The 144,179-nt window shown below is 41.8% G+C and overlaps 1 protein-coding gene and 1 pseudogene across 2 annotated transcripts; one reads left to right on the forward strand and one right to left on the reverse strand.

Moving 5' to 3' along the window:
• Positions 1-38,468: 38,468 nt before the first annotated feature.
• On the reverse strand, positions 38,469-113,570 carry PRRX1 (paired related homeobox 1). 2 transcript variants are annotated; one of them, XM_039221683.1, is made up of 5 exons: positions 113,269-113,570; positions 56,307-56,482; positions 51,308-51,489; positions 47,469-47,540; positions 41,679-41,751 (listed from the first exon to the last, which is right to left on the reverse strand). In XM_039221683.1, the coding sequence occupies exons 1-4, from the start codon at positions 113,507-113,509 to the stop codon at positions 47,486-47,488; spliced, it is 654 nt and encodes a 217-aa protein (XP_039077614.1). In that variant the 5' UTR covers positions 113,510-113,570; the 3' UTR covers positions 41,679-41,751; positions 47,469-47,485. The 2 variants fall into 2 exon arrangements, with proteins under 2 accessions (XP_039077613.1, XP_039077614.1); XM_039221682.1 differs by lacking the exon at positions 47,469-47,540 and having other exon boundaries at positions 38,469-41,751.
• An 18,758-nt stretch (positions 113,571-132,328) lies between these two features.
• On the forward strand, positions 132,329-132,502 carry LOC120223517 (annotated as a pseudogene).
• The last annotated feature ends 11,677 nt before the right edge of the window (positions 132,503-144,179 follow it).

Genomic DNA, 144,179 nt, shown 5'->3' on the forward strand with positions numbered 1-144,179 from the left:
TACAAATAAATGACTTACATTTAAACATTTATTCCCAGTTGTTAGGCTATCTATTGATACTTCCCTTTATTTATTAAAAAAATATATGAATGTCATTCTCAGGTGAGTATGACCTATAAAACTCACAATGTAAATAAAATTCAAAGTTAACATCATTATTTTAGACTGACAGTTTTCAAGTCCCTTGAAGTAGCAGGGACATATTATTTCTAAATAAAAGTGCAACTTTGCTAAGTTCTACTTTGTAGATGATAATAATGGCTAGTACTTTCTGAACACTCATCCTGTGTCATTCAGTGTTCTTAGTAATTTACGTGTAATAAAATATTGAATCCCACAACAATCCAACAAAATTGCTGCCATCCCAATTTATAGTTGATGATCTGAGGCATAATTAGATTTAATAACTTCCCCAAAGTTACCCAGCTAATAAGCAAAGCTGGGATTGTAAAGCTTTTGTATATGCCACCCTTTGATTTATCTTCGAATCATTGCTATGTTAATATATGTAAATGTGGGTCTAGTCCATCTAGACTCTACAACAGCAACTCAGAATTAATTTTATCCTTTGAAGCCCAAAGCACAAATGCTAATACTTGTTACTATTATAAGGTTGAGTAATGCTGCCACATGTTCACGTTGTTTTCCATAAATTTGAGCATGCATTTGTATAGCACTAAATTTCCTTCCTAAGTCTCAGGACTGACCATGTCATTTGCAGGGACCAGTGTAAAATGAAAATGCAGGACCCCTTGTTTAAAAATTATGAAGAATTTTAAGGTGTCGACAGCAGAGCATTAAACCAAGCATGGGGCTTTTCTAAGTACAAGACCATTTGCAACTGCAGAGAAAGCTCACCCTTGAGCCAGCCCTGCTAACTCTCCTTCCTAAGAGGTGATGAACAACTAATCTCTAATCTACCCTTGACAATCACTTGACAACAATGCTGCTTGGCTTTTCTGTATGTAAGACTAAAAACTTTACCCTCCACTTTCTTTTCTTTGTTTTAAGTAGGCTCCATGCCTAGTGTGGAACCCCATGTGGGACTTGAACTCACAACCCTGAGATCAAGACCCAGACTCTTAACCCACTGAGCCAGCCTGGTGCCCCTCTCCTTAAATTTAAAACAACACCTTTAAGTTGTTTAAAATAGCAGGGGTGCCTGGTGGAGTCACAGTGGAGCATGTGACTCTTGATCTCAGGGTCCTGGGGTTGAGCCCCACACTGGGTTTAGAGATTACAAAAAATAAATAAATACACTTAAAAAAATAAACTTTAAAATAGCAATACTCATTACCATTATCATATCACAGAACTTTTATAATCAAATCAGGAATCTAGTACATATAAAGGATCAATGCATTTTTACCCAGCAAAACACCTTCTTCATGACTCCGCGTAGTAGTAATAAGTGTTCCTATTTTGCAGATGAATAAAGAGATGAAAGAGACTAAGTAACTTCTATAAGTTCACTTACAAGTAAATTTTAGGAGCTATTAGTTAAGCCCTGAGCCATCTGCCCCTAAAGCCCACAGTTTTTCCATTATACCATGCTACTTCTTTTGTGGCAGTGGAAAAACACACAAAGTCATGGACAAAGGAGTTGGATTGTGAGACATTTAGTATTTGCCCTAAGCAACTAAAACCTTACTCTTTTTTTCTCTGTATGTCTTCCTTGTTTATCCCAGATCCCTCAGTCGTAGGCATGTGTGAACAAGACAATATATGATTTTTAAAAAGAACAAGGCTATCTACTGAGGCTTGGTGAGATTCCTACCAGGATTGCTGTCATGGTCACTCTCAAAAATCAGGGGCAGATGCAGTCTATTAGGAATTACAAGGCCAGCTGTTGTTTTATATCATTAGGCTTTTGAAACCAACTGGGAAAAATCTCCTTCTGCCAAGAGGCAAGTCTCCAGGCTTTGCAACAAATATCAATTCCAATTTGGTTGAAGTTGTGCAGGGTTTTGTTTTTTTTGTTTTGTTTTTTTAATTTTCTCATGGTTCCAGAAGTGATTCTCTGCACATTGGTTGGAGCTTAACCTGAAGTATGTCATATTTTCCATCTAGACTGAAGAAGATGTGCATTTATTCATGACTTCTAACACAGAGCTGGGGCACACAGTTTCCATCTAGATTGAAGATGTGCATTTATTTATGCTCTCTAAACCAGAGAGGAGGCGTAACACTTGTTGGAACTTTGGGCTCAGAGCAGTGCATAATATGCAGAGGCAATCCTCTTGCCTTAGACAATGGAAAAAAAGGATTATAATTTGTTTTCCTCTCTTGTGAACAGTTACATTGTCCAGTCAAGGTTACCAGCCATCAAGAAATTCACAAGTGGTTCTCCCTGGCAAAACTGGATTTTGGGTTTGACAGCAATGCTGATGATTTCATAGCATTTTAGAAGCATGAAGTGTTAACATTGGAAAAGACTTTGGAGATCACATAATCCAAATACCTCATTTTAAGGATGAGGGCATTGATGTTCAGAGATGTTTCAAGGTGGCCTAAGTCATAAAGCTGGAGTATGAGTTGGTCCTGGAAATCAGAGGTTCTGATCTTTGTTTACTTCTCTTTCCATTACCCCACAGCTGCCTCCTTTGACTTAGTTGACATGTCAAACTTCATTTGCTCTGACTCTTCCAGCAGTTTCCAATTCAGCGGGGAAGCTCTTTGAAATAGGAACATTGAAATGAATCAAGTTTTATTGAGCATATACATATTGGGTTTTTTAAAAGATTATTGAACACAAAATTCAGCATGGTGTCTTGTATGTATAGAGCCTTCAATTATTCTTCCATCCATTTATTAAGTCAATAAATATCACATATATATTGAGCCTAAAAATAATAGATGCTTGTGAAGACGGAATTCATTGTTCATTTCTACTAAGATAAATATGAGATGGCTGCCGGGAGCCGCACTGGCCTCTATGGATGGCAGTCACAGCAAGGAAATGGCAGTGTTTGCACAGCTACTGCCATGAGAAATGAAAACTGGTATCTCCTGCTACTACTGGCTCATGTTGTGCTGGTATTGACCAGGCCTCACAATATTCCATATCAGACCAATATTCTGAACACAGATACCTCATAAGGAAAAGCATATTCCTGCCTTTACAAGAGAGATTTTAGATGAAAGCTCTATGGATGATTGTCAAAAGGCTCTTCCTAAGGGCCTTGCAGATCCAAGACTTAGGGGGTTAAGAACACAAGAATTACAACTGAGCCTGGCCCCGAGACAAAGAGCCTAATTTAGAGTTAAGGTACAGATAAGGGCAGAACTTAAGTTAATACTTACACCTTCTCCTAATTGGTGATGTATGGCAGTCCCTTCCCCAAGGCCTACTTTCTGCAAACACCCTCCCTTACAGGTGGCTGGGATGAGGATAGATAAGAGTAGCTAAAACATTACCCACAAACAAAAGGCTGACACATTTAGGGCCTCCATGGTGTTCACACATTCAGCATCAAATAGGTTTCCACAAACAACTTATTAACCAACTCAAAAACATACATTTGAGAGTCAGACAGAATGACTCTTAGCCCATCTATACACTTAACCTATGACCTAACCTTAGCGTTATTAACTTAGAACAAATATGTATCCTGTCTTTTACTAAGAATACCCTAATTCTCGGGGCACCTGGTGGCTTAGTCAGTTAAGCGTCCTGACTTTCACTTAGGGCATGATCTCGCGGTTCGTGGGTTCGAGCCCCGCATCGGGCTCTGTGCTGACTGCCAGCTCAGAGCCTGGAGCCTGTTTCTGAGTCTGTATCTCCCTCTCTCTCTGACCCTCCCCTGCTCACGCTGTCTCTCTCTCTCTCTCTCCTAGAAATAAATAAAACATTTAAAAAAAATTTTTTTAAAAATACCCTAATTCTCTAGTTACAAGATTTACTTAACCTCACTATAACTGGACTAGTTCTGGAAGAGTCTTTCTGTAAAACCTGCTTCTGTACACTTTCCAAAGCATCTTATCACAAAGAGTTATCCATTGTAAAAATTCCTTTTTCTGATGTCATGTTATCATTTAACCTATAAATAAAGACACCAAAACCGACAGGACAGAGATGCCTGCCTGGTGATCAGAAAGAATCGCGGGGCTCTCTCACTCTCTCTCTCGCCGACACCATCCATCCTTCAGGGACCCCTGGACCTGCTGGAGCCGGCTCGGCCTCTAGCAGATGGCTTCTGCCCTAAAGGGGCTTACAGTCCAGTGGGACATAAATATGAACAATTAATAATTGTTTAATTAATAATTATGAACAAAAATATATTCAATTACAAAGGCACAATAAAAGCACTACAGAAAGATGACACTTTACAAAGGGCCTTACTAAGTATGTAGCAGATGGAATCAAATAATGTGATCAATAGAATCCAACGGAGGAATAGCACTATAGGCTGAGAAGAGAGAAGGAACCAGTACACCAGTATGAAAGGTCAGGTGATATTCTGAAATCGTGGAAGAGGCTAGATTGCACAGCCTATGAACAAGAAATGGAGATAGAAAGGCAAAATTACATCAGCTCTTGGTGGCAATGGGACAATAGGCAGAGGCCCGCAGGTGTTGTCATGGGAACAATGGGGCGATTATAGGGAGGGAACTGAGATGATCCAATCTGATGTTTGGGGGTGGCGTACACATTGTACTAGAAAAGCAAGAGAAAAGAGATAATTAGTAAATAATTACTAATGTATCTCCACCCAGTGTAAATTAGATAATCTCACTGATTGTGTTTGAGTATGTCACTTTCTCCTTCAAGATCCTAAAATAGCTCCTATTGGTAATCCTTTAAAATCTAAATCTTCAGCCCTTCACCAGATTCTCATCCTACATCGTGGACAAAAGCAAATGTAATAAAGTCTTCATATTTGTACATTGGCAGATTTCATTTGCAAGACACTTTCATATACATTGTCTTGTTTGGTCCTCACAATTGTCCCCTAAAGTAGGCAGGAAGGAAGAGGTTAATACCTTCACTTTATAGATGATAAAATAAAGGCTTAGAAAGACAAATATCAACTTATTGATGACTTATAAAGCATGTTATTCTAATCTTCCACTTCTCTAAACTCACATGTCTAGTAAGTGACAATGACCTTCCAGGTCCTTGACTTCTCTGATGATGCTGTCCTCCCTGATCTCAGTGACACTCTCCCATGGTCATTCCCTGGACTTTGTCACTACCAATAGCCACAGCATCTCCAACTTTCTTCATTCTTATCCAATTTTTCTACTCATTCCCATTGTTAATCTAATCAATCAAACCTCAGTAATGCTTCAACCTCACCACAATGAATAACCCTACCTCCTTCCCACTGGATCTCATTCCTCTGATGTCTCTTCTCTTATGCAGCATAAATTTATAGCATCACTAGTCCATACCTTTTCTTCCCTCTGCAGCAGAGTGTTGTCTAACTTGGTGTTTCTAATTTCTCTCATTTCTTAAACTCACATTAACCAAGCTATTACCTCCTCCCTATGAAAAAACAAGTCACTCATGGCTTCCCCATTGCTAAGCCCAGAGATAAGGGACATGCTGAACACTATAAATGCACAGGAAAGCCCCCACAACAAAGAATCATCTGACTGGAAATATCAGTGCTGAGGTTGAGAAACCCTTGTTTATCCTTATCACTGCTGTTGGAGTGACCCTTGTGTTTGAGACAGAGAGAGCGCACATGAGAGAGAGAGCACAAGCAGGAGAGGGGGTTAGAGGGCAAGAGAATCTTAAGCAGGCTCCACACTCAGCACAGAGCTGGACACAGTACTCAATCCCATGACTCTGGGATAATGACCAGAGCTGAAATCAAGAGTCAGATGCTCAACTGCTCAACCGACTGAGACACCCAGGTGACTTCAGAGTGATCCTTTTCTTTCTTCCTTCCTTCCTTCCTTCCTTCCTTCCTTCCTTCCTTCCTTCCTTCCTTCCCTCCTTTCCTTCCCTTCCTTCCTTTCCTTTCCTTTCCTTCCTTTCCTTTCCTTCCTTTCCTTTCCTTTCCTTCCTTTCCTTTCCTTTCCTTTCCTTCCTTTCCTTTCCTTTCCTTCCTTTCCTTTCCTTCCTTCCTTCCCTTCCTTCCTTCCTTCCTTCCTTCCTTCCTTCCTTCCTTCCTTCCTCTTCATTCCTTCCTACCTCTCTCTGTCTCTCTCTTTCCTTCTTTTTGAAAGAGAGAAAGAGAGGGTACAAGTGAACAAAGGGCAGAGAGAGATTGAGAGAGAGAGAGAGAAGCAGGGTCCACCAGAAGCAGGGCTCATGTTTTACCCAAAGCAGGACTCATGCTCCCCAGAAGTGGGACTCAAACTCATGAACTGTGAGATTATGACCTGAGCTGAAGTCAGGTGCTTAAGAACTGAGCCTCCCAGGTGCCTGATCCTTTTTTAAAAACAAAATTAAATCTGGGCACCATTCTGTTAAAAGCTCTTCAAATTTTCTCCATATCACTAAAGTAAAACCACCATTTCTACAATAACCTATAAGGCCCTATAGGATCTGGCCCCTGGTATTCTAGCACCCTCCATCATGCTTATTCTCATGCTGTTCCTCAAACAAAATTACGTGCATCAATCATTCACTCTGGCCAGGATGCATTCACCCCCTACATCTCCAAATCCCAGGACTCTTACAAGTTAGCATCACAACCCGCTTCCTCCCTGACATTTCTGACTCTCCTTATTCCATTTCTGTTCTCCATTTTCCATAGCAATTATTACTTTCTAACATGCTATAAAATTTATTTTGATATGTATGTTGTTTACTGTCTGTCTCTGGAACATAAGCTCCACCAATGTACCCAACATAGATTATGCTTGCATACGAGGTGCCTGGGTGGCTCAGTCAGTTGAGCATCAGATTTCAGCTCAGATCATGATCTCATGGCTCATGGGTTTGAGTCTCACGTCAGGCTCTGTGCTGACAGCTTAGAGCCTGGAACCTGCTTTGGATTCTGTGTCTCCCTCTCTCTCTCAAAATAAATAAACATTTTTAAATGTTTTTAGAGGAGAGAACAAGGCAAGATGGCGGAGAAGTAAGGAGCTCCGTACTTGCACTCGCGCCCATACATCACACGGAAAAGATCTGAAGCCATTGGAAACCTTACAAAACCTGAGAGATTGGGAGAAAAAGGACCCAGAATCCACTGAGAGAGACTTCTAATGTGAGTGCGAACCGGAGAAGATAAAATCGGGCCGGGATCGGAGACTCCAGGGTGGGAGGCGATCCCATTCTACCCTCTACGGGGAGTGAGAGGGGAAAAAAGAGAGAGTCTGAAACAGAAAAACCTCCATTCAGGGGGAAAAACCACCGCTCAGGGCATAGAAAGACCGTACTTGCCAAATACCTGCACGCCAGGTCCCCTCGCGCCAACTGGTCCCAGGGGGGCTGAGCACACAGACTGCTTCTCTGTGCTGGCTCCTGGCGGCTGCACTTCAGAGCAGCGGCGCGCCTGCCGCCATTGTAGCTCCCGGGCGGCTGGGGCCCTTGGAAGAGCCACGCGGACACTGGGCGTCCGCGCTCCTGGCTGGCTGGGACTCAAGAGGGAAGGCAAAGAACTAAAAACTGGGAAATTTGCCTGTGAGTTCGTGTTTTGGGTGACGAGCCATAGAGGGACCCGGTTTTCCTCACTCCAGCGGGCTCCGCGCACCCGACAGGCAAGCCCCCGCGCATGCGCACCAGCCCAACCCAGAGAAGCAAGCAGCGATTCTGACTCCGCCCCCAGAGCTCGGCAGGGGGCCTGGAATTGCCCCGAGGGGGTTGCCTGGGAAGCTGGGTCTAAGGCAATTTCAGCGGGGCGCGCGGACGGGGATTTGGAGATTGGAACTGGCCTGGGTTGAAGAGTGCAACCACCTTCGGCTGCGCCCCCGGTACGGGGAGTTTACACGCCCAAAAAAGCGAGGAGCAGCGCTTGCTTCAAGAAGGGACTGGAGCGCCGTCACTCTCCTCCTCACAACCGCCGAGGCAGAATTCCTGCCTGAGGCAGTGGATCACGCCACGCCCATCCCTGCCTGAGAGCTGCCCTCCTCCCCTTTTTTTTTCCTCCTTTTTTTCTTCTTCTTTCTCTTTTCTCTCCTTCTTCCCCAGAACACTGACCTGATTAACTCTGGTCGCCGGCTTGCTTAAACAATCACACAAGTCCATTCTGTAGATGTAAATTCTACACCTACCAACATTTTCATCTCTTTCTCTCAGGAGTAATTAACTATATAGTTTCTCTGGATAATTCCAGCATCCTTCTCTCACCTATCCAACCATATTCTACCCTTTACTCTTTGAAAAAATCTTCTTATCCCTTCTACCTGTTCATTCTATTTCCAATTTTGCCTCATTCCTGCCTTGTCTTCTCTCTCTTTCTCTATGCTCTTCAACCACCACTGCATACACACGGCTATTTAACTGTAGCTGGCAAATCTGGTTATATGCTTTAAACCATTCTTTGTCCATCGGTTTTCTTCTTTTTTCCTTTTCTTTTCTCTTTTTTGACCCTTTTATGTATTTTATACTCCCTATTATTCGCCCTCTCTCCTCCATCTTTTCTCTTAACTTTTTGTTTTCCCTCTCACTTTGCATGTTAGTTGAATTAGCCTGTGCGTTTGTGCGCGCCTGCTCCCTGTGTGTTTGTCTCTCTGTTTTCTTCTCCAGGGCTACCTCAAGAAACAAGCCAGAGTACACAAGATGGAGAGTCCCAAATATCACTACGAATAGGAAAATAAAATAACCAAGGTCCGAACAAGAGAGACCAAGAGATACCATTCAAAAAACACTCTCTGAAAGGATAGGCCCTGGACAGTCAAAGAGTCTTCATGGATATAGCAGCGCTCATAGATACAGAGAGGATAACAGGTCTTTAAAACCAACAAGAGCCAGAAAGCTAAGTAAATTGACAAAACGAAAGACCTCTCCTCCAAAGAAACTCCGAGAAGAAATAACAGCTAATGAACTGCTCAAAACAGATATCAGCAGCATAACTGAACAAGATTTTAGAAAAATAATGGTAACATTAATAGCTGGGCTTGAAAAAAACATAGGGGACATCAAAGAAACTATGGCTACAGACAGAATGGAAAATAAAAATAGGCATGAAGAATTAAAAAATGCGATAAATGAGATACATAATAAATTAGAGGCCTCCAACGCACGGATTGAAGAGGCAGAAAGGAGAATAAGTGATTTAGAAGACACCATCATAGAAAAACAAGAAGCTGACAAAAAAAGAGACAAACTGATCCAGGAACATGAAAGAAGAGTTCGAGAGCTCAGCGATACGGTCAAACGCAACAACATCTGTATCATAGGAATCCCAGAAGAGGAAGAGAGAGGGAAAGGTGCTGACGGAGTCCTGGAAGAAATTATAGCAGAGAACTTCCCCAACCTGGGTAAGGAAGTAAATGTGGAAATAAAAGAGGCTCAGAGGACTCCCCTCAGAGTAACTTGAATCGATCTGCTGAATGGCATATCATAGAAAAAATGGCAAAATACAAGGACAAAGAGAGAATTTTGAAAGCAGCAAGGGAGAAAAGGGCCTTAACATACAAAGGGAAACCTATCAGAGTGGTGACAGACCTATCTACTGAAACTTGGCAGGCTAGAAAGGAATGGCAGGAAATCTTCAATGTGATGAACGGTAAAAATATGCAGCCAAGAATCCTCTATCCAGCAAGCCTGTCATTCAAAATAGAAGGAGAGATAAAAACCTTTCCAAATAAACAGAAATTGAAAGAATTTGTCACCACGAAGCCAGCCCTACAAGAAATCCTGAGGGGGATGCTCTGAAGGAAAGGTTGCAAGGAACAAAGATACCAGAGACACCACCACAAACATGAACCCTACAAAAGATACAAAGACTCTAAACCCACATATTTCAATAATAACACTGAATGTAAATGGGCTGAATGCTCCAATCAAAAGACATAGGGTAGCAGAATGGATTAAAAAACAAAATCCATCAATATGCTGTCTACAAGAAACTCATTTTAGACGGGAAGATACCTTCAGATTAAAAGTAAGGGGATGGAGAAATATATATCATGCTACAGGAAATCAAAAGAAAGCCGGAGTAGCGATACTTATATCAGACAAACTGGACTTTAAATTAAAGACAATCACAAGAGATGAAGAAGGGCACTACATAATAATTACAGGGTCCATCCATCAGGAAGAACTAACAATCATAAATGTCTACGCACCGAATATGGGAGCACCTAAATATCTAAAACAATTAATCACAAACAGAAACAAGCTTATAGATAAGAATGTGCTAATAGCAGGGGACTTTAATACTCCGCTTACAGCAATGGATAGGTCAACCAGACAGAAAATCACTAAAGAAATAATGGACTTGAAAGACACATTGGACCAGATGGATCTGACGGATATATTTAGAACTTTACATCCTGAGGCCAGGGAATTTACTTTCTTCTCAAGTGCGCATGGCACATTCTCCAAGATAGATCACATACTGGGACATAAAGCAGCCCTCAATAAATATAAAAGAATAGAGATCATACCATGCACACTGTCAGATCACAATGCTTTGAAACTTGAAATCAATTACAGGAAGAAGTCTGGAAAACCGCCAAAAACATGGAGGTTAAAGAACACCCTTCTAAAGAATGAATGGGCCAATCAGGCAATTAGAGAGGAAATTAAAAAATATATGGAAACAAATGAAAATGAAAACACAACAATTCAAAATCTATGGGATGCGGCCAAGGCAGTCCTAAGAGGAAAGTACATTGCTCTCCAGGCCTATTTCAAGAGATTAGAAAAAGCACAAGTCCAAAATCTAACAGCTCACCTAAAGGAGCTAGAGGCAGAGCAACAAGAACGCCCTAAACCCAGTAGAAGAAGAGAAATAGTAAAAATTAGAGCAGAAATAAACAACATAGAGACCAAAGAAACAATTGAACAGATCAATGAAACCAAGAGTTGGTTTTTTGAAAAAGTAAACAAAATTGACAAACCTCTAGCCAGGCTTATCAAAAAGAAAAGAGAGAGCACCCAAATAGACAAAATTATGAATGAAAATGGACTTATTACAACCAACCCCTCAGAAATACAAGCAATTATCAGGGAATACTATGAAAAATTATATGCCAACAAATTGGACAACTTAGAAGAAATGGACAAATTCCTAAACACACACTCACTACCAAAATTCACACGGGAAGAAATAGAAAACCTGAACAGACCCATAACGAGTGAAGAAATCGAATCAGTGATCAAAAATCTCCCAACAAATAAGAGCCCTGGACCTGATGGTTTCCCTGGGGAATTCTACCAGACATTTAAAACAGAATTAATCCCAATTCTTCTCAAGCTATTCCAAAAAATAGAAGTCGAAGGAAAACTCCCGGACTCATTTTATGAAGCCAGCATCACTCTGATTCCCAAGCCAGACAGAGATCCAGCAAAAAAAGAGAACTATAGGCCAATATCCTTGATGAATACGGATGCAAAAATTCTCAACAAGATCCTTGCAAATCGAATCCAGCAGCATATCAAAAGAATCATCCACCAAGATCAAGTGGGATTCATTCCTGGGTTACAGGGCTGGTTCAACATTCGCAAATCAATCAATGTGATACATCATATCAATAAAAGAAAAGATAAAAACCATATGATCCTGTCAATAGATGCAGAAAAAGCATTTGACAAAATACAGCATCCCTTCTTAATAAAGACTCTCGAGAAAGTTGGGATAGAAGGAACCTACTTAAACATCATCAAAGCCATCTATGAGAAGCCTTCAGCTAACATCATCCTCAACGGGGAAAAACTGAGAGCTTTCCCCCTGAGATCAGGAACACGACAGGGATGTCCACTCTCACCACTGTTGTTTAACATAGTGCTGGAAGTCCTAGCATCAGCCATCAGACAACAAAAGGAAATCAAAGGCATCAGAATTGGCAAAGAGGAAGTCAAACTTTCACTCTTCGCAGATGACATGATACTCTACATAGAAAACCCGACAGACTCCACCAGAAGCCTACTAGAACTGATCCAAGAATTCAGCCAAGTTGCAGGGTACAAAATCAACGTACAGAAATCGGTTGCATTTTTATACACCAATAATGAAGCAACAGAAAGAGAAATCAAGAAACTGATCCCATTCACAATTGCACAAAAAACCATAAAATACCTCGGAATAAACCTAACCAAGGATACAAGAGATCTGTATGATGAAAACTATAGAAAACTTATGAAGGAAATTGAAGAAGACACAAAGAAATGGAAAAACATTCCATGCTCATGGATAGGAAGAATAAATATAGTTAAGATGTCATTACTACCTAAAGCACTCTACACATTCAATGCAATTCCAATCAAAATTGCACCAGCATACTTCTCAAAACTAGAACAAACTATCCAAAAATTTGTATGGAACCACAAAAGACCCCGAATAGCCAAAGTAATACTGAAAAATAAAACCAAAACGGGAGGTATCACCATCCCAGACTTCAGCCTCTACTACAAAGCTGTCATCCTCAAGACAGTATGGTATTGGCACAAAAACAGACACATAGACCAATGGAACAGAATTGAGAACTCAGAAGTGGACCCAAAAGTATACAGCCAACTGATCTTTGACAAAGCAGGAAAGAATATCCAATGGAAAAAAGACAGCCTTTTTAACAGATGGTGTTGGGAGAACTGGACAGCAACATGCAGAAGAATGAAACTAGATCATTTTCTCACACCATGCACAAAAATCAACTCAAAATGGATAAAGGACCTGAACGTGAGACAGGAAACTATCAACACCCTAGAGGAGAAAGCAGGAAACAACCTCCTTGACCTCCACCGCAGCAACTTCTTACTTGACACATCCCCAAAAGCAAGGGAATCAAGAGCAAAAATAAACTGTTGGGACCTCATCAAGATTAAAAGCTTCTGCACAGCCAAGGAAACAACCCAGAAAATTAATAGGCAACCAACGGAATGGGAAAAGATAGTTGCAAATGACATATCAGATAAAGGGTTAATATCCAGAATCTATAAGGAACTCACCAAACTACACGCCCGAAAAACAAACAACCCAGTGAAGAAATGGGCAGAAGACATGAACAGACACTTCTCCAAAGAGGACATCCAGATGGCCAACAGACACATGAAACGATGCTCAGCATCCCTCCTCATCAGGGAAATACAAATCAAAACCACACTGAGATACCACCTCACGCCAGTCAGAGTGGCTAAAATGAGCAAATCAGAGAACTCTAGATGCTGGCGAGGATGTGGAGAAACGGGCACCCTCCTACACTGTTGGTGGGAATGTAAACTGGTACAGCCCCTCTGGAAAACAGTGTGGAGGTTCCTCAGGAAACTAACAATAGAACTCCCTTATGACCCAGCAATAGCACTGCTAGGAATTTACCCAAGGGATACAGAAATGCTGAGGCATAGGAGCACATGTACCCCAATGTTCATAGCAGCACTCTCCACAATAGCTAAAACATGGAAAGAGCCTAAGTGTCCATCAACAGATGAATGGATCAAGAAGATGTGGTTTATCTATACCATGGAATACTACATGGCAATGAGAAACAATGAAATCTGGCCATGTGTAGCAACATGGATGGACCTTGAGGGTGTTATGCTGAGCGAAATAAGTCAGGCAGAGAAGGACAAATATCATATGTTTGCACGTATAGGAGGATTAGGAGGAACTTGACGGAGGAACAAGGGGGAGAAGAAGGGCGGAAATGGTGGGGGAAAGGGAGAGAGGCAAACCATGAGAGACTCTTGAATGCTGACAAAAACTGAGGACTGATGGATGTGGGGGGGAGGGGGGATGGGCATGGAGGAGGACACTTGTGGGGATGAGCACTGGTTGTTATGTGGAAACTAACTTGACAATAAACTATTTGTAAAAAAAATAGAAAATAAAAATAAAAATGTTTTTAGAAGTATGTTTGCATATAGGAAGCACTCAATATTTTTTGAATATTAAAGGTTGCTTGAGGCAAGAAGCCCAACTGAAAGTTGCATTATGTCTCCATAAGTAGAAAGATCAAGTCATTTGCAGAACAAATCTGAAAGGAAGACATTCTCAACCCTATTGACATTCTTAAGACATTCTTAACCCTGTTTTTACACAGTGTTAAACTGCACCTCAATAAGCAGTTTGAGATTAACATGGGCAGAGTGGGGTTATGTGAGTTTCACCACTCAAAAAGCTGAGCATAATAAAGGTGCAGGAAAAAAAGGTTAATAAACAAAGTTGGCAAAACTCTTATCTCAAAGAATCGAGACAATGAAAGTAGAAGAAAAAGAATGAGAGGGGAAAGTACAGTATTGTCAGAGAACCACAGATCTGGCAAGAACATAAAGATTGTGCAGTCCTCATTCAACAGATGAGAATGCTAGTGTCTGGGGGCAGTACAATTTAATCCCGTTAAAAATACCTCTGACGTGGCAGGTGTCAGGATGGAAACGTGGACATCCTGCTCTATCCAGTGCCCTTTTGATCATACCTCCTTCGTAAAGTAGAGCTGCTCTTCATAATAAAATCAGCCACTGTGAGAAGCTGTGATAAAAATTTGAATAATTCAGTTTAACTCTAGGCTGAAGGAAGTGGGAGTACTCAAGATGATGAACTGTTTTTAATAGATTATTTTCAAATTCAGATGATAACAAAAACTAAGTTTAGGAGTGTTGTTAAATATTGATACTGCAGCGGTCTATTTTAATTAACACACTATTGTTAATGTATAATGCTAATATATAAACACAGTCTAATAAACACATAAATACAGGGGCGCCTGGGTGACTCAGATGTTAAGCATCTGACTTCTCAGGTCATGATCTCACGGTTCATGGGTTCAAGCCCCATGTCAGGCTCTGAGCTGTACAGAGCTTGGAGCCTGCTTCGGATTCTGTCTCCCTCCCTCTCTGCCGCTCCCGCACCTGTGCTCTGTGTCTCTCTCTTGCTCAAAAATAAACATTAAAACAATTTAAATGTGTAAATACACATTTTTAATATATAACTACACTTTCTATCATAATGAAGAACTGTTCTGTCTCTTAAATTCCAAAACATTTCCACAAGCTATGGTCCACCTCTCGAATCTAGCAGATGGCATTTATTTATGTGTGTACAAGTGTTACATATGTATAAGGACTTCTTTATCCCTGTCTCTGAGCACACCAAGGCTATGCTCTCATTTCCCTGATTCTGCCCCTGTCCTACCCATGTATATTCATAGCCGTCAGAGCTGCATGGAGAATAGGCGGGTCCTCCAAGCCTCAGCACGAAGCAACTTTCCAGAGCACCAGATCCTTCTCTCTTTTCAGTGGCCAGCGTATATCTGTCATTCCGGATTCCATTCCAGTTGGGAGCCAAACAGCCATGACAGCTACAAAACAGAAGTAGAGGAGGGTAAGAACGGGATTCCAGAGGACCTTACCATGGGGTCAAGTCTTTTGGGTTAAATTGTAATAAACTGTGAAAAAATACTAATTTCTTTTCAATTAATTTTCTATTTAGTATATCAGAAAAAGCTTCCTTCTTCTTAATATGTTAGTGTGACATAAGAAGTCATACTTATGCTATATCCTAGGTTTTCCAAGAACCTTTCACACTGGATCTTTGGGCACTGATCAAAAACCTTTTATACTGGCTCATCTGCCTGGTTCTAAATTATCTTGTACAGATCTTTCTTCAGATGATAGGATCTTCCAGAGTAGAATCTCTTCTTAATTGATCTTGTGTCCCTGATAACAGTAATAGGAGAAATCATTCTCTTTTTAAAATTTTTATTTTAATTCCAGTATAGTTAACATACAGCGTTATATTTGTTACAGGTGTACAATATAAACACTTCCATACAACACCTGGTGCTGATCGTGGTAAGGATTCTTTTAATCCCCTTCACCACCTATTTCACCCACCTCCCACCCACATCCCCTCTGGTAACCTTTACTTTGTTCTCTATAGTTAAGAGTCTGTCTTTTGGTTTGTCTCTTTTTTCTTTGTTCATTTGTTTTGCTTCTTTGATTCATATATGAGTGAGATCATATGATATTTGTCTTTCTCTGATGGACTTATTTCAGTTAGCATTAAACCCTCTACATCCATCCATGTTGTTGCAAATGGCAAGATTTTATTCTTTTTATGGCTGAGTAATATTCCTGTGTGTGTGTGTGTGTGTGTGTGTGTGTGTGTACCACATCTTTTTATGAATTCATCTATTGATGGACACTTCGTTCAGTCAGTACATTTCTTTTTAGTATTGTTGGTTATTCTTTGTCTGTACAGAAGCTTTTTATATTGATAGTCCCAATAGTTTATTTTTCCTTTTATTTCCCCTGCTATATCTAGAAAAAGGCTGCTATGGCTTTTGTCAGAGAACTTCTTGCCTGTGCCCTTTTCTAGGATTTTTATGGTTTCAGGTCTCACACTTAGATTTTTAATCCATTTTGAGTTTATTTTTGTGTATGGTGTGAGAAAGTGGTTCAGTTTCATTCTTTTGCATGTAGCTGTCCAGTTTTTGCAACACCATTTGTTGAAGAGGCTTTTTCTCATTACTATATTCTTGCCCCCCCCCCCTTTTTTTTTAACCAGAGATTAATTGACCATATAATCATGGGTTTATTTCTGGGCTCTCTGTTCTGGTCGGTTGATCTATGTGTCTATTTTGTGCCAGGACCATACTGTTTTGCTTACTACAGCTTTGTAGTATGTCTTGATATCTGGGATTGTGACACCTCCAGCTTTTTTTTTTTTTTTTTCAAGATTGCTTTGGCTTCTTGGGGTCTTTTGTGGTTCCATACACATGTTAAGATTATTTGTTCTACTTCTGGGGCGCCTGGGTGGCTTAGTTGGTTAAACGTCCGACTTTCACTTAGGTCATGATCTCGTGGTTCGTGGGTTCGAGCCCCGCGTCGGGCTCTGTGCTGACAGCCAGCTCAGTGCCTGGAGCCTGTTTCAGAGTCTGTCACTCCCTCTCTCTCTGACCCTCCCCTGCTCATGCTGTCTCTCTCTCTCTCCTAGAAATAAACAAAACATTAAAAAAAATTTGAAAAAAAAGATTATTCTACTTCTGTGAAGAATGTTGTTGGTATTTTGTTAGGGATTGCATTAAATCTGTAGCCTCTTTGGGTAGTAGGGACATTTTAACGATATTGATTCTTCCAACCCATAAGCATGGTATACCTTTTCATTTGTTTGTGTTGTCTTCAATTTCTGTCATTAATGCTTTCTAGTTTTCAGAGTACATGTTTTTCACTTCCTTGGTAAAGTTTATTTCTAGGTATTTTATTATTGTTGGTGCAATTGTAAATGGTATTATTTTTCTTAATTTCTTTTTCTGCTGCTTCATTATTGGTGTATAGAAATGCAATGAATTTCGGCATATGGATTTTGTATCCTGCAACTGTAATGAATTCATTTATCAGATCTAGTAGTTTTTTGGTGGAGTTGCTAGGGTTTTCTATATATAGTACCATGTCATCTGCAAATAGTTTTACTTCTTCTGTATCAATCTGAATGCCTTTTATTCCTTTTTGTAGTCTGATTGCTGTGGCTAGGACTTCCAGTACTATGTTGAGTAAAAATAGTGAGAGTGGACATCCTGGTCTTGTTCCTGACCTTAGGGGCAAAGCTCTCCATTTTTTCTGCATGGACTATGATGTTTGCCGTGGGCTTTTCATAAATAACCTTTATTATGTTGAAGTATGTTACCTCTAAACCTATTTTATTGAGGGCTTTTTATCAGGAATGGATGTTGTACTTTGTCAAGTGCATTTGCTACATGTATTGAGATGATCGTATGGTTTTTATCATTATTCTTATTAATGTGACGTATCATGTAGATTGATTTGTAATTATCAAACCACCCTTGCATCCCTGGAATCAATCCCACTTGATTGTGTTGAATCACTTTTTAAATGTATTGTTGGATTCAGTTTGCTAATATTTGTTGAGGATTTTTGCATCTCTATTCATCAGAGATATTGGCCTATAGTGCTTTCTCTCTCTCTCTCTCTCTCTCTCTCTGTCTCTCATAGAATAGGCATTAACTCGTCCTTAAATATTTGATAGAATTCACCTGTGAAACTATCTGGGCCTGGACTTTGGTTTGTTGGGAGTTTGTTTGTTTATTTTCAATTACTGATTCATTTTCACTGCTGGTAATCAGTGTGTTCAAATTTTTTATTTCTCCCTGATTCAGTTTTGAGAGGTTACATATTTCTAGGAATTTACCCATTTCTTGTAGGTTGTCCAATTTGTTGACATCTACCTTTTCATAATATTATTGCAATCCTTTGTATTTCTGTGGTGTCAATTGTTATTTCTCCTCTTTCATTTATGATTTTATTTATTTAATTCTTCTTTTTCTCTATTTTTCTGGCTCCTTTAAGTGTAAGGTTAGGTTGTTTATTTGAGTTTCTTCTTGCTTCCTGAGGTATGCCTGTACTGCTCTAAACTTTCCCCTTAGAACAACTTTTGCTGTATCTCGAAGATTTTGGACCATTGTGTTTTCATTTTCACTTATCTCCATCTAGGTTTTGATTTCTTGGCTTGCTCATTAATTGTTTTTGTAGCATGTTATTTAACCTCCATGTATTTTTGTTATTTCCAAGATTTTTTCTTGTGAATGATTCTTAATATGAGTATAATACATCACAATTTTCAAAGAATGTTCATATGCCATATCTCACTTTATTTTCACATGTTGGTAAAGTATACATATTAGAAATTTAGTTTTATGATACCAAGTGAGTCCTATAAAGATCTATAGACCTAAATTTCTAATATATATACTTTAATACACAGCTAACCCAGCTAACCCAGGGACAGGCCAGTGTCTCATAGGAGCTCTTTCCACTCCATCAGCCCACCTTTCTGAGGATTTACCACCTACTGGGCCAGTGAGACAAGTAGAGTAAACAATTACTGGACACCTGGACACACCCACATGGGAGGGCTGTGAGGCTCCCATCCACCTGGAGACTATCAGAGGAGGCTTCATAACATAAAACAGTTTAAAATATTTCTTTGAGATATTTAAGAAGTTATTTCAAATATTCAGCAAATGTTATTTTTTTTTTAAATTTTTAATGTTTTATTTATTTCTAGGAGAGAGAGAGAGACAGCGTGAGCAGGGGAGGGCCAGAGAGAGAGGGAGTCACAGACTGAAACAGGCTCCAGGCACTGAGCTGGCAGTCAGCACAGAGCCCGACGCGGGGCTCGAACCCACGAACCGCGAGATCATGACCTAAGCGAAAGTCGGACGCTTAACCGACTAAGCCACCCAGGCGCCCCGACAAATGTTATATTTTTAACTGCACTCGTTTTTGTGAAATTCTCACAATGTCTTTGAGAAAGGCACTGCAGAAAGGAAACTGGTTTTGAGCCACTTTGTCCTCTGGTGCAGTTCTTTCTGGAGCCACCATGTGGTATTGTTGCGCAATTAAAATAGCTGTGTCTTCCAGCAACCTGGCCTCCCCCTGACCAGTTCCAATCTGAGTATCTTTGATCTTACCTGTCGATTCTGTCATAGGTACTTATATCCTTTCCCTGATGTAGGGCCTTATAAATGTCTATGTTTTCAAATTTCTCTAGAAGCTGAGGGAAATGGCTGGCCAAATATGTTTGTTCAGAAAATGCCACTAAGGTACCTGTTCCCATGTCACTGTTTCAAAGAAGGACACTTTGCTATCTGTGGGTCGGCCACCTTTTATCATAGCATCACATGGGATGCAGTACTCAGCCCACACTCTGTTAGAGAGACCCCAGGGCCAGGGCATAGGATAGCCCCACTCACACGCACTGGCTCAAGCTGGTTCTTTGATGCTCTGCAGTTCTTCCGTCATGAAAGCCACATAAAAGCACATGAAAAATTAGGTCTTACATTGTCACCCCCTAAGGGAAAGTTATCACTGGGGGAGGGCATTACACACTGGCTGGGATTTGTGCGAGGAGAACTCTGAGCTTTGGAATTTGCATTAGAAGTCCTGGAATCTCCTTGGAAACCTCTGGATAAGGTTGGGTCTCAAATTTCCCATCTGTCCTTGAAAGATTATCCTTGTTTTCTACCCATCATCATCACCGTCATTACTCTTTATTAAGCTCTTTATTGGCTTTATGTTATTTTGCCATCGCACCTGGACACACTAAAGGACAATTGCTCAGACACTAAGACTGTGTTGGAAGAGAGACAACACCCCAAATCAAATGGAAAGGGTGCACTTAAGGCAAATAACAATACAATCCCTAATATTTTTGTATTACTGAGTTTTCAAAGTATCTTCTCATGCATTATCTCATTCAATCTCACAGCAACACTGGAAGGCAGGTATGACGTTCAGTGATTTTCCTCAAATCACCAAGTGACAAAAGCAAGGTGCAACTCCAGCTTCTGATGCTTAGTATATTGTGTTCCCACCGTGCCTCAGCTACCCAGGCTAAGAAGCAGAATATAACAAACAAATTGTATGCTCAATAAATGGAGTTTGGGACACAAGGCAAGAAAAAGGCATAACAGGGGACAGAATATTAGAGACACAAAGGACTAGGAGATTTCACTGATCAAAATGTAGTACATACTTTGAACTCCCTTTTGGTAGAAATCTCACAAAGTAGCTTGGTAGGTGGCAGGGAAGTTGATTCCACAGCTTAAGAAAATCTCATCAGCTAATGTGTGTCATGATGTCTTTCATTTGAAAATGTGCTTTGCACGTGTGAGTACCTAATAATTGCTGCCAGCTAATGACAATGAGGACTGATGAACTGAAATCACCTTTGGCACTGAACTTGTCAGCTTTCACATGAGCTGCATGTGATGAGGCACGCTGCCTCCCATTACTTGCTGAGCATTTGAGTCTGTAATAGTAACTTGGGTGGGGGTACAAGGACTGGTAACACAAGACCATATACACACAATGCCAATCATCCCGATGAGAACTGAAAAATTCAGTCAATCATCTGGGGACTTACCCACATGACACCAAACATCTGGATCACTGAGTGTTTCCAGTGTTCACCAGGTTGGTGCCATGTAGATGCTTACACTGACTTGTAGAGACCAGTAGTGCTCCAAGATAAATAAACTTTTACATAGCATGGCACATTTGGGGCCACAAGAGTATATTCCATTCATTCCTTGGCTCAGTGAACACATTTGTAAGAGGGAGAACTGTGTGTCACCAATCACTGTTTTGGTACAAGGGACAACAAAGCCTTCATGATCTAATTCAGGAAGACAGTTATTATAATACATGGTAATAAAATCTATCATAGAGACATAAACAAAATGCCAAGAGAATGCAAAGGGGAAATGAACTATCTCTGTCTAACAGAGCCTGCAAAGCTTCAAAGATGAGGTGGCATTTGAACAAGACCTTATGATACTTCAGCAGAGTAGGCGTGGGTGTTCCAGCTAAAAAAGAAAGTCAGGGAGTAGCATATAGAAGACAAAGAGATACTAAAAATACTTTTTAGGAAAAATGAGAAATTGGGAGGGGAGTAGAACATGAGGTATATTGGCTGTACCTTCTTAAGGTCCTGTGGATTAGAGAACCAGGCTTTGGTCTGCCTCCACCTACATACCCTCCATGAACCAAGAAGTCCTTGGAAAAGAGGACATACTCACTCAGAGCTCATGCCCATGCCATCTCCACCACCCTGTCCTTATCCTTTACAGACCACAGTCTGCTTTCCCAGGGTCGAAATCTCCTGTCCAAATGGCCCCCAAACATACTGAAAAGCTTCAAAGGCCTTTCCCCCAAATCCATCCTTCCAAAGGCAGACTGTGCTACTGATGCAAGCACCCCATGCACTGAGATGAAGCCAAAGAGGGTGAGGATTTGGTCAAGGCTGGATGCATGAGGTAGAGTCCACATGGTATGTATGAAGTCCCTCACGTTGTGGCTGGAGCTGAATGTAGGCTACAACCAGGGGCTGGGAGCAGCCAACCCGCCATGCTTCAGAGTGGAACTCACAAGAGTCCAAGAAATCTAATTTAGGAGCTAGCCTTCCAGATTTTTGTAAAGGTAGGACACTCAACGTGGGACAGTACAGCATGTATTATTTAACAGTCTGTTACCTTGTTTTATAATCTTTAAATATCTAAATGCCTGCTATGTGAGCCTCCACTGATACCCTTGACCAGGGTTTTATAAATTTTAGAGACAAGTCTGTATTTGAGGGAAACTGGTTAAAGAAGCAGGAGAGAAAGGCTGGGTCCAGACTGTGAAGGGTTTTATGTAAAAGGCTTGGCATAGACTTTTCTAAAAATAGATTTGTGAGCTGTCAAATGGCTCAAACCTTTCTCTTTCATATCTTCTCCAACTGCTCCTGCTCTCATAGATGCCTTTCTTTTCCAAACTACTATTATGATTATTGGCCACAACATAGAGTTTAGCTCTTAATTAGACCATCGAATTGATTAATGAATATCATCTTCACTACCCTACCTGACTATTAGTGCTAATGTAGGATAATAAATGTCTAACATTCCTTTTTAATCTTCCATGAGTGTCTTGAGTAAGTTTAGGGTGGTGGTTTTTTTAGTAACTACTTAATGATTCATTGCAAAAAGTTGTTGATGAAAAACAAATTTCAGGGGCACTTTGGTGGCTCAGTCGGTTAAGCGTCCGACTTTGGCTCAGGTCATGATCTCACAGTTCGTGGGTTCGAGCCCTACTTCGGGCTCTGTGCTGACTGCCAGCTCAGAGTCTGGAGCCTGTTTCAGATTCTGTGTCTTCCTCTCTTTCTGACCCTCCCCTGCTCACACACACATACTCTCTCTCTCAGAAATTTAAAAAAAAAAAAAAAGCAAATTTCAGGGTCACAACTGAGCCATGTTCTGATGCCAACCTTTTCACATTCCTCTATCCCTTCAGGACTGGCTATACGATTGGCAGCACCCAGGGTGAAATGAAAGTGTGGGGTCTCTTGTTCAAAAATGAAGAATTCCAAGAAGGTGATAGCAGGGCATTAGTCAAGCATGGGGCCCTTCTGAGCATGGGGCCCTGAATAAGACAGGTATGCTTCCTTTTCCTCACTTAAGACAAGATGCCTTTCCAACAGACTTTGTTAGTCAACTCAGTGAAAATGATCTTTATAACTCTTTCCCAAAGTGTGGTTCAGTGGTAGACAAACTGATTTTAGATGGTGCACAGATGGACATTTGTTTAGTGTAATGATTATGTACCAATGTGTTATGATATATGTAATAGTTATGCAAATATGCTTTAGGGAAATACAATCTGCACATCAATCAATAACTTCATGTTTATTATTGTTTGGGACAAGGCTGAGTTAAAAAATGGATTGAATTAAAGAAAAATATTAAGTAAATAAGAGTACGGATGGTATGCAGATGTTGTAGAAAGCATAAGCTGGTGTTTACATGGTGGGAGTTTGGAAGTTGTGCCCAACCTGAATGGTTAAGGTGTCCTAATGCCTTTATCTATTTGGCTAGCATTCTTGGGCCACATCTGACCTTTGATTCTCTGTCCTGGCTGATCCCTTTTTTATGTTTTCCTGTTCATCTGGTACAAGATTTTCCAGATTTGAAAAAGAAAGTCCACTAAATCTGGAGTCTGGTTGGAGGTAGTACCCAGAAATCACCAGAATCCCACAGCCCATCGGCCATTCACTCTACCCTTTCCTGACCCTATTTTGCAGATGGAGAAGACTCTTAACTAGGATCAGAAAACTTGGAACTAGCCACAAAACTTTTTCTACCAATTTCGAGTTAACTTTCCACCCAACCTTTTGCTCTTCCCAATTTTAGATCTGTTCATGCAAAATTTTCGCAAAGATAATTCGAGACAACTGCCCAAATTTATACTCTTTATTTAATTAAAATATTAAAAGTACAAAGTGAAATTCCTAATTTTATTTGATCTTATCAACTTTCCAGGAAAGTGTTGGTATATCTGTATTGCCAAGTGACTTGCCCTGGATTACCTAGAGGGTGAGTCTCTTCAGGAAGCCTTCTATATTGCTTTTCCAGTTTCCAAATGTGTAATATTTCCACAATCCTTTGCTGGGGCATGGGACACTTAACACCAGAGCTCCAGGATTCCTTTCTAGAATTAGACCGCTTCCTAAATTTATCCAAGGCCAGTGTTCTACATTCCCAATAGGTATTAATCTTAGGGACTTGAGAACAAGAAATCAGAATTCCTGGGAATTCCCTAAGTCATAAGTATTCTTAAAATGCTTCCAACATTATTTATATTCTGTACTCATCATGGATGTCTAAAAAGTGCTTGTTTAAGAAATATATTTACTATTGATTATGAGTTTATCAGTGTTTATTGTTAACAAATAAGAGGTATTAAGTTTGGTAATACCAGCAAGAACTATGGTCTACAGCAAATATTCAAACAGTAGAAAACATTATTGGGTACTTTTTAAAGGATGTAACATTTAGCTCTTATAATAAGAATAACAGCAGTACATAGAACCACATGTCAGTATTATCAACTGAAGGACTTATTTCGCCTCCCAAACTTGTTATTTCTAAAAACACTATTCAAAGAATTTGTATCAAATATTCCACGCAATTAGACTTACTAGTAATTTGTTTTATTTACAGGAATGACTCTATTCGCAATGCATGGGCCACGAGCACAGAGAGACCTGTGGTAGCAATCACAGGCAAGGCTAATCAGACTATGATCTCTCCTGCGTGCTGCTGCCCTGCTAGTGAAGATGCTACCCTTGGACTTGCCTCCCACATGTCCCCATTTCCTGACGTTTCTTTGACTCAGCAACTTCTCTGCATTACTGAGTAAGTTTAAATCTTTTGGGAGATAATACATTTCTTCCCATTTTCCTGATTTCTCAGCATATTTTCCTTGGAATTCATTTAGAAAAGACCATAAAGGTAAGAGATACACCGGAAGAAATTTCCATATGGAACATTAACTGTGCCAGGCAGAGATCCAGGATCACAGGCATCTGGGTGGAGCCTTAGGTCAAATTATTTGTATTCTGAGAAAGAGAAGGGCAACAATTAAGTAAGGTTTTTAAAAACACTTCCTGTTTTTTAAATAAAGAATGCTTTAAGCCTTGTATTAGGTAATAAGGGTTCTACATGGACTTAAAATCCACGGTCTTCCCAGGAAGAACTATTATTTAGGAGTTAATTGCTGGTTGCTTGTTGAGTCTTTCTGTGGCTGTCAGATTATTACTGAGTGGGGGCCTCATAAACAAGACGCTTCCTAGCCTGTCCTCTCCAGACCAAATGGACATGTGTTTCCCATTTCAACATTTCATTGCCCCAACTGAAAACAAATCAGCTGTGTCTTTGGGATCTGAAGGGGAGAAGGTTGGGATTTATTCCTGGACAAGCCTGAGGAAAACATTACCCTAATGGATGAAATATGTTTGTACTAAAGACTTCTTAGAAGTGTTGAACTGATCTTTCCCAACTCAATCTCCTTTTCCTTGAAAAGAGAGAAAATGCAAGAAAGTCCATCAGTATTCTCCTAGAGTTTTGTCCTTAAATGAAGAATGATGGATAAAACTTGCTTTGGTTTAGGTAAGCATCAGAATGAGTGGTCACTGTCTTTGGAGATTATTCACGCACCTTTGACAACGTGGTCTAGAAGTCCCATTCTCTCTTGGCCACATACAGCAATAGAAACCCACTTCCTGTTTTCTAAAGCCAAATTCCTCCTTTGGTTCAGTTTTTCCCAAGAAGGCTCTCCCTGATTTCTCAATACTCAATGTGGTCAGCAAGGAAATTGGTGCTGGAAAAAATATTTGACTTTCTGTGTAGAAAATAATGGTCTCCTTAAGACTGCAAGCCCACTGTGGAGGAATTTTGGCTTATTTTATGTTTTGTACCCTGATGGAGCACAGGAAATAGGAAAATAGATTATTTTCCTTGGAAAACCTGGAGTGTGTTTGGTTTAGCAATTGGACAATTTTTAGAGTTCAAACTGGCCAGCGCAACGTGGAGCCATTCTCAAAATGGCATGTCAGGCCTGAAGCATAATTAGGAAAATTCATCAACACTAATGGCTTTATTCTGAAATCTATGTGATAGGACTGCCCAGCCAGCAAAATATGTTCATTTCTTTTTCTCTTTTGAGTTTCGTTTTGCCATAAAAGGCTTGGAAACTCAAAGAAACTTGGGAGATGGCATGCTCCACGGTGTCCCCAAAGAACAGCTAGCTAACCAGAAGCTGGCACCTTGCTTGTTTTGGTGCCAGGCCACTCAAGCAGTGAAAATACATCAGACTAGAATAAAAAGCATATTTAAAAATTATCCTCATATAGATATGTAAGTCAAACCGAGAATGAAATTTAGAAGTAACTCACAAGAAACCTCACTCAAACTGGTAAGCCTCCATCTGGAGATACATAAGGGAACTCTTGTTGTTTTAGGCTTGCTCCAAGAACCAACCCGACTGTCTTAGCAGAGACAATTGAGCAGAATCATCAGGCTTGATGTGACCTAAATTACCTGCTGGCTTTCATATTCCATGGTAAGAAGTCCACCTTTTTGAATTTTAATTTTTTAAAGTGAGACCGTAGGTTTTCCTTACAACTGTCATTCTGCAATGCAAGATGAGAGCTTATTTGGCAAGATGGTTCGCATTCATGTGAAATGTAAGCATGTTATCTCACACTGAAAATCAAATTCAGTTTGTATTTGGTACCAACATGGTTGCCTTCCGATAGTAGATTGTGCTTAAATTTCAGGATATTTCAATGTAAACATTCAGATATAGTATTCATCAGGAGAAGTACAAATATAAGAATAAATAATAAGGATTATATTAATGGTTATCTTTGCTTATTTGAAGATCCTGGTTCTTGAGGCTTTGAGGACAATTCTGAACAGATAATATTCTCAGAAGTGATAGTGGGAATTTTGTTTTGGGTCTGGATGTATGTTCAGTCAATTAATCAACACATACCACAAGTTTATCTATTATTTTCCAGCTCAAGCCATTGATCAACAACTGTACCTCGATCTCACTTCCTACAGGTCAAACTCTTTACCACAGGGTTATTCCAGGAGCTTCTATTTCTGCTACTACACACTTTATTGGTGTCTCTAACTTTTTCTTAGAGTTCTACAGTCATACTATTTTTAAATCAACTTTATTGAAGCCATAGTTTACATACAAGCAAATATACATATTTTACACATGTGGTTTGATGAGCTTCAACAAATGTGTGCAGTCATATAAGTATCATCCCAGTCAAGATAGAGAGAACAGTGCAATCACCTAAAAAAAAAAATCCTTGTAATCTTTGCAGTCAATCCTCCCAATGCCAGCCCCAGGCAACCTACTGAATTTATACTCTTCCAGACTGGATTTATCTTTTCTAGAGTCTTATGTAATGGAAGCAAACATAGATACTTTTTTTCTGTATCTTCTTGCAGTCAACATGTTTTTGAGATTCATTCGTATGGTGGCATGAATCGGTAGTCTGGCCTTCTCCCTGCCAAGTAGTATTTGATTGTATGAATATACCACATATATATTTATTCATTCACCTGCTGTGGGCATTTAGGTGGTTTCCATTTGGGGCTATTATGAATCAAATGGCTATAAACATTTGGGTATAGGTTTTTACATACATAAATGTTTTCGTTTCTCTCTTGGGTGAATACCTAGGAGTATAATTTTTTGGTCATGTAGTACTGTATTTTCAGCTTGATAAGAAACTAACACAATGTTCTGCAAAATGATTATACCATGTTTCATGTCCACCAGCAATGTCTAAGGTTTCCAGTTGCTCTACATCCTCACCAACAATTGGTATTGGCAATCTCTTTAATTTTAGCCATTCTAGGGGGCATGTAGTGGAAACAACTCATGAAAGGCATTGCTTTACATAGATTTTGATTCTTTGGAATGGAAGCCCACTAATCTATTATCTAAACTATATATACAATGAGGACCATTTTGAAATGAATTCTGTGATTCAAGTCCATTAGCTATTCTTTCAAATTCTGGGTCCTTTGAGATTTTGACAAGCTTAATATTTTTTTTACCTTTGTACAAGTAACTGATTAAAATATTACACAAAAATGGGCCTAGTCTTAAGTTCTGAGATAAGATAATAAAGACAGTTTGGTTATTCAGCCAGTCAAAAATCATATCATCCATCTGCACTGTGTCATTGTCTATCTCTGATTTCTCTGTTGTTGTTGTTGTTGTTGATGATGTTGAGAAATGAGAAATTTACTAAAAAATCCTCTTGGGCATCTTCGACTTTCTAGCTACCAGTCTGAGGATAAAGCCTTCGAGTAAAAGAGTCAGAAGCCCTGTCATATTAAGTTTCTTAATTTGGGGCACCTGGGTGTCTCAGTCAGTTAACATCTAAGTCTTGATTTCAGCTCAGGTCATGATCTCACAGTTTGTGGGTTCAAGCCCCGCCTTAGGCTCCATGCTGACAGTGCAGAGCTTGCTTGAGATTCTCTCTCTCTGCCCCTCTCCCACTCACTCACTCACTCACTCACTCTCTCTCCCTCTCTCTCTCAAAATAAATAAACTTTAAAAATCTTTTTAAAAAGGCTTCTTCATTTTCAAAAGTTCTCCAAAAAGGAAAGTGACAAGTAATTAGAATGTCCTAACCGACCAGTTTACGAATCTTACCAATTTAAAGGAGCGTAATCAACACATCCTATTCTCTTGTGGCCATATTCACTTTTATCTTTTTCTCAAAAGCATTCTTTCATTAGTTTCCTGGGAAACAAATCAAACAAGACTATACATTTGATCAGAGGGCTTGGATTGACCGAAAGACCAAATGCAGGTGTTACTTCAATAAATCAAGCTGGCTTCACTTTTTAAAAGGATCCTTAAGGAAGTTAGTACTGTCAGCATACATAGCACATTTCCAAGGAAAGATGGAAGGGCACATTTCCACACCCTGCTATCCTGCACAGCTATGTATGATAACATCTTAGTAAGTGAGGGTCACATCAGCCTTCAGGAAACCTAGCTGCTCTGCTTCCTTAGTCTTCTATAAACCAGAGCATGTCTGAACATAGACTAGCTTGAACATATGCCTGAGATTATCAAACTGATGATTATACAATGTCTTATATTATTACTAGGCACAGTTTCACATAGTACATTCAGACATCTCCCTTAGCCTCCATAGGTCCACATGAGTTCAGCCCAGGTATGTTCCAAAACATATCTCCATACAGTGGGATAAAGCCTGTAATGGAAATTGCTGTAATGTCTCCAACAGCCAGACTAGTATCATCACTGAATGCCTGTAGGGCTTATACCCTCTACACATACAGGTAGAATATCTGTTATCTCTCTTCCTTAAAACTTTGTAATGTTTTCCCGGACCTATGCTTCTGGAACAACTTCTGCTATCCATGACTTTCAAACACGGCCCATCGTGTTTCCCTATCATGGTTATTTATATAATATTTGATCAATTTATAATAAAAAGGTGTTCCATATAATGAGTTCTTTGATATTTAGAAAATATTTTATATTACCTATATTCATAAAGATCAAGCTCGTTAGTTGTCTTGCTCAGCTCTTCCGTAAGCTTTCTAAATTTTTTTAATGCTTCATTTGTTTATTTTTGAGAGAGAGCGAGCACAAGCAGGGGAGAGGAGCAGAGAGAGGGAGACACAGAATCTGAAGCAGGCTCTAGGCTCTGACCTGTTAGTACAGAGCCTGACATGGGGCTTGAACTCACAAAGCCTGAGATCATGAGCTGTGCGGAATTCGGACATGCAACTGACTGAGCCATCCAGGCACCCTTGTAAGCTTTCTAATTTTTAATCTGCCTTGTCATTGACTGAAAGATGTACGTTGCAATTTCCAGCTGTGATCGTGGATTTTTAAACTTTTTTGTAATTCTATCATTTTATGTTCTATACATTTTAAGGCTATGTCATTAAATGTTTAGTGCTCTTTAAATCTGTTATGGCTTCATGTTGAATTGTTCTTTTTATCGTTATGTAATGATGCTCCCTATCCCTAGTGATGCTTTGCCTTGACATCTATGTTATCTCTTATTAATATAGAAAGACTAGGTTTCTTTGGTCTAATAGTCATCTGATTTATATTCTCTTCAAAATCCCACCCTTGTGTTTTATGTATCTCCTGTCAATAGCATATACTTGCAGGATATTTCATGCCATCTGACTGCCAGCAATTTATTTCATTTTGGGGTGAGGTGGGCAAGGAGGTGCATTCTTTCCTTGGGAGGATGGGGGCTGAGTTAAGTGCCCAGTGAGAGAGACTGCAGGGCATGTGGGAGCCAGCCCTAGGCTTGGAGAAAGACATGTGACAATCATTCTGAGGCCTCCATGGTGTCTGCCTTCCCCCTTACTGACCTGAAAACAGTTAACTCCGACAAGACTCTTCGAAAACTCACTTGGAGTCAAGAAGGGAGAGGTTGGCAGTGAGGGAGCCTGGAGTGCCATTTGAGCTAAGGACAGTTCTGTAGCAGGCTAGCATCTGACAGCCCACCTCTGAAGAGAAGGGACATAGCACAGACAAGAACACATGGAAGAGGGAACTGAAGTAAAACACTTACTGAGCCTTGTCTTCCCTCAGAAATGATCTCTGTGCTCTAGTGCTTTGTGTCTGAGCTCTTCTGTGCTATTAAACAGAAAAAAGGAATTCACTGAAACTCCATATCACTGTTCCGTGACTGACACCCATTGGGGTGGGGGAAAGGGCTTCTCAACTTCTGAGCGCCATTTTTGAATCTAAGGCAAAACATACACATACACCCTCAATTATTTAAAAAAAAATTTATTTAAATTCAAGTTAGTTAACATACAGTGTAACAATTCAGGTGTACAATATAATAGTTTCCGGTGTACAATATAATGATTCAATTCTTCCATACAACACCCAGGGCTCATCACAGCAAGTGCCCTCCTTAATCCCCATCACCCATTTAACCCATCCTCCTACCCCCATCCCCTCTGGTAACTGTCAGTTTGTTCTTTATAGTTAGGAGCCTGTTTCTTGGTTTGACTCCTTCTGTCTTTTCCCCCACCTTTGTAAATTTCTTTTGTTTCTTAAATTCCATGTATTAGTGAAATCATATGGTATTTGTCTTTCTCTAACTTATTTCACTTAGCATAATCCTCTCTAGTTCTGTCAATGTCATTGGAAATGGCAAGATTTCATTCTTTTTTTTATGGCTGAGTAAATTATATTATATATATGCATACATAATATATAATAAGCAAGTAAATATATATGTTTGTGTGTATATAAATATTATATATATACAATAAGTATATACACACATACATAACAAGCAAGTATATATATATGTATACATATACTTGTATATACACACATGTAAATATATACCCACATACATATACCACATCTTCATCAGTCCATAAACTGATGGAAACTTGGGCTGTTTCCATAATTTGGCTATTGATAATGTCGCTATAAACATCAGGATACATGTATCCCTTTGAATTAGCAATTTTGTATTCTTTGAGTGTGATTGCTGAATCCCTGGGTAGTTTTATTTCTAACTATTAAGGAACCTCCACACTGTTTTCCACAGTGGCTGCACCACTTTCCATTACTATTAACAATGCAAGAGAGTTTCCCTTTCTCCACATCCTCGCCAACATCTGTTATTCCTTGTGTTGTTGATTTTAGCCATTCTGACAGGTGTGAGGTGATATCTCATTATGGTTTTGATTTGCATTTCCCTGATGATCAGTGATGTCGAGCATCCTTTTATGTGTCTATCTGGATGTCTTCTTGGGAGAAATGTCTAATCATGTCTTCTGCCCATTTTTAATTGGGTTGTTCGTTTTGGGGTTTTGAGTTGTATAAGACTTTTGGATACTAACCCTTTATCAAATATGTCATTTGCAAATATCTTCTCCCATTCCAAAAGTTGCCTTTTAGATCTGTTGATTGTTTTCCATTGCTTTATTTTGATAAAATCCCAATAGTTTGTCTTTGATTTTGTTTCTCTTGCCTCAGGGTATAAGTCTAGAAAGAAGTTGCTACAGTCAATGTCAAAGAAGTACTGCCTGTAAAAACACCTCAATTTTAAGAGTAGCTAGACAACAGAAAACCATCTTGAATATACTCCTGGGAAGAGCAGTGAATTCACCCACATTCTATGCAATATGTTCCCTCTTTTCCTTTCTGCGTTTTTCCTCTTGCTGCCACACTTCCCCCATCTTTAAATTCCTTCTGCTTTCATGCCACACAGAGAGCTTGGGCCTCCTAACTTGCATCCCAGGATGCTCTTTACTGTTTCTGAGTTGCCCCTTGATGGTATAGAAGGAAAAAGAAATCCACAAGGTGATTCAAGTAGGACATTAATGCTTTATGTATGTTGTTTTATGTAATCCCCCTAACCTTTTATGAGGTAGGTATAATTTTACAAAGGAAGAAAAAGGATACAAAGGGGATAAGCAACTTCCCAAGGTCACATTGCAAATAAGTAACTAAGCAGGTACTGGAAACAAGGTCCATGTTTGTCTCATTATGTCCTGTTATCCCCTCAAATTCCCCTCTGTAGAGTTCTCCTCAATGTTTGCAATTCTACAATAGGATTCTCAGACCCTGCACACATAACCTCTCTTTTGCCCCCCATTCCACGTATCAAAACTATGTCTTATTCTTTCAAGATCATGCAGGAATGATGATGGTTAATAATAACTTCACATTATGGGTCACATGGTAGAGACCAGATAATGGATCCTGGAAATTCGTACTTCGAAGGCACAAATTTAGGTACAATAGTAAGCTGAGGGAGATGATTTTGGAGGAAATCTTTCAGAGTCATTGACTCTTCTCTACCTAGAAGCTTGATTGGGTGAATTAAGTTATATGTAGGACTTTTATTTTTGTCTTCTAAAAAATATATTATAACATCCTTCCTCCCCACTTGGCTACAGCAAAGTCTAGAGTTACACAAACACACTCACCTCAGTCTCCCCTCGTCCCCTGCCAAGGTGGTAAGATACACATGCTCATTCTTTTCCTTCCACATTTAACAAATTTTGAAACGTAATATGCACGGAAAAGTACAGAGATCAACATCACGAATGCTGTACTTACCACACAGCTTTTGTTAAACTTTAAGACTTGTCCTATCGGCTTCTCATATTTTTTATAAGATATTTCAGACTTTTGCTGAAAGACTCAGTGTGTTCATTCCAATCCTATCTCCTTATTCAAAAATTGCTTTTTCTGAAATTATTATTCTGAAATTATTTTTCACTCTTATGCATCTTTTGTTTACAGTTTGACCAAATATATTTGTGTTTACCAGCAATACATGGTTTTAGTGTGCATTTTTTAGCTTAATGTAAATATAGAGCCTTCTGCAACTTATTTTTTCCCCTTCAAAGTTATGTTTCTGAGAAGTATCCGAGTGGATATGTACAGCCATGGTTCATTCATTCACTTTTTATTTCTGAATAGTATTCCATTATATGAACATATCACAGTTTATTTGTTCTCCCGTTGATGGACATTTCATTTGTTTCTAATATTTTGTTATTACAAACCATTCTGCAATGAACATTTTGTTCATGTCTTCCTGTGCACGTGAGTGAGTTTCTCTAGCAGTCCAGTTTTGCTAGCCTTAATTTACCTCTTCTTAACTGAGTGACACTAAGCAAATAAATATATGACTCTAAGAAATAGTTTTCAGATGCCTTCAATTTGTAGATGACCTGGATATCTTCCTTTCAGGAATGCTGCCTTTTTTTTTTTTTTTTAAACTAGAATAACATTTTGAGGTATTTTCCAGGAAGTCCAGAGTGTCAGGCATTAATTTATTGACGGTGTTATTTGGTGTATTCATTTACTATTACATTCAATTACTTTATTAGGGGTAATCCAAAAGGCACAAGATGCAACATAACTATATAACATTTAAATGTCCAAGATGGGAGAATAGAATGTGTGGTCATTGAGAGCTATGTCTATGAGTTACAACAAGCATCTTGAAATGCAGGTAGTATGGGAGAAAGAAAGGAAAGAAGGATGAAAGGAAGGAGGGAAGGAAGGATTGAAGAAAGGAATGAAGGATGGATGGATTGAAGGAAGGAAGGAACGAAAGAAGGAAGGGAGGGAGGGAAGAAGCAAAGGAGGGTAAGAGAGAAGAAAAGGCAGGAGGTGTGTTAATTAGGTTGGGCTAGGTTGCAGTAACAAATAGACCTGGTTGTATAATGGCTAAACATGATAGAACTTTATTTCTCTGTCATATAACACTCCAAGATGGTTCCTGGTCAGCAAGTTGCAGCTTTGCTTCCTGCAGTCACTTTTCAGGATTCCAGGTTGACTGCTGCTTTACCATCTTTAAAATATGGCTTCCAAAGTAGAAGTACCCTGGGGACTGAATGCTGCAGTAGGGGACAAGATGCTAAAGATGGGGACAAGAGGAGTTGTGTTCAAACCCAAGTGGCGCCTGATACAAGCAGGCACCCTGGTCTGGATGTACAGTACCCTCCACTCGCAGGGCACAGTGCCTGGATCATGGCTGTGCCCAAAACAAGTCAGGACCATAGAATCTTCCCCTAAGTTTTTTGTAACAGGAACTTGTTTCTCTGATCTTTTTTCCAAAGTGAAATGGATAGAAACCTGCATCTGTCAGTAGCCCGCTACGTGGAGAAAATGTGTCTGCAGAGATGGGAGGCAGAGAGTTCTGATGATGTCAAGTCTCAGTTCTAGTGCCTAAGGTTCTCAGAGCTACTCTAGTTCCTATAGCCCCTCCTTCTGTTCTTTGACCACCCCTATCCATCTAATAAATCCCCTAACTAAACCATCTCAGCCTAATTGGAGTTGGCTTTCTGCCACTTGCAACTGAAAGGTACCTGACAATATAGAAACTGTAGGTAAAAGTGGAGCATGATTTACTACAGGCCTTGAAATCCAGAACCAGATGACGGGGGGAGGGGGCACTTCATAGAAGAAGGAGGATCTCTACCCAGTGCCAGGTCTCCAAGACTCCCAAGGGTCAGATAAGAGTAAACTCTTTTCAAGCAGAGTCAGGAGGTTTGAGACATAGTAGAAAGTATAAGGGCTTCAAAGGAACCAGAGGAATGACTGGAAGTCGTCTTTCTCAGCCCCTTCCCAAAGCACTCTGCTGTCACCATGTCAAGCCCCACCCTCCACCCCCATCCACTGCAAAGCACCATATACGGAGATGCTGCTGAGGATGGAGGGCTGAGTAACTCTGTTCAAAACTCTTCTGTCACCCTGTCCCAAGGGAGAAGACTAAAGGAAACTTTTAAACGGAGGTCTTAGGGTGAGCAGAGCTCTGAGTCTTGTTTCTAAGAGGAAAGGGAAAAAAAAAAAAAAAAAAAAAAAGGAAGGCCGGAATGGATTCACATTCAAGAATTACATCTCAGCAAGATTTCTGGCATTGGTTTTGGTTTAATGGAATCTCCAGAAAGTGAAGCAAAAGGCAGCCAAGCCAGATCACATCCATAAATTTATGTTATAAACCAACCTAACAAACCATTCAGCAAATTATGTTCCACTCTCCTATACTTTCATAATGACCTGGAAATTCAAGTTATATGTAAAATTCTCAAACTATTTGGAGTTCCTTTCCAGAACATGGCAGTGTGGGGATGCTCCAACCCTAGAAAGACAGCCTGTGGCTTGTCCACTTCTCTTTTCACATCAGCCCATCCAGCACCAAAAGTAGACCTACACACACAAGGGGGGGGCAACTGCATTATGCATATCCCAGATCCATCTGCCCATCCTGACCCGCACACACATTGGTTCACGTGGCCCCTGAAAATGGGCTCAGATTATTGGGTGGGGAATTCTAAATCCCAAGTGCTTGAGGGATGGTCTACAATAACGGGTGCAGGTTCCAGGTGGGCACATCCAGTTGGCCCTGGAGACTTTTTGTCCAGAAGAGGGGCACAGTCAGAAGAGTGCTCATGGACACCAGGACAGGCTGTGTGGGCTTTGCCTGATCGAGAGGTGTGGGCCTCCTACCAGGATCTGGGATCTCAAGAGCTGTTTGGGCTCCAGCAGTACTTCTTTGGGTTCAGGGGGCACCCCTAGTGGGTTTTAAATAAAATCCTTTGTAGTTTGAACTAGTTGGTAGATCTCTGCTATCTGCAGCTGAAAGAATCCTTAATAATTTTCAATGTCAATGTGTTTCAAGCAAGTGGTCTGTAAGCCACTGCTCCTGGTTTTTCTGAAGCACTTATTCTTACCATGACTTGTCAAAATGCACTTTCTTCCTCCTCCAGCAGTGGAGTAAACTGTACTCTAGAAAATCAGGCATCTGATGGCCTTTCCTACATCCTGAATTAAGCTGGTCTGCTCTACAGAATTTGAGTATAGTGAGCATTCCCTTCTCTTTGAAAACGCCTCTTTTCTTAACTCAGGGATAACAAGCAAGCTAATCTTCCTCCTGTTTCTCAAACAGCTTCTTGTAAATTGCCATCCATAGCCTTCTCTCCAACTGTACATGCAAAGTATAATCTTCCTCCCTAGGTTGAAACTACAGTTGACTTTTGAACAACAGAGGGGTGAGGGACACCAACCCCCAGTACAATAAAAAATCCACGTATAACTTTTGACTCCCCCAAAGCTTAACCACTAATAGCCTACTCTTTTTTTTTTTTTTTAAATGTTTTATTTATTTCTAGGAGAGAGAGAGAGACAGCGTGAGCAGGGGAGGGTCAGAGAGAGAGGGAGTCACAGACTGAAACAGGCTCCAGGCTCTGAGCTGGCAGTCAGCACAAAGCCCGACGCGGGGCTCGAACCCACGATCCGTGAGATCATGACCCAAGCGAAAGTCGGACGCTTAACCGACTAAGCCACCCAGGCGCCCCACTAATAGCCTACTCTTAACCGGAAGCCTGAAAAATAACATAAAAAGCCTATTGACACAAAATTTTTATATGTATTATACACTGTATCTTTACAATAAAGTAAGCTAGAGAAAGGAAAATGTTATTAAGAAAATCATAAGGAAGTACTGGACTATAAAAAAACCCACACATAAGTGGTCCTGCGCATTTCAAACGTGTGTTGTTCAAGGGTCCACTAACTTCCAAAGGCCATTTATCAGAATAATGATTTGAGCACGGTGATGCTCTCTCTTGAAGAACTCATTTACTCTGGTACCTCATGGTGTCACCTTCTTAGAGATGAATCCCAAAATTCTATCTCCATTCTTGTCCTTGGTTTCAAGCCCTACTTTCATATCTTCACGTACTGGACATTTACATTTTGGTTTTCAGATTCAGTAACACACCTAAAACTGCAATTATTATCTTCTGTCACGGGGTCTCTCCTGTTTCTTTCAATTTTTGTCAGTTTTGTCCACTAGTGATTCACACTCCTGGTTCCCAGGCTTCAAACCAGTGTTATCTTGGACTCTATCCTCTCTTTCCTGCCACAAAGTCCTATTGATTGATTCTTTCTTTGCAAGATGTTTCTTATTCAACCTTTGCTTTTTGCCTGTTCTTCTCCTTCTAGTTTCTGTTCTCGCGTATCTTCATTCTTTTGCCACAATAATCTGCTAAAGTTGTAGGGTTTTTTTTGCATGACCTCTTCTTTTTTCTTGCTTAATAACTTTCAGTGGATTTCTATGGCCTGAGGAAAATTCTAAACTCCTTTGCCCTGATACACAATACTCTGCAAGATGACTCAATTTCAGCCTCCAGTGTTTCCTTCCATTCAACTTCAGAATAAACCCTCCATCCCATCTGGGCCCATCTTGCCATGGTCCCTGAACACAGATTGCTCCTTCCTGTGTTCCTGTCTTCATCCCTTCTCTGCTCCCCGACTGGAAAGGCCAGCATCTCCTCTCCTCTCAGCTCTTGCTGACGAAACAAGCCCCAGGTCCTCTGAGAAACCCTCAGCTACTTGAGTGTTTGTTTGTTTTTTCTTCCTTTTCTGGACTCCTGTCTACTCTATTTGACACTTCACCTATTATCTTGAACTCTTGTATACATTGGTTCATGATAGAGTTCCCTTTCAAATCAGATTTTAATTTGTATGAAAACAGAGCCCATGTCTTCCAATTTGGTTGTCTCTTTCCGTTTCGTTCTGATTCACCCAGTGCTAAACACAGTAAGTAGCTGCCTAAGAAATTTTACCCTGTTACTTTTGTGTTCTAAAATAAAAGTCTGTGCTTTATATTTTGTCTGTTTTGCCACTTGTTAGCTGGTATTGCGGATGCTAAAGTGGTGGGTAAAAAATAAGTACACCCTCATAAAAGTTCCATTTTACACATACCCGTTATACCGATAAAGCCCCCTGTCCCTCCCACCATTGTCTTTGCCTTAGAGAAATAGGTTATCGTCCTTTTAAGGAAATACTATCACACTTCAATAAAAGTTGTATCCTACAAATCCCTCTTACCTTCACTCTTTCCTGCATGTAATCTAAGATCCCCTCAGATCTATTTTTGAAATTCAAAGAGAAAAGAAGCAGCAGACTCAAATGCATGTAACAAAAGATGACATAGTAGTATCCTTTTTCTTTTTATTGAAAAGGAATCATTTCTATTCTAGCGCAAACAATGTATATTTTACATCATAAAGCAAGATATAATTTACATATTACATTTCTTATGAGATCTTTATACCTTAAGTGTCATTCCCTTTTTTAATTCAATCACCTCTTCTGGTTTGCCAAGTATCCTACAAATCAGCATCTTGTTTGCGGAGGGATTGGGGACACAGATAGCTTGTATGTATTCATCTGCATCTGGGTATAATGATGGTAAGGAACAGGGGTATAACTTGGAACTTTGTGGTCCTGAGACCCTCTGTTGAGACGTGGCTTGGAAGACAAAAGGCTACTCCTCTAAATCATTTGTCAGACTTCTACTTTAAAAAAATCAATAATAAATGAGAAATACTGAGTGTTTGTCCCGTGTGTATACTTCTTGATCGGATGCTTAAATAATAGATGCTTTCACAATCCATGAAAATTCCTATGACTGATCTCGGATATTCTTGGATACTCTCAGATATCGCTAATTTTGGATACTCTCAGACAGTGCTTCCCATGCACGGGCAGTAAAAGCCCACTTTCATAGAGCATTCAGGTTTCGGGTTTGGGGTTTTCTGTTCACTGCTAAAAATGAGTGTGTCAGGATAAGAGCTTCAAATGACTTTGTTTCACATGACCTTCTACCCCTTTACACCCTCTTCGAAGACTCCCCCATCCTAGCAACACCCTGTCATGTGTGACTTCTGTTCCCTGCACTATCACCCAAACTCACTTGTAGCTCTTCTCCCCAAAGCCCAAACTCCAAGAGTTCACCAATGTCTTGGATTGTACTCATTTCACAAAGAATGTTTTAATCTGTTGGACCACACTGTTCCTTTGAATCTTCATAATCCGCAGCAGCTAGTGGGACAGAAGAATTCATTGAGGGACTCTTAAGGAAGCAAGTAATATGTGGTGTTCAGCCAGCCTACATGAAACATCTGTAAGAAATATTTTAATAGTGTGTTAAAAGAAGAGAGGATCAGCTGATGAAAGCAAAATGCATGCGATGGGCTTCCTTCTCTTTGTTAAAAGAAGTACAGAATCAACACTCAAATTACATTTTCAGATCGGTGGCTGTTTAGCGGGAAAAAAAACCCACCACCATTCGCTCAACTTGATAGGTTGAAGGGATAGCAAATGTGTGCAGAAAGTGCATCTTAGTCCTTGCCTGTCACCCAGCATTGGCATATTTGGCCAAAACCAATCTAAAGCTTTTTAGTTACAGACCAACCTGGTAAGAATAAAAATAGGTCAAAAATATGTCACAAATGTGTGTATCTTAAATTAGTCTTTGGTCAAGTGATGTGTTTTTTGATAGGTCGGTAAATATAAACCTATCTCTCATTTCTAAATACAAGGCTGTAAGTATTTACGGCAAGGTAGCATTGCCTTGCTAGGAAAGAAGGCTTCCGGGTACCATGTCTTTCATTAACGTTGTGTACTTTTATAGTCCCTTTCCTCCCGTGGCTACAAAGTGCTGCACAAACAGAGAAAACAGGAAAGAATGAAGGAGCAAATGAAAGGAGCCTCACAACACCCCTGTGAGGTAGGTAAGTATTGTTAAACCCATTTTACAAAAAAGGTAAACTGAGGCACGGCATGGTGGTGTAGTTTGGTCTAGTCCACCTGACAAGTTACCAAAGCACAGCTGGAGACAAAAAGAAACAAACCAAGACAGGTCAGTCCTGGCTCACAGCCCTAGGCACTAAACTTTATTTCAAAATACCGTATTAGAAAAAGAAGGGCCCACAGTTGCCTTTTCCATTTTTGGAATTTAGACAAACCTTTAAGTAGTCTATTTAACCATGTGCCTTTCAGGCTCCTGTCAAGAAGGGGCAGATGACTACATGGCTTTCCATCCTCTAAGTGTAATTCCCATGAGGTATTAGGATCTATCCCCATTCCACCAGAGCTCAGGCTCCAAACTCAAAACACTGTTAGAGCCTCAAATAGGCTCTGATTTATTTAAAGCCCAAATGTGAAAATGCGAACTGGTCTCAAACAGATACCCTATCGATTGCTCTGTGGCCTTGATGAGAATTTTATGTAGAGAAAGAAAGGAAACAAGATCCCTAAAAACATCTCATCACTGTAGAGATAAGGACAGTGGTGATGGTGTGAAACTTGCTTTTTGTAGTGTTTGAGAAACTGCAAACTCAAGCTTGCAAGAATATTTTATATATATATATAAAATATATAAATATATACAGTATATATATAAGTGTGCATCTGACTACCCTTAAGGCACTAAAGAGATGTAGGCCATGCCTTTCACAACTCAGTCTTTGTTTTCTAGAGAAATTTCTCTCCCTCTCTCAAGTGAAATATATTTCTTCTATCAAATAGCCCGTGACAGCAAATCATTAAAAAACAACAAATATCTTTAACTTAAGATGGCTGATTGCTCAGATGGGGGTGAGGGGTGGTGGTGGTGGTGATATTATCATCTACAGCTTAGAGCTTAAATCTATACCTTATATATAGAGCTTAGATCTACAGCTTAGAGCTTAGAACTAGCCAGACATAGCCAATCACATTGGATCTGCTAAGCCAGTGACCAGATGTGGTACATGATTGCCTTTTTAACAGTAGCTGATGGAAAAGCCATACCATGACTGACAGAAATGGAGACGATGAGAAAGGGCATCATGTCTGGCAAAGAGTCTTCAGAAAGACTTTGGCTTTCCAGAAGTTCCTAGAGCTTCTATACAGAAAACTGGGAAGAAGGAAAGGGTAAGGCACTGAAGTTCAAACAGGTCACTGAGGAGACTATAGACGATTGTTCTGAATATATATATGATTTCTTTGGCTGCTGTAGTTTGTTTTTTAACCCATATAATCATGGGGGTGGGTGGGCTGAACCTAACTGAAGAAGCTTGGAGTATATTAAAGCAAAGCGCATGAAAAGAAGGAAAAACAAAATTAACACACACAGAAACAAGTGGTGGTGGTATCCCAGAGGGAGGAGAAACATTGATTAACTAATTTTCATTTTGCTCCTCTCCTGCTTTTCTCTGCCATGGTCCCAATATTTTAGTTCAGGTTTTGGTTTGTTTGTTTTTATTTATTTTTTTTCCAGCAGATGAAGAAATAACAGAGCAGGATAGGTGTCTTATGGTTTTTGATTTCTTCTTAGGCCTGCTTAATTATTTTTTTTTCCTCAGTTGACTGTTGGCACCTGGTTCCTCTGTAAACTATATTCCTTGGCCTTCAGTCTCAGGTTGGCAATGCTGTTGGCCATGTTGATGCCCTGTGCAGGGCTATTGTTGGCACATGTGGCAGAGTAAGTGGCCATGGCGCTGTAGGGACAAAGGAGAGAGCAGGGAGAACAACAGGCATTAGTTTCACAAAGCCGCAAGTCTGTGCCCCAGACAGATGCAACTCTCAGCACGGGCCAGGTGGGGGCAGGTGGGTTGGATGGATGACCTCTGAGGTCCCTTACAGCCCAGATTTCCATTGGTCTAAGGCCCTTCAGAAAGTGATTGAAAGGGCAGGGGAGAGCAGGGAGAGTAAAACAAGGCAGGGAGAGGTATTTGCTGTGTTGGACACAGTAGTAATCATTCATTTCTGGGGTGACAGAAGAAAGCTGCTTATGTTGAATAGCAGGTGTTTCATCAGCTGACCAATTGAAACAGTACTGAAGCTCTCTTCCTGCGCACATCGCCAGCCTGTGGGAGCAGCAAGCCAGAGAAGCGGGCATTTGAAAAAAAAACAAAAACCTAAAAGGCATTTCATCCTCTTCCCTAAAGTAGCTGCCCTTAATTCTAACACATTTTAGGTAATTAATGAATACCATATTAAACCGTGTACTTGAGAACCAGTTGAGCCACCCATTCCTGATTGAATGGCAGGTAGCACTAAGTGTAGCCAAATCAAGAGCTTCTTATCCCGACTGGCCTTGATTTTATAGCTTCTTCTCAAAAGCACTTGAGAAGCTCATGATGCCTTCTGGGACAGTTCTTTGGGAAATGTTTAAATCCCCTAGATAAACATGCAAAGGCTCTAGCCAGTTTCAGGATTCCTGACCTCAGAGGTAACTGTTTCTCTCTGTCCTTATTCCTGAGCAAAACTTGAAGTCGTTTTTCATTGTCAGAGATTGTAATTAAAAACCTGGAAATACAACTAGACAGAAATGTGCACTTGGTGGTTTTCTGTTATTGCATCCATGAATTTCTTTTGAAGGAAAAAGCAATGCTTTAATAGATTTGAATGTAAATTATTCATTACTGTGTACTACACAGTTAAAAGAGAGCTCATTTTAATTAAGTGAAAATGTTTCTAGTTGTTTCTAAGATTATCAAATTCCCTTTCAACTGAGGCCTGAAATGAGATAGACTTATAAATGGAATGACATGTGCTTCACTGTTGACTGCATTCCAGTGCGATTTTATCAGCCACACAGGAGTTTGTGGCTCTGGGGATCAAGTGACTGACCAGAAAGAGAGAAAAAGTAAAGTTACTCTACAAATAGAAAGACTGTATCATGAATACTTATTTGGAAGACCATATAGTTAATACTTATAGTCAAGACTCACAAGAGCCTATTTCAGCTACTAGCAATTAACCCAGGCAAATTAGATTAATGAAATATAATTAGTCCCAGATCACTAGGTTTTTCCAGAAATGCACATCCTTAATTTAAAATCCTTATAGCACTGGTGTGTGTGTGTGTGTGTGTGTGCGTGTGCGTGTGCGTGTGTGTGTGTGCCTTAAGGCAGAAGGAGGAAGATTCAATAGGGTTCCAAAAGAAGCCTATGTTCTTCCATTTCATTCTTGTCTGTTTCACTCTAACTCATTTCTGGGTAGATGATCTTACTTAACCATCTACACAAAGTTATGTTCTCCCACAGAACCTTATAATTTCCCTTCTGGCACTTACTTATTTCAATTCCTCAACTATAAGCTCCGAAGACCCAACACCATAGACTTTGTTCACCACTGTATCCTCAGGTAGAGCTAACACCATGTCTGGCACAGATGTGGCCTTAAGAAAATATTTAATGAGTAGATAACTGAGAAATAGTTGCTATAATTAAACTGTTTCCTCCTTAATGTCATTGATCTCTGTCATGCTGTGAGTCATGATTTTTAAAAGTATTTTACCAATATGCTTTTATCCATAGGAATTAGTCCTTCCTATTGGTTTTGCTCTCTTAATAGAATGAACAAAATTGAAGGGACAGGACTAAAGCAGGGGCTGGTGATTGCATATTCTTGATCCTTAAAAATATCTTTTCATAGTAAAAAAAAAAATGAACAAATATTAGTGTGGATTAGACTTACTCAACAGACTATCACTTATACCACTGTCTACCAAATGAAGCAGAAGAGTCCCCAGTTAAGGTAGGTTTCACTTAGGAGTGAGATAAAAGATCAGAATAACCTGTTAAAATGGGCAAGTTTATTTTTAGTAATATCTCCAAAACTTTCATTTATTTTCAAAACCCATTTACATATCATTCAACTCCTATATGAATTACATGCTTCCATTCAAGACACTACCAGAAATCTATGCAAGCCTGTAAATCTTACACTCGGAAAATTACTAGGATATACTGAAATCTACGATTTCAATGAAATCAAAGATGTAAAAAGTTAAGAAAAGAGAATTGGATTTGGGAAATGTTCCTAAGTTGTCGAGTATGAAGTGTACCAAATTAACTGGGTTTCTGTGAGAGAACTAAGTCCTAAAAACGGTTCTTAGTACCATTTAACATGTATAGGAGAGAAGTTGAAATGGTGAGTCATCTGTATTATTTGTTAAACACTGAGAGTCAACATGAAAGACTTCTGAAAAAGAAGGTTAAAACTTACTGAGATGGCATAAAGAAAAAAATTCCCTGATGGCAAACTGTAGAATGTCATAGAGTACTGCACTTTTAAGTACCAGACCTCATCTTCCAAGGGGTTCCAGCCTTTGAGATTCTAGACAAGCAAAGTCCTATTTAATAGGTTCCCTCCTTTTTTGATGGTCAAAAGCGTGGTCCATTTTCCTTAGCAGACAAAGGAAACTGGAACCTTGGGGGATTATTTTCATTAACTAAAGATGCTATTACTGTTTTCTAGAAATGTCTGCTGTAGTTGTGACTTCAGTTTCATCTATTGTATAGCCATTTTTGCTATACTTGCACCACAGGTCACTAACTTCATTTGATATTCTAGCCTGAAGGCTTCATATGGTTACACATCTCTTAGAAATACTGAGATTATCTCTTTAATGCCCGCCAGATATTAGCATCCCAAATGAGATAACTGTTGATCCACTTTCCATCTCAAAAACAAATCACTGCAAATCACACTTAAATGTTGCGCTGGAAATTGGATTTTCACTGGGACAGTTTCCCTTAAACGGAATCCTGAGTTTCTAAAGTTGAGAAAGTACCCTTGTCCGTGTGTACTGTGATGCCATGATAAAGACACCACTCTATTAGGTGATACTGTGACGATGCGTTGTAGGTAGCCCTCAAGTCAGTGGGGTATGAAATAAAAAAGCAGCTGACATTAATGAGTTTTGCAATCCCCTAGGAGCTTAATAAATGATACCATTTGCACTTTATAAATGATTCAGAAAGTTATAAACTTTTCAAAAATGGATTCAATTTACTCTAGCACATTCCATACCCCTAAGAAATAGGACGAAAGAACAGAGGCAGTCTTCCTTCCTTCCTTGGCCTCTTAGCCAACGTTTGGAGTATATAATCCGGCAAGTAGAGACCATAGGGACATTTTGTGCACATACTAAAGAATTACAAGCCCCTGTTCCCTCCAGCAGTTTGACATGGGTCTAGTTTCTCAACTTGCACCAGAAGAGCCATACAGGCAAGCAGTGAGCAGTCCTTTGACACCCTGGTGACAAGCAAGACTTGTGACAGGTCAGAGAAGACAGAATTAATGAGTGGGTACTCTAGAGCAGCTTATTCATACTTTGAAAACAGCATGAAAAGCAAGTTGGAGAGGGACCCACTTCCTAAAGTGACAACACTTGGAAGAGAGCCTTGAATGGCTGCCAATGTGAAAGACTGTTTGTGGCCACCTGTTTTCCATGTCATCAAACGTATAAAGCTCTGTGTTGGGAAAAGAGAGTCTTGAAATGTTTTCTCACAGGACAGAAACCAATGAGGATAATTAGCTATTTTTGACAAATTTTATAGGGCCGTTCAAAAGGTAAAGTGACCCCTCATTCCTATACAGGATCAAGTGTCCCGAGATTAGAAAGTGAGAAGGAAACTATGTGACTGGTATAGATGAAGCACACGATAACTCCAAGAGCCTCCTTACCAACCCTGAGAGGTCTTGTGCATTGGCCCTACTGCCTAAGAACCACCTGTTCCTCTAACAGGATGCAAACATGAGCTGAAACAGGGACTTACAGGATTTGGCTGAAGCATTGTTTCTACTGAGGTTTTAAGAATATATGTTCTTTGTGTCTGTGACCAAGAAACTGCATTGCCAAATACAATGCCTTGAGGAATTAGAGATGAAAAAGAAATGGTTGAACTCCATCTGTCGATTCAGCAGATCTGCTCTGGGACTTGTACAGAGCTGACACATTTAAGCAAGCTTGAGATTTTTTTCAACTCCTTATTTGGAGATGCCTAACAGATGTAGCTCAGCCACAGACAGCAGAATGCTAACCACCAGCAGGGTTTGAGTTCTGTTTGCACTGGGGACAAATCATTTTGGATCATCTCAACCTACCCCAAAAGGTTGTTGGGAGGAGGAACGTGTTCAAATGACTGCCAAACACCAAGGAAGCATGGAAAATTCTATATACGGTATGATTTTAAAACCAGGAAACTTATAAACATCTGCCCCTCTGCTTTCGAATCACCCATGGTGTGTGTCCCACAAATCACAAAACAATGGAGGAGCACTGGGGGGGTGGATGGAGGGGGGCAGAAATAATACCTGCCACAGTTTTCAACTCTAACTTTGTTTTCTCTTTGGCCCTTTTGGACAAATGATGACAAGCTGTTGAAAATTTCCCCCCAAAGACAAATCTGTCAGCCCAAGAACCCTGTGTGTCATCCCGAGATCCTAAGTTTCACCAGCTTGGGGTTTCTCCAAAGGCCATAGAGCTTGAGACATGTGTGACCCTGTCTGTGACATGTGGAGGTTGGAGACCATCTTTCTGGCAGGTTCTTTTGTCTGTGCAAGAACAGAGGTAGACTTGCTTCATCTAAGACAGCTCAATACCAGCTTTCTTAGGGACATTTACTTATAAAGAAAGATCCCATAAATCCTTTTCGAAATGATCTTTTTTGATTTAAATAGGCATTTCTAATTTCAGTTTTTAACATTCAGAGGCTGATTTTTTAAAACGTGTATTTAGCTCTTAGAGCAGATACACTTGGCCCCCAGTTCATTGGTAAGCCTTGAGTTTGCACTGAAGGTTCAGTGAGCCTTCTGCCATTTTTAAATTTTCTTTCTAGAGATGTTTTTATATATGGAGCCTTGCATCCTTCTCTTGCCTCGAGGGCTTTTGGATCTCTTCCTTGAAATGCACATTGACTGCCTAGGAATCAAACACTCCTGTGAGATACGCAGTAGGGAAACGTGGCTAGCTCCACCTTAGATGTGAGGCTACATGAGGGACTGGTGATCCAACCAGCCTGGGGAGGAGCAGGCTGGATAAGAACACAGTTCTTTGGACCCCTGCCCCATACCCTAACAGTCATCGGACACCCTGTGTCAATAGCATCAATATCACGTGGAAGCAAATGAGAGATGCAGACCCTGAGTCCTGCTCCAGGCTTGCAGAATGAGTCTGCACTGTAACACGATCCCAGGTGATTCACATGCTCAGCAGTCTTTGAGGAGTCCTGCTCTAGGCCATCAGACTACCCTTAATTTTAGGGACACATAGGTTAAAGGCTCTGGTTCCCAGGATTTTCCCCACTTGAGGACCTCACTGCTGGCATTGCTAAGCTGCAAGCTCCACTTTCTCGAACACACTTCATTCCCCCTTAAACCCTGCCCCCACAGCAGCCACCCTCTTCCCCCTCTGACAAGTTACCTTTTCAGTGTCTTCCGTTAGAATCCGTTATGAAGCCCCTCGTGTAAACAACATCTTGGGAGGGACGAGGATCTATTTTTGAAAGCGTGAAAGGGAGAAATGAGCCAAATGCGTTCAGTGGATGTCAGGCAGCACCATGACCACGATCAAATGGGGGAGGAGAAGGGGGGGGAGGGAGCCGTGGACAAGGAGAGCTGGCCTGTCTTTCACTTGTTGCTACTTTTCTTTGAAGCCCAGCCCTCCCTCCGAAATGGGCAGCACAGACCCAACACAGCAGATCCAGGCCATTCTCCGTCTCCCGCAGGAGAGGCCATCGCTGGGGAGAGGCTTCTCAACTACTTCATCTAAAATAACAGAAGTCTAAGATTTGGTTGACCCCAGCTCCCCAAGAGGCAGAGCACCAGAAGACTGGTGAGTCTTAATACCTCTGGGGTGGTGTATGTTCTCCTTTGCCTACGGAAAACAGAGCTGAGCTAAGCAGTGGGCCTCTGTGCTGAAAACAAACTTCCCTCCGCTGGCCGTGGGTAGATAAAGAAAACACCTGCCAGGACAGTAGTGTCTGTGTCGTTCGAGAATGCTTTGCTCCTCTTGGTGACTCAGTTGCCTGCCTGACGTCACCACCTGTAACCTGCTCAAGGGAACGGACAGGGCCCTGTCATGCTATAAATAGGGTGAGCCCTATGCCCCCGGGTTATGCCTGTTGTCCTGGTCTAACTATTCATAGCAGCCCGCTTTCACTCTCAAAAGTGTCCCAGCTTGGATGATAAATTATACAGCCACCACTCTGGATACAAAAGACACCCAGAAAAAAAATGTGTTGGCTATTGCCCATCCCATAATTCTGACCATATGCAAACAACTGCTTTGAGCCTTGGTTTCCTCCTCCCTTCTTCCAGGGGAGAGCCGTGGAAGTCAGCAAACCATCCCCCCTGGCAAAACTGTCTGCACACTGTGCCTGGGTTGCATGCCCACGCCGTTATCAGTCACCCCCAGGGGATGCTCCCAACCCCAGAAGGTGGCTCTCAGCTGCGGGCACGTTGTACTGATTGGAGATAGAGCCTCAATCAAAATGGCAGGTTTCCATGCTTTTCCCACCTTCTGCATTTTACTACAGTCAATGTAATGTAAGGTTTAATTTGAATGACAGGATGGTTACGTGGCCAAATATGCTGGACTAAAACAGGGATCACGAGCACTGGGTCTCGTTCCGCTTGCTGAAGCCTTAAACTTGGACAAGTGTTCAGTTTCTTCTTTGGAACCAAAGCAAGGACAGCTAGCACACAGGCGCGTTCCAAGGATTAACCAAAAGAAATGCCTTTTAATGAATGTCACATGTGAGATAACTAACTTGACATATTAGTACCAACAGAAATAGCCCATTAATTTTTTTTATATAACACAAAAGGCCTATCATTGCCTTGGCTTTTCATCACGTGTTTCCTTTCATGTTTCCTAAACAAGACGTGTTTCCTGTGAAGCTTCAGTATGTGAAGCTTCAAAGTATGCATTTTGATTCTGAACAGAGCAGAAAAACCTCTGAGTAACAGAACAGCTTTGCCGTTGTTAGAAGTTAATCAAAATATAAACACTTCAGTCAACATTGGATAAAAAACATTGGTATTGATTAAATTACTGCTTTAAACCATCATTCTACTTCTATCTGGAGATTAATTTATTCTTCACACAGAATACGAACAATCAGATTCTATGCAATTTTTAATTCTTTCTTCACAAATTCTGTAGCTAAGAGAAAAATTATATAAGAGTATATCATGAAATGAGTAAAAAGCACTAATTTGTAGGATTTAAATGAAAACAGCAGAATACAAAATATGTACACTAAGGCTACCCTATATAAAAGACTGAACTCTAATGGCAAAAATAAACAAACTAGTTATGTTGAGACGGTAGAATTATGTTTTTTCAAACGTACCTCATATTTCTACATAATGCTTCAAAATAAAACAGAACATTTCCCAAAAGGCACACACAAACTGCATGTTAATAATTTCAGTTAGATGCCCATATACAAAATACATATGATGGAGGCAATGGAGCTTGAACTTTCTCTGAGGTACAGGTAATCTAACCCAATATTAATGCAGGACGGATTTCATCTCCACCCACAGTGGACAGTGTACAGCCCTCAGACTCTCACTGGTAAGGACAACACAACAGCCGTCTGCACTGTTTAGAGCTGAGGTGAAAAGTTCCTAACTGCAACCCAGGCAGAAAAAGGAGAAATACTTCCTGGTTGTGACCAAACTCAAGCCAGAGCCCCTGAAACATCAAGCTTTGAATCACATCCATTTCTCAAGCCATGTAGCAAGTCTATGAGCTACCAATATTTATCAGAGCAACAAAGCAGTCTTCCACTTGTTGAAAATATTAAAGTACACGTGATTTTACAAGGGTCTTCAAACTGCGTTTTTAGTAAATCCTATGGGAAAAGAGTCTACATTTTAAATAAGGCATACAGATATGACTAATCTCTGGAAATCAGCAAGGCCAATTATATCGGAGAGCAATTGAAATTTCTGATTTCCCACGTATAGGGGTCTCTACTGAGACCAACATAATTCAGGCTAATTTCACAATGGGAGATTTAGGGAAAAAAAAAAAAAATCCCAAATACATTTACGGCATTTCTTTCAAGGAATTGATTTGGAACAGAAAGAACATTTAGGTGAGGCCTCGTGCTTCGATTAAAATCATCAACTTTTGAAAAGTATTTGTACGTTTCACAAATGTGGCATTTCACATCAGGACTTCAACTTTAGCTGGGCGATAATCTATAATCAGTTTAAGACCTCTCCTTCAACTGCTAATTAACCTTAACAATAAAAAGGCAAATAAAAGCACAATAAATGAATTTGTGCATACTTCCTCCACTGCAATTGACCAGAGACAGCACATGGCTTTGACCTGTTTGCTAAGAGTCCTCAGGTTTAGGTTCAAAGAAAAGCACTTGGGACACTGACAATGTCTTAGGCACTTGTGTCTCACAGCTTCCCTCTGGCATTAACCTGTGTCATAATAACATGAACAGCGTAATAAAAGGAGGTTAAAAACCTCTGCAAGAGATTGAAATCGTACTCTGTTATTTGTTCCCTTAAAATGTTTCACCTTTTAAATATAAAATTTTAGCATAAATTATACATTGGTTTTTTTAAAAAAAAAACTTCACACAAACTGACCCCCAAAGAACTTCGGATAAGTAGATAAGAATTAGCAATAGGACAGGAAGGAATTTTAGATCGTAAGACTGTCACACCTACTGACAAGAACCGTAGCCATGCGGGTGACCAGGGTGATCGCAGATTTTCCTTCCTTACCTCTCTCCTTCCTTCACTCCTCCCTTCCTTTCCTTTTCCTTCCTTTCCTTGCTTGAATTCAAAATCAGTTTTCCTGTGAAATTTGCCTCTGAGCCTATACTTAGAGCCTCCCATGTTAAATTTCTATGTGAGCATAATAAAACCAGTCTATCTTAAATTTGGAAATGGAGTCAAGTTTTGTTCCTGCAGGGCTGCAAGAGGGACTCTGGGCATAGCCTAGTGATCTTTTTCCTTCAGATTCTTCCCCATCTTTGAAACCTTTGCAAGAGTTCCTGAGTCCGAGAGAAGAGTGCCGAGGGCCTGCCCTCTCTCTTCTGCCCCAAACCCTGCTCCTGGGGCAACTAGTAATCTCCCGTGAAAATCTGGGGGTGTCAGCAAGTTGAATGTCTCTGAAGAGGTTAACCCAGTAAGAACTGTCAGCCAGCTGCACAGGCAGCTTTGCACGTGACCGACCGCTGAGAAACGTGTGGAAGTGGAGCAAGGGAGGGCGGGCCCGTCATTCACCTGTACGGAGAGGCCGTCCCCCAGGAGAGATAATCAGTGGGTCTTGGAGCAGGACGAGGTACAATGGGCTGCTCCACAGCAGTCACGTCCCCTGAGTAGGATTTGAGGAGGGAAGCATTTTTGTTGGCCAGCATGGCTCTCTCATTCCTGCGGAATTTGGCTCTTCGGTTCTGAAACCACACCTAGAGGAGCGTGGGGAGGAAAGGAAGGGGGTGAGGAGGGAGGAGGGAAACAAAGAAGAAGAGGTTACGTGAAGAACATCCTCGTTGATTTGACCATATGAACGTGTCCCCAAGGAAGATACAGGATACGTACTGGATCCTTCCCAGAACAAGACATATAGGCCACAACCCTTCCCCGGTGGGCCACTCAGACAGCCATCGGGGGTGAAGACTCTGACAACCAGACCCTGAGGTACTTCCACAACTGAGCCTCCGGAGGTGAGATCCATGACTGACCTATTGGGTTCTGACCCCTGTCGTTTTGTAATCAAGAACAAGAGACAAACCTCATTGGAGTCTGGCCACAGACACAACCACGATCTTTTTCAGTTGTTTTCAAAATTCTTCAAAATATGACAATACCATCTGCTTTCAAAAGACTTATTGGACATTTAAAGAAAATTCTCTCCATCACATCCAATGGTGCCTGTGGCAAGCATTTACAAAGCGAGTGGCTCATTTGGAAGGTGCAGGGAGCACCAGCAAAAGATCTAGGGAAAAGGAAGTAAAAGGAAGTAACACAGAAGACAAGCAGACCCTAGAGAGTGAGCTTCCCGACAGCGCCCCTGTGATGGCTCAGCCATGGGGCCCCGAGGACCAGCGTAGGACACAAGCGCCAGCTAGGGTGAGAGAGCCCGCAATTTGTACGTGGGCTCCTAGCAGTCATGGGTTAGGAATGTTTCAGCACTTCTGGCATGGGGAGCACAGGCAGGGCAAGTCTCCTGATGTTCTAGGAAGAAACACGCACAGCAATGCAGATGTCAAAGGCTGGAAGTTGACTGGAGCGTATTTTCCGGCAGGGTGTGAGGGATGTGGACCACTCAGCCAGCCAGGGCTGCACCTGAGGACCCAGCAGCATTGATCAAGTGTCACGAGGACCGGGAACTTACACGAGCACATGGCATACATTGCTTCCAGATACCATGGCTGTTCCACACATTAGGCTGTACTGTTTTCTATTTCGGAGCTGAGGGAAAAGGTTCAGTGAGATTCATCTGTTGAAGTTCACACACAACAAATGGCTGTGTTTCTGTGCTCAGGGACATCTGACTCATGATCACACACCTCCTCCAGAATGCCACGGAATTCTGCTCGTTTAGTTACTCATTCAAGAAATCTTTATGGAGTCCCTGCTGTGTTCCAGACTCTGTGCTAATTGCCAGGAATAGAGATGAGATTTACTCCCTGCTCCTAAGTAGCCCACAGTCTATTAAAAGAAGACAGGCATGCAAACTTGAAAAACTGCAAAGCAAGTCTTTTAGGTCCAAGTATAGAAGCATATGACAAGGTGTGGGGGAAAGAAAGTCTACGGTGTGGAGCAGGACAGGTGCACGGCCTTTGGGAGCAATATTCACGTGAAATGCCACGTGGCTGGTGCCCCTAGGAATTGTGTCACTTGAAAAGCCCCGGTGGGTGTCAGCAAAGGAGAATCTGGACGTCTCTTTCACACACGCCCGGCTCTTTTGTTTCTCATGTGCCCTTTGCATGGCTATTAGATTTCCAATTTTAAATACAAATGGAATCGTGTTAGCGCCCTGCTTTATAGCATCCACTGGCTCTCCATCACTCACAGAGTTAAATCAGAACTTCTTAGCACAGAACAAAGGCTGCTCAGGAATTAGCTCGTGGTCCACCAGCCTGGCCACATCATGCATCACCTGGGCCTCGTGCACTAGCCCTCCGTCATTTCCAGCTCCTACCCTGGTCTCCAGATGACTAGACGTATTCAGTTATTTGCCACCTCTATTTATTCACAACAAATGCTTCCTCTGCCTGTGATGGTCTCCCCCTCTTTGTCCAGGTTTCAAAAGACTTGTTTTTCGTGATTTAATTTTTTTAATGTTTATTTACTTTTGAGAGAGAGAGAGAGAGAGAGCAGGAGCCAAGGACAGAGAGAGAGGGGGACAGAGGATCTAAAGCGGGTTCTGTGCTGACAAGCAGAGAGCCTGATGTGGGGCTGGGACTCACAGATGATGAGATCATGACCCGAGCCAAAGTTTGATGCTTGAAGGACTGAACCAGCCAGGTGCCCCTGTTTTTCAAGATTTAATTTCAAGATTTACAAATCAGCTCCTTTGTAAAGTGGTGTAGTGGAAAGAATGTGACTTTAAAGTCTACCAGAGTTGGATAAAAATACTGGCTTTATTACTTTAAAAATGTGTCACTGAATAGTTATTTAATGTCCCTGATCCTCTGTTTCCTACCCAAATGGACAAAACAATACTCACAGGGCTGTTATGGGAGTTGGCACAGAATGGGTGCTTAATATATGTGTATTCTCACACTTTTTCACCAGGCAGATTTGCTCATTCCTTTGTCTGGTCTATCACTAATTCTTGTATATTCCATTAGTGTGCGAATCACCTTACTATATCATCACAGTGCGGCACACACATCTATTTTCTCTGCCTCTAGTCTATAATACCCGAAAGGAGAGGGCCAATGTGTTACTCATCCCCAGCAAACCAAAAGCAGTTCCAAGAGTATAACAGGTGCTTGATAAATGTTTGGGGGTGGGGGAAAAAGGAGAGGGAAAAGAAAGAGGAAGGAAAAATGACTTTCACAAAAATGATAAGGACCTCCATCTAAGAGGATTCGCAGTCTAGCTGTGAAAGCTGGCTCACATACAAGTCAATATAATATGTGTCCTATTGTGATAAATGCCACAAAGAAGGCCAGAGCCAGAAGGGAGTGGTTCAAGCTGGGGAAGGGCAAGACTTCACAGGGGAAGGATAAAGTTGTACAGATAGAATTGCGTCCTGCTTGTATCTGAAACATCCGCAGTTCCGAGAGGCACTGGAACATAATAGGGGAGGAAAGGAGAACAAGAGAATAGTTTCAACATATAAAAAAGCATTCATTTGTTGTTGTACTGGGAGCTAGAGCAACTCACAAACTGGTCTTTCACATTAAAAAAAAAAAAAAAAAAAAAAAGGTTATTTTCCAGCTTTGCCCCATCCAGGTTTCCTTATTTGCAATTCAGATCACCATGTCCAGAGTGGTACTTCAAGGTACTGGGGGTTATTGGTCTAAAATGACTCATTACACTATTGTAGGCCAAGCCTGGGGCACAGAAGTTAGGGGGACTTGAAGGGAGAGAAAGGGACTGAAAAGTGGAAATACGAGTGTGTTTGGAGAGCTGTGGTTAGCTGCACAGGGGAGGAGGATGTGGGAAGTCAGACCTCAAGGTTTCGCTTTGGATGACAGAATCCAGACAGCAAAACTGAGTCTTGTCCCTGTAGATCCTGCGGGTCTCTCTCACCTGAGCTGGGAGGAATGGCCACTCAGTGCCGAAAGCTTCACACTTTGTCCTGACCCACGTGGTACCATGGGTCTCGGCCACTTCCCCTTCCGTGGCTGACCCCTTTTTTTTTCTCCTGGGGGGCACTTCTAGGTGAGGTGGATGATTCCCTATGAGGAGAACTCTGGCAAAGTTTCTCGCCAGGCGGAAGGGACCTCCGGGACCCTCTCTGTCAACTCAAACAGTGTCCCTCACAGTACACTGCCTGTCAAGCCACAGGCTCCACCTCAGCACCCTCGAGGTCTAGTCCAAGCCCCTGTCAGTCGAGAGATCTGTCATCTGCAGAAGGAAATCCCTCCAGCTCAAACTGAACACAAATATACAAACAATAATTTCCTCAAGAAGACAGGACAGATTGGTCTAATCCCCTCCCACCTTTATCAAAATGGCAGCCCATCCCTGGCTAGATGAAGAACAATGAGATCTTTACAGCCTGCAGAGGTAGCAAAGGGCCCGTGGAAAGGCACTTAGCCATCAGACTCTTATTTATTCAAAGTGTACTCCAGTCCTTAAAAGCATGAACTTGGCACGGAGGAGGGCACTTGTTGGGATGAGCCCTGGGCGTTCTATGGAAACCAACTTGACAATAAACTGTATTTAAAAAAAAGAAAAAAGCATGAACTAACTTGGCACATCTGCACTCAAACCGGAGCTTTGCTACTTCCTAGCTGCATGAGGCTGGGCAAAATACTGTAACCTCTCTGTGCCTCAATTTCCAAAACATCTGCAAGGTGAAGAACACTATCCACCTCATTGAACTGGTGTGACAATTAAACAGATGGTTTATATAAAGGACATAGAACACTACTCAGCTTATAAGGGTTCAAGTAGTGTTAGTTATTAGTGTCATCATTAGTACTAATCCCAGCTTGTGTTATTTCTAGATGCCTGGATCGCAGTTGATGTGTCATGGAATTAATGTTAGGAAGACTGCTGTTCTCTCTCTACACTGTCCGACATGCCTTCGCCCTTCCTCACTTCACAGAAACAGAATCATCTGCCAGAACATGCTCTTAGAGCAGTTCCTAAATGCGAGGTCTTTGATGTGCTCGTTTCCACTGCCGCCAGTGTCCATAATCATGTATATTTATAATACATTTCTTGAAGGTCTGTACGTTCCCAAAGTCTGGGAAGGAAAACTGGGGTGGGCTGCAGAGAATTCATCTCAGGGGCCACCCTAACGCTCAAACTGAAAGCTGAGGTGGGTGCAGAGTCCGATGTTCTGAACGAACTACACTGTTTATCACACGAATCTGAAAGGGCAGGCAACAAAGAGGAGGAGTAAGCTGTAGCAAGGCACATTCTGCCTGCCTACGAGCTTCAATCTGATTATTAAAAACACTGAAGCTGTCCAAAGAAACGCCGTTAGGATCTGGTTCTGCCTCATGCTGCCCCTTTAGCATCTTTCTTAGCAGCAGCACCTGTTCAAAACCAATGACTCGGGTTTGGGGGCTGTCTGAGGCGCTACGTTGGTTACCTGCACTCTGGCCTCAGTCAGGTTCACCCGGCGGGCGAGGTCCTCTCGCACGAAGGCGTCCGGGTAGTGTGTCCGCTCGAAGACGCGTTCCAGAGCCTGCAGCTGGCTGCTGTTGAAGGTCGTCCGGTTCCTCCGCTGCTTTCTCTTCTTCTTTTCCTCAGAGTTCAGCTGGTCATCTGGAGCAGAAGAAATTGATGCTAAGGAGCTGAAGTCCGTGTTACACTCTTGCTGAATACCTATGGTAAGGGATCATCGAATCTGCTCCCGTTCTTATCAAAGTGTTAGAACCCGATGCCCCCTTCAGGTGCAGATGCGGGCACTGGCACGCTTGAGTTCACAGGCCAATGACCTCCGGGGAGTTCGCATATTTGACTGTTGCTTCTAAATCTGGGACCAGACCTGAACTGATAGGGAGAGATTTCTTGCATGTTCCTTGAACCCTATTTTGTCAAGGATGTCTAAAGGAAAACCTTACTCCTACCCACGATCTCTAGACTGATCTAGAGATGAGGGAAGGATAGATTGCTTTGGACCTTATTTGCCTTTTGTTATATTATGTTCATTTATACAATTTCATAACCAAGGAAACCAACGATTCCCTGCTTCCTTCTTCTCCACATACCCACATAAACACAAATGCAGCGTTTGTAGAGGAAACAAATGAGTTCAAACTGATCAGTATGATTCCTGTTTTACCACGCATTCTCTTAGAAACAGCAAGTCATTCCTGACTGCATCAAACGCAGTCAAGGTTCCATGCTCTTGCTAAGGCCAGCTTTGGAGGCCTTGGCCTAGATCAGGGATGGTGCTCCGGCACAATCAACCCAAGCCAACATTGGCCTAGGATGCACCCGAGGAGAACATAAGCATGGGGAACTGTACTGAAAGACCTCTGAAAGAGTTTCACCCAAACCTGGAGTTCTAGGGCCCTGAGATCTTGGGAACCTTTGGAGAATCATAACCCCAAGTTTTCACCCGTCAAGATTCCCCTCCCTGCCTGTTTTCCACTGAGGTCTCCCAAAGGCACCTTGGCAAGCTGGTCATCCAGCCTGCTCTTGGGAGTAAGAGGGTCTCGAGCTCCCACCCTGCTTCCCAACTCAGCGTAAGCAGGAATGATGGATGTGTGAAGCCGAGCGGAACACCTCTGGTGCTGCCATCACCGCCAAGCCATCCAGGCAAGGCCCAAGCCACAGTAAAGGCTACGTAGTGCTCAGAGATTTATTGTGTAGAGGTGCGGAGGCCTAAGACATGTGCTCTGCCTGGCGAACTGGACATACACTTCCAATGGTCTTTCCCTAAGTCTCAGCCCGAAGAAAACCAGGAATGAGTGGGAAAGCAGGGCTTGGCCACTTGCTCCATGGTCAACAGAAAATAGCTCTCAGCCATGTTTTTTCCAACATGTGAGGTTTTCCTGACCTCTCTGACAATAAACACACAACACACTCAAGAAACATGACTAGCATGAATCATGATGTCCTGAAGAAAAATGACGCCTACCTGAGCTGTAATATTATCTAGATTTGGGTGTGGATTCAAAGCATAGCTTAAATCCAAGAGGTCCTGGCCCCGATCTCCGAGTGTCTGACAACTGGGGCCTCTACTTGGGTTTGATCAGGGACTCCATGAGTGCTGCCTTCCCAGAATAGATACTTGGGATAAAAACCACACATTTCCCCCTGGTTATTTAAAGCACCCAGATATGGCAAGTGCTTGTTGAATTTCTTTACAAGGAAAATGTGAAACTTTTCTCATCTCTAGGAAACTGTTTCTGTTGGGAAAAAAAAAACCCCACAGATACCAATCTCATTCTTCTAGCTCAGGGGGTGCTGACACCCATTCCCTCAGCCTCACAGTTGACCACCTCCCTGTTTCTCCCATTTGTGGTACCCCAACCAGGAGCCCCTCTTTGAAGATGCTGCTGGGACGTTTTCAATTAGAATGTGAGATTAGTAGCATCCTGAGAATGGGGGCAATTTAATTATCATGATCTCTGGGATCTACCAAGGCCTGGAACATTCCAGCTAACATCCTATTCAGCTATCAGCGAAATCCATTTGCGACGACATCTACACTAGAATTCACATACCTGGGATCAAACAGCTCTCAGTAGTTGCCTCACATCTGTGTTCACCTTCCCATTTAAATATTGGGAGGCTTTCCTGTTTTTTGCATTCTCTTTCCCAAATCTTTTGGTCTACAGTTTTATCTGTCTTGCACTTCAGGTCTCTCTGGGTCACCCAGGCCTTTTTCATAGCCGTACCACCTGCATTTCATGCTCCTATTTACCAGAGGTCTGGGGAAAAAAAATGCTTAGCTGCTATACCTGTCCAGGACTGAGACCAATTAGATGGACCCTAGGCTATTATTTTCATTCCTATCAAGGAAATCCCTTCTTAAGCCAATCCCATGATCTACTTTCTCCCTCAAAGAAGCCTTCCTCAGGTATAACCACAGATTCTAAATCCCTTCTTCTGTTTTGTAAGCCTTTTCTTTTTGTACTGCCAAACTGTGATCAAGGACAAGAGAGAGTACTTTACATTTTGTTTTTAGTACTACAACCCACTACATAATCTCTTGGTAGTTCTTTGAAATCTTTCTCTGTTCATTCAAATTCCACCAACTGTCCACCATAAACCACTAGCTCCCCTAACGTGGGAGTAAGGGAAATGGAGAATTATAGTTTATGACACAGAATAAATAGCTATGATGACCTGAAACAATTCCAGCGAAAATTTCCCACTGGATGTTCTTGTTGTTTTTAACAAATGAAAACACCAGTCCAGATCGTGTTGAAGGTGCGAAAAGACACACAAATAACAGGGGCCCATGGAGCCTGGGTCTGGCAAACGTCCTCCAAAGGGCAAGGATAATGGAAAGAGGCAATGAGTGGGCAACAGAGACAGCTTGAGCGGCAGCCCTTGGCTCGTCTGTCTTTGCTCGCTATCCACAGACTGTGCGTTCCCTGGTTTCCTCCAAGAATACTGAAGACAGGACCCAACACGGTCTCCTGGGCAGCACGAGAGGAAACGTAAATATTGCAGAGGTTTATAAATGTGGGGCATCTGAAGGGCCTGTGATAAACTCCTTTAGCAGATTCTGGACTCTGGTTAAATAGAGAGGAGAGAATGCAGTGGACTTTTATCATTGCAGGTAAATCATCTTTCTTGTAAAACCAATTACTTAGAGAGTTGATTCTGACACATGCTGCCCAAGGATACAGATGTCCAACTGGACTTCGGGAAGCATCTCCTGTTTTGAAATTCTGAAGTGGTAGGAATCACGATGCTGCAGAATAACCAAAGAGGACATGGATGGATTTTTTTCAAGGTCAATATTTCTAATCCAAGGTGTTTATGGATTTTATGAAGGATTCTGTGTTTTTATGTATGCTGTGGATGATTGGTAAATTGTAAGTTTATAGTTACTGCCATGATTTCTAACATGAAGATGGATTCAGAAATCATAAACCATTGGTACCAAGTGAAGTCAGAGAAATTGTCTAATTCAGCCCCCTTATTGTATAGATGAGGCAAGCTAAGCCTTAAAGGATGAAGTGACTTACCCCAAACTACAATACCAGCTGTCACTGAGTCAGACCTAGAAGCCAGGACTTCTAATTCCACTCCAGTCTCAAGTGCAAATTACAATAGTTATATTGTATGAAACATCCAAGATGTAAATAAAAAGCACTACTCTGGGAAAATTTTCTGGGAAATACAGGTTTTTTTCAGATGAGCTACATAAAGAGGGTCTAAGATAGAGGGTGCCTGTGTATCACATGTTGTCATTTCTACCAGAAGAGTCACTTAAAAATGTAAACAGGCTCATCTAGAATAGCTACTTTGGTCCAGATGTTCTTGAATTTTCTTTTTCAGTGGCCTCTGAAAGTCCCTGCTTTATCAATTAAACATGTGCAGTTTGTACTGTGTTTTGCACAGTAGTTTTGCACTGCTTCCATCTTCTCTCCACATCCATATCAACCCTCTTTTTCTTAAACTGGGACACAGTTCAACATCTCTGCTTCCTGTGACACATCCCAAATGTTACCTCCTCTAAGACTTTGCTGATAATTTCTATCCGTATTGATCTCTCCATTCTCTTAATCCCTACGTATATTTTAGTATATGACCAAATACTTTATTTTGGAGTGGGGAGAAAGGCAGAGAGAGATAGAGAGAAAGAATCTTAAGCAGACTCCATGCTCAGTGGGGAGCCCAACTCAGGGCTTAATCCCATGACCATGGGATCATGAACTGAGCCCAAATCAAGAATGGGACACTCAACCAACTGAGCCACCCAGACTCCCCTAACCAAATACTATTTAAAAAGTATAGTTTCATTCTTTCTGTATAAATGTTTTGTCACTTTGATGCACTCATATATTCCTGTAGAAAAGGTGTAGGGTCACTTGATAAATGACATGGCAATAAAAACTTAAGAGTCATGGTAGTAATTGTAGCACAGAAGTAGTCTCAGAAAATTAGAACTGTTGGAATCATCTGATTTTAAAGGGCTGGATTCCTTTTATTCTGAATTCCAATTATTCTTTTTAACAGTCCGTAGCAAATAGTTACATTAACTATTTAGGTTAGGTTACGTTAACAGTCTCTTTTGTTTCTGGATCACTTTTCCTGTGGAGGAGAGAAAGTGTTTACCGTTTCTTTTTCAAATAGGTTAGTTGTGATCAGATTTAGGCATGAGAAAAATCTGTGTGGCTCTGATTCCTTTGTAAATGCAGGAATCTATCTTTAATTTTTATTCCTTACTAGAAAAGCAGCCCCAAGATAAATGAAAGGTTTCAACGAGCAGAAGCACAGGCGAGAAAGAGATGCTAAAGAGGATGGTGTTTGCAATGGATCAGGATGTTAGGACACGCATGAGCTCTGGTCCTGAAAAGAGAGCCCCTAAGTCATAGGTGGGATGTCCCTTGTGCATCCAAACACAAGTTAAAGGGAACACCAGCTCTGTTCTTGGCTCTGGGCTGAAATTCACAGTGAGCTCCACATATGGCTGCCGGAACTTCCCTGAAGGGTGGGTGGGGAAGACAATGTGAGGCATGGAAAGGGCCATCCTCATACAGGAGGACCAGACAACACATCGTGACCCCTACTCTCCATGGTGCCGCACTCGCCATGCAGACTTCATTAACTCCCAAAGACCTCGGCCCTCTTTCTGCCCTGCATCTGGTGGGAGATGCCTTGGAGATTCCAAATAGGTCAGCCAAATGTAATTTAAAGGTAGAGCAAAAACATATTTTAGGACTCAAATCTGAAGAAAAATGTGTTTCGTATGCCTGAGTCACATCAATTTGGAAAGAAATCTGATGCAAGAAGATAAAACGCCAGCTTCAGTAGCAGAAACCAACCACCACATCAAAGCTTGTCTTCTTCCTTTGGGTTGAAAACATGGCAGGCAAGTGGATTTAAGGAACAGCCCGCTGATCATTTTATGGGCTCGGAAGAATGTTTTCAAAGGAACTTCCATTGCACAACAACTACTTACTTTAATGGGATTTGTGTGGTTCGGGCCCTGCAACCTTTCGAGAATTGAAGGGAAGTATAATTGCAAAAGCCACTAAAAACTGTTTAGCTTTTATTGCAAGGCCCATGAAAAGGAGCAAGATACAGCTGTGGTATTCATTTGAGTTTCTTTGGTTACACTAAGCTCCAAATGCAATTAGGACAGCATCCTTTTAATATGTGCCCCAATAGACGGCACATGGGTCATTGAACGGGGGTGACTGTTACAGTGTAGACAGAGCTCAGTGCATCACAATGACCAAAGCCACGTTCAGCAGCACATCCACTCCTTCTCAAGAGCATACCTAGTATCCTCCACCACCGAACCCCAGCAACCGTCACGAGTGCCCAGGTCTCTCCTTCCTCATTTGGGTGCAGCTGCCAGGCCCTGAACTTCGTGTGATGGTCCTTGATGTGTATATATTTTTTTCCTTACGGTCAACTTGGCAAATGACCCTCTTTCTTTTTGGTCAAGTATCAGTCCTAAACCTTAGAAAAGAGCCTGAAAACACCTTAAATGTAATTTGGGGGACATCTGTTCTTTGGAGAATAAAATGCTCTCAAAAGTGTGAAATATTATTTTTGATAATGTTGACCCAAAAGCTGAGTCAGCAGCTCTGTGCAAAGCTACAGTGGTTTTATGCAGATGTCGCTCAATGTTTATCTCTCTCAGGATAGCTGACTCTCCTTTGAAAGACAGAACTCTGAAGAATTTGAGGTATCATGGGTCCTGTATTGCTTTTGACTCTGTCTCACTAATTTCCTTGCCCCTCACTTGGACCAATACTTTTCCAAGGGACAAAATTCTGAGTCATATTATCTGCTGTACTTCTCTTAAGACACTTTTCTGAAAAGATTCCTGATCGGAACCCCAATGAGACCCAATATAAAGCCAGCCGCCTCATGCAGTCCCATACCGGAACCCTAGTTTTCTTCTGAGACTAGGTGCATAATTTCCCCCATGCTGGCATTTTCCATGTGGCTCTGACTCTATTTTATTTATTCATTTTTTAAATTTAAATTCAATTAGTTAACATACAGGGTAGTCTTGGGTTTCCAGAGTAGAGCCTGGTGATTCATCTCTTACATCATGACTCTCAAGTCTAATTTAGATAGTAACCTCAGAGCACAAAGTTTATGTTTGTATTCAATTGAAGCTCTAATCAATGCTCAATAGATACAAATTAGTAGTCAGATGTAAACTATCTGATACTGGAATTATTATTACAGGAGTCCAGCGGCTGAACGAGTACCTTCTCTTTGATGAAAATAAAATTCGGGCCAAAACTCAAAATGTTTCTTTGAGAAGTAAGACAGAAACTCTTAATGTTATAAAAGAGAATAAAACATTGTTGCACCTGCAAAAAAATAAAATAAAATAAAATAAAATTCTGGCTTCAGATATGTAACCTACTCCCAATGTTTCTATAGATAAATCACTTATATATTTATTTTCAATTCATTTCTAGGTGTAAAAAAAAAAAAACAACACTGAAAAATTAGAAGTTTTCCATCAGACCCACCTAAACTGCCACTGGGAAGTGGGCACAGTGAAAGGGAGAAGTTGAACTGGCTTCGGAATTAGGATGACCTGTCTTCTCACACAGGCCCTGCCACTTACTGACTGTGTGGCCTTGGGTAAGACACCTTCATTCTCTGAGCCTCAGTTTCCAAAACAATAAAACAGAAGTCTACCTACCTTCTAGGGTCATTTGAAAATGTAATGGCCACACAGAAGGCATATAGTCTGGTACAGAGTGAGCATTTGGTAAGCAGCAGATTTTATATAGCTACTTTTGCTGTTACAGTTTCCCCTCAGAGACAGACTGCTCAAAACCACCACTGTTGTTTCTTTTTTCCTTCTGTTCACTGTTTGTGGGTATTTAATCAGTAACATTTCTATCATAGCAGAACAGTGGAGAAAGTGAAAAAACCACTCACATATGTGAGATGGCTTTGTTCATTTGAAGGAGTGCAGGATTGAGGCCTAGGGAACTTGAAAAATGAATAAAAGCCTTAAAAATCAAGATCTGAGACATGGTGGTTGACCAAAACTTGTACCATAGATGTCATGCACAGACATTTGTCCACAAAGCCCCATTTGAGACATGTCCTGTTGTTAGTCAAGACATTTCTAACAAGACATTTTTCCTTTCTCATTCAAATTTTGAGGCAACGTTCAGAAAGCAGATCAGCTGTATGCTCCAAGACAGGGAAGGCGTTGGTATCTTTAACAAGTAATCTCAACTAGAAACGAATTAAAAAAAAAAAAAAGAGTCAGGAAAAAGAAGGCCCAGGGCTAATGCCAGGCTATGAAAATTCAATGATATCCCAGCCTGTTTGCCTTGGGTTGACTAATTTGGTTGCCACATGTTTAAAAACACAAACTTGGGTCATATTACTCAATATTTATTCAGGGACTTTTTTTTTTTCCTAAATGTCTGAGCACTTTGGTAAATGCCAAAGGGATGAAAAGAAAACCAAGAAAGGCAAAGTTATGGGGAAAAAAGTGAGCTCTGACTGAGATTTTAAAAGCTTTCTAAACTTGCAGTATTCCAGGTGTGTGGTCCCCGTGGTAGTGCTGGTATTTCGAGCGGGATTACAAACACAGCTCTAGACGAGACATAGGCTCCTGGTGCCATTTTTTCCTTTGTAGTGAAATTGTTGTCATTTTGTAAATGACATAACATCAATCTTGACATTAGCAGTAGAAATTGGTGTCTTCATGGGAGGTAACCACCGTGGTTTTTTTTTTTTTTTTTATGATTCAATTTTTTTGGCAACAAGTTTTAATGGTTCTAAAGAAAAAGGTGGTACAAAAACAGTTTTAAAAAAGCACAGCTGAAAGCAAAGAGCAATGAAGGACATGTACCTCATCAGTGAGTAAGCTCAGCTCTTGGAAGGACAGTAGTGATGGAACAACACCCTTTTAGTTGGAGAAAAACACAATTATGAGGCATTTAAATGCTTGAGAGTAGAGGCATGACTTGCACTTCCTTAACTTTTTCACGTCAAGGGTTTTTTTCCTCTCTCTCTCTCCTTTTCATCTCAAGTTTTTTTTTTTTTTTTAATTTCTGAGAGAGAGAGAGAGACAGCGTGAGCAGGGGAGGGTCAGAGAGAGAGGGAGATACAGAATCTGAAGCAGGCTCCAGGCTCTGAGCTGTCAGCACAGACCCAATGCAAGGCTCAAACCCATGAACTGTGAGATCATGATCTGAGCCGAAGTCGGATGCTCAACTGACTGAGCCACTCAGGTACCCCCATCTCAAGTTTTAATTGTAGGACAACAAGCCTATAACAGAGAAAGCCATAAGGAACAGAGAATTCACGTTTCATTGCAATAAACGATGGAGCCAAAGTAACTGCAACAACACCGTTTAGAGTAAAAGAGGGAAGCTGGAGAGAAAATAAAGCCCCTCTCGGGTGTTGCTCCTGTCTTTGACACCAGACTAAAACGAAGACTAAAATATACTAAAATGGTCAACATAAGAAGCTTGGTACTTTTAAATAATGTTTCAGTGAAAGGAAATTAAAAATCCTCCTTCAAGACTATAGAGACTGGCAAGGATGTGGAGAAACAGGAACCCTCTGGCACTGCTGGTGGGAATGCAACCTGGTGCAGCCGCTCTGGAAAATAGTGTGGAGGGTCCTAAAAACTTAAAAATAGAACTACCCTGTGACCCAGCAATAGCACTGCTAGGAATTTACCCAAGGGATACGGGGGTGCTGATGCATAGGGGTACACGGACCCCAACGTTCATAGCAGCACTTTCAACAAAAGCCAAATCATGGAAACAGCCTAAATGTCCATCAACTGATGAGTGGATAAAGAAGATGTGGTTTATATATACAATGGAATACTACTTGGCAATGAGAAAGAATGAAATCTTACCATTTGCAGCAACATGGATGAAACTGGAGGGAATTATGTTGAGTGAAGTAAGGCAATCAGAGAAAGACAGACACCATATGTTTTCACTCATATATGTATCTTGAGAAACTTAACAGAAGACCATGGGGGAGCCAAAGGGGAAAAAATGTTACAAACAGAGAGGGAGGGAGGCAAACCATAAGAGACTCTTAAATACAGAGAACACACTGAGGGTTGATGGGAGAGAGGGGAAAGTGGGTGATGGGCACTGAAGAGGGCACTTGTTGGGATGAGCACTGGGTGTTATATGGAAGATAATCTGACAATAAATTATATTTTAAAAAATTCTCCTTCAAGAATAATAAAAAAAAAGCCTCACATTGATACAAAGCTTAATATCTTTTGGAGGAATACACCACACGCTAACATCTCTGTGTTTCAAATTTCTTGACTGTAAAATGGGTTGTTTTTAGATATAAACAATACATACTTTAACACTGGAACAATTAGGGGTGCCTGGGTGGCTCAGTGGGTTAGGCATCCGACTTCATCTCAGGTCATGATCTCATGGTGTATGGGTTCAAGCCCCACATCAGGATCTGTGCTGACAGCTCAGAGCCTGGAGCCTGCTCCGGACTCTGTGTCTCCCTCTCTCTCTGCCCCTTCCCTGCTCACACTGTCACTCTCTGTCTCTCAAAAATTAATACATGTTAAAAAGAATTAAAAAATATAAAATTGTAACAATTAGGCATGCACATTTCCTTCTATTTTTTAAAGATAATTCCTTTTTTCAAATGTTTATTTTGAAAGAGAGAGGAAGAGAGAGAGAGACACAGAGGGTGTGCACCTATGAGGCAGGGAAGGGCAGAGGGAGAGGGAGAGAGAAAATCCCAAGCAAGCTCCACACTCAGTGCTCAGCACAGAGCCCAACCAGGGGCTCACACTCACGAACCATGGGATAATGACCTGAGCCGAAATGAATAGTTGAGTGCTCAACGAACAGAGCCACCCAGGAGCCCCCTTGTATTTTGTGTTAAATGGCTTATGGAGCAATTGTGGAAAGGGCTTTGGAATGGCAATCAGGAGGTTCAGATTCTAACCCAGGAGGTTTACTGGCCAAACCTGTGGTGTTAAGCCTCAGTGGATTTACTGGCAAAATTACAGGTTGGACTAGGTGACTAAGATCTCTTTCAAATCCAGCATTGTAGGTTTCTAGAATTGTTTTATATTTTCCATGTCTTGCCCAACAGAAAACTATGAATAATAGCTCATTTAAGGCGATGTTTGAATCTTGTCCTTTGTTGTTATTGCTGTTGTATTTTTCTTTGGTCTTATTTTGTTTTGTCTTTGTTCTGGAACATCTTTGGCTAGACGTTATATTGGAAGAAGACTATACTATGATTACCCATGCCTGGAGAAAGCCCAGGGGATTGACCTGGTCTGCCATATCCAGAGTGCACTGCAAAGATCAGTCTCCAAGCTGGAATCAATGTGACTCTTTATTTTAAAAGAAATTTTAAAACGTAGGGTGTGGAAGGGGTGCCTGGTGGATCAGTCAGTTAACTGTCTAACTCTGAGTTTTGGCTCAGGTCACGATCCCAGGGCTGTGGGGTTGAGCCCCGAGTTGAGCCCCACATTGGACTCTGTATTGGGCATGGGGTCTGCTTAAGACCCTCTCTCTCTCTCTCTCCCTCTGCCTCTCTCCCACTTGCACGTTCTCTCTCTCTCTGATAAATTAATCACTTAATTAATACATAAATAAAATAAATCAGTTCACCTGTAAGCACAGTCTAGAGAAAGAGGAAACCCAAGCGGTTCCTAAGAGGCAGCTATTCTAATCTTTAAATTTGGCAAACAGAAATGAGAATAACTATTTCTTTTCTTTCTTCTATCAGTCTTGACCTCCTAACCATGGATTAGCTGACAGTGGCCTTGCTGAGAACACTGTCTATACTAAGCACTTTAGGCTAATCCCCAAAGCGGCCTCCCTAACAATGGTCACACTCAATCTTGACCTTCACAGGTTTTTCACTAGCACCTTGTTCATTTGAACAAATATGTATTAAGCACATGCTACGTGCCAGGCAAATAGGTGCTCTGGGAGATGTCGACAACTCCTCTGTGCAGTCTGCTTTTAAGAACTTCATAACTGGTTTGGGGAAAAAAGTCGCAAGTACTTGATAAGTAAAGTGACAGCAACAAAGAGATATTCCAGGAGGGTGGCAGCCAGCAGAGCCAATAATGGGCAAGGGAGGAGGGTAGAGACAGCAGCATGGGTGGTACGTCCAAGGACAGTCTGCAGAGGTTTTCTCTGTCCTATTAAAGTCCAGTATCCCTCTCTCAGCCACACTGGACTTGTCACTCCATTCACCCTACTCTAGTTGTGCTGCAGACAGTGGTGACATTTTCCTTGCCTTTCATTTATATTCTCCTTTGACCTTGATTCTGCCTAACAACACAACCTAGGCCTTACCTGTATCCGCTGACTCTACCTCAATGCTCCTTGTCCTTCTCCAAGCCTCATTCACAGGGGCAATTCGCAGGGATCTTCTCTGATCACCAACTAGAAGCAGACTTCCTAACATTATTCTCTGCCCAGCACCTGAACCATCTGCTTTACAACAACACTTCTGACCATCTGTAATTATTGCTGCTGACTGTCTCATTCGAATACAAGCTCCATGAGGAACGATTTCTCACTTGTTAACTGTAGCGTCCCAGCACGTGGCATTAGTGCCTGGCATATTTTAGGCACTTTTCTTGGGATGACTATGTTAACTGTGCTTGGCGAAAATGACTATTTGGCACACTCTGATCAGTTCACATTCAGCCACCAAACCTGACAGCCCCTTTGGGGATGAGTTTCAGTAAAGTCTTGGCTCACCAATATTCCTGAGAGGAAGGTTTACTGCATTCTTTATAAGACATGTAAATTCCAGGAGCGTGTGTTATCCAGGTCTCTCATGGACTTTCTCTGTGCAAGACTTTGCATCGGTAATTCTCTCCCAAAATTAGAAGGCAAGCCTTGAAGGCAGGTGAGCAAAGCCTATAGAATGGAGCCCCATACATCTTAGCAGCACCCAATAAACATTCGGCCTTGATAATGATGACACATATGGAATTACTGACCATTTTAGATATGCCCTGGCATGGTCATTTCTGCGTGCCAAAAAATATGTTTAGCTTTGGGCTGTATTTTCTTCTAGTTAGTCATTTCTAGTCACTGTGTTTTCTGTTCCTTTTCACTGGCAAAGGAGCTTGGGCAAAAGCCTGGCTACTTCATTCTCTACCATACAGTGACATAACTGCCTGCCAACCACTCCTAAACCTTAATTATATGGTGATTTCCTCTCCGAAGATGTGTGACTGTTTTAACTAGTAAGGAAGCTGATGCACTAAGGTCACATGAAATTTTTAAAAAAGGGGTTTTGGGCAAAACACTCAAAAATCTATGTGGAATAATCTTATTCCACTGAATCATGTCCCCTGTTGCTGAACAGCCCTAAAGAACTCCTTGTTAATAGGTGATTTTGTCTGCCTGGAGTGGAAACCTATGAGTAATCTATGTGTCACTGTGAGTCATGTCATGGCCACCACTTCCAACTCCTCATCATCTGAAAGTTGGCAAGGAGAATTCAGACTGCTAAACTCATAACAGGAAGAAGCCAGGATGGAGGAAAGACCTAATAACCAATTTTATTGATTAAAGAAAAAAGATACCAGGAAAGGAGGATAACCAAGGGTAAGAACAACGGCTTCTTCATTGCCACCAAAAACATTCTCTTCCTTGGCATCTGTTTCCAACGTGCTTTTGGTGCTAACACAGGTGGTCTTCCTTCCAAATCCTTAAGTCTTTTTCCAGATTTCCCTTATTTTTAGATTGCTTCCAAACTTGTTAATTACTTTCAAGAAAGAACTTTGATAGCAATATGTTGAAGCAAGAGGAAGGACAAATGGGAGCAGGCAAGTGTGTAATTCTACCATAGCCATTCCCCAGCCATTGACAGAACTGTTGCTTGCCAGCTTTCTTCTTTTTTTTTTTTTTTAATTTTTTAATGTTTTATTTATTTCTAGGAGAGAGAGAGAGAGAGAGACAGCGTGAGCAGGGGAGGGCCAGAGAGAGAGGGAGTCACAGACTGAAATAGGCTCCAGGCTCTGAGCTGGCAGTCAGCACAGAGCCCGACGCGGGGCTCGAACCCACGAACCGCGAGATCATGACCTAAGCAAAAGTCGGACGCTTAACCGACTAAGCCACCCAGGCGCCCCTTGCCAGCTTTCTTCTTATGACACTTCTATTCCTCTGCAATTCCAATTAACATCGCAGAGTTAATGACATGATTAACTTATTGGAAAGTCGGCACCTTTAAAATGAAGCGTCTTAGGGATAAACAGGAAGATTTTATGAACTCAGGGGACCCCAATAAGAAACATATGCTGATTAGGTGAGTAGGGGGAAGAAGAGATTCTGGAAAATCAGGTTTTATAAACAAAATGTTTGCCATAAATTGGTTAAGGAACGTATGTGTATGACAGTGGATTTAGGCAAAAGTGGGGACATCTTAGGATGTATAAATTTTTATCTAGCCAAAGGGGGAGTTATTTGCAAGGACATCTGCTCCTTTTTTGCTATTCAGATGTGTTTTGCAGACTTTTTCTGGGCTCCTTCATATTATTCATTTGATTATTTCTATTAAGGTTTTTTAGGGATGGTGGTCACACCTCCTTTGGTAGTATCAGTAAACGTCTTCCCAATACTATAGACCTGTTAGTTTGGAGATAAAGCTCCTTGGTTAGAAGGATTATTATGATTTTCCTTCTTGGAGACTTCCATTTTAGAATGAATCCCAGCTCTTCCCAAGGCTAAAGGGGCACTAGCTTTGCTGGACACTGTGGTTGGGTGGTCACCAAGTAATATTAGACAGTTAACTTTTGACTGGAGAGAGCCCATGTTTTTATATCAAAGCTTATCTCTAATTAGTCACAGCCCCAGACTAGATTTATACAATAGTTTTATACCTCTTCTCACATTTTTCAGAATGCAATAGTCCAAAACACTTTTTCATAGAATTTTATCGTTAAGTCTTTACATAACGATTAGGAGTGGGGATCCAGTGGACTAGAAGTCAGACAATGTCTGTCCCTAAAAACTCATGTGATTTTGTTTTCAAGCCATGTAATCTTAAGAATGTAACTTTGCCAAATGGGTTTCCATTTCTATTGCTGTCAAAGAGGGTATTTTCCATTTCTATTGCTGTCGAAAAGGGTAAATTGCACTAGATTCTTTCAAATATCTCTTCCTGATTTTCACTTACAAATTCCTTTTCAAATACTTGACCAATGGAGAAACCTAATAATATATTTACTTCATTTTTGTAATCAATAAATTTAACAGTAGATTAACTAGAGTTTATAGAATTCCAAGGCTACAAATGTCTATAGTCAAATGTGTAATGTTCTTGATGTCTTCAATAACATTGCTGACGAGTTTTGTAGATATCAGGGTTATTTCAACACTGTATGAATGCTTATTTTCTTTTAAATAATTTTTAAAGAAAATGATCAGATCTGGCAGGTACTGACACAACTGCGAAGATGAAAAACTGCTTTTGCAAAGTTCTGGAATTTTAAGATAGTTTTACACTGAAAGATGGGGGACATATTTCTCATAAAATGTCTGTGTACATGTGTGCTTATGTGGTATGCGTGGGTGTCTGTATGGGTGTGTATGACTCAGCTCACAGAATCCTGGGTTGAACTATAACAGTGCTATAAACAGGAGAACCAGAAGCAGATCCAATTGCCCACAGGGAAAAGGAAAAACCTGTGGCATTGTGAAAGCTCTTACTTGTTTGGGCTTTCTGTAGAGCCCGCTAAAACTGCTGATACCTATCATGATTACCTAGTCTCATGCCAACTAGATCTGGTAACTCACTTTGACATATCAGTTTCTAGGTAGGAGCTCCAAGACAATGGCTCATGTGATATCAGTGCTGGCTGGAGTCAGCTGCAAACAAACAAACAAACAAAAAACTCCCACGCACATACACTGTTTTAAACAGATATTTCAGATGTTTCAAATGTAAATAAAACAAGGCAGAATGTGTGATGTTCCAGGTGAAGTCAATTGCCAAGCTGTGTTCACTGGTACAACCAAGTGCTGTATCAACAGAGTCATAAATTGCTGCATAATGCAGACATGGAGGAGGGAAACTGACAAAAATTAAAAAAAAAAAAAAAAAGAGCGAGCGTGCGTTAAAGATGAATCCCTAAGGATACTCTTCAATTAAACTCTGAGAGTTTACAAAGTGACACCATCTCACGAGGATCCACGTAATATGTGAGCCTTTGGAACCATTTGCAGTATGTGTTTCAAAGTCCAGACCAAGCTACTAGGTAAGTTTTATTGGTCCCTCTAGAAAGTTTTTTGACAGGGCTGGAAAAATAACGTTATAAAGGATCCAGTAACAACAGATTCTAGGCCTGTTAGTTAGATTCCAAGTTGATGCCTCTTCCAAAAGTAGAGCATCCAGAAAAAGAATATATTCCCCAGGCTAAGAGAGGAGGCCCGACGTTTAGGATTCAGGAAAGTTTGGTAGATAGTCTATTATACACAGGGCACACAGGGTGCAGATCTGTTGGTGCAAATCTGCTTACTCTTTTATTTTTTTCAACAAAGACTATCATAAAGGTGAGTTTCTCAAAGATCACCCCATGTAGGAAGTTAAAAACAAAAGACAGGAGGAAGTATCACTGGCTTTCCAAAGTCTATCCTGCTTCTCAAGGTTTCCTTAAGAATCAGTACAGCTGAAAAGACAAGTTTGCATACACACAGTCCTGTAAAATGACTGCAGTGACCAATGGCCAATGAATCAATTACATCTCATGCACCCTACTTAACCTTTGGGTATGATGAATATTCAGAGTGTGTTTCTGTGGGCTCAAGCCAAAAGTTAACCGCAGCATAGAGATTGCTGGACCTCAGCAATCTGAGGTTATTTTAACCAGAAATCTGTGTTTCCCGCTTTGTTTCCAGTGCAGTTGGAGAGGACAGAATTCCATTAGAGAGAGACAATGTAATTGTATTCATAACTTTGGAGTTGAAAGGTTGCATTTATATGATGCCTTTCTTCCAAAGATCATAAAACACCTCACATATGCTATTTCATTTGTATTTCACGTATCCTTATGGCAAAAAGATATACCATAGCACAATGCAGTTTTAACAAAAAATGTATTAATAATTTATGGACTTTAGCAAAACTAAGCAAAGTAACATTTATTTAATTTAATATATAGGGGAAGCCAACATCTAGGATCATTCAGAATACAAAATGATCAGTAGGCAGGCACATTATTTTTAACCTCTAATGAAAACTTTAATTTTATTTTACTTTTCTCAACTTCTCCGGATCACATGAATTATTCTCTTTTCTCAACTCTAATTGCACTAAGTGTTCAAGTCCAACAGTTTAGTACATTGTTATACACTGTCATATTGTCTTCTTTGTTTTCCATGGGTTTGAGTCTCCAGAGCTACTAAGCAGAGACACTGGGGTGTATTGGAAATGGCACTAGAAGGCCAAACTCCATGTGCTAATCTTGTCTCTATCACTCATTATCTGTCAGCAAGTTCCTCATCCTTCCAATGCTCCAGTACTTTTACTAACAGGTAAAAGAAAGGTCTGAAATGTCTTAAAGGATTGTAAGTGAAGTTCAAGTAAGATGACTTTTCTCAAAATACTCAGCAGATAAGTAAGGAAATATCACTGTAAACTCTGGGAAGGCAGAGACAACATTTTCTACCTCTTTTACATACTTTCTAGGATCTAATTTTGAATGAATATGATTTCCCAAGTAAGTACTTAATAAACATTTCTTGGCAACAACCACTGAGCGCTTACTGTTTGCCAGAAACCATTGTTAAGTACATTTCATGGAATATTTTCACGTTTCATTTTCCTAAGAGGTCGTGTTATTGTTAATCCCCATGCTGCAGATGAAGAGGCAGAGGCTGAGGGAGGATGATGAGCTTGCCCAGGGGCACCCAGCTGAGGTTCCTTGACTTCTGGTAGTTTGGCTACCAAGTCCAAGTTCTGAAAGGCTTTCCTCTGCTTGCCTCTCACAGAACCAGAGGTCGAATGAGTGCAGAGGTTAGGAAATGTGCTTCCGAAACTATTAAAAAGTGGAAGAACTTTTAAGAGATGGATAGGAATTGGAGAGAGTGTGTTGCGTGTCATTTCAACCCAGAAGTTGAAATAAAGAGACCAACTTCTCGATAGGATTGGTTTGCAATCATATGATTTTTATAAGAGGCGTTTAGTTCAGAGAATGCTCCTACACATCTGATTTGGCAATCAATTGAGAGTTGAGGTTAGAGCCTGCAAGCTATTTCTATTCTTCTCCCAATCATCCAGTTGCACATCCCTCCCCAAATTGTGGGAGCATAAATCCGATTATGCACGAGGCCAATGGGAACAAGATAATTGTGTAGATCCAGTACCCATCCATTACACTCGGCGCTGTAAATCACCGAGCTGCCACAACCTCAGCTTTCTGGAATCCCCAAGTTGTTTGAAATACTCCACGATTGCCATTTATGGAAAAGCTATATTATACTGTCTTTGCCTTAAGCGCTGTCAAAATAAAATTTAAAATTTGAGTGTTTACCCTTCAGAGGATACTCATATGATAGAACAGTGAAAAACATGAGAAAACAAATCAAAATCTGTATCTTCCATTGTAAGCATGGGCAAGCACTAGGGAACTGGCTGAGAAATTAAGAAATTAACTTGGGTTGTTCTCTTTTTAGTCCTTTTGTGATGAACGTTATTACATTTGTAGCAGAAATGTGGGTCTGCTTTTCTCTCACACACACCTCACACACATGCCAACTCCATGGGGCGGTGGGTGGGGGGAGTGTTATAAACAGGTAATTCTTGAACAAAGCAGGCAAAGCATTCGACCTGAGTAGAAATGGAATGATCAGATGGCCACAAATTAAAATGAGTAGCGTCCAAAGCTTATTTGAGCCTTTACACCATGGAACTGAAATTAAGTTTCCCTATCTTGTATTTTTCTTTCTATTCATTGTAACATGTGTACTGAACACCTACTGGTTGGTGGGTATGAAAGGTCAATGGCCTCCCCACTGCCCCATAAGGAGCTCACAGCGTAGTGAGAAAAACAGATATGTAAACAAGTAAGTGTTTTAAGTGAGCTAACTAAAATAATGGAGGAATATACTGTAGAGCTGTGGCACAGAGGAGGAATTAACTGTATCTTAAGATGTGAGAAAAGAGTCATAGAAAAGGAGGGAGTAATTGCACTGAGTTCCAAAGGAAAAATAGACATTGTGACGGGGAGGAAAAGTCTGGAACAGATGGAGCAGAGTGATAAAAAGCAGTATTACTCATTCCTAATGGTGGATTTTCACCTCATTCATTCCTCACTGCCATGCCATGTAAGAGCATGTCATTGTCCTAATTTTAGAGGTTCAGAGAAGTAGACGTCTCAGGAATGTAGGGCTGGTAGATGATATGATTTGGACTCTCTCGTGTTGCCACAGCTGAGCATTTGAGAGCTCCGAGGAGAGGAGAAAGGTGGAGCTGGAGGAAAAGTAGGGCAGATGGTGGAGGGCCTCTTACAACGAGCCTTGGGACTTCATTCTTTAGTGCAGGGGACTCAGGAATGGATTTTTCTTCAGAAACATTTTTGCCTTTCCAGATAGCATCCTGGTAACTGCACAGAGCTCGCTTTGGGCTGGGCATGAGACAAACATCAGTGCTTTATAGACCTGGAAAGTTAGCACAAATAACATGGCCCATCCTGCTACTCTTAGGGATCAGGATGCTTGAGGCTTCTCTGATTCCTAAACTTCCACCGTAGTATCTCACTGCCCATCATCTCCCACTATCTCCTTGCCTGGGCCTGTTTTTAATTCTCCTGCTCATCTTTCGTTTAACCTATGAAGTACCTATGTATCTAAGTTATCAAAGATGCAAAGTACACAGTCTAGGTATAAAGAAGTATGACTCTTAATGTATGGGGGTGCTCTAAGGGACTTTCCAAATAGTCCAAATATATATCTGAAAAGTCCACACACTCCTATGTTAGAAACCTGCAGGAACACAGTCCACTGAAGCCTCTATACCCACTGGAAGTGTGTCCACCCTCCAACCTTCCCCCGGAAAGAAACGGGTTGAACTTGCCTGGTCCCTGAAGAACCTGACTTTAAGCCACTTGATTCATAAAAAAGGAAAATTTCCAAAAACACAACATCAGATATGACAAAAATTGATCTCAGGATATATATTTTCTTATTTTAGAGTGGGGGCTCAGAGGGAGAGAGAGAAAATCTTAAGCAGTCTCCATGCTCAGTGCACAGCCTGATGTAGGGATCGATCCCACGACCCTGGGAACATAACCTGAGCTGAAATCAAGTTAGATGCATAATTCGCTGGGCCACCCAGGTGCCCCAACCTTAGTATGTTTTAAATTGCTAATTCCACTAGTACATTTAAAATATAATTGGGGCACCTGGGTGGCCCGGTTGGTTATGCGTCCAACTTGGGCTCAGGTCATGATCTCACGGTTCACTTGAGTTCTAGCCCAGCATCAGACAGCACAGAGCCCACTTCAGATCCTCTGAATCTCTCTCTCTCTCTCTCTCTCTCTCTGCCCCTCCCCCATGCTCACACTCACACATGCTCTCTCTCTGTCTCAGTAATAAATAAATACTAAAAAAAGAGAAACACTTAGACATGTTTTTAAAAAAATAATTTTAAAATAAAATAAAATATAGTTACATATATATGAAAGCCCCAGAAACGCATCCATTTGTACTTTGAGGGAAACTAGTATTTCTCATTGTATTTTTGTGTCACTTGGTTTCATTTTCAAAGGCAGTAATCCCATTTCAAATCTAAGCCAGCCTGTCTCCATCTGAAGCTGCAGGAACCCTTATTTCTCTCTTCGTTTCCACTTTCCAGCCCCTTTTACTATAACTTCTCCCCTCCAGTCTTGTGACCGACAGACCCCCTGAGACTCTCTTCCCCGATTCCACAGCTCATGATACACTTTTCTGCAAACTGAGGGGAGGTTCCTCTTTGCTATTTATCTGGAGGATCTGTAGGCGAACCAGAGCTCCAGAATGGAAGCGAGAAAGAAGCAAGACATCCTGAAAACCTCAAAGAATCCTTATGCTTCCAGAGAACCAAAAACTTACTTCTCTGAAAGAGTCTTGGGAAAGAATAAAAATAAAAGAGAAAAAAGAGAAATACAAAACCTTCTTCATGTTTGCCCGGGGAAACAGAAAAGCTTTTTCCACAAGAAAAGTCCTTTCTGTGCTGAAATTGGCAGCCAGACGGCCCACACATTTATCTCCTGCACAGAAAGTGCTCTGTCAGGCAAGCTGTGACTAACAATACATTGAAAAACACGCCACAGACTTCCCCTGTATTTTATTTGGCAGAGAGGAATTATTCCTCGGCACAAAGTATTTGCAACTGGCATCGGTTAAACAAGAAATTACAACCTTTAAAAGCCCTATTTATCATTAGCTGCAAAAGTGCAGACTTCACCGTCAATTACTCTGACAAAAGATTACAGGCCATCAACACCGCACACGGGAGAACAACAGCCTTGGGGGCCAGCAGGCCTCTCTGAAGGGAGGATTAGAAACTTAAGGGCCAGGAGCCCCTTCTCCAGGCCCCCCCCCCCAACACTCTTCCCCACCCACCCTCTTCCCCTGTGCGGGCTGACTCCCCCACCTCTTGCAAGCAGAGGCTGGTAGACCAGCAAGCCTTCCCCAGAAAGACGCAACTGTTGTGGAAGTCAGTGCTTAAGGCTCCTTGGCCGAGTCCAGTCGGCAGCAACTTTGCTCCAATTCTGCTCTGAATGTGTTCTGTTGATAAAAATGGAAATTGCAAGATTGATTTCCCAAAGCTAAAGAAATAATATGGTGTTATTCCTCTCAGCTGCTCCACTTAGTGGGTCAATGGTCAGAAAAACAGTGGGTTTTAATAAGCAAAAGGCCTCTACTGTGATGCTGAAACACCCTCCTAAACACTGAATGGTGCCTATGTATTCTCAGGAGAAGCCTTTTGGCATTTCACTGAGGCATCAACCCATCTATAAATGATTTCATCCCCTAGGGACAGAAAAACAAAGACATGCTTTGTTTTCCACACTTTCAAACTTAAAAAAAAAACCCTGTATTTTCAAGTGCTTATATAAGTGGCAAGAGATCATTACTAAGAAACATACGCATACATCCTTACTTAGCTTTAACTGTCCAAAGTCTGAGGTCATGATGAGTGTTACCACCACTTTGTTGCCACTTAAATTAGTTTAACTAATCCTGATACTCCTGGAACTTCTCTCAGAAGCTACCAGATTAATATGATCATTTTCTTCGATATTTTATCTTTATTGGCTATATCTGTCTTGGTATACAAACATCAATGTTTCATGAAAATGACATAAAATAACATAGGTAAACTACTTATATATGGTTTCTACAGAGTGCTCAATAAATGATGATGTTGGTGATGTTTATAAAGATAAGGACGGGGGATATGCGATATGAAGAGTTATATTTATAACGGCATTTTACTATGAAAGAACACCTGTATATATGTATTCATATATATGAATACAACTTACACATATGTTCTATTCTTTTTTTATGTTTGTTTATTTTTGAGAGACAGACACACAGACAGAGGGCAAACAGAAGGAGGCCAGAGAGAGAGGGAGACCAGAATCTGAAGCAGGCTCTAGGCTCTGAGCTGTCAGCACAGAGCCTGATGAGGGGCTCAAATCCATAAACCCAGGGATCATGACCTGAGCTGAAGTCAGATGCTCAACCAACTGAGCCACCCAGGAGCCCCTTCTTTTTCTTGGCATATTCTTAACTATATAAAACAATATTCAGCAAAAACAAGAAGACTGGAAGTAAATAAATCAAAATGTTAAGAGTGCTCACCTCTGAGTGATGCAATAACGAATATTTCCCCCTTACTGCCTTTTCTATACTCTATTCTTATTTTCTATGATGAGCTTATCTTACACTTATTATGATAAAAAAATAAATAGGCAAAAACAGATACAAAAATAGAAAAGTTACAGGCAAGGAAAAGATACCAACTAAAATATTATATTTGTCAGGTGACCATGAATGCACACGCTTGTTTATGTCCAATATGATAACCCTTCATGGGAAACAATTGTTCCCATTATACAATAAAGTAAGGGAGAGCCGAAGACATTAAGTGGTTTGCCAAGTGGATTTGCCCAGTGCCGCAGCCAAAACTGTTTCTCTTTGCTGCCTCCTGGACTGATTGAGTGTGTGTGCATATATACACATGCACACAAGTGTGCACTCACGCACACTTGCACGTTCACATTCCACATCTTTTCCTGTTAATGCATATTTAAGGAGTGGGTCTATTCATATGTGAAGCTCTTAATCTCTCCTGATTGGAGCATGCCTTGCACAGTCTGTTATGTGTATAAAAATGATCACAGGGCTATCACTTGTGGGTGACCTCCTTTAAAAATCACAGGAGTTTGGATAGCTTTATTTAGCTCTATTAGGTTCAAAGAATGTGCCAGGCAGATTCTCAGTCCAAAAATAATCTCCTTTTATTGGTGCTCTAAATTAACTCATGGAGGAGTGAGCTCAGCTTAATGAAAGCTTTCATACGGCGAAGCCCAGGGATTTTTACTGAGTGGTAAACGTTTTCTCTCTGTGTGAGAACTTTACTGTTTCCTTCCTCTAAGAGAGGCTGTGCTTAGATGCAAAGAAAGTAGCTCAAAGCAGATCTTGGAGAATTCATTTTATTCGACAAAGACTCTTAGTTTAAGCCTCCTGGTGTGGGACATTTAAAATTTTATAGGTTTTCTTAGCTTTTAAAGTAATTTGCATGTAAAGATACTAATTTTTTGCACAAATGGCAAAATGTGCTCCTTGCCCTTTTGAAACTGGAAAATTGGATTCATAAGGGTCATTGGGGGAAGTATTTATACTTATAAAGAACTTTGAATGGCTTGACAAATCTTAACCACATCTCTTCAGCACTGCAGTTTCACCTTGTGTTATCTTTTCATAACCATTGGAATACGGTGGTACGGTCGTGGCTGAGAATTGCTCACTAGGCGACAGGCAGCCAAAGACCTAAAATATGATATTGAGATTCAAGGCTGCCTTTTTCTATAATACGGACATGTCCTGCTGGTTGTGGCTGGTGATGCATTTACCATCATTCCCGCACTGTGGGGCTGGCGCCTGCTGAGTTTCTAAATAGCCACAGAAAAGCGTGCCTGGCTTGTCTCTCTGCCACATGGCCCTGGGACTTTTCAGGGGTCATTCTCTCCCTAGCTCGTGCCTACTTTGTACCGTGGATGAGTGACCGGCCAGGTGTGAGGCGTTGATCTTCTCTGTCTCTCTTTGATACGAGATTTTGGACACGCACACCACCACTGACAGAGAGACCTGAAAGGCTAAAGCCTTTCATGCTGAAGTCTAGAGGACAGCATGTCTCCATTTTGTTCCTCCACACTGAACATCTGGAAGGTCCCAGAAAAAGCATCCTCAGTTAGGCTAAGCCCATGCTGGTTTCAGCTGAGGTTCCAGCAAAGGTCCCAGAGAACAGAACAACAAAAAGAGTATACCCAGAAAAAGAAGTGAAAAGAGAAGAGGGGGTCAGGACAGCTATGGGGGAAAGATGCAAGTTCCTACCTCCGTCAGATTTCCTGTTGATGAGAGAAGTGAATTCGAGGTGATGGGAACTAACAGAAACTATCGTTGGCTGGGAGCTTATATGTCCAAGTGAAAAGAACTCAGGTACACTGGCAAGAGAAAAGGCTTCTTTCTGGTCTTGACTCACAAAAAGAAAACACTCTCCTCTATCTAACTGTGGCTGTGACTCTCCTGCATGTATACATTCTCAGCATGAAAGAGTGACATTTCCACCCAAGGACACTCCCTCCCTCCACCAAGTGTATGTGAATGCTTTCCATAAAGATTTTACTAAAAGAAGGGGGTGGATGGGGGCAAGGGATCAAATGCGTGGGTGTAGAATACCGATATAGCTTCTGATTCTGAGAGGTCACAACCAAAATGCAGCTATGGGGAGCCATGGGTAGAGCACAGTGGGCATTGATCAGGAGCTTGAATTCCAGCCCCACTCCTGCAACTAGATAGCTGATCTTGTACGAATCACCTCAGTTTCCCCATACTGCAAATAAGAGGTTTGGAGGGACACCTTCTGCAGCCCTTTCTCGGCACTGACAGTCCATTGGGTGCAGTTAATGCCTTCAGCCATGGTAACGTCAGATATCTTATACATCAGGACTCTGCAGACATCCCAGTGGGTGACCCAGACCCAACTGCATGCAAGATCAGAAATCTCCCAGTACACTGGCTTCTTTGGCTTGGCCAGTTTTCTAATTTGTTGCCTGAAGAGCCTGAAGGACAAATCAGAAGAGCTGATGTCTTTAGCCACCTCTTAATTCCTGTATGTCTTGTTACTCCAACAACGAAAACATCCTTAGATGTTACCGTACTTTAATTTTTATCTATAGGAACACTTGAAGCACAGCTGTTACTCGTTTAGCCTCCAGTGGCTGAAGCAGGAAAAGGAAAAAAGAAAATCAATGAAGTTTTATTTACAGTCTGCTCATTGTGAACAGTAGAAGTCTCTGAATCAATAAAAAGACACGCTTGTTTCTAAAAGCATAAATATGCCTTCTTAAAACACTGGCAAATACTGGGGGTACATTTCCCAGATTTTAAGTGCTATCCCAATTATTTTCCCCATAAGTACATGCACACGTCTTAGCCCACGTGACTAGCTTTTCAAAGAGAAAATGCAGTTACGTTAAAAAACATGCCTCTCACAGGGCATATGTTTTATATGCACACAGGCAGATACACACACAAAAATTTCTTATAAACTTTATAAGAATAATTCGCACCATACAAAGAAAACAGCTGCTCTGTGAGATGATGTCCTCCCTATCTGTGAACATCTTTAAGCAAGCCTGGCTCCTGTCTGCCAGGAATACCACAGAAGGAATTCCAGATCCTAGAGTCAATCTGATTCGACCACTTACAAACTCAAGTTTGAATTCGAGGATTCTCTTAAGTCAATATTTTTTCCTAAATTCATTTAAAAACATTGATCCAACCTTCCTCCTGTGTTTCATGTGTTGACCCGTACTATAAAAAACCCAAGAGAGAAACCGAAACTCTGTGGTACTGACATTTGGGCTTTGGACACACCTGCACACAAGAATAACACGTGTGGGATGAAGTCCTTCATGGTAGCGCCCTTCCTTAGTGAAAACTGCGAAGTGCTTTAGATCACGAAAACTGTATTTGCCTCAGGGAATCTCTGTGTGGTACCTGATCCTATTCCCACTTCTCACAAGCAGAAAACATGACCATTAGGAAGTAAATATTTGTAAATAAAATGGAATTATTGCTCCCCACCATTTTACTTTGTGGGCAAAAACTCACCTGAGTTCTATAGAACATAGAAGCATTGCTTTGCCACTACATATCGCCTTCAGTAAGATCAGATTTCTGAGAAAATGCATTTTCCTGGATCCCTTGTCTCATCTGGGAATGTAGTCCAATTCCAGATCTGAGCTTCTGAACTTTTTAACTCGGTCTCTGAGAAACTGCAAGGAATAAATGGACCCACCCCCCTTATTGCCTGTCCTCCATCACGTTATCCCTACCACCGAACTTCTTATATAAAAGTTTCCTTTTAAGAGTCTGGCTGAGCAACTTTTACCTGGCAACACAAATTTTCAAATTATTTACGATGGTGGGTGTGGAGTGTAGTGAGCGTGGAGGATGGGGGAAGTGGGGGATCGCAGCCCAGCAAGAAAGTCAACTGTTATTCTTTCCTGGCCCCCTTCGTAAGTAAGGCAGGACTGCCATATCAAATATCCTGTTTCCTGAGAGTCTGCCTCTGAGACTGGTATGCGCAGGAAATTACATCATTGCAGAATTCGGTCACACTGACCCGAAGTGCACCCATATTCCAGCATTTGCCCTTTGACCCCACCTCCTTAATCACATTTGCATGCTGTCTCCACTCCTTATAGTAATATTTAGAACCTTTCTACGGCATATTCTATCTTGCAAGTCATTTATCAATGCTAATTCATCTTTTCTCACCTTCATTCCACTGAGGCAGAGCCCTGTGATTAGAAATAATAACAAAACCATGGTATTTGGCTTTTCTGTAGCTTCTGTCTCCCGAGAACTCTACATATATTAACAGCACGCACATGGGTCTCCCGGAATGGCTCAGGTCACAGGAGGGGTGGGGGAGAATGCCGTGTGACTAGCCTGAGTGGAATAAATTGAAGGTTGGGTTGGAACTGAATCAAGATGCCGGTGTTAATATGCCCGACTATTTAGGAAAAGTTCCAGGATCACTTAATGATGAAAAGCAAAAAGGCTGTCAAAATTTGCCTGGAATATATATAGGATTAGGCCGGCTCCTAAAATTTCCCAAGGTACCTCAGGGTCAAGGGCTTTCTGCAGAAGGTAAGCCTTCTTGATGATATAAAAATTTCAAAAGCCCCAGATGCAGAAAAATGTAAGATAGGTCGGTGTGTGTGTGTGTGTGTGTGTGTGTGACAGAGAGAGATAGAGAGACAGAGAGAGACAGAGACAGAGAGAGAGTTAAGGGTTTCTTTCACTTATTTCCACAAAGGTTCTCTATTGGACCCATTCCAAACCTCATTACTTGTAGACTCTCATTTCTTATCTTGAAAAAAATGATTCTATATTCAGGACAAATCTGACTAATAAATAATACGAGAATGCTAGTGGTCTGAAATAAAATGTTTTCATTTTCCATCAAATATATGTAATGCAGCCACTTGATAATAATGTAAGATTATAATGCTTATTATAATGTAAGGTTATACTCAATAATAATGCAAGGTTATCCTTTAGTTACTTTCTAAAGAGTTAGCTACATGCTAATACACAGTTCAATAGTGAATCAAGGAAGCATATTCCAAGACATTTACTAACTCCCATTTATTGAGATTTTTAAGGCCTTCCTTTTGAGTTAAATAAACCTTTCAAATTAAAAGTTAATCAAAGGTGTTAGAACTATGGAAAAATAAGAAATTAGTTCTTAACGCATCAGGATTATTGGAAGCTATTGGAAGGACTTCCTGATCATGGACAATTGTTAATATAAACACCTATTCTTTCCTGGAAATGTACAGAAATGTATTGCTTGGAAATGTATTTCTGGAATAGATCCTTCCTACTCCAATTTTAAACTGCCAAGATAAATATAACTGTCCTATCATATAATCCATTCCTCTTTCACAGTATCCCTTTCTACTTGATATTGTATTTATTTGTTTCTATATCTAACTTAGAGTCTAGGTTCTAGACCCATCAACCAACTCTTAAGTTCCCTGAAGAACAAGGAACTTTATACCCCTCCAGAGTGCTTAACACAGTACCAGGTACACACAGTTGTACATTAAATGTTTCTTGAATTAATGTTGCAGTAAAGTAGGCTTAAGTGTTGTGATAAGGCACCATGTCCCCCATCCCAACAGAAGGTCCCATAGTCCCCTGAAACCTGCTGCCAGAACTCTGTGAACCACCCAGAGCACAAGGGTTAATGTTTTCCCACTTTCCATTAAGCTCTCGGGACTATACTCCTTTACTTTATTTATTTTCAATACTATACTTGTCACTCATACAAGAACAGGGGAGGGAAAAGAGGGGAGGAGGGGGAAGAGGAAAGAAGAAGGGAAAAAGAAGGAGTGGGGGAGGCAGAAGGGGGAGAAATAGAAGATAGGAGAGGTAAAAAGAAAGGGAGAGAAGGAGCAGAGAAGGAAGCTGAGGAAAACATAACTCAATGTACCTGAAAAAAAAAACATGAAAAAGAGAAAAAGGAGAGGGAAGATGAGAGGAGGGACAGGAGGGAGGGAGGGAGGGAGGAAGGAAGGGAGGGAGGGAGGGAGGGAAGAAGGAAAGAATTTTCTTCTCAGTGAGGTTGGAATTCATTGGAGCGGCAACTCGAAAAAAACAAGTTGATTCTCACTACTTATGTGTTTGACCTGACAGTATCCATCAGCAGTCTCTAAGACGTGACTTTATATTTCACTCCTAGATTGGCTGATAAATATATTAACGTGACTTTATATTTCACTCCTAGATTGGCTGATAAACATATTAACTCAATCTCTGCTTGCTGGCTGGCGCCCAACCCATGTGCTTTATTTCACTATTCTTCAATAAACACCTTTTGAGCAACAATTTTCCAGGTGTTGATTGGCACTGAAAAAACAGTGGTGAGCAAAATGCATCTCTCACTTGAAAGGCTTACCTTCCTTTCTCCACAGCCACCCAAAAACATTAGTGGTATTATCCATCCTCAAACTGGGTGAGAGAAGCACCTTTTTATAACACTATCCTCACTAGACCCATTTGGTCTGTCTAGACAGAGCGTTCTCCCTGCAATCAAGCCTCTTCTAATGCACTGCCTCTGATCAATTCAAGCGGTCCTTTGTTCTGATACCAATGACCCCACTTGAATCAAGCCAACTTATTCTCTCTCTAGGCTCTTGTATTTTCTGAAATTTCCATCTGTTTGAATTGTTTCTAAATTTTCTTTTACTCCTACCCTTCCCAGAATCATACTTCTAGTATGACCTCTCTGGCACTTAATCCGGGTAGCCCATATATATCCATCCTGACCCCCCAAATTTTGCATATTTAAGCCCAATTTATATTATAATTACTCTTATCACACAAATTCTCACCTATGAGGAGTGACGGGAAGTCAAGTTTTGCCAAACGTGTATTTTCTCCTATTTTCAAATTCAGACACTAGTGTACTGATGGTAATTACTGATTGTGCTTTCGAGAATGATTATTAATAAATGCTAAGACCCAACCAACTTTTCTCATACACGCCACACACACTTGAACTGTTCACGGTGACAAAAATTGACTACTATAATAATCTCCCTCCCTCAATCTATTCTAAGCAATGGACATCTATTCATCTTTCACTCTTCCACTCAAAGTTCCTATCTTCCATGAAGTTTTTCCTTGGCCACTGGATAACAACTCCATCCTTTGCAGCCCTTCTTTATCCTGCCATAATCTTGACTCCATTCTAGACCTCATTTCATACTGCCAATTTAGGATTCATTTGTCTGCATTTTTAAAACTATGAGCATGTAGGGGGCAGGGACTGGACCTTATATGACCCAATATTTCTAGTGTTGTGCATGGAACATTGTAGGTGTTCTTCAGTGAACGAATGAAGGGAAGAGAGGAGAGAGAATCTTAATTATAATGAAACACTGAAGAAAAAAAAAAAAAAAGCTGACAGGAGCTAGAGACCGTCTGGTAGCTCCTGAATTTTCCAAGTGAAATATTGTCTGGAATCTCATGAGAAAAATGTTTCATACAGATGGTTCATGCCAACCTCATCTTTCTCAGCCTAAAGGTAACCAAATCTTTAAAAAGTTTTCCCTTTTGTGATCTATTCATCTGTCTGTCTGTCTGTCTCTAAAATGCACACTGATCAATCTGGTCTCCAGATCCCCATCCACAGGCTTCCTTTTTCATATGACAGGATCCAATCTCAGCGCCCCTAGCTCCCCACACCTCACCCCATATCGCCACCTGGTGTCCTAAAGCAAGAAAAAGACCTAAGAAATGAAAATGATTTTTTTTTTTTTAAAGCTGATCAATATAAGGACCCCGGAACTACCTACTACTGAAAGTTAAACAAACAAACAAAAAGCAAAAGCAAAACACCCATGTCCTTCTGAGCATAGACTTCTGGTCACAAACAGAAGATTAAGTGCATACAGCTCCCTCAAAGTACAGCCTTGTTTCCACACATATCTTCACCAAATATGAATGCTCTCAATCTTTTCGGCTCCATCGATTGCCTTCCCTCCATAGATTCCATGTTTCACCTCCCTTTCTACCAAGTAAACTATATTTTGTCGCTTGCATTAAGTAAATTCAAAATTGTCTTTCTATGGTACAGGTTAGCTTGTGACAGGCAAGAATATCATCATTTATTCCTGCATTCATTGAGTTCTTTGATGAGTCCCTACTGTGTTCTGACACTGTTCAGGGCTCCACAGAGTCATACTACATTAAAACTGATGCAGTCAAAAAATCTTAAAGTTTTTTGTTTGTTTGTAGAGGATAAATATATATTATTAGGTGTCTTGAAATACTGAAAATCAGTAAAAATTCCCTTTACTGCCCCTAATAAATTGGGGAATATGAGATTCAGTACCAGTGGATTAGGAAAAAAATATATCCTGGTGGATTTAGTAGAACTTCAAATCAATAATTCATGTCCCAAATGTCTACTTTTAGCTCAAATTATCTTTCATCTGGCTTTAACTGTGTACTTGGCTGTTCATGTACCGTCATGGAACTAGGAACCAAAAGACGTATAGCTAAAGGATAATATCAATTTTACTTGAACTTGGGTCACCACAAAATCATCAAATGAGTGTCATTAATGAAATCAGCAACCGTATAGTGAAGTATATCAAAAAATGCTTCAACCAGAGATTACCAGTCAAGAATCCCCTCAGAACAAAGGCAAAATTTTCAAGCCTCCAAAATAAAATGTGGAGGGGGGATAAGAACAATATGGTGGGTTTCTTCTTCAGCTAAATCCATTGGCTTTGAGATTACAGTCATTTTGTTATTTGGTGCTATAATGTCCTTTTTTTCCTAAAATAATACACAGAGAAAATGGTAGGAAGTTTATTTAATATCCTTACTTGGCTAAATAAATAAGGATACTCAGATTTTTTTTAAATAAAACTTTACTAGGTAAATAAATTTCTAAAGACTAGATAACCTTGAGCATAAATCTGAAATTAATTTTGAAGGGCTAAGCTTCGGAACCCTTGCAACATACCTCAATTTATGTTATCATTAAGGTCAAATTAAAAATATCTAATTGCTTTTTCAAATGGATTCGTTAAATAAAAGCAACTTTTAAGAATAATAGAAAAGAATCAGTCAACTTCATTTTGCTACCAGTATAGCTCAATTCTAGAGATATTTACTGAGCCCATGTGACATTACATTTTCCTGAACCACACTGTACCTTGAGTATTATTGTTTTCTCAAGCTATTTTTTATTGCTTTCTGAGTACAAAGTGTAAGGGGGGGTCTAGGTCTTATTTTATCTCCCAAGATCTCTTGGTTAATAGGAAAAATAGTAATAACATTTCAAATTTCTAGAGAGGGATGACAACAGATTTAGAAGTCACCCCCCAAATACATGAGGGGTAGCCTAATGCTGTGACTTCTGCATGATATTGTAAACACCACGTTGCTTCCTCATCAAAATATTCCTGATGCTTAGCTTCAAGCAAAAGCTATTTCTCTCCTGCCTCTTCTTTTTCACCCTCTTTCTTTCCCCCTTTCTCTGATCACAAAACTTTCTGGATTCAGTAAAAGTATTTGGTCACTTGCTCTTTGACCTCAGAGTCTCATGAGACTATATATTCATTTTAAGAATGAGTCCCTTTAGTTACCTAAAGTGTCCTCGAACTAAATTGTTTCCAGATGTTTACGAATATTTCAAGGAAATATCCACATGGTTTTTATGGCTGAGTGATAAAGGACTCCACAGTGTCTGCTCTGTTGTACAAGAAGAACCAAGTACTTATTATAAAAAACTTCCATTCGGGAAGGATCTGCTACATGCCTGGCACAGCGCTAAGCGTGCTCCATCCATTATCTCAGTGAATGCTAACAACCCTCCGTGGGAGGCCCTGGGATCCTCATTGCAGAGAAAGGTGAGGCTCCGGAGAAACCACACAGAACAATAAGTGAGGGAAACCAGTTGCTCCACAGAGCTCTTGGTCTTGGCCTTAGGGTCAGAGCAAAACTCTGTTAGCTTAGAACAAAGACGAACAGAGACAATTCACAAAAGTCATGGGGTATTGCTGACCCGCCAAAGAAATTTCTGGTAAGACACTGCAGAGGGGAGTTCATAGACCAAGAATCCTCGTTCAGTGTCATTGAGCACCTCCAATGGAATCATGCACCACATAGGACTTCAACAGTCTATGAACGTCGGATGCCAAAATGCTCTCATTATTTCAAAACCAGCTTTCACATATGGGGTTTGAATGCTGCCTGTTTAGTTGTTGATATTCTGAGTTGTAAAAACAAAACACAATCCCAAATGTCCCAAATAAAAGGTCAAGGTGACCTTTAAAAAAAAAGCTCTTAATATCATTGAAGTCATGCTTTGTGTTTCATGTTGGGCTACCCTTAATACAGGCTGTCATTAGTCAGAACACTTAAAAGAACTAGATTTGGGGTGGAGATGAGGACACGACCAATCAATCCTTAATTATTCTAACTAACAAACGAAGCCAGACATACCCATGGACAAGGTACTCCGGGAATGTTAGTTCCATTCCCCCAAAACAAAAGCCTCTGTTTATGCTTGAGAAATTATATGGGTTCCTTGGTTTCATTTACCTAGGAGCTATACACTTCTAACAAGTTTCACCTAGGTTGACTTTCCAGACAACAGTGGATTCTCAAAGCACATCCTCTCTCATAGGGAAACGAAGGAACTCTGGAGTGTGCACGTTAGAAATGCCAACTGCAGATTTTAAGAAGAATCCACCTAGTGGGAAATCCATATGCAGGCAATTAAGAGGTGACTCTGTTTGTTCTGGAAATGCCTCCCATGGCATTGAGTACGCAAGCTGCTGCAGCCGCCTGTCTCCTACTGATGTTAAATGTCATCTAGTCAAGCCATCTCTTCCTTTGCTCTCATCAAACAGCTACCCCCCTAAGGCTAGAATTTGAATGAGTGTCAGAAATTGCTGACCTTGGCAAATCACATTTTCCTTAGTCCCACTCCCCAAGGCACCAGAGAACTCTCAGACTTTTGACCTTGCTGGAAACCATGGGATTATTTGAATGAGAAATTCTCTTCTCCACTTCTCTTCCTTTGCTTTCTGCTCCCCTTCCCCCTTCCTCTCCAGGGCAGCTCTAGCTCCTTTTAAAGAAAAGCTGGGTTATAAAATGCAGAGTTCCCTCATAGGGTTTTGGTCCTCTAAGCCCACATTTTTCCCAAGCTGCCATTCTCCACTCAGCAGACTATATTTTTTAAAAATATCTGGAATACAAATAGCAACTTGTTTTTTGTACCCTTGACTAAAAGTCTAACCAGGCTTTTTTTTTTTTTTAACATAATGTTGTTTCCAATCATTTTAAAATGAGTTTAACGCTGGTGAAAGGTGCCAGATTGACAGCCTGGAGGTGAGAGTCCATATTTTTAACTCTAACAGAATGAAGCAATGTCAGCTACTGCCAAGGAAACTCACAGGCCTCACCCTTCTGCTTGGAAGGGTTCTTATGGGTTTGAACAGGTACGTACCCATGTGAAATCTGCTGGCTTAGTGGGTAGGTTGTTCGTAGAACTCTGACGTGTAAAAAAAAATATTCTGGTACACTTAAATCCCGTTCAAATGTGGTATCTTCCATGAAACCTTTTCTCATGTGTCCCTGTCAGGTATGGAAAATCCACCCTCTGAATCCCTAGCAGAGTGCTACCCACTAGAGTCTTCTGGAAGTGCTGATCAGTGCTGGAACCACATACATCCTTTTTTCCACATTGCACCCCCAAGATGCCACAATGATAAAAAATAAGCAGACATTATCATTCCATTTTATGGACAGGTGACAGAGGCCAAGAGAGGCACACGCAAGGCAGAAACAAGGGCAGAACTGAAATCTAGATTTTCTGATTCCAAATTCTTTATCCTTCAATCTACTGAACCAAACAAATATTTTTTAAACTTCCTAGTCTGAGTGAAAGTATTGTTAAGTCCCAAACCATCTTCCTTCTAAATGTTTCTTGCAGATTGTCTCCATAACCCCACTGGCTGGGAGTCAGCCTTCTGAGGGCTCCTGAGCTGTTCCCTGGGCAGCTGTGAGTCCAGACTTGAATCAGCCTTTGACAATGTCCCACGCCTGCCACTCTGACAGGCCTTCCCCACCTGGCACTGTCCTGCATGTCCCCTGACATCAGGAGGTGTCAGGGCTGGTGGTGTCAGCCACATCTGGTGCAAGCTGGTTTCTCCTGACTCCATTTTCTCTGCTCTTCTTGCCCCCACCCCCAGAACATTAATGAAGACATTAGTGGAAGCTCAGAAGAGATAAGCCCAATAAACCCTCAAATAAACCCTGTTGTAAAGCCGATGTTTCAGCCCCAGGAAACATATTGATTCCATTCCCCCGGCTAAGAAATTAAGAAACCGATTGCCTCTGGGTTCTAGTGTGGAAGTCAGGGGCCTGTCGTCTTGTTCTGAGGTTTGGTGGATATGAAGTCTAGTTTTTCTATACAAACACTGAACTTGTTTGCATGCTCTGTTTAATCGATTGCATACATTATTATAAGTGTATGCTGACTATAACTTGTCATTTGCCAAATTACTCCAAATAGCATGGGGGGTGTTGGCAGACTTAGAATACTCAGAAGGATGAGCTACTAGGCATTTCTCAACTCTCCGGTGCTACAGGTAGCATAATGCTTAAACTGTTTGGGGTTTAAAATCTTTATTTTTAAAAATTTGGGGAGGGACACCTGGGTGGCTCAGTCCGTTGAGCATCAGGTGATGATCTTGCGTTCTGTGAGTTTGAGCTCCGCGTTTGGTTCTGCGCTGACAGCTGGGAGCCTGGAGCCTGCTTCGGATTCTGTCTCCCTCTCTCTCTGCCCCTCCCCCGCTCGTGCTCTTTCTCTCTCTCTCAAAAATAAACATTTAAAAAAATTTATTTTTGGGGCGCCTGGGTGGCTTAGTCGGTTAAGCGTCCGACTTTCGCTTCGGTCATGATCTCGCGGTTCGTGGGTTCGAGCCCCGTGTCGGGCTCTGTGCTGACTGCCAGCTCAGAGCCTGGAGCCTGTTTCCGTCTGTGACTCCCTCTCTCTCTCTGACCCTCCCCTGCTCACGCTGTCTCTCTCTCTCTCTCTCCTAGAAATAAATAAAACACTAAAAAAAATTATTTTTTAGGGACAGAGAGCGAAAAATAAACATTTAAAAAAATTATTTTTGAGGGACAGAGAGCGAAAAATAAACATAAAAAAATGCATTTTTGAGGGACAGAGAGCGACAGAGAACGAGCGGGGGAGGGGCAGAGAGAGGGAGACAGAATCCGAAGCAGGCTCCAGGCTCCGCGCTGTCAGCGCAGAACCAAATGCGGGGCTCGAAGTCACAGAACGCAAGATCATCACCTGAGCAGAAGTCAGACGCTCAACGGACTGTGCCATCCAGGTGCCCCTCAAAATCTTCTTTAAAAGCAAAACGGAGCTATTGAAAATTTCTCCTGATAAGTTTGCCAAATGGTGGTTTCCTACAGGTTTGAAATTCTTCTTCCAGGTCATAGAAGGTTCCATCTGTAAGGAACTATGAGGAAAGATCCACCCCCTCCCCCATCCCCCTGTGACACAAAATGTCTGCCCTGAGAAACAGGCACTTAGATTGAAAGACAGGAAGGGGGTGGGGCTGCCATTGAGATTTTTGATCTGGTTCCTCCCCCATCCACACCCCCAGCTGGAGATACTGTTGAATAACAGGGGAAAGGGGAGAAAGAGTTTGCAGGATGGATGATTTCAGGATTGGACGTGTTAACATTGCACAGAAGGGAGTCACGTGAGAGCCAATATTAGATTTGTCTCACCAACTAGAAGATTGGCTTTTTTGGCCACTGCCGATGCTATTTGCTTCTTTAGTATCCTCGGGAGTGTTTGACACAGCGCTGAACACGATAAATATTTGTTAGCTGACTGGTCATAGGTAAAATGCTCAGATTGTCGCTCCTGTGAACAGTGATTGCTATTCCATCATTTGGAGAAAAGACGGGACTTATTTCTGACCTTGGGCAGCATTAATGCATGCGCACTAAAGCCAAGAAACTTTAACCCTAGGAAATACAAATCCCTTCCGAAGGCATTTCGGCCACACAGGCCTTCACATCTCCGGATTGCAGTTGTTAGCAAGGCTGCCTTCTGATGTTTTTGCTAAATTACAAAGAAGCTGCTTTTGCAGAACTTAAAACAGAACCCTTCCTTTCTGGGAAAATTACAGGCAGTACCCGAATTACAGGCTCTAACTTTTCAAATAACTAACTCAAGAAAAAATGGCTCCCATTTCACACCCCGATGCACCCAACCACTCCCTCTCCTTTGTCATCTGCTTACAGGGACCCCGCCGGGGAAAGGCTTGCAGGTTTGAGAGAAAATCTGGGTACAGAAATACGGAAAAGAGAGGCTAAGAAAAGCAAGTGTCCCAGGCAAGCAGTCCTGGCAAGGCCCCTTGCAGCTACAGAGCCAGCTGGTTCATCAGCCTCCTGAGCCCCTACAGCGAGGCCAGTCTTGGTGCCCACTGGGAGCTCAGTCTGCTCAACACCTCACCCATAAGGCTGTTCAAGACACCATAATCCCTTACCCAACCCATTGCAAAACCCTCTCCATCACATCTCCTTTCTCCCCTGATATACACTCTCAATATAACAATCACATTGTTCTTTTGAGGCACCTGGGTGGCTCTGTTGGTTAAGCGTCCAACTCTTGACTTAAGATCATCAGGTCATGATCTCTTGGTGTGTGAGTTCGAGCCTTGGTCGGGCTCTGCACTGACAGCACGGAGCCTGCTTGGGATTCTCTCTCCCTCCCTCCCTCCCCCACCCTTTCTCTCTCTCTCTCTCATCCTTCTCCTCCTCCCCTTCGTCCTCTGTCTCTGCCCTTCCCCTGCTCACGTGCACACATGTGCTCTCTAAATAGATAAATAAACTTTAAAAAATGTTCTTTTAACTACATCAGTCAGATTACAAAACTCCCCGGTTTAAATCTCTCCAATGGCTTCCCACTGTCGTCATTCTTAGACTATAAACCCAGCTCCTCACTGTGATCTACAAGGTCCCTGTCACCTGACCCCTACCCCAGCTCTCCTACCTCAAGGCCACACTGTTCTTCACTCTGCTCCTTGGACATAACAAAACTTATTCATGCCTGGTGGCCTTTGAACTGGCTATTCACTTCTGCTTTGCTGGAGAGACTCTTTCATCTCATCTCCACATTGTTAATGTCTTCTTTTCAGTTAGATTTCTGCTCAAATAAGCCTGGTTCATCTCCTTTATAGGACTTTCCATTACTTCTAATTGACTTATTTATCTAGTTGTTTATTTACTTGTTTATTGCCTTCCTTTCCTAGGAGAGAGTAAGGTTGATGAGAAGAAGCAAGTTGTGTTTTTCACTGCTGAATCCCCAGGCCCTGGAAGAGTAACTGGCACACAGCAGGCACTCAACACTTATTTGCTGAACTTAAGACAAAGTGAGTGACAGAAAGAGTAGAGTGGGAATCTGTTCTGCAATCATAACAGACTTAGACCTAAGCTTCCAAATTTGTTATATCAGCAGATCCCCGAAGATGGGGCCTCAGAGTGCCCAGGGTGTATTGAGTGCTGGTCCCGATGATGGCCATTCAGCTTATTCTTCCCACTCATCTCTTGCTCTACATGTCTATCTTCACTGAGAATTCTGGAGAAGAGGGGTGAACAGGATGTCAGAGGCACCAAGACTTCAGCGGCATTCCTAAATAAGCCATGCTGTGTGCCCGTGCCATGGAGGGTGACATGAGGAGCACTAAATGCAGACACTGATGGTCAAGGGTGGGTGTTGCAGAAGGCTGCCTGGAGATTAAATTCATTGAGGTCTAAATTTTACCCAGCACTGATCCTACACCAATAAGGAGGCCAAGGCATCCCCTTTCCACTCACCACTGAGCCACCCAGCTACTTCCTTCCGGAAGCAACACTCTGGCTGCCTCCCTCATCACTACGGTTCATCTGGATCATCCATTTGCCAGCCTTTTGGAGGCCTCCAGGGATCCTAATCACCACTTACAACACTGCGTCTGGAAAATGAATTTATAGCTCTGAACAACATATCAGACATCTGAATCTTTCCAAAAAAATCTATTCTTAACTTTAAAAACACGCAAACAAACAAATACACACCACTCATTCCCGTAGAGGAAGATAATTGAACTGGAAATTTTGGATCTGCCTTTTCCCCACCTTAATATTCTAATCCAGCATTAGAACTGATACAGATCAGAAGTTTTGTGCCACCTGCGAGGTAAGGTAAGGCAGATCCACATACAACCAATTTAATCTTCAACAGACTTGTCAAAAATACATTGCTATTCTTCCAGTGTCATAAGATTCTAGCTCAGAGGGGCATGGTGGCATGTTCAAGGTCAGAGCCATGATCAAAATCAATTCTTCACCTTCAGGAAAGCCTTCTGGCTCACCCAGTTTCTTCTCTAATACTATCTTCCAGCTGGTCTTTCATTCAAGTTCACTGAGCCCCATAATGAACCTCAGTTTAGCTGCTCAAGTGTCACTGGAGCATCCAGTGCCACAGGGTTGGGTTTTTTTTTTGACAAAGATACAATTTCCTGATAGATTATTTGCATATTTTCATTTATAACCCCAATACACCATCCAGGACTATAGTTACCAGAGTTCCACGTTCCACTGAATGAATGTCACAGAAAAATCATTTGGCTCAACCTGCTCCTTCCAATTTTCTAGCCACCAGAGGGTAAATGTGAGGATAATGGAATACAGAGTTCCAGAAGGGTCAAGACAAGTTCTGTTTTGTCCAGACTGCCTTTGAGGTTTCAGACAGATTACTAAGCCTCCTCAGAGCCTCAAAGCCTATTTGCAAATCGGTGTGACAATATCTACCACTCAACCTTATTGTGAAAATTTAAACAACAGAAGTGATACAAATCACCCAGCCCATTACCTGGTCGTGTTGGGTGCTCAATAAATCTTCATTTTTCTCCTTTAGAAAAGATTTAGGGAATCTTAATTTCCTTCCCTTTTTTCCTTCTCCCACTGAAAGACCCCCAAGGCACTAGATAGGTGGGGTCATTTCTGAGCAGCAGGGCCCAATGCAATGAAATACAGAGACTAACCCACTTTGCTAACCCAGAAACCTTCTTTGTTATTTGATTGATTCATTTTATATCCTTATGGGATAATAGGAATAAAACCACATTTTATAGTTACATTCTAAAAGTCAATATCACATTCGGGACTATCTTTCTATGGAAGCATTATGCTTGCTACTCAGAAAACTGCACTTAAACTCGGAAGCCCAGCTGTCTTTGGTAACTGTTCCTGCAACAGGAAAACTCATTGAGAAGGTGAGTCAGCCGGGACAACTTTCAGGACAATCACAACCAGAGCCAGCATCTGCAAGGGCTGAAATATGGGATGTTATGACACTTGGTGAATTACTTCTGACGTACTTAATTATGCAACGACAAGATTTGCAGGACCATAACCACACAGCTCCCCTGGGTCCATTGCCAGTATGCTCCACAAATGATTAAATATAAAATAAACAACAGCTAACTGTGAGTTATGAAGTTGTAATTCCACTAAGGGGGTTCCAGTGATGTCATAAACCACTAGAGCAAAGTTCATGTCACCAAAGGATCCCAGATGGGCTTAGAGGCAGTGGTCTCTGCTGCAGACAGGGCTCCAAAAAAGCCTTTCCCTTTGGGTTTTGGCCCTTCTCATCTCTGCAAGGGCTCTCCATTCTTGTTCTCTTCATCTGAGCTTTCTAAAGTCACATAAACCCTGCATTTCCAAATGAGTTAAATGGTCTGTCATTTAAGAGGCTATTTCTATCAAGGCACCTGGGTGGCTTAGTCAGTCAAGCGACCAGCTTCTGCTCAGGTCATGATCTCAAGGCTCCTGAGTTCAAGGCCAGAATTGGGCTCTGTGCTGACAGCTCAGAGCCTGGAGCCTGCTTTGGATTCTGTGTTTCCCTCTCTCTCTCTCTGCCCCTCCCCTCACACTGTCTCTCCTTCAAAAATAAGTAAATACTAAAAAAATTTTTTAAAAAGATGCTATTTCTATCCTCCCCTCCTTCTCCACATAAACACTCTTTGGATAGCAATCTATGAATTACATATACTTCATTAGAGGGAAAAAAATCTTAATATGTAATAGAAAATCCATTTAAGACCAAAGCCTTGCAGCATACCTTAAAAGGAGACATTTCAGATGCAACTTTACTATATGCCAAGCCCAGTACCCCGTGAATGGAATATACTTCTCTTTAAACATGGCAGAGTTGGAAAAGTTATGTTGACATTTCAAATACAACCTTCTTACAGTGAGTGTCTGAAAAAGAGGATAAATTATAACTTGGTGCCTCCCCCCAAACTCTCCTGAATTAAAATTCTGAGAGTCCAGCACTCCGTGTTTTAACAACCCTCCAGTGCTAATGTGAGTGCTGGTGAGTGCTAATGTTGGAGAACTGCTGGTCTATAACTAATGTAACCCAAGGTTGAGTCTGGACTTGGCTTTCACGTGGTAATGCAGGACCTTATCTGTATGAAAATTCTACTCCACAAGTTTCTGCGGTCCTCAGGGGTGTCTCCAGCATGATGATGGATAGTCTATTAGTTACCATGTGACACCCAACAATGGTTTTCCTCTGTAGTATGAGTTTATGACATTATGCAACACCTTATAAACTCATACTTTGGGGTTTTGTTTAGAAAACATTGTGATCCATCCTACTCATCGAATGGTTTTTAATAAAACTCTACATACTGACCCCAAAAAAGCTTGGTGTTTTTCAGACTGTGTAGAGAATAAGTAAGCAAAATTGCATAAATATTGGGAGAAAACTGCTTTATCAACCATCGCACAGTAAGGAAGGACTTTGTAAGGAAAAGAGACACACAATACTGAACTATAACTTCCTAAATGTGGCATACGTACTTAAAACTAAAGTCATATTGTAAATATTAGTGTCTGTGTGACAGACTGCCCTGTCTTTGGCACAACATTTTTCTTCTAGAATAAGAGCTGAGATAACAATCACCTATAGTCATAGTTAGGATTTTTACAACCTTCAATAATTGCCTTAATTTCACCTTAAATTGTGTTTCTTTCCTCCCTCCCTCCCTCCTTCCTTCCTTCCTTCCTTCCTTCCTTCCTTCCTTCCTTCCTGCCTTCTTTCTTCCTTTCTTCCTTTCTTCCTTCCTTTCTTTCTTTCTTTCTTTCTTTCATTCTTACTTTCTTTCTTTCTTTCTTTCTATGTGAATTATTTAAAACAGTGCCAGGCATCTAGTGAGTGCTTTATGCATTCATTTACTCAGTAACTGCTTTTTAAGTCATTTACAATATGAAAAGCATCATTTGTGCTCTGAAGTATAAAATACTTTCTTGTCTGCCCTGGTCTTGAAAACGTTACATACCTGGTTGAAGAGATAAGACTAATGCTTAGGGAGAATTTAATAACAATGGACTAGGGTCCACAGTTACCTAGTGGACGGCACACACAAAAATACATCATTCGACCAATCACTATTGGTAGAGAACATGGTCTACATCTGTGTTTTCAAACCTTATGGTATATGAAAATCATCTGCAGTTAAAAGGTACTTGTTTGGGAGATTCTGAATCACCGGCTAGAGATTGGAATCCTGGAATCTGCATTTGAAGACATTTCAGTTCATTCTGATGAAGACGAACCAAGCATCACCCTTTAAGATATATAGGATTCGATTGTAAGCACATTAGAGAAAGAATCAGATTATCTGTTATTCCTCATTACCTCTTTCCTCTAAATCATTAGAAATGAATAGCATATGGGAGACACGTAGAAGGTGGAAATGAAGTAAAAAAGAACTAAAGGAAAGTTTTCCTGCAAGAGGAAGGATTCCATGTTCTCTAAAGGAGAACAGTAATCCAGCTATCCACACCCCAGAGACCACATAATACTGTAAAGCACACACAGCATTTTTATCAAACACACAAACACTTTTCCATATGTCAGAACCAATATTCCTGACAGACCTGTGCTCCTAATCTTGACTAATACTCACTGAGTATGCTTACAAGATGACTCACTTCTTTTTTGCATAAAGCATATGGTAAACTCCTTCTTTAGACCAGCACACAAGTCATGCAACAAACTCATCCAAGTCCCTCACCCATAGTGACCCATTTTCTCCCCATGGCCCACAGGTGATGCTTATCTATTAGCAAAGAATGCCAAGGAGATTACATTGCTAATTGGCAAAAAAAAAAAAAAAAAAAAAAAAAATAGTCCTGGATGCTTTATGATATAGAAACGCAGTCTGTATATCTTCCAAGTTTCTCAGATTTCAAAGTAATCTATTTGAAAGCAGATCACATATCAAACGGGGACAGATGTTTATCGTACTCGACTGGTGAGGAAACCTAAGTTGGCACAAGAATGGCAACTTTACATATGATCACGGTTAGCATGATGAGTATTATTCATGTATAAAAAATTAAACCCCACAGAAACCTCAGAGGGGTGGTAAGACAGTGCTATGTCAGAGACATTACACTACAGAGAAAATTTAACATGGTTGGCCTCTGGGAAACCTAGTGGCTGTGTGAGGTCTGGGATGAGAAGTCTTGACACCTGATGTCCTTCCTAAGCATATGTCAGATCTTCTCCATTAAATGCAGTGTCTAAATTAGAGCAAGACAGTTGTCTTCTCAGTCACCATACAGTCCAAGGTGATGGATGAAGCAAGTTGAAATAAAAACAGTTGGTGCGAACTCAGAGTTTAAGGAGATTTAGATTACTGGTTCACGCTGACGAGGAGAAGGGTGGCCTGCAGCTGTGGACCACAGTCGGGAACTTCTGATCTGCCAGGCATTCGTGGTGTGGCTTTTGCACATCACTGAAAATCATAAGGCATCAGTTCCTGACCATAGATCAAAAACATTTGTCTACTTAGTCACTCGGTAAGGGACACGCTATAAGAGCATGACTTTTGGAGGATGGGAATATTCCTAGTTTTAGTGACATTAAATGGCCTCCAACATCGATTGGGAAACCACATTTTTTTTTTAATGTTTTATTTATTTCTAGGAGAGAGAGAGACAGCTTGAGCAGGGGAGGGTCAGAGAGAGAGGGAGTCACAGACTGAAACAGGCTCCAGGCTCTGAGCTGGCAGTCAGCACAGAGCCCGACGCGGGGCTCGAACCCACGAACCGCGAGATCATGACCTAAGCGAAAGTCGGATGCTTAACCGACTAAGCCACCCAGGCGCCCCGGGAAACCACATTGAATACATATCTGAGCCTAGAATAAGTGACACTTGTCAAAGATGTTACAGAAGTGGGAACAGGAAAAGAGCAAACATTTATTTGAGTGCCTTCAATGGGATGGAAAGTAGGGTATTGGAGTCTTTGTTTCCATTACCTCATTATTCCAAGCAAAAGACTTGTGTAAGAGATATTAATGTGCCATTTTTTAGGGGAGGAAATCAAGACCCAGAGATGTATCTAAAGTCAACCAGCAAGTAAACTATAGAATCATACTTTAGCACAGAATTCTCTAAATACAAGGTAAAATGCTTTGAAACCGCTGATGCCCTTAAATCTGAATTAAAGATTCTTGCCTTTGGAGGGCTGGGTATCAATTTACTGAGACACCTTCTTAGCTTTAAACTTTTGCTTGATAACATTATTTAGAAAAGTCTCGGGATACTTGGGTGGCTCAGTTGGTAAAGCTTCTGACTTCGGCTTAGGTCATGATCTTATGGTTTGTGAGTTGGAGCCCTGAGTCAGGCTCTGTGCTGACAGCTCAGAGCCTAAAGCCTGCCTAGATTCTTTGTCTCCCCTTTCTCTACCCCTCCACCACTCACATTCTCTCTCTCTCCCTCTCTCTCTCTCTCAAAAAGTAAACATTTAAAAAATTTTTAAAAGAAAGAAAGAAAAGTCTCTACTTGATTCCTTATGTATGATAATAAATTTGGCCCTTTATTCCTCAAGTGTTTTCGCAAAGGCAGTATCTTTTGGGCCTGCTGCACTCCCACGAGGAAGACGGTGCAGCAGTTACATGTTCCCTTTATAACAAAGAATGTGAGCCACAGGAAAGAAAAGAATTGTGCAGCATGGTCATGTGTTGTGAAGTGGCATGCTGGTCTCCTTATTCATAACTCAGCACTGTTTCACTGAACTATAATACGTGAACAGTAATTTGGTTGACATCAAAGACGATGAGACAGAATGAAAAAATAAATAAAATGGGGCTAAGAGGGAAATATTCAAGTCACTTAACAGTAGCTTACTAACATTTTCCAAGCCAATTTCCTTACCGGTAAAATGAAAATAATTATGCTACTCCTACCTACTTCTTAGGACTGTTTTTATAAAACATAATAGCATTCATATATATGTTCTTAGAGTTTGTGAAGCAAGCTTTTTTTTAATTTTAAAATGTTTTTTATTTATTTCTGAGAGACAGAGCATGAGAGAGAGAGAGAGAGAGAGAGAGAGAGAGAATCTGAAGCAGGCTCCAGGCTCTGAGCTGTCAGCACAGAGCCCCATGTAGGACTCAAACTCACAAGATGTGAGATCATGACCATCTGAGCCACCCAGGCACCCCACAAGCTTTCTTATTCATATTATTGTTATTAATTTTTTAAGATACACTAAGACATTAACTTATGCAAGTAATCAGGGAAAAGGAATTAAATCCTCCCACAGCCAGAGTATATATATGTTAAAATGATTGTACTTTAAGGCCTACCCAGACACATCTGGAATCTCCTGGCTGCTCAAGGGAGCCCTGATTCTCCAAACCAAAAAATCCAAAACAGGGCAGAAAACAGATATTCTTACCACCCTGAGAAAGGAGAATGTTTGGGTAAAGAGGGTGGGGGAACCCTACATTTAAATAACGTTCCATATATTCTGAGAAAAAATGATCACACCCAGAAAAATCTCTTCTTCACCAAGGGAAGCTAAGAACAGACTCATAACAGTCAAGCGTGCATGTTATGATTTTCTGTTTCTCTTGTCAGAAGTGATTCAGCCTTTGAAATATGTGGAACGAAACTGCAGATTTCAGTTTCATGATTAATGAACTAAATTACATTTTATTTCTTAAATGTGTTGCGGATTCATCCTGTGGTCTTCCCTCAGACTTGAGTAGAGCTGCTGAACAGCACATCTGGTTACAGACAAAGACCTCTCTGGGTGGTTCTTCCTTCAGAAATAGGCGACTCAGGGAACTGAAGAAACTTTTATTGGGCAAGTGCGGTTTTTTAATCCTCAAATGTCATGATTACTCTCTCTGTCCCCCCCTTCCCATGAGAGGTAGATTCATTATCAAGATACATCTAATTAATATTTTAAAAATTTTGCTCCCCATGATTTTACATCACTTGTTAATATTTGCCTTAAAGAAAATATTTGCATTAATCAGGCAAATATTTTAACATCAACTTGCCTGGGAAGTTATACTCTGAAGTATACTTCATAATAACAGTTTATATTTTCTCTGTAATTATCACTTGAAGTAAGGGCGGTGGTACTGTAGACTTTCATATATGGATAAATGCGTTATTTTAAAAATTTTTTTATTTTATAAGTGCTTCTCCTATCAGGACACACTGCTGTGTGCTGACATGTGTCACTATCCTACCTGATCATCATTCTACAAGGTATATAGAGAAATAAATGTCATCTTTCTCCCCCTTTTTTACAAAAGCATGTATGAGTTTAAAACATTTAAAAGAAATGACAAAGAGCGTTTGAGCTTGAGCCCTGCCTCGGGCTCTGCGCTGAATAGCAGCCTGCTTCAGGTTCTGTGTCTCCCTCCCTCTCTGCCCCTTCTCTGCTCATTCTCTGTCTCTGTCTCTGTCTCTGTCTCTCTCAAAAATAAACCTTTAAAAAAAATTTTTTTTTTAATGTTTTATTTATTTCTAGGAGAGAGAGAGAGACAGCGTGAGCAGGGGAGGGTCAGAGAGAGAGGGAGTCACAGACTGAAACAGGCTCCAGGCTCTGAGCTGACAGACAGCACAGAGCCCGACGCAGGGCTCGAACCCACGAACGGCGAGATCATGACCCAAGCGAAAGTCGGACGCTTAACCGACTAAGCCACCCAGGCGCCCCTAAAAAAATTTTTTTAAAGAAACATCAAGATCCAAAGATCTACCATAATAGAAAATGTGCAGTCCTTAAAACACCTTCTCCCTACCAGGTGTGTGGAGGTCTTCCTTACCAAACTATATAAAAACTAAATTTTTTGAGCAGAAGCTCCCCAACTGTGGTCCCAGAATGTCCTGTAAGTATTATGCAGGCCTTCCAATTTTAAAAGGAGACATGTGCTCATGTCTAGGGAAGGTTACCAGCTAGAACAAGCAGAGAAGAAACAGCAGCTGTTTACTCTGAAGGTCCTCGCTGCTGGAAGTGGACCCACTGGCCCCTGAGGATTCTGGGAAATGGCTGTGATGTCAGGGGTCCCACAATCCTTGTGTAGCTGCTCTTTGCTGTTTGTGTGCTTATTGAATTTTTCTGATGAGAGCAAGTGGGTTACATGTTTGTGTATGTTCTTAATGTGGGGGAAACACAATCTTTGAAAATGGGATTAAAAATTCCTCCACTGGGGCACCTGGACGGCTCAGTCGTTTAAGCCTCCAGCTCTTGATTTTGGTGCAAGTCATGATCTCGGGCATGGGATAGAGTCCCGTGTCTGGCCTCACGTTGGGCATGGAGCCTGCTAGGGATTCTCTCTCTCCCTCTCCTTCTGCCTCTTCCCTACTCTTTCAAAAAACCCCTCCTCCGTTGGTTTAAGAAAAATCAGTCATGGAGAACATTGATATAAAAATTGTGTAAAAAATAAAAAGGAAATATTTTAACACCACACTGTGAACTGTGTCTACCTCAGGGTAGTGAAATATGGGTGACTTTACTTTCCCATTTAAACTTTTTAATGTATAATAATACAGTTTCTAAAATGAGCATTATTGCACTTTGGTGTTATGCTCATATACATATACATTTTTTTTTACTTTTTTTTTTTTGAGAGTGAAAGAGAGTGAGTAGGGAGGGGACGAGAGAGAAAGAGAGTATCCCAGGCAGACTCCACACCGTCAGTACACAGCCCCATCCAGGGCTTGAACTAATGAATCATAAGATCATGACCTGAGCTGAAGTCGGGTGCTTAACTGAACTGAGCCACCCAGGTGCCCCATGCTTTATTTCTAAAAAATTTCTCTCAGCTAGAAATTACAAAACCAGCAGAACCACACTATACAAAATAGATATAGATATAGTAGATATAGATACAGGTATTGATTTGTTTACAACAGCTTTGCTATCTGCACTATGGAATATGCCTCCCCACTTCCCTACAGAAATCTCTAATCTGAAGAAAATCCTCAGGGCATATTAACAACCATAACACATTTAGAAAATAATTAGGCAATACTTGTAAAAGTGCTGATTACTTCTACTGTAAGCATGGAGGGAAGGGCTTTGCTTGGTCTGAAATGGAGCAGTCAAGGAAAGAGTCTCAAGAAGGTGATGGAAGCAGAACCTTGCAAAGGAGCACAGGTGGGTTTGCAGAGAGGCACAGAGCAAGGACATCTCCAGAAGTGAGAGAAGCAGATAGGAGACTAGAGGACACAGGAAACGTCCTCACCTAACTAGCATGCTGGGGAAAGCAGGGGAGCAGCTGCACGTGTGTGAATGGGCAGTTGCTGGGACATGAATAGAAATCCAGAACACGCTGGTGATTTTAGAAGGTACACTTGTTCAGATTCAGACATGGATTGACCAGAGGTGGAAAGGAAGGAGGCAGGATAAGCCTGTAATTTCTGAGGTTTGCATCCCCGGGTTGTGATGCAGAAAAACAGGAAAAGCCAAAAGGGGATCCGACTGGGGAAAGGGAGTTCAATAGTGCTATGTCTTGTTGTTGTTTTGCGATGGTCACGTGGAAATGTTGGACAGCTGGCTGCGTATGTACATATACGGATCTGCAGTTGCAAGGGGGGCCCTTGCTGCTGAAGCCTGGGAGTCATTAGAGTGCAGACCTATGCTGAAATGGTGAGCTTGAGGGAGATCTCTGAGGGAAACAATAGAAAGTGGGAAGGGAAGTAGAGGGGGCCTAGTGCTTGCCTGGATTAGAACGGGGACCCACTAAAGATGGGGAGGTCATTCATTCACTTAAGCATTCACTAAGCACAGGCAACAGTTTAGCAGCTGTCCCCGTGGTGTGGGACTACTGTCCTCTAACCCAGACAAGGATTTAGTACAGTAGCCCCGGTGGAAAATGGAAAGAAAAGTCACAATGTACACAATTCTTTAGAGTCACCTCCCAGTCTGGATTAATGACAACATGTCAATGCCCAGACATAAAGGTTTCAATTCGATACCTATTTCCACTGGAACATTCAACTTCATGTATTTATGAGTTACCTGAAAAAGAAACAGAATAGTAACCAATTCCCACAACCTCTATTTCCAAGCAGTCTCTAAGCACGCTATTATAAAATGAAATATCAGAGAGAAAAAAAACGCATGAAAATGCTTGGTTATGTTATATACCATTGACCTCAACAGACCCTCTCCTTTTCTGAGGATTCCAGAAAACAGCATTTCAGGGGCTTCCGTGGCCTGTAGGCAGAATCTTCTCTGCAGTACACATACCTTGGACAGCCGGTCGGAGCACAGGGCATGGAAAGAGAAGGATGGAGGATGAGGGCAGGAGGCTGAACACTGATTTCCCTCCCCTCCGCCAGGCCCAGGCGAATTCCACCAAACCCTTTGCACCCTAGCATGAATTTGTGTGGATAAATACAATGGAAATTTGAGAAAATGGGTTTGTCCGTAAAAATCCGAAGTGCTGGCGAAGGCTTTCAGTTTGCCCCATAGTCAAGCTGATTAAACTTAGCATGTCTTGGCTCACAGTTTGATTGAGTTGGGCCCCTTGGCCTTTAAGTTGTATATCTGAATCCTCTTTGAAAAGATTTGGCCTCCCCATATATATTTAGAGTGCTGGGAAAGCGCCCATCTGCTTTTATGCTTATTTATAACTACACCACCTTCCAGCACTGTGAGGTCCTTTAAAATATAATGACATGACTGATGATGAGTAATTAAGTGAATAGGGTGAATGTTCTTACTCTCGGACAAACGTGTGTGGGAATGCAATTTCCTTTGCAGCCCTGGTCTGGCACTTCTGTTTCTAGGGAACACCCAAGCTCCGATTATCTTGGAAGGTATGTATTAACCACCATCTCTGCTAAGAAGACAAAGTATTCTTTCTGCCAGTCCATTGCTCCCACTGTTGCCTTGCCTTGTTGACCTCCAAATTCAGCGTGTGGTGGGGAGGCCAGGGGAAAATCCCAAGATTTACAGAAGGGGGTTAAGAATGTTCCTCATATGCTGGGTAAGTCACTTGCCCAAAAAAGGGAAGATGGGTGGAAGCCAGGGGTCAGATCTGGAGACACACACACAAGACTTGAGGTAGCTGTTGTTCATCCGTTGAAGGAAAGAGGGTTGCCCTAACCCCAGGGCCTGACTCTAGGGTGGCCAGTGTCTGCCCTAGGTGAAGACTGGGGTACAGTGAGGGTGTGTGTCGCAGCTCGGCAGCACCCTCCTAACATGCCAGCCATCCCCTTCTCCAATCTTCCCGTTTCTTTAAGCACCTGGAGCTGATATGCAGAAATGTCTTACCCCCTCTACTGAAATACAGTGTCTCTTCCCTGGGCACCATCCCTAGCACCCGCTGACAAGGGGCATCTAGTCTCACTCCGATCGTCCCCCTTCCTGGAATCCTGACCACCCTCGTGTCAAAGGCAAGAAACGCAAGACTCCTACCAGCTAACTCCATGTTTCTGTTAAAACGCATCCGTAGCATAGATTGATGCACTCCCTGGAGTGTCTTCATGATATGGGCATTTCCTATCTGTTGCTACTTATGTAGACAGGTCTTCCAGTGTGTTGTGCTGCTGCCTGAGTCCAAGGATTTTGGAAGGCAGAGCCTGTCCGGCCCTGGCCTAGTAGGAACGCGCCCCCTTTCGGCAGGAGAAGGCAAGCAGGGGCGCGGCCGACAGGCTGGCGGGTACGTTCCACTCGGGCGGGCTGGAGCAGCCAGCCGCCTCACTGCCCTGGGAACTGGGAAGGTGAGGGCGGTGGTGGGGTGGGGGTGTCTGCATCTTTGTTCCAGCTCAGATGAAGAACATGAAAATCTAAGTCACTGTCAAGCTCTGTTTTAAAAGTTAAAATCTTAGTCTTCATTGAATGTCTGGATTAACTCTTTGCTCTATCTCTTCCCTCCTCCACCTCCCTTTCTCCCCTAAAATGGACAGAGGGCAGTTCAGGCCTGGTGCGATCTACATTCCTGCTGAGAAGTTTCGTTAATAAGGTCTCCTTGCCTGCCCGGTAAGGAAATTCCCAGTTGCTTGCAAACAGCTCCAAGCAGACAAAATAGGAACCCGAGGATCTATCCTTGTCCTTTCTAATAATGCGAATCATGAGGACTCCAATGAAGACACATTTTTCAAATTCATTCCTCATTTGAAGCTGAGCCTGTGGATATCAATAACGGCAAAAATCAGCCTCAACGATCTTGGGAATTAGAGCTCCCTCATTATGTGGTGCAGCAAAGAGACTGAGACATCCACGACCTGAGGACTGATTTCTGGTCTTGCCTTTATTCCTGTATCTGAGAACTGCGGGGCACAGAGCCCTTAAGATTCCGATTGTCCCTGGACTCTTCTGAGAAGTCACTTGTGTGTGTGTGTGTGATTGATTTGTTCTGACAAGTTTTCTTTATTTTCTTTCGTAAAATTTCCTTCACCAACCACTGTTTGTGCCTTTGTTCCTCACCCCGCCCTTAAGTGACTATCACCCCTGTAATCAGCTTCCCAGATATTTATTCAAGAAAAGTGGTTCCAGGATAAGTGAAATGTAGTGATTTTTTAAATTCTAAACCTAAAATTGATAGTTCATAATTTTCTGTACAACTACTTCCTGGAGGCTGCCTCACTAAATTAGACAAAATGACCGTGCCAAGAATCTACTAATATTCAGATGACGATCAAGACATCTTGCTCAAAAGCTTCTACAGGTGGAAAGCAAACCCGCTGACCCCGAAAGCCGGTGACTGTCCCTCCTCAGATGTCTTGGCAATGCGTCTCCACATTTACTGATTTAATGAGAAACAGCATTTAGAGAAAAGAAGGTCATGGCAGTTTGTTGATACTGTCATTACTGTTTGAGATAGTTTCTAATTGAGTGTTGTTAGCCTGCTCGTGGAGCTATTGGAAATTACAAGAATCCAAATTCTTGTGGATAAACATTGATGCTGTTGACATAGACATCCTCTCTGTATTGATGAAAAGGGAGTTAAAGGCAAACCGTTGGGGGTGGTACTTGGCCCTGCCCCTGCGTTAAATTAAAACAGAATTCGGTGCAGAGCACCCAATCAGATTACAATGATGTGCGCTCACTCACAGGTAGTTCTGTAAATGTTTGGACACCAAGTGGACACAGGAAGTTAGCCCCTTATCCAAATATTTCATGGAAATGTCTAATCTCTAGCTCAGAGGAACACTCCAAGAATCCTGTTGGTCAATCTTACGAATTGGCTTGAATAAAGGATGCTGAACCCCAAGTTTTACTTTTTCTTCCGGGTGGAGTTCTTCCCCAAGAAACTCTTCCACCCCCTGCGGGTGTGGGGGATAAAAAAGCAAAACTCAAGCCTTATCTCCTTTTCAATAAACACTACTCCCCCTACTTAAAAAAAAAAAAAAAAAATTACCTCTTAGCACTTCTTCTAACTCCATCTCTCAAAGAATAAAAAATAAATACATAATCTTAGAACCGTTGAAAGCCGGCACCGCCACGGACAGGAGGCACGCGGGATCGCCTTGAGCACAAGCGCGCACAGATCTCCGACAGCCCCGTTGAGTCCCCGAAGCGCCAGCGAAGGAGTGGCGCTCTCCCGGGGCTAGCGGTCAGCTGGGGTGGTGGTCCCTGCCGAAGGAGGGAGCACGGAAGCAGGCTATGGGAGAGCCATTGTAAAAGAAATTCTTTTTGTTTTTAAATAAAAATCAAATGGACCTCTAGTTGAAAATTTACAGGTGCCATTCAAAAGTGAAAAAAGGTCTCCGTGGTGGCTGGGGCCGGAAGCGGGATCCAAGACTCTTATCCGAGACAGTGGAGTAGTAACTTTGGTTCTGAAGTGGCTGGGGTTACCCCCCTCCCTGCAAGGGAGGAGTGGGTATGTGACACCTTGTTCGTTTGGAGATGATTTATCCACTCGTGCTGTAAAATCTAAAATGACGCCCCTGGGAAGATGAAGGAACTGCGGGGCCCCTTGTGACCCACGGTCTAACCCAAGTATGCGGGGAACCCTAAAGGTCGCGGTGCCAAAGATGAGGCAGAAGGGCTCAGGAGTCTTGGAAAGGGCTTCCTCAGTTCAATGAACGGTGGAGACACTGGCTCACTGTGTTCTAGAGTGGGGGGGTCTGGAGCTCCAGAGAGTATTGGCAGCCTGGGGCCTCAGACTATATAGGCCGCGAACCCTGACCTTCACATTATGGGCTGCCCGTCTCTCTCGAAGGCCGGTGAGAGTCACCAGACTGTCACATTCTCCTAAATATTAAGAGAAGGAGGCCATCCAGCGCCCTGTTCCTGCCTGTTAAACAGGATTTACCACCTCTTCTCTGGACTTGACCTGAGACAATAGGGGCTCCGTGGCCTCCCTTGATTCTGGATTTCACTGCCTCCTATAAAGAGAAAAAATGTCCAGGCTACCCTTAAAATGATATATTTCATTGGCTTCTCTTTGGATCAAGATCATTAAGGCCCAAATTCAGAGTGCCAGCACCGGCTGCAGGGCCCCAGGGTGGTGCCTCAACAGTTTCTGGTGCCATGGGTGTTACAAATGCTGAAACTCTGAGGGAAATTGATATTCTGCTGTGAATTCCAAGGAGGGAGCACCCTGCATTCCCGCTCCCCTGGGCGTACCCCTGGCCGGGAGGAGACGGCAGAGGTGGGCCCGGGAAATGGGGCTGGTGACTCCTTCGCGCCGCCGCTTTTACACCTCTCCCTTTGTGACAAATCGATTTCCCCGCGCCACTGTTCTGCATTTGCATCCCGCAGAGGCCCAGGGCCCAGCTGCACCCGGTGCACACTTAGCACCGGCTTGGGACTGTGTGCGTGTGTGCACGCGTGTCTAATTGACTTTCCGTCTACCTTTTTATGACTACATGTGTTTCCAACAAAAGGTCTTATTAGGACAATCTGGTTTCACTAATTTAGGGGTTGGGAACGTGGAAGGGAGGCGCTTTTTTTTTTTTTTTTTTTTAAGAGTTTGCAGAAGTTCAGATTTAAGAAATGACAGCAGGATGCACCGTTCTCCTAGGAGTCTGCCTACTTTTATGACCTGTTCCTCTTTCCTCTCCCTGGCTTCCCCGGTTCCACCCCCTCACACTCCACACTCCCCCATTAGCCACTGGATTCCTAACGGCTAAAGAACCGTTTCTTTAAACACGTAAGGCATTTGAACCCAGAAGTCTGAGAAATTTACTGGGCTTGGAAAATCAGTAGAAGGGAAAAGAAACCATTCTACAGAGAGGAAAGTGCAATGAATATCAGCCCAAGAGGAAACAGAACTGCGTAAAGGTCAGCGAGAAGCTCTGACTTTGGACGGTACTTGATCCCTCCTTGCTAAGGTCGGCCCAGGTTGTAACTGGGAAATGTGCAATAGCATTGTCATTTACAATGACTTGTTTTATGAATTATAGCTGTAAAGAAAATTGAAGAAGAACGCGTTTCTGTGTCGCTGGGAGAGTAAACCACGTCTTTGACACATGTCCCATCCCTCTGAAAAAGATTATGGTTTCCACTTTGAGGGAGACTGAAAGAAGCACCCGATTCTTCATGTGGTGCTCTGTCCCTTTCAGGCTCAGAGCTTAGCTTTAGTCCTCTGCCTGAAGACTCCTCTCTTTTCTAACTCCCCGTCTGAGCCGTCACTGCCCACTTGGGTCCTGACTCAAGGAGCTCACAAGGGCTTCCTTTGAGATCTTGATGGTGGACCCAAGGACTAAGGGCAAGGGTCCTCTTAGATACTATCACCCCACTCAGCAGACCTTCCTATTCTCAACTCAGAGGTGAGTGGGGAGGTTGAGGAAACAGTGCTTCTAAAAGCAACAACTATTGCTTCTATTTGTTAGAAGAATAGGCCCCGGCCATTTCCAGAAAGCCAGGCCTGTGGTGCCTTGCTCTTGCTACTTTCCCAGCCCCAAGTGTTGGTCACTTTGTTCCCATCACCGCGGTCTGCATTTCTGCTACCTCCTTTCAGAACCGTCTGTCCACCATCCTTCCGTAAACATCCTCTCTTTGGTTGGCATCCGAACCTCAGTTTCCTTTCAGAGCGATCAAGAACCAAGTGGACAGGCTCCCTAAGTTTTCATCCCTTCCCTCAGGACACACGGGCCCAACTTCCCCTGCTGCCCTTTTTGTGTCCTCTCCCACCATGGCAAATGCCAAGTGCACAGTGCGACCTTGGCCACGCCAGGCGAGGGTTCTCACTGGAGCCACCACCTCACGCCACCTACACTTCAGCGTGGAGGGCGCTTCCCAGGCGGCCTCCACAGCCAGCAGAGAGTCATTCCATGCGCACTAGGAGGCCACCAGAACTCTGAGCTCCCTTCTCCTGGTGTCCCCTCAGCAGGCTTCCAGCCCTATAGTATCCTGCGCCCATTGCAGCCAGTGCCGGCCCCAGACTTGCCGTGACCACTGCCCTTGGGCCTGCTTTTCACATCCCTCTGCTTGTTTTAGGGGTAAAGCAACCCTGGCTGGTCTCACTCGCCCCAACCTGCCCTTTTCACGCGCCAGTTTCTTCAGGACCCTGTTTTCGGTTGTGGGTCCAGCCTCCAGTTCTCCGAACAGCGATTAAAGTTGCGATTAATAATTAACCAGGGCGAACCTGGTTCAGCACCGCTGAAAGCGAGAAATCAGCGAAGCTGGGCAGTAGGCACTTGGAGATTCGGAACACTAGCCCCCCTGTGTTTTGCATACTTACATTTCCCCTAGTAAAACGTTTAAAAAACAAACACGTTATTTCACCACGCATTTTCTTGGAGCTCAAAGTGTCTATGCAAACTCCTGCTGTGGACTGCGTGCAGCTTGAGCAAGCCCCTTCCCCTGCACTCCCTCCAGGCACCAATATCTTCAAGAGCCTCCGCCTTGTGCCCAGTCATTCCCCGGAACTTGTGGGGACACTGGGTCTTCACTCCTCAAAGCCGGCCCTCTTTCTGTAGTAACAGGCCAGGCCACGTTTCCATCGGCCCAAACTCCCCGTCACCCTCTGCCTCTGGGAATAGTGGAGGCTTTCGACCTCAGTTCGATTTGGGCTGAAAAACACTGAGGGGATCCTAGGCCTGGCCCAAGGAAGCTGGGTGAGGGGCAGGCGGCCTGCCCGAAAAAGGGGTGTCTCTGCCGCCTGCCTCATTGCAGCACTTTGCCCAGGCCTTACTTCCAGCGGTCACTGGGTCTCGTTTGCTTTGTCTATTTCCCGAGAGTCTGATATTGGTTTTTTCTTTTTTTTTAAATCATGGAATGCCGGCGGTTCTCCTGTGTCTACAGGTTCCAAATTTGAAAACAAAATAAATGACATGGAAAGGGATTCGCCTACTTTAAAAACTTCCAGTCAAATTCAGACCCTTGAAATCTCAAGGAGGAAACATCAAGCCCCATGTCACCTGGGATGAGCCAGGTGACAGGTCTGTTATAGATTCCAGAACTTAGGGATCCATTTGGAGTCATTTTTTAAGGCATGGTTAATGAGGCCAGGCGAGCTTTCCGTGGGGACGCGGTATCAGTAGGGAAGGATGGGGTAGGGAGACTGTACTAGGGCTTTTCTCGAGGTCTTAGGGCCAATAGGGAGAGCTCCTCGACTGTGACACCAGGCTCGGCTTTGGGGCCCGCGCTTCCCCTGCGCATCTCTCCGGTGCCGGATCCTTCGGGGCGGGAGCTCGGGTTTCACCCCAAAGGACACTCCCTTTGAGTCTTCCCGAGGCACAGGCCTTTGATTCTGCCGAGGGTCTCAAACACAGCTGCAGGTGGAGGGCAGCCACAGCCGGGGACAGAGAACGGCTTGGCCCTCCCGCACGCCCCGGCCTCCCGAGCCCCGCGCCCCGCGTGCCGCCGGGGCCGCGCGAGTGTCGCCGCCGCGCTCTGTGGCCTCCTCCTCCTCCTCTGCCCCGCCTGCCTCCGAACCCGCTCTCGGGACCCGCGAGGGGCCTTGCGGGCCTGGCTCGGCACCTTTAACCCGCCGCCCTCCTGCACGGGGCAGGCCCGCGCCTTCACAGCCCTCGGGGACGCTTTCCCAGCCAGCCCGGTCGCCCCGCGGAGCCGTGCTCGCCCCGGACTGAGCGGCGGCCCATCGGCTCCAGCGGCCGCCCGCGCGGGCAGAGTCCCCGACCCCGACCTCCCCGCCTCTCGCTGCGGCCCACCCTTCTCCCCGTCTGCGGCCGGCCCTTCCTCCGGCCACTGCCACCTCCTGACCTAGCCCCCGACTCCCCCCCCCCCGCCCCCCAGGCGGGCTGCAGGCGCCGGCCGGGACCCCAGCCCTCCCGCCCCGGACACACGCTCCCGCGGGCCCGCGCCCTCACTCACTGTCCTGCTGTGGAGTGTCGCTGCCGCTGGTGAGTCCCGGGGACTCCAGCAGGCTCCGGCCCGCCTCGCCCACGCTCTCGTCCGCCTGCGCCGCCACCATGTCCCCGGCTTCCTCCAAGTCTAGCAGGTGACTGACGGAGAAGTTCTTTTTCGCCTGCAGGGTGTCGAGGTTGCCCGGGCTGTCCAAGCGGCCGCCCAGCGCAGGTTGCCGCTCCAGAACGTGCCCGTAGCTGGAGGTCATGGTCTCCCCCTCCGATCCCACCCACCCCCCTCTTCCCGCTCGAATCAACACCAAACGCTGTGGGCGCGAGGGGGGAGAGGAGCCGAGTGGGGACGAGAGAGGGGGGAGTGGAGAGAGAGGGAGAGAGAGAGAGAGGGAGAGAGAGAAGGAGGGGAAGGACAAAAAAAAAAATTGGAAAGAGGGCGGGGGACCCCCTTCTGCAGAGAAGAGCGTTCTGCACCAACAGCCTTCGACAGCCTCGGTGGCTTTCCTGAGGCCAAGTCCGGCGCGGTCCAAGGAGATAATCCACACCAAAAAATAAAATTAAAAAGTCACCCTATGTTCAAGTCCGGAGGAAAAAAATTCCTTCCAGCTCTCCAAAAGCGTCCACACGCACACACTAAAAATAATAATAAGAGGGAGAAAGGAAAGGGGAGGCCAGCAGGGCGGGGGAGTTAGGCAAACAGAAGAAGAGAGAAGAATCAAAGTGTTTTTTTTTTTCAAGGTTAAAAAAGTTATTCCCAGGCAAGAGTTCAAGCACCAACAGAAGAAGGCTTGTTCCAGCTTTAAAACATCTTCAAGAAAACGTGTTCCCCCTCTCTGCACTCCTGTGGATTCTCAGGAGTGACTAAAGTTTCAGGAGGAGAGGGTGATGTCTTGCAGATGTATTGGAGAGCAGGATTCTCACTTTACTTTTCGTAAGAAGAAAAAAAAAGGGCTTCAAGAGTCCGAAGGAGGGTGGTGGTGGGTCCCCCCTTTCCCTTCTCCCTCTCCCCCTCTTCTTGCTGAGCTCCCTTTTCCTTCTCAGTTGGATCAAGAAGCTCTCTGGCACTTCAAAAGGCACAAACTGGCATGCAGAGGAGGCTTTGTAGGGAATACAAGAAAATTGGAGACCCCTGGGAGGGCAGATCTCGACTTAATAGGAGCCTGTAATTACGTGGCAAAGCCTTTGTGCGGTGCCTGACGTTTTACAGACCCCCTTTCTCCATCACAATCTCCTTCTTCCTCCTTTCCCTCGGACCAAAAAACAGTCTGATTAAGAAAACCCCCTTTGCCAACATCTGAGCAAGAGAGAAAGAGAGAGGGAGGGAGCGGAGCGAGAGAGGGAGGAGGGAGCGAAAAGGGAGGGAAGAGAAAGCGAGAGAGCCCCTTCGGATTTTTTAAGTAAAGGTCTAATTATCATTCCCCTGCAATAGTATCACGGGGAGAAAAGACAAACTGAAACCCACAGTCACTTCAAACGGGCTGATTATTTTGCTTGGGCATTAACTCCTCCAGATTTGTTTAAGATCCTGTTGGAAAATCTCATTTGCATGTTTTGATAACAGCTGCGGGGAAACTTGTTGGAAAAAATCCACAACTATCTCAATCAAATTTTCTTCTTTCCCTCTCTCTGCCCCCCCCGCACTTTTTTTTTTTTTTTTTTAGCGTTTCCTGCAATTCTAACAGTTTTTGGGAGTGGGGGTGGGGGGGTGTCTGAGAAAATGAAGGAGAGAGCAAGCAAACTGAAGCTACTTTTGGCTCCGTAGAGACAGCCTCTTAAATAATGTCATAAAATAACAGGAGCGATAATAATGGGAGGCTCTCCCACGCTTGTTGCGCGAACCGAAGGCAGGTTAGGGGCGATCTAGAAGGCGCCGAATGGGCTCGAGGCTCTCGCGCCGCGAGGAATCCCGGGACCGGGGCAGTAAGAAATTTACATATTTATTTAGCTGGAGGAAAGGACTCTCCGAGTGTAGCAAAATTGCTCACTCCTCCCCCCACCCTGGCCAATTTCGTAACCTCTTTGGTGCGGCCAAGGTCGCTTCCCCTGGCGACGACGCTAAGCCGGGAGGGTCGCGTTGCCCAGATGCGCGGAAGGCAGGGGCGCTCCGGGGGCGCGCGGCGGGGGCAGGGCTGCCGCGCGGCGCCGGGTCCGGCCGGGGGCCTGGGCCGGCGGGCGTACGAGGAAGGACCGGGAGGGATGGAGGAACCCCCGAGTCTACGGATAATGCTCTGCCGTCCGTCTGCTGAGCCCTAAGTTGACAAGGAACAGAGAGGTGCTGAGGGATTTTTTTCATGACCTGTTGGAATTTGGGAACAGCTTTAATAGTCTCATTAGAAATGAGTTACTATATGACGAGTAAGTAAAATATTAAGTGCTTATTTGTGGCATTTTATGTTCTTCAAACACACACACACACACACACACACACAGACACACACTTTCCCACTGCCTTGATTACTAGACTTCCCCCCCCCCCCCCCCCCCGCCCTTTTGTTTTTACCCTCCTCCTCCTATAGCCATGAGGCTCGACTGGAGAGAAAGAAGGGTCCGAATGTGTTTAAATGCTTTCTGGGCTCCAAACGGCCATAGTTAGCCCAGAACTCCCAGCCCTGATCTGGGAAAAGAACATTTGATGCCATCAAAGGGCTGCAGATTGAAACCAGATGTGCTCGCCTCGGTTCTTTCCATGCATTTAATTAAGGAGCCGGGATGGAGGAGACTTTTTCATCATTAGTCCACCCACTGCCCCCTCCTATTTCCAGCCCCTCGCCCTCCTCCTCCCCATCCCCGACCCGCGCGCACCCCCGACCGGGAGCCCGAAGTCCCGCCAGCGCCGCGCGGTGCGCCGCGCGCGTCGCCGCGCTTCCCCGGCGGTCGGGGCTCCGAGCCGTAAACCTCCGTGCGCGGCTGGCGGGTGCGAGCGGCGCGGCGGGGCCCGCGCGGCGCTGGCGGGAGGCGGGCGCGCCCCGGCTGGGCCCACACCGAGTGCGAGCGCCGCGCCGGACGCCTTACGCGGGGATTTCCGACACCGCCGCCTCCGGGAGCCCAAGCCGAACGCCGCACGTGGCAGGGCCACCTGCCCGCTCGCATGGACGCGACTTAATCACGCAGCGGTTTTCCCTTTACGTCCTGCTGGATGACCTTAGGGGGAAGGGCCGCCGGGCCGCCTCGCCCTTCCCTGCACGCCGAGCGCCGGGCACTGCTGGGTTTGTCCCCGCACCCGGGGCAGCCTCCCCATGTCTGCCAGCCTGCCCAGACCTGAAACGCGCCCCGGCCTCTGCCTCCTTCTCTACACTCACTTATAGTTGAATTTCACGTTTCTTTCCGTCCTGACACTGACCGAGCTGCCCTTTGGGACAAAGGGCCGGGTAGGAGGCCCTGCGGCTTCTGACGGCCCCCGGACCGTGCCGCTTGCCCTGGAAGCCTAGCGATCTGTCGGGCGAGGAAGAGCGCCCTTTGGAGAAAGTTGCCTTGTCCCCGGTACGCAGTCGAGCGGTCTGGTTAGTGACCAAGAGGTAGCGACGGGGGAGATCAGGGATGGGCCGTTGGAAACAGAGTCGGAAGTCTCCACTTCTACTCCCCCGTGTTCTCGGGAGGGATCAGGCACTCCCTAAACATCATCCACTTGTCATTCGTGTAATAATATCAACCAGTACTACCACTACCAACTAAGATGCTAACGCCTTCCGCAAAAACATCAGACACATTTGCTTAACATTTGTCGACTGAATATGTGTATGTGTGTATGTATGTTCTATCGTATAGAAATTTCTATGAACATTTCCCTAGAACGTCTCTGCGACTGAGAGCTCAAAATACCGCCGCCTGCGCTGGGTAGCTCAGCGCTGGCGAAGCGGCCCCTGCCGAGGAAGGCTCTGGGGGCCCGAGTCCGGGAGATCAGCCCCAGCAATTGAGGTGGCCTCTGGGGAGGGAGGGTCGGGCAGGGTCCAGAAACTGGAACTTGGGAAAGGGAGATGCCCGTGTTGGGACAGGGTCTGGAGGCAGGCGGCAGGGTCCCCCTGTCTCGTAGACCCAGGAGCGCTTTTTCTGGAATCCTGCGGAGGCCACGGGAGAGCGAAAGGCTTGCAGGGCTCTCAGCCCTCCGGAAGCAGCCCCAGCCCAGGGCAGCCCGTAGGCCACCGCTGCAGGCGTCGGGCCCCACAGTCCCCCAGCTTCCGCCCCACATCACCACAGGGAGTTGAGGGGCTGCAGGGTGGGCTGGAGGAACGCGCCGGCAGGATCCCCAAGAAAGCAAATCCCCGAGGCACAGACCCTGCAGAATGACTTTTTGTTACTTGTTTAGAGCTTTTTAGTTTTTTCTTCCCCCGCCCCCTGCCCGGTTTTTTTTCTATTAACAATTACTAGTGGATTGGAGCCACATCCTGATTATGTTTACACACATTTGTAATTTGCTGAGATTCTGGATTTGCTGGATTGTAATTAAAAGCCATCGGGATAATCCTACAGGGAGATTCAAGACTGACTGGAGAGCGCAGCTCACCCAGGAAAATGGTGGAAAGTACGGGTTCCCGCCGCCAGCTGGCCAGGCAGTAGAAGGCTCTCAGGGACCCTCGAAACCAGAGTCCTGGGGTCGTCTTTCAGGCACACAGAGGTGGGCAGGAGAGCGCCTTTCCAAGGTCACAGCCTGGCCTCTCTTGCTGTCCAGGCGCCAAGCCTTGCTCGCTAGAGGGGTGGAGGGAGGGGAAAATTGGTGGATCAAAGTTCTCTGGGCTCACGTTGCAGGAACCAGGAGGGCCAAGCACCTCTAGAATTCAAGAACGAGCATCTGGCAGAAAGATGTCAGGGGAAGGGAAGCTGTGGCTGAGAGCATGTGCTCCTCTCAGCGAGCAGGCGGCAGGCCTGGCCTGGGAACTCAGAAGGCCCCAGAGAACGCTGTGGCCCGTTTAGCTCCTTAATCACTACTTTGCTTTCCCCTGTGTGATTTCCTTTCGGGAAGAGTTGGAAGGAGAACATTTCGAGCTCACGATCTCTGAACATGTGTAGCCCTCCCCTGGCTTTCACTTTGACTTCCATCCATCCATCAATATTTATTAAAAATCTGAAGCTCTGTGTGATGTCACCAAACAGAACCCTCTTCCACATGATCCTTCCAGCATCGGAGTGTGCCTTTGCAACCCTTCTTTCTGTCGTACCCTTTTTGAAAAATAACACCTGTTTCTTGATTGCTCCATAAGCAAGTGGGAGCAAAGCTGGGGCTAGGATGGAAACTTGACAAGAGATCAGACCAAGGTAGGAAGGAGATTTGGTTTCCAGCCATGTGCCCTTGGGTGGTCCTATTCATAGTTAGGTTTGGTACTGATTACTGTCCAGGGTTTCCTGGATGCTGCCTCATGTGGCTAGCAGAATGGCCCCCACCCTAAGCATTTTCTCTTCTGAGGGGGAAACCAGGAGTTGCACTCCCTGATGTGTTAATAAGCTGACATGATAATCACGTGATAGATCACAGGTTCCACAACACATAAATGAGGCAATACCACCATCATGCAAATAGTATGTTTTTTTTTGGGGGGGGGGTAGAAATATTTTCCTGCTTATGGTTGACAATCTACTATATATTCATTAGTGATGCAACAGGGGAGGAGAGTAAAATGCAAGATAGAGTCTGCAGGGTGGCCAGATTTTAATGTTTCTTAGAAGGAGGCTCTCTGCCGGATTTGAAAGAAACTCTCCTTTGCCCATCCCATTCTGATTTTTATAGCCATAAGTGGCATTTTAGGAACATCCTATGCATGGGTGAATGCTCCCCACCCCTCCCCACCTCCATCCAATGGCCCTATTGAATTATTTAGAATTTTTGTAAGAATAAAAGAAAATAGGACTAAAAACATATTTCCAAGGAGTGAGCTGATAACACGTCCATCCTATTCCAGGCTGGGAGGCCCAACATATTCACTGGGACCATTTCACTGGGACTATCTGATCCTCAAATCACTGGACACTAACTTTGCATACACCACTGAGCCAGCTTCAGCTACAGACATCTGTAATCTGTAATCACATTGCCAAATGGAATGAATATTCTCAGACCTCAGTTTGTTAAGTGGCTCAGCTGTAACTGATGGTATTGAACACTCTCTTTGAAATTTCTTCTCCTGGCCCTCTGTTTCTCTGAGCACTTCTTCTTGGTCTTCATAGAGTATTCCTTTTCTTCAGCTTATTCCTTAAATATTGATATACTCCAGAGTCCTCACTGTCCTTTCCATTAAGCAGGTTGTTACTACCAGATTTCATAGATTTTCATGCACTAACTGCCACTTGTTGGTCAGTGAGTCTAATATCTAAATCTCAAGCTTTCTCACCCACTGACTGTCACCTGGGGCAAACTGAGCAAGTTACTTAATTCTCTATGCCTCAGTTTACGCATCTTTCCAATAGGGCTAATCAGGGCCCCTACCAGCATATATCTGCAAGCATTAAATGAGGATGTATGCAAGCCGTTTAACACAGTGCTTAGCATATAGTCATCCCTGAAAGAGAAAATTGCTGTCTTCTTTCTGACATTCATTCAGTCATCCATTCAGGAACCTTAAACTCAACATGCCGCATACTAAACTCACCTAATCTGCCCATGCTTCTCCTCTTTCCCCAGTGGGAAACCAAGGAGTTACCCCAAATTCCTGCCTCTTTGATACCAACTCTGGCTTATCCAGGAAGTCGCTAAGGTCAGCCTGTTTTATCTAGCTGGCATCGGATCTGTCACTAAGTGATTGTTGCATTGGTACTGAAGATTAAGTCATACTGAAGCAAACGAACAGGCGACATCACATGCGAATGCATGGCTATGCTATTATCTGGTGTTCACATTATATAAAACATAATAATTAATTAGGATGCCTTGCCAAATGCCCTCAGAGGAAATATGAATGTGCAGGTACTATACCTTCTTTCTCCTGAGGAACTAACTCAAGCCTTTCTCACCCAGAAAATTCAGACGGACCACACATGGCTATTGGGAGGATTAAGAAAACAAAAGCGAGTGCCTTACCATAGTCCTTATTCGTCAAATATGAATTTCCTTACTCTGCTCTTTCTCTTAGGCTCAGATGGCCTAAGAGATTCGGGTAGCTCTGGGCACCACTGAGAAACAGGAGGCTAAATTCCTGCGATTTTCCTATTTTAGAAAAATCCTTTAAGGACAGGCGTAGGCGTGTGACCAAGACACTGAAAACCAGGAAGGTTCTAGGCAAGCAGCACACACAGCCGCTAGGAAAGCCAGTGCTGACCCTCCATTCCTACGCCAGAACAGCCAAAGCCTGCTGTTTTTTTTCGATCACACTCTGAGAATTCGAGAACCTGCATGCTCGCTGGATTCTTGGCCCTGCATGAGACATCTGAGCTGAGAGCCCCGGCTGGCTGGCTGCCTTTGTGGGCGCCCCAACTTTTGGGCCCTGGAGCTCAGTTTCCAAGCCAAGCAAAAGTGGGGTGGACTCATAGGATAGGTACAAAATGCTTTTTGCCCGGCTACATTTGGCGGATTTGAAACCCATAAGGCCCTTCAGCTGACTCTAGTGCTTATTTATAGTATACCTTGTGGGTGTGCCGCTTTGGATAACCTTCTGTGGCTTGCTGCTTTCATAAATCTGGAGCCAAGCACAGCCCATTCTCCACCTGCTTTCTTCTCTGGAGCCCTTGTACAAACCCCTACTTTCTGGGTAGGGGCTCCCTCTTCTCTTCTCCCATTGTTCTCTTTTTCTCTAACACTTGCTCATATGTAAACAAACTAGCTGTGTCTCCTATTGGCCAGTTACACTTGTTAGGTTAGGTGTATATATATTATCCTCCTATTTTTCTATTTATTTATTTATTTTTAAATGTTTTATTTATTTCTAGGAGAGAGAGAGAGACAGCGTGAGCGGGGGAGGGTCAGAGAGAGAGGGAGTCACAGACTGAAACAGGCTCCAGGCTCTGAGCTGGCAGTCAGCACAGAGCCCGATGCGGGGCCCGAACCCACGAACCGCGAGATCATGACCTAAGCGAAAGTCAGACGCTTAACCGACTAAGCCACCCAGGCGCCCCACTATTTTTTTTAACTCATGTGAAACCCACCTAGATCTGCCTTATTTCAAGTTTTGCTCCACAGCAAACAGTAGCGACAAATTTCAGCAACATTTTTTTTTCCTGGCTCACCTCGAAAAGGTGCCGTGAAATAGTATGTGTGTGAGGAACTTAGTATAAAAGGCATGGCTGTAGATAAGACCAGTTGTAGTTATCAATGCCTCTAGTTGTCACATTTTCCTGCCATTCTTTTCTCACTTTTCATCACTACAGAAGAAGGAAGAATTGATATAGTGGGATTTATGGATTTTTTAATTTTAAAGTCTGAAATCATGTATTATTTCAACACTTTGCAGCTCAGGACCTATTAACTTAAACACTTGAAGTCACTATTCACCTTTCTTATACAATATATACCTTTGCTTCTCAGGAAACTGGTGTCCAGCTTCATATTTAAAACACCAGAACCATCTCTCCCAACATGCATGTTTAAAAACAAACAAAACAACAAAAACACTTCCTTTTGCCACTCATCTTTTGATCCTTTCCTCTTTCTGGAATTTTTCTTATGAGTATCTTCTGCTTCTTTAAGCCAGAAGTCTGAATCATTTCCTTCAAAATTTGAAGGGTGTGGTTTCTTGAGCTCTCTAATTTGTCAGGTATCTTAGTTTCTCCATTAAAAATTATTATACAGGATCTCAGGTATCCTATTTTATGTTATTCTTGGACCAAATGACAATCAATCTTTAACCGTTACCAGACAGGCTATTTTGAGCCTAGCGGGACAGAGTATCTATAGAGCTTTAGAGGCTATGGAAGTATGTTCCTTGGTTCTGCCTCTTAAAAATTTCAAACAAGTTTCTTAGTCTGCCTGAGCTTCAACATTTCAAAGAACTGCTGAAAAAAATGCAAGATAACACAGGTAAGGATCCATTAGAGCGCCTGGGAAATAGTAAATACTCAATAATAGTTCAGAATGTCCACTTTGGGCTATGATATGGTATGGCTGGTAGCGGACCAACACTGCTCCTTCTGAGAGCAACTAGAAAAATCTGAACTACTTATACCGTCCTCACCCTAAATATCAGAGGGCTTTTTAGGCAACCAGGACTCAAATAATCATGTTTCAGAGAAGAAAGCTTTCTGAGGTAAACCAAACTTTATCCATCCCCTTTTTATCCTCGGGTTCTCTGCCACATTTTGGCACAGAACAACGACACGAAGGAAGTACCTGAGTCCAGGCAGAGCTTTATGAATTGTAGGACCTTAAAGGAAGACACATGTGAGTCAGGGATTGTTGAGATTTCACAAAGGAGGGAGGCTGAGACAAATGAGACTAATATTCACAATGGTTTTTCCCCCCCCGAGATATTTGTTAATTAAGCTGCACAAGGCAAAAGGCTAAGAGGCATTGCATAATGTGAATAAAAAACATATCAGAGATTTAGGCAACCTAACAAGGGCAAAGAAGACAAAAATTGAAGTTCATGGCATACCAAGGAGAATCCATGATAAACACTTCAGACTCTCTGTTAGGAGATCTAGATAACTATATCCTAAGAAAGAAAACAAATTAGATATAGACTGAATCTTACCAACATTGACTTCAGTCCCAAAATGAACTGAGCTGATTTGCCCCTCTGTTGTCTTTGAAGATAGGTTGGATCCTCTATAAAGGAATATAACATCCAGAGTCACTATAAATTTCATACAAAATGTACAGTATTTGATTCTAAAACAGACAAACAAAACCAGATATATTAAGAGACAAGACCAAGAGAAACAATATACACAAAAGAAGTAGGTTACCCAGATATTACGGAAAGCAGGCATGGACTTAAAAAATTAACAGTTAAGGGGCACCTGGGTAACTTAGTCAGTTAAGAGCCTGACTCGTGATTTCAATTCAGGTCATGATCTCACAGTCGTGGGATCAAGCCCCACATTGGGCTCTGTGCTGAGCATGGAGCCTGCTTATGATTCTCTCTGCCCCTCTCCCCTGTTAGCACACATACCCTCTCTCAAATAAATAAATAAATAAAAACATTAAAAAGGAAATCTTTCAAACAAAAAAGTTAATAATTAATATAACCAAAGTAACATATGATAAGATACAATTTCACCATTGGAACTGTAAAAACTAAATAGAATTTCTAGGACTCAAAAATATGACTGAACTTGAAAGCCCAGTAAGTTTAACTCATAGCTGATATTTGACACAGCTCCAAAGAGAATTAATGAGCTGAAAAATAGACTAGAAGAAAATATCCAGAATGAGGCATGAAGGTAAATAAATACTGGGAAGCAGAGAGGATTCTGGGAGACTGGAGGAGTAGGAAACACCAGAAACTGTCTCCCCACCCAGGCAACAATTGCCCTGGCAGAATCTGTCTAATGTAATTATTGTAAAACTCCAGAGTCTATTAAAGGCTTGAAACTTCCAAGGGTAAGGCTTGGATGGTAAGTTGAGGTTAATTGCAGTCAGTTTCTCAGCCCCTTGGCAGGAAGCTGTGCACATGTTCCTAGAGCAGCTACACACAGTTTATTGGACCCTATCCTCCAATATCGGGGATCTGTGCTCTAATTGCTGGTTGTGGCTTCTGATCACAGAAATGCAGACAAAGAGGGTGGGCAGCAGTTATTGTTCAATTCCCCTCATTGTTGCAAGCTCCTCCCCTCAAGCTAAAGTGATTTCTAGTGGTTTTAAGTGGCCAGTGCCCTTTCTCCCCCCTCATTTTTCTTTTTCCCCATTTGGGAGACAGACAGTTTATAAAGATTAGGACATTCAAAAGCAACTGCATATGTGAGAAAAATTAGAAAGTGACCATGCATGCCCAAGGAAAGGTGTGAGCTCAGGGAAGACCTGAGAAGATCTTAAGTTTGCATCTCAGGCTGATCCTTGGAACAAGACAGCCTGCAACAATAAAAAGCAAGAAACAAAAACAGTAATTAAAACCTTGGGAAAGGAGAAGAATCTGATTTCCAGAATTACCACACTATTAGATTCGAATGTCCGGTTTTCAACAAAAAGTCACAAGGCATAGAAAGAAACAAGAAAGTAAGTCCTGTTCAAAGTAAGAAAAGAAATGAACACAAAATATTTCTGGAAAATATCTGATAGAAGATCTACTAGAAAAGGCATTCAGACTATCATTGCCTTAAAGATGTTCAAAGAACTATAGGAAGATGTGGAGAAAGTAAAAAAAAAATGATATATGAGCACATTGGAAACATTCATAAAGAGACGGAAAGCATAAAAAGGAGCAAAAAAGAAATTCTGGAGCTGAAAAGTATAATAACTAAAGTGAAAAATTCACTAGAGGAATTCAAAAGCAGATTTGAGCAAGCAAATCTGAAGGTAAGAAGCTGAAAATTATCAAATGTGAACGAGGAAAAAATAAAGAAGAAAAGTGAGTACAGCCTAAGTGACCCGTGGGGCACTTTCCAGCAGGCCATTTACGGGCTATCTAAGTTCTAGGGGAAGAGAAAGGGGCAGAGAGAATATCTGAAGAAATAATGGCTGAAAGCTTCCCAAATTTGAGGAAAGATATGAATATAAATATCTAAGGAGTTCAACACTGTCCAAGTAAGATGAACTCAGAGACACTCACTGCAAGACACATTATAATCACACTGACTTAATTCTTTTTTAATGCTTATTTATTTTGAGAGCGAGAGGGATGGAGCACGAGTGGAGGAGGAGGAGGACGGAGAGAGGGGGAGGAAGGGCACAGAGGGAGGGAGATACAGAATCACACAGAACTGGAAGCAGGCTCCAGGTTCTGAGTTGTCAGCACAGAGCCCAAGGTGGGACTTGAACCCACAAACTGTGAGATCATGAGAGTTGAAGTTGGATGATCAACCAACTAAGCCACCCTGGTGCCCTATGTCTTAATTTTTTTTTTTTTTTTTTTTACCATTTATTCATTTTAGAGAGAGAGAGAGACAGAGTGTGAGTGGGGGAGGAGCAGAGAGAGAGAGAGAGAGAGAGAGGGAATCATAAATCCGAAGCAGGCTCCAGGCTCTGAGCTATCAGCACAGAGCCCAACGCAGGGCTCGAACTCACTGACCTCGAGATCTTGACCTGAGCTGAAGTCAGATGCTCAACCAACTGAGCCACCCAGATGTCCCTATAATCAAACTTTCAAAAGCCAATGATAAAGAGATCATCTTGAAGCAGCACAAGAGAAGTAACTAATCACATACAAGGATCCTCACTACAATGATCAGCGTATTTTTTCATCACAAACTTTAGAGGTCAGAAGGCAGTGGGTCAAAATATCCAAAGTCCTTAAAGGAAAAAAGAAAAAGAAAGCTGCCAACCACAGACCCTATATCTAGCAAAACTGTCCATAAAAAGTGAGGGAGAAATTAATACATTTCCAGACAAGTAAAAGCTGAGGGAGTTCATTACAACTAGAGCCTCTTTACAAGAAACGCTCACAGGAATCCTGCAAGGTGAAATGAAAGGAAACCAAACAGCAAACTGAAGCCATTCAAAGAAATATCTTTATGAAGTTAAATGAAACCTAGTATTATTGTGACAACAGTTTGCAATTTCACTTTTTCTATTCTATATTGTTTAAGAGAGTAATGTCTTTTTTTAAGAAAAAATAATTGCCTAGAGACACTCAGTCAGTTAAGCATCTGACTCCTGATTTCAGCTCAGGTCATGATCTCATGGTTCATGGGTTTGAGCCCCACATCAGGCTCCATACTAACAGTGTGGAGCCTGCTTGGGATTCTTTCTCTCTTTCTCTCACTCTCTCTCTCTCTAAAAACAAATAAATAAACTTAAAAACTTATTGTCTAAAAGCTAGTATCACTGTAACTTTGGTTTGTAACTCTACATGCTGTTTTATATATAGTTTAAGAGACTAATGCATTCAAAAGAATTATTTGTTTAGGCTTTGGGGCTCACAGTGTAAACGATGTAATTTTGTGACATCGACAACCAGGAGAGGTAGTGACAGAGCTATAAAGGAGCAGAGTTTGTGTATGTTACTGAAGTTAAACTGGTATAAATTCAAATTAGAGGGGCGCCCGGGTGGCTTAGTCGGTTAAGCGTCCGGCTTTCACTCAGGTCATGATCTCGCGGTTCGTGGGTTCGAGCCCCGTGTCGGGCTCTGTGCTGACTGCCAGCTCAGAGCCTGGAGCCTCTTTCAGAGTCTGTGACTCCCTCTCTCTCTGACCCTCCCCTGCTCATGCAGTCTCTCTCTCTCTCCTAGAAATAAATAAAAAACATTAAAAAAGAATTAAAAAAAAAATTCAAATTAGAGTGTTATAGCTTTAGGATGTTAAATGTGATCCCCATGGTCACCACAAAGAAAATAGCTATAAAATATATACAAAAGGAAATGAGAAATACATTTAAATGTTTTGCTATAAAAAAATAGACTAAACACAGAAGAAGGTAGTAATAAAAGAAATGAGGGACAAAAAAGCTGTAGGGCCTATAGAAAACAAATAGCAAAATAACAGAACAAAGTCCCTCCTTATCAGTAAATGGATTAAACTCTCTAATCATACAAAAGACAGAGATTGGCTAAAAAGATAAAGTGCATGATCCAACCATAGTCTGTCTACAAGTGAATTTTTTTTTTTTTTTTTTTTTTTAAATTTCAGAGATAGCATGTGAGTGGTGCAGAGGGACACAGGGAGAGGCAGAATCTTGAGCAGGCTTCATACTCAGCGTGAAGCCCGATTTGTGGCTCAATTCGACTACCCTAGGGTCATGATCTGAGCAGAAATCAAGAATCTGACACTCAACCAAGCGAGCCACCTCACAAGAGACTCACTTTAAATCCAAAGACACAAACAGACTGAAAGTGAGAGAATGGAAAAAGATACTTTAGGAAATAGTAACCCAAAGAGAGCAAAAGTGGCTAGAGGAATATTAGACAAAATGGACTTTATTTTAAAAGAGATTTAATACAAATCAAAACCACACTGAGATACCACCTCACGCCAGTCAGAGTGGCTAAAATGAGCCAATCAGAGAACTCTAGATGCTGGCGAGGATGTGGAGAAACGGGCACCCTCCTACACTGTTGGTGGGAATGTAAACTGGTACAGCCCCTCTGGAAAACAGTGTGGAGGTTCCTCAGGAAACTAACAATAGAACTCCCTTATGACCCAGCAATAGCACTGCTAGGAATTTACCCAAGGGATACAGGAGTGCTGATGCATAGGAGCACATGGACCCCAATGTTCATAGCAGCACTCTCCACAATAGCTAAAACATGGAAAGAGCCTAAGTGTCCATCAACAGATGAATGGATCAAGAAGATGTGGTTTATCTATACCATGGAATACTACATGGCAATGAGAAACAATGAAATCTGGCCATGTGTAGCAACGTGGATGGACCTTGAGGGTGTTCTGCTGAGCGAAATAAGTCAGGCAGAGAAGGACAAATATCATATGTTTGCACGTATAGGAGGACTAGGAGGAACTTAACAGAGGACCAACCGGGAGAAGAAGGGGGGAAATGGTGGGGGAAAGGGAGAGAGGCAAACCATGAGAGACTCTTGAATGCTGACAAAAACTGAGGGATGTGGGGGGGGGGGGGGATGGGCATGGAGGAGGGCACTTGTGGGGATGAGCACTGGGTGTTATGTGGAAACTAATTTGACAATAAACTATTTGAAAAAAAAATAAAAAAAAATAAAAAAAATAAAAGAGATTTAAAAAAACACTATATATTAATAGAAGTTTCAATACAGCAAGAATAGACAACAATTATAAGCACTATGGACCTGATGACAGACTAGCAAAATATAGGAAGCAACTGGCAGAATTAAAGGGAGAAATAGCTCTACAATAATAAGAGATTTTAATACTGAACTCCCTGTAGATGGAACAAGCAGACAGATGATAAGGAAACAGATGTCTTCAACAGCATCAGAGAGTAGCTAAATCTGACAGTACAGAACACTCGACCACAACAGCACTCACATTCTTTTCAAGTGTGCACAAGGCATTTTTCAGGTTAGACCATATGTAAGCCACAAATTAAGTCTCAATAGATCTGAAAAGACAGGTATACAAATCATTTCCTCCAATCACAATGGGATGAAATTAGAATTTAACAAGAGAAGTAAAACTGGAAAATTGACAAATTATAAAACACTTTAAACATTTTTAATGTTTATTTACTTTTTGAGAGAGAGAGAGACAGGGACGTGAACAGGGGAGGGCAGAGGCAGAGAGGGAGACACAGAATCCAAAGCAGGCTCTAGGCTCTGAGCTGTCAGCACAGAGCCTGACGAGGGGCTTGAACTCACGGACCATGAGATCATGACCTCAGCTGAAGTCAGACAACTAACCAACTGAGCCACCCAGGTTCCCCTAAAATATACACTCTTAAACAAGCAATAGTATTTAAAACAGACTTAAACTGCAAATAACCCAAATATTTAACAGTGTTATCAATAAATAGTGTTAGGTTTATATAATTGACTATTACCTGCTGTTACACGCATGAATATGAAGGAATCTCACAGAGATAATGTTGATTTAAAAAATTCCAGGCGCAAAGAACAGATTTTGTTTGTTTATCTTTTTAAAAAGTTGCTTCCCTTCATAGTCCACTTCCCAAGCTGAAGATATCCCTTATTACATTTCTTAAAGAAACTATAATTCAGGTAAGAAATTGGAGGTCCAGCTCTTGTCATTTATCTACTATCTGTCTTCCACAGAGAATTTCTGTAAGGATGAGGAGAAACATGTAAAAAAATAGTTAATACAGAATATTACTTGGTCTAACAAGCATCAAATATTTCTCAAATCGCCTTCTGATATTTAGCAGGATCTTAACTATATTTTTGTGTGTTTAATTAAGTGATATACTAAGTATATAGCATTGAAAACAGATACATGAAATATACAGGCCATGAGATTTTCTCCAGCTATACAGTTATTCACATTAACCTCGACGTCATAACTTTGGACCTGCATATAATAGTAATAATTGCTATCATTAGATAAGTATTTACTATGTGCCAAATACCGTGCTAAATGTTTTATTTCCACTACCTCATTCAATCTTCACAATAATCCCACAAAGTAGGTTTTACTATCCTTTCTGCCAAGGTTAAATCATTTTCCCAGTGCAGGAGAGGTCACTCAGCCATGATTACAATCTGGTTGACTTTGACCATGATCAGGCACGTGCTGGTAACTCCCTTGATAAATGGGGTTTCATGCTGGTACGTGCATCAGTGATTTAAAGGAGTGTCAATTCAATTGTCTAAAACTGTAAGTGTAAAATTTAGTACAAATTTAGCCCCAAGAGTACCTGTTTCCCTTCCCCTGGCCTCTACTTTACTCTCACTTGACCCTTGTGAGATACTTTAGCAGTAATTAAAAATCGAGAAATATCATGAGGAAGAAGTTCTCAATCTCTTTGTTTATCTCACCAAAGGGTCCATATCCCCAAACAGGGTTACCGTTGAGCATTTTGAACCCTGTCTTTGCTTTCTTCTTCTGGGAATGAAGTAAAGAGAAAAGTTGTACGGTAGCATTCAGAATAACAAAACGTATGCTTAGATATTCTATAAATCAAAGGATATTTGTACTTAGATTATTTTTCTTTTTACCTTTTTACTCAGCTCTTGTTTGAAAGTTTCCAATCTTTTGTTTCTAATGAAAGAATCCTTTGCCATGTCACATTGGGAAGAGTATTGTCATAAGCATGTTCTTCCAGGGCACAGACTCCTCTGGTCTTAGATTGTAGGAAGGACTTGTTATCATGACCTTGGACTGAGTTGGTGAAATATGTTCTCTCTGAAGATAACAGTCTCATTGAAAAATGAATCTGCACTTCCATAGGTTGAAGAAGAATTTCAGCTCCTGCACCCTGCTGTAGCAAGAGTACTAATAAAAACCTTGAACCCATTACTCATGTATGAGAACAAAGAGAGCTTTATTGAAGATCAAATAAAAAGTATAAATAGAGAGTCAGGCAGCACATTAAGTGAAGATTCCAGCATTATTCTTCGCTCATACTGTTTTTAATGGCATTTGAGATTAAAGGTTCAATAGAATTCAACACAGTGACCCTTCCAAGGCTTGCTTTTTCTATATTTGTGGAGTCTAACTATTCACCTCTTCACCCAGAACTGACCCTTCACTTCTCAACAAGATGTCTGTCTTCATTGTACCTTTCATGCCTGTCTATCTCAATCCTTGTCAAAAAAATAGATACTTTTAAGACACTTTCTCATGCCTTTCTACACTGAATACTTACTCATTCACTCACTCACTCAACACACATTGAGTGACTACTAACCTTGAGGATTAAAATAAACAGATAAAGAAAAAAACTGGTCTGCCTACAGTGTGCTCACGGTCTAAGAGAAGATATAAACAAACTAATAATTAGAAAATTATTTGTGTGGCAGAGTTGATAATTGAACACTACATTTTTTTTTCCTCCCTTCCTTCCTCCCTCCCTCCCTTCCTTCCTTCCTTCCTTCCTTCCTTCCTTCCTTCCTTCTTTCTTTCTTTCTTTCTTTCTTTCTTTCTTTCTTTCTTTCTTTCTTTCTTTCTTAAGAGAGAGAGAGAATGAGTGGGGAGGGGCAGAGGTCAAGGGCAGGAGAGAGAATCTTAAGCAGAGTCCATGCCCAGCACAGAGCCCAATGCAGGGCTTGATCCTATGACCATGAGATCATGACCTGAGCCAAAATCAAGAGTTGGACTCTTAACTGACTGAGCTACCCAGGCACCTCTGAATGCTATAGTTTTCAGATGAAAAAGTAATTTATGTAATTTATAAAATCAATCAATTTCCCCAGGCCACCCCCTCTGCCCCCAGCCCTTCAACCAGCAGGGCCAAAAGAAAAACTTAAATTCAATATTTAATGGTATCTCAGACTCCTGGGGACCAAATAGTCTCTTAAAGATAACTCAGTATCTTTGGGGATGTTGATGTTCAGTCTTTCCACTTGCTTTCCATCCCCCTGGCTTTCTTCTAAGGTAGCATCTGAGCACACCAGGAAGGGGTTTTAAATCTCAAAGAGGAGAGAGATTCTAAGATCCACAATCCATAAATAAATCCTGTTTTGATTTCTAGGTCTTCTGTGACAAGGCTTCTGGATGGCTTCTCTTTTGCAGGTATTATTGATGAAAGTATGCTTTCTTTCTCTTAGATGGTTAGACCAATGTTCATCTTGGTTCTCTAAGCCACACTTTGACTCCATCCAGCACATACCTCTCAGTTTCAGCCCCTGGGATCAGCTTTCAAGTAGCACTGGAATCCTTTTTCTAAGTCTCCTCATCCCTCCTCACAAGAATATCATAAAGGTCCAATGGTTCAACTCAGTTACTTTCTTACTTCCCATCCTCCACACCATGGGAGGTGAGGGAGTCTTCAGAGGGTTAACTCAGGCCTCCTAAGCAAACCAAGCCTTTCCATCATTTATTTATTTGTTTTTTCTTGGTACAGGATAAAACTCTGTGAGGTCATCTCTTCCTGAAGCTCCAAATAGGAAATAGAACAGCCCTTGGAGTTGGGGGCAATGGGTGGATCTCTTTGGGAGAATGCCTGAGAAACTGATTCTGACCATTTACTTCCTCCAATCTCTTTTTTTCTTTTTCTTCCCACAATCTCTTACTCCAGAAGGTGGGATTTTTCACTTTCCTATATGGAATAGACATATGTCTTCTGAATTCTCTCTGCCCATGAGAATTTGATGCTCAGGTCAGTCTGTTCCTGGTTCTTGATAATTTTTAAAGGGTAGAAAAAGTTAGAAATTTATTTTGCTTCCTCCACAATGCTTGGCTTCTAAGAACATTGTCATAAAGATTACTCAAAATCCCATTTTGGGTAGCCAGTGGTTGAATATCACCTACTTTCTTTGCTGTTCCTGTTTGCCATCTCCAGCAGATGGATATTGCTAAATAACTAGAAAGTTACATTCATGGAAATATAAAAAGAAAGCTTTACATTTTAATATTTATTGCATATTATGTATATTTATTATATCTTCTGAAATTTAAAATAGATTATATATGTGTAGTTTGTAATATATTATATGCTGTTATATAAAACAAAGATCGCTTCTTGGCCTTTTGGCGAAGATCAAGTGTAGTATCTGTTCTTATCAGTTTAATATAAAGAATATTCCACTGGCTTCTGTGATTGGTTGAACAAACAAGGGTTGGACTGGTTTTAGTTATCACAATCAGGTGCCATTTATTACTATGGTTTATGCCATTCAGAAACTCATAGAAAAGCAGATATAAAACAGATCTTTTTTGACAATAAGATAATATAGCTAAAAATTACATTTTAAAAAGTATAACATAAGTATGACTATTAAAATCAACATTTCCTAAAATTGTATCTATGTATGTATGTATGCAACTGAGAGAGTGTGCACAAGCATGCATGCACAAGGGCAGGGGAGGGGCAGAGAGAGAATTCTAAGCAGGATCTGTGCTTTCAGTGCAGAGCCCTACACGGGGCTCAATCCCAAGAACATGGGATCATGACCTGAGCTGAAATCAAGAGTTGGATGCTCAACTGACTGAGCCATCCAGGCGCCCTGGAAAATTAATATTTAAAAATTTTAAAAATACACGAACCTAAGCATAATGAAAAGTAGAATTATAAAATACTTAGAAAGTTATATAGACTCCTGCTAAACATGGCTCAAGTTGAGTAGGCAACTCCAAACCAAGGAAAGGAATGCCTGAGTCAGACAGGAGACCCTGAAGAAGTCTCATGAAAAATAACTTGCACTGAGTTTTCCTCTGGTGATTTGATCCTCTCTTTGCTATACATTTAAAAAGTTTCACAGTTGTTTGAATATGTGTGGGCTTCTTTTATGCTCCTGCTAAGGATTTGATATGTTCCTTTTCATGTCTTTTTTCAATTCTGGAAAATTTTTAGTTCTTGTCTTTACTTTTGTGCCCTCTGTCTGGAATTTTTTTAAACAACAAACATCAGAATTGGTGATTACATCCTTCATGTTCTAACTTCTCTACCCTATACTGTCTCTGTCTCTCAGTATTGTGTTTTGAGTGACTTGACCTCCTCAGACCTATTTTCCAATTTATGAACTCTTTCTTCAGCAGTATCTGGTTTGTTGTTCAACCTATCTACTGAGTTATTTTATTTCAATGACTACCTACATTAATTGACTCTTTTTCATTCTCTCCTATTCTTTCCCAATGATTTCTAACACCTCTTTTATTTTTGAAATCCTCTGAACATATCTATTTAATCTTTTAGATTATTATCTTTCTTTAAAGTAAAAAATTTTCCCATTTTTCGTATCCAGTGTCTTCCCTCAAGTTGGTTTGCTCATTTTTGAGGTTTGTGATTTTATTATGAGTAAATATAAAAATAATCACTAAATTGCTATAATTAAAAATCAATCTCAACCAAAAATCTAGGCAAAAATTACATGGAAAATAAGAGCATGGAGTTAAACCATTCTAAGGCTTTTGGACTGTTTGGTAGGAAGATATAGATAATGATTAAATTTTAAACTGTTGAGCTAAATTAATATTACAAATTTGAGGTTAACCACTAAAAGAACATAAATAGAATTATAATTCCAAAACCACTAGAGGAAAATAAAGAATTTAAAAAATTCAATAAAATAGAGGTGCCTGGGTGTTTCAGTTGGTTAGGCGTCCGACTTCTGCTCAGGTCATGATCTTGTGGTTTGTGAGTTTGAGCCCCGCGTTGGGCTCTGTGCTGACAGCTCAGGGCCTGGAGCCTGCTTCAGATTCTGTGTCTCCCTCTCTCTCTGCCCCTCCCCCGCTCTCACTCTGTCTTTCTGTCTCTTCTCTCAAAATAATAAACATTAAAAAATGTTTTAAAAAAATTCAATAAAATCAATAGAAAGCAAAAAAAAAAAGAATATATAAGCATGGTAAATATAAAATGCAAAATCAAGTATATCAATACTCAAAATATTACAAACAGATTTAAATTAGTTATTAAAAGTCCAAATTGGTGAGACAATATTTAAAGGAAAATCCCAGCATTATGATATCAAAAAAAGACACACTTAACGTAAATTACACCAACAAGATAAATAAGTCCTGGAGATGTAAGGTATCATGGTGACTATAGTTAACAATATTATATTTTATACTTGCAAGTGGCTGAAAGAGTGGATTTTAAAACTTCTCATCAGAAGAAAAAATATTGTTAACTAAGTGTGTTGATGGATGTTAACTAAATTTATTTTAAACATTTCACAATACATGCCTATATCAAATCATTATGCTTTATGCTTAAAACTATAGTGTTATGTGTAAATTATATTTCAGCTTAAAAAAGAGTAAATTATACCTAAAGACTAAAAAGAAGTTGGAAATATTAACAAATGAAGGGATTAAATAAATGCTGTTTTAGTCACATGACAAAATACCATATAGCATCTAAAAACAAATGATTTCTCCATATCAAGATGTAGAAATCTATAGGTCCATTAGCATAGTTTTTGAAAATTGAATATAAAAGATGGAAAGTATACATCAATTTGGTAGTATTAAACCTACTTTAATAAATGCTTAAAAAACATAAAATAATAGTATATTTTATTCATGAATTCGTAGACTTGTAAGATTTAAAGGTGTAGAATTGACAGTCATATCAAATTCATGATGATGGCTACCTCTGTGAAAAGAAGGAGAAAAATTATCATGGAACAAGAAACAAAGATAGCTTCAACTTCGTAATGTTTTATTTTTTGTCAAATCATAACAAAAGTAAAAACTATAATAATAAATACGCTATTTAACAAATTAGTAATAATGATAGAAACATTATTATTAAGGAACACATGCTATGTGCCAGATATACGTAATATTAATGATATACTTTACTTAAGAAATAAAGAACAATAGAAGGAACTTAAAATCACTGATTAAAAAATGTAAAAGAATTGTAAGAGAATACATCCTATAATTTTTTGTAAATAACTTGAAGGTAAATAAGGAAAATGTCTTAGGAAAATGAAAATAAAATGTACCGACCCTAGAAGTGATAAAAATATTTATAGATCAAACTTCATGGAATAAATAAAGACATTTGTTAAATAATTGTCCCTTCAAAAGACACTGAAGCCAAGTAATTTTATGGATGCACTCATCCATTCAGGGAACAAATAATTCTGGGCTATTTAAATTGTTCTAGAACATAGAGAAAGAAGGGATGTTTCCAATTTCTTTTTTTATGTTGATAGCTAACAAAACTCTGATACCAAAATTTTATAGAGAGAGCACAAAAACCAAAGGACTCACCAATTTTCTAAACAAAATATTAACCAAACAACCTAAAATATCACTTAAAAGACTAAGCAATAATGACTAAGCAGGATTTGAGTGGTTTGATATTAGCATATGTATTACCATCATTCATCAAAAGAAAAGCATCAGAAGAGATGTGGAAGAGGCATTTAATAAAACTCAACATCTATTCTCACAAAAGCTTTAAAAATAAGATTAGAGAGTAACTTTTTAGCATGATAAGATACACAGCTTAAAATAGTTGAACAATATCATGTCTCATGATGTAACTCTACAGAAATTCCCATCAAAGTCAGGAGAAATGGAAAGAGCCTATGATCACAAAGGTTGTGTAGGGTTGTCCAAGACATGCCAGCTAACACAATTAAATAAGAGAACTATGTAATGGTTTAATAATATTGGAAAGAGGAAGCACATTTTCAGTGTTACAAAATGATATGATTGTCCACCTGAATAGCCTGAGAAAATCAACATAAAAAATACCCTTAGAACCAATGAGTTCAATAATGTAGTGAGTTACAAATTAAATTTTGAAAGTTCCATAGTTTCCCACATTTCAAATATAGTCAGATACAATATATAATATTAAATAAAATACCCTAATCATAATGGTAATAAAATGTCAAATGCCTAATGATAAAATGAAAAAGACATGTATAGGACTTACAAAAGGCCAACTATAAACCACTCTTGAAGGAAATCAAAGGAGACTTGCTTTGAAGAGGAAAAACATAGCATATCTCCAGATGAAAATACTCAATATGTTAAAAATGTTGATTAGTTTGGGGCGGGGGTGGGGGGGAAACGGGGTGCCTGGGTGGCTCAGTTGGTTAAGCATCTGACTTTGTCTCAGATCATGAGCTCACGGTTTGTGAGTTTGAACCCTGTGTGCAACTCTGTACTGACAGTTCAGAGCCTGGAGCTTGCTTCAGATTCTGTGACTCCCTCTCTCTCTCTGCCCCTCCCCTCTCGTGCTCTGTCTCTGTCTCTCTCTCAAAAATAATCATTAAAAATTTTTTTAATTAAAAAAATAAATTAAAAAATATTGACTAGTCCTAAATAGATCAGTAAATTTAATGTAGTTGCAACAATGGTTACTTTTTTTTTAATTGGGCAAAATTATTTTAGAGTTAAGCTAGAAAAAAGTTACAAGAAAAGTTCAATTATCTGAAGTGTATTCTGGCAAATTGTATCAAAATATGTATGCTTTGACATTTTATTCAGCTTTTAGGAATAAATTTCTAAAACATAGGCAGGAGCACATCAGTCTATATACAATAATATTCATAACAGTATTTTTTATAATGGAAAAATGTGGAAAGAACCAAATAATACAATAATGATTAGATACATTATAAATTTATTAAATACTATGCAGCTATTAAAATAATGAAGTCACTGGAGTATACTAGTTTGGGATGATGTTCACAATGTGGGAGTTTTGTTGTTGTTATGTTTAACTTTTAATTCCATGAGAGTTTGCATGCAGTGTTATATCAGTTACAGGTGTACAACATAGTGATTCAACAATTACATACATCACTCTAGTTCTCATCACAAGGGCCCTCCTTAATCCCCATCACCTATTTCACCCATCCCCCTACTCACCTCTTTGGTAAGTTTCTTCTCTACAGTCAAACTCTATTTCTTGGTTTGCCTCTCTCTCTCTCTCTCTCTCTCTTTTTTTTTCCTTTGCTCATTTGTTTTGTTTCTTCAGTTCCACATATGAGTGAAATCATTTCATATTTGTCTTTCTCTGACTGACTTATTTCGCTTAGCACATACTCTCTTGCTCCATTCATGTCATCACAAATGGCAAGATTTCATTGTTTTTTATGGCTGAATAAAAAATTTTATGGCTGTTTTTATGGCTGAATAGTATATTCGTTGACTATAATGTCACATCTTTATCCATTCATTTATGAACATATACTTGGGCGGCTTCCATAATTTGGCTATTGTAAATAATGCTGCTATAAACATAGAGGTGCATATATATCCCTTTGAATTAGTGTTTCTGTCTTTTGGGGGTAAATAGTAGTGCAATTACTGTATCATAGGGTAGTTCTCTTCTTAACTTTTAAGGAACCTCCATATAGTTTTGTTTTCCACAGCGGCTGCACCAGTTGCATTCCCACATGCTCACCAACACTTGCTTCTTGTGTTGTTGATTTTAGCCATTCTGAAAGGTAAGGTGATATCTCAGTGTGGTTTTGATTTCCATTTCTCTAATGAAGAGTGATGTTCAGAATCTTTTGATGCTGATGAATTGGTCATCTGGATGTCTTCTTTAGAGAACTATCGTCATGTTTTCTGCCCGTTTTTAATTAGACTATTTGTTTTTTTGGGTGTTAAGTTGTATACATTCTTTATATATTTTGGTTGCTAACCTTTTATCAGATATGTCATTTATCAAATATCTTCTCCCATAGTTTTGTTGTTTGTTTTGCTGTGAAAAAGCTTTTTATTTTGATGTAGTCCCAATAGTTTACTTTATGTTTCCCTTTTCTTTCCCTTGCCTCAGGAAATGTATCTAGAAAAAAATTGCTATGGCCAATATCAGAGAAATTAACTGGTTGTGCTCTCTTCTAGGATTTTTATGGTTTCAGGTGTCACATTTAGGTCTTTAATCCATTTTGAATTTATTTTTGTGTATGGCATAAGAGAGTGGTCCAGTATCCTTTTGCATGTAGCTGACCAGTTTTCCCAACACCATTTGTTGAAGAGACTTTTCCCATTGCATATTCTTTCCTGCTTTGTCGAATATTAATTGACCATATAACTGTGGGTTTCTTTCTGGGTTTTCTATTCTTTTCCATTGATCTATGTGTCTATTTTGTGCCAGTACCATACTATTTTAATTACTGCAGCCTTGTAATATAACTTGAAGTCTGAAATTGTGATGCCCCCAGCTTTTCTTTTCTATCTGAATGTTTATTTATTTTGAGAGAGAGAGCACGTGTGCAAGTGAGAGAGGGGCAAAGAGAGAGGGAGAGAGAGAATCTCAAGCAGGCTCCATGCTGTCAGTGATGAGTCTGACACAGGTCTCGATTCTACAAACTGCGAGATCATGACCTGAGCTGAAATCAAGAGTTGGACATTCAACCACCTGAGCCACCCAGGCGCCCTCGGCTTTGCTTTCCTTTTTCAAAATTGCTTTAGCCATTTGAGGTCTTTTGTGGTTCCATATAAATTTTAGGATTTTTTGTTCTAGTTCTGTGAAAAATGCTGTTGTATTTTTATAGGGATTGCATTAAGTGTGTAGATTGCTTTGGATAATATCAACATTTTAACAATATTTGTTCTTCAAATCTATTACATTCAAAGTAATTATTGATAGATATGTATTTATTGCCATTTTGTTACTTGTTTTGTGGTTGTTTTATAGTTTTTCTTTGATCGTTTTATCTTTTTCTCTCTTTCATGATTTGCTGGTTTTCTTTAGTGATATATTTAGATTCCTTACTCTTTGTTTTATGCATATCTACTACTTTTATGATTTGTGGTTACCATTCAGTTTACATATATATATATAGCATCTTTTGCAGATAGCAGTCTATATTAAGCTGATGGTCACTTAATTTTGAATTCATTTTTTACTCCTCTCCCCTCCACATTTCAGATATTTGGAATCATATTTTACATCCTTTTATTTTGTGCTTCTATTGCCTGATTTTTATAGATATACTTATTTTTTTTGTTTTTGTTGTTATTGCTTTTGTGCTTCCTATTTTTCTTACTGTTACTTCTGGGTTTTGTTTTCCACTCAGAGTCCTTCCTCCTTAAGGTTTCTTATAAGGCTGGTTTCGTGTCATGAATTCTTTTAGATACCGTTTGGGAAACTCTTTATCTCTCCTCCTATTCTGAATGATAGCCTTGCTGGATACACTATTCTTGGCTGCAGATTTTTTCTTTCAGGCACTTTGAGTTCGTCATGCCACTCCCTTCTGGCCTGCAAATTTTCTACTGAAAAATCAGCTGATATGAGGCTTCCTTTGTATGTAATTGGCTTCTTTTCTCTTGCAATCTTAAAAATTCTTTTTTGATTACTATGTTCTCCCATTTTAATTACTATCTGTCTTGGCGTGGACCTCCTTGGATTGTATTTGTTTGGGGATCTCTGTGCATCCTGAATCTGGATCTCTGCTTCTCTTCCCCAGATTTGGAAAGTTGTCAGTTTTCCTTCAAATACATTTTCTGTCCCCTTTCCTCTCTCTCATTTTGGGATCCCTATAATACAAATGTATTACCCTTCATGGAGCCATTAAGTTCTCTAAGTCAATTCTCATTATGCAATATTTTTTTGTCTCTCACCTGTTCAGCTTGATTACTTTCTATTATCTATTCTAATATATTCCTCTGCTTCCTGTAGCCTTCATTATGCCAACTATTGTATTTTTTTAATTTTTTTAATGTTTTATTTATTTCTGAGAGAGAGAGAAAGAGAGAGAGAGACAGCATGAGCAGGTGAGGGTCAGAGAGAGAGGGAGACACAGAATCGGAAACAAGCTCCAGGCTCTGAGCTAGCTGTCAGCACAGAGCCCGATGCGGGGCTCGAACCCACGAATTGTGAGATCATGACCTGAGCTGAAGTTGGACGCTTAACCAACTGAGCCACCCAGGTGCCCCAATGCCAACTATTGTATTTTTAAGTTTATTTATTGAGCTCTTCATCTCTGATATGATATTTTTAATCTTTTTGTCAAGGGTCTCACTGATAATCCTCCACCCTTTTCTGAAGTCCAGAAAATATCTTTATGATCATTACTTTAAATTCTGTATCAGGCACATTACTTATATCTATTTCACTTAGATCCTCTGCTATGAATTTGTCCTGTTCTTTCATTTGGGACATATTTCTCAGTCTACTTATTTTATCTATGTTTCTGTCTGTTTTTTGTGTTAGGAAATTCAGCTACATCTTCTGCTCCTGAAAATAGTGGCTTTATGAAGAAGAGGTCCTGTAATGCCCTGTGGTGCAGTGTCTCTTGTTCACCGGAACATGGCACTTCAGGGGAGTCTTATATGTGTGTTCCTTATGTCCTGCTATTGTATCTGAGTCCCTTTTCCTTTTTGTTCAGGCATTTGCACTGACTCTCTACCTGTTGTGGCTCTGCTTGCTGTGTTGTTAGTGAGACCCAGGCAGGCCAGCTCTGAGGGGGTGTGACAGTAGAAGAGCTTGGGGGCGGGGTGGTGGTGTCGCTGACCCTAGGTCAGATCCCCCACAGCCTGGTGGCTGCTGGCGGCACTGCACTCAGTGTTGATGTTGGCAGCCAGAGGCATTGGCAGCAGGGGTGTGTGTGTGGTGTCTTTACACCTGGTGGCTGAGCAGGGTGTGTGCAGTGCACTGTGTGTGTTGAGCCACTAGTCCTAGGCCGGATCCTCTGATGTACAACTGCCACCAGGAGCATGATGTGGAGGCCAACAATGAGGTGGGAAGTGTATAGTTTTAACAAAATTTGTGCTGAGCCTAAGGGCCAAGGCCAGCAGGCTTTGAGTGGGTGAGTTCTTAGGAGAGTTCGTGGGTGGGGTGCACTGCTAGGAGGTGACTAGCTAGTGTCTGTGCAGTGCCACCTCCCACAGATGCACCTGCCAGCAGCTTTGTTCCTGGAGAAATTCCTCCAATTTGCTCTGAAGTTAGTATAAACAGATTTCCCATTCATTGTGTAAACTATGGCTTCCACATTACCTCTCCTCAGGCTGTTGTCTCTTTATGGGAGGGACCCAGTTATTACTCACCCTCTCAGCTTGCCCAGGGCTATGTCAGCTGACTTATGAAGCTCCAGGCTCCAAGTCCCACTGGATATACAAGCTCGCAAAACTCTGGTTTTCAAGGCCAGATGTTATGGGGATTCATTTTCCATATGCGGACTCCCTAGTGCTTTCCTCCTTCTGCACCTGCAGCTCCCTCCTGCCAGTGGGCAGCTCCTGAGCACCGCGGCTGCCCTTCCTAACCACTGCCATGTGTCTTCTTCTCTACTCTTAGTTGTGGCACTTATTCTGCCAGTCTTTAAATCGCTGTCTGGCTTATTTACTCAGATGTGAGTGATATCTAGTTGGTACTGTGGGGGAAAGTGAGCTTAGGGTCCTCCTACTCCACCATTTTCCCAAGTCTCTCTCCACAGCATAGGAGTTTTGTGAAAATTAGGCAAAAGTATTTATAAACCAAATATTTGGTCTCATAAAAATGAGACCAGAAGAAAGCACACAAAATATTGAAGCGTCATCTTTAAGTGTTGGAATCTTTTAGTGATTTTAAGTGTCTTATTTTTTTGTTTTATTTCTTCCAAATTTACATCCATTTCTTGTATTATAAACAATACAGAAAAGGCAAATAAAGCAAATAAAAAGAAACCATTCTATAGCTATAGGAAACGAAATGTCAGTTTTCCTTTTTTTTTTTTTTTTAAATATTTTTATTTTATTTCTAGGAGAGAGAGAGAGAGAGAGAGGGAGAGACAGCGTGAGCAGGGGAGGGTCAGAGAGAGGGAGTCACAGACTCTGAAATAGGCTCCAGGCTCCGAGCTGGCAGTCAGCACAGAGCCCGACGCGGGACTCGAACCCACGAACCACGAGATCATGACCTAAGTGAAAGTCGGACGCTTAACCGACTAAGCCACCCAGGCGCCCCAAGGAACATGTAGTTCTAACAAGTAGAATGATAGAGATTCTCAGTGAGAAATAGAAAATATAAAAATAGATCGAATTTTATACCTAAATTATAGGATCTAACATTAAAAGAAAAAATAAATGAGTTTATGAGTAAAATAGAGATATCAGAGGGAAAAATACTCCAGTGTGAATATAGATCATNAGACTCTGAAATAGGCTCCAGGCTCCGAGCTGGCAGTCAGCACAGAGCCCGACGCGGGGCTCGAACCCACGAACCGCGAGATCATGACCTAAGCGAAAGTCGGACGCTTAACCGACTAAGCCACCCAGGCGCCCCAATTTTCCTTTTTTTAATATCCCTTGCCTTCATCTTTTCTCCACCACCTGGACCACTGTAGCAATTTCCTAACCGGTTATTTTGTGGCCAATACCTCTCTACTCTGCCAAGAAAGTGGATTTCCTAAATTGCAAATATGATCACATTTGCCTCTTTTAGCATTATCCAGTGGTTCCTTATTACCTATGAGAGAGGATAAACACCTTGGTAAAGTGATAGCATCCACTTCCTTTCATAAACTAGACTGATCTTACCTCCCACCTTCCATTTCACCTACCAGTACCTAAGCCATTTACTTGTGCCTGTAATGGTCATCCCACCTGCTTTGCTTAAGATTAACTTTTGCTCATTTTTCAGGTGTTTGTTTCAAAGTCACCTCTCACAAGAGTACTTTCTGGACTTCAAAGAATTTTTCTGTTCCTCACTTCCTTTTCTCTATTCTTTGTCTTCACCCTCACTTTTTTCCTTTCATAGCACTTATAATTAGTAATTATTTTATATATTTATTTACATAGTACTTTGAAAATCTGTCTCCATCACTATAAAGCCATCTTTTGGGAAGCATGGACTGAACACATCTTCACTATTCTAAGGAGTTTGTGTAATAAATGAATATATGAATGGACCTTATTCCAAATGGCGCTAGCTGCTGCTTTCTGAATGTATCGAGCTGTTCTAGCCTCAACCCTCACACATTTGGTTTCCTCTATCTGGACCTCTCCAGTCCTTCTCTGGAAAGTCTGATGAATATATGGTCATATTTCATGACTGGTTCAAGATTTTTCAAGATTTACTTCTTTTTTTTTTTTTAAATTTTTAATGTTTATTTATATTTGAGAGAGAGAGACAGAAACAAAGGGGGAGAGGGGGAGAGGAGAGAGAGAGGGAGACACAGAATCTGAAGCAGGCTCCAGGCTCTGAGCTGTCAGCACAGAGCCCGATGCGGGGCTCGAACTCACAAGCAGTGAGATCATAACCTGAGCCAAAGTCAGACACTTAACTGACTGAGCCACCAGGCGTCTCAAGATTTACTTCTTTTAGAAAACCTGGTAGAGTTGACTATGCATATCTTTGTATCCTGCTGAATCATAGTTTGCCCTCTTCTCAGAATCTATCATTAAACTACCTTGTATTAGTTCACATGTCTTTTTTCCCCCAATAGAGTGTACATTCCTATTGGGCAGAGGGATTGGCTCTTATTCATCTCTATTTTTCCCATGGTTGGCACACCATATAGTTGGTCCTCAACAATCCATTGGAGCTGATTGAATGCATAAGTGAATTTCTCTGAAATGCTTCATAGCACTTGTGACTGACACTTTCATTTTATGTCAAATGATTCTTACTAAAAACTACCATAAGATTATTTAATTCATAGTAGGAAAAAAGACAAAAGGTTTCCAAAGGAATCTTCAAAGGACATTTCATGTCCATAATCAATGGGATTTGTTAAAATAACATTCAGGAGGGGCGCCTGGGTGGCTTAGTCGGGTAAGCGTCCGACTTTCGCTTAGGTCATGATCTCGCGGTTCGTGGGTTCGGGCCCCGCGTCGGGCTCTGTGCTGACTGCCAGCTCAGAGCCTGGAGCCTGTTTCAGTCTGCGACTCCCTCTCTCTCTGACCCTCCCCTGCTCGCGCTGTCTCTCTCTCTCTCCTAGAAATAAATAAAAAAAAAATTAAAAAAAAAAA

This window comes from Hyaena hyaena, unplaced genomic scaffold, assembly GCF_003009895.1.
Source record: "Hyaena hyaena isolate Hyena2069 unplaced genomic scaffold, ASM300989v1 scaffold_1006, whole genome shotgun sequence".
NCBI lineage: Eukaryota > Metazoa > Chordata > Mammalia > Carnivora > Hyaenidae > Hyaena > Hyaena hyaena.

Bases quoted from the DNA above. Each gene is read 5' to 3' on its own strand.
- PRRX1 (XM_039221682.1), bottom strand. From the start codon at position 113,509: ATGACCTCCAGCTACGGGCACGTTCTGGAGCGGCAACCTGCGCTGGGC. The intron at 56,483-113,268 runs GTGAGTGAGGGC...CTTCTGCTCCAG, and splicing joins CGACACTCCACAGCAGGACA to ATGACCAGCTGAACTCTGAG. The intron at 51,490-56,306 runs GTAACCAACGTA...ACGCTCCTCTAG, and splicing joins TGACTGAGGCCAGAGTGCAG to GTGTGGTTTCAGAACCGAAG.